The sequence below is a fragment of the Oncorhynchus tshawytscha genome, linkage group LG09 (assembly GCF_018296145.1).
Source record: "Oncorhynchus tshawytscha isolate Ot180627B linkage group LG09, Otsh_v2.0, whole genome shotgun sequence".
Lineage (NCBI taxonomy): Eukaryota > Metazoa > Chordata > Actinopteri > Salmoniformes > Salmonidae > Oncorhynchus > Oncorhynchus tshawytscha.
The window spans coordinates 11933063-12077241 of NC_056437.1; the positions used below are offsets into that span (position 1 = coordinate 11933063).

The 144179-nt window shown below is 43.0% G+C and overlaps 3 protein-coding genes across 4 annotated transcripts; 1 reads left to right on the forward strand and 2 right to left on the reverse strand.

The window, feature by feature from the left end:
- Positions 1–3067: 3067 nt before the first annotated feature.
- Positions 3068–11249, reverse strand: LOC112257377 (programmed cell death 1 ligand 1). Its single transcript, XM_024430894.2, has 6 exons — positions 9375–11249; positions 8274–8333; positions 7736–8086; positions 7231–7509; positions 5376–5489; positions 3068–4258 (listed from the first exon to the last, which is right to left on the reverse strand). Exons 2-6 carry the CDS (start codon positions 8326–8328, stop codon positions 4233–4235), a joined length of 825 nt encoding a protein of 274 aa, XP_024286662.1. The 5' UTR covers positions 8329–8333; positions 9375–11249; the 3' UTR covers positions 3068–4232.
- Positions 11250–32575: 21326 nt separating this feature from the next.
- LOC112259298 (relaxin-3-like) lies at positions 32576–34614 on the forward strand. Its single transcript, XM_024434019.2, has 2 exons — positions 32576–32976; positions 33778–34614. The coding sequence occupies exons 1-2, from the start codon at positions 32799–32801 to the stop codon at positions 34134–34136; spliced, it is 537 nt and encodes a 178-aa protein (XP_024289787.1). The 5' UTR covers positions 32576–32798; the 3' UTR covers positions 34137–34614.
- A 1955-nt stretch (positions 34615–36569) lies between these two features.
- Positions 36570–105166, reverse strand: LOC112257378 (tyrosine-protein kinase JAK2-like). Of its 2 annotated transcripts, none has more exons than XM_042326544.1 (24): positions 104567–105166; positions 79337–79564; positions 65088–65211; positions 64212–64323; positions 61229–61374; positions 58842–59133; positions 58431–58550; positions 58031–58188; positions 57023–57134; positions 56619–56805; positions 55366–55490; positions 53545–53679; positions 53228–53315; positions 51362–51489; positions 50550–50688; positions 50103–50254; positions 49437–49587; positions 49018–49151; positions 46177–46366; positions 44760–44884; positions 41877–42049; positions 41573–41684; positions 38592–38705; positions 36570–38519 (listed from the first exon to the last, which is right to left on the reverse strand). In XM_042326544.1, exons 1-24 carry the CDS (start codon positions 104625–104627, stop codon positions 38412–38414), a joined length of 3414 nt encoding a protein of 1137 aa, XP_042182478.1. In that variant the 5' UTR covers positions 104628–105166; the 3' UTR covers positions 36570–38411. The 2 variants fall into 2 exon arrangements, with proteins under 2 accessions (XP_042182478.1, XP_042182479.1); XM_042326545.1 differs by lacking the exon at positions 104567–105166 and adding an exon at positions 79788–80270.
- Between the last annotated feature and the right edge of the window lie 39013 nt (positions 105167–144179).

Below are 144179 nucleotides of genomic sequence, written 5' to 3' on the forward strand. Positions count from 1 at the left end.
CTTCATATAAGATTTTGTTTTGGCATCCAAATGCTTATGTGCTTCCGACTCATTTTCCAGCTGTTGTTTTCACAGCTGTCCTTCCTCTCTCTCCTCGGCTGCTCAGTGTGTGACTGTGAGTGAGTTGGCTCGGCCCTCCCTCACGTTCATTGGTTGACACTCCATATCTGATTGACAGGAACAACAGGTGAGGCTGTTCGTCTGAGCAGACAGTCAGAACGAATGTGTGCACTTGAGCATTTAGGCCTATATTATTTTATTAATTTTTTTGTTCTTTGAATTAGTCATTCTATTCATTTAAATCTTTTGATTATTCATATCTTTTATTTTAGATATTTTTATAAATAGATTAAGCTCTTCTGATATGCAAGTCGGCTCCCAATGTTCACCTACAAGAGTCGACTCTTAGAGCCGACTCGTTTGCAAATGACCCATCGCTACTACAAAGAGGCCAGATTTCCCAAGTTTGAATTCGGGTGTATCGAATGTCAGTTATTTTTTGTTTTTTTAACAATTAATTGACTGACATCGTTCAATCACTTGATTTCCATTTTGTTTTTAGTAAGCCAGTGACTCAGCCCCTGTAATAGGGTTAGAGGCAGAGAATCCCAGTGGAAAGAGGGGAACCGGCCAGGCAGAGACAGCAAGTAGGCAGTTGTAGTTTCCATCAGGCCAATGTTCTACATAGTCTAGCGCAAAAAAAAAATCATAAGTAACTCAATGACCATAATCCATTGAGTGGCTACTTGTCTGGTCTATTGTTTGTTTTATGCCTTCTACACAAAAGACAGAAGAATGCTTGATCCAGAGAGGATACACAGTGAGCAGTTTCTGCACAAGGTATCTCTACCTGAGTGATTAATAATTGGTATTCAGCAGGCATAAAAATATGCCTTATTTACTTTGAAGAACTATGAAAATTGTGATTTTGTTAGACAACATAGGCAGCAGCTCTATAAGGATGAGATGTGTCAGTTGTGCAGAGGTGAGGACGGAGTCAGGCGCAGGACACAGAACTGAGTAAAATAACGTACTTTACTCTGAAACATAAACAGCCAATAAATCCACGGAGGGAATACAAACCCTAACACAAAAGACTAACACAAAACCAGGTACAATCATGCACAAAACATAATGAGAACCAGAGGGTTAAATAGGGAAATAATAATAACGTAATGGGAACCAGGTGTGTACAAGACATAACAAATAGAAAAAGAAAGCTAGAAAGCCGGTGACGACGACCGCCGAACGCCGCCCGAACAAGGAGAGGCACCAACTTCGGCGGAAGTCGTGACAGAATTAAATAATAAAGTAATCAAATAAAACCAATGTAATATACTCAACAATATAAATATTTTATGAAATTGTCCATCAGCAGTTGAAGCAATAACAAAGTGACATCCCCTGTTTTGGTAAGAAGCTCAGGCCTGGAGAAATGGAACCTCTCTCAAATGCATAGACAGAGCTATGGATGCAAGGACTAACCATCCAGGATATCAAAAGGATTGTTTTAACCATGTTTTGAAGCTATATAGTGTTTGTTTATATTTACTTTGTTTACAAACGTTGGAGTAAAACAGTTTATATTTATGGTTCTCATGGAGTGTGACAGATGAACTAAGCTCATGAGGCATTTATAAGTTATATTCTTCAAAAATCCATGTGTATATATCATTCATTTATAATTCCAAAAATGGACACAACTCATGATTGCCCCTTTAAACTTCTTAAATGTAACTACATCATGTAATCTAAAATGTCATCTACGTAATCCCTGAAAGTATGAAATAATTATAATAATATTTATCATGAGAGGACCATAAACTAGTAATGCTGCATACTCCAAGAAAGGTTAAAAGGCATTACATTTCCATGTATAGTATAATCAAATTATAAACCCACTAGCTATAAGATTTCACTTTCCTTATCAATGTAAAATACATATTTGTATGTTTAGTGTTAGAGATATTAAACCGGGTTCAAGTCCAGGCTCTGGCTGGGCCACTCAAGGACATTCAGAGACGTGTCCTGAAGCCACTCCTGCGTTGTCTTGGCTATGTGCTTAAGGTTGTCGTCCTGTTGGAAGCTGAACCTTCGCCCCCAGTCTGTGGTCCTGAGCGCTCTGGAGCAGGTTTTCATCAAGGATCTCTCTGTACTTTGCTCTGTTCATCTTTCCCTCAATCCTGACTAGTCTCCCAGTCCCTGCCACTGAAAAATATCATTCAGGTCAAAGGGTTCAATCTCGGTTTCATCAGACCAGAAAATCTTGTTTCTCATGGTCTGAGAGTCTTTAGGTGCCTTTTGGAAAACTCCAAGCAGGCTGTCATGTGCCTTTTACTGAGGAGTGGCTTCCATCTGGCCACGCTACCATAAAGGCCACTCTACCACCTTATTGGTGGAGTGCTACAGAGATGGTTGTCCTTCTGGGAGATTCTCTCATCTCCACAGAGGAACTTTGGAGCTCCTTCAGAGTGACCATCGGGTTCCTGGTCACCTCCCTGACCATGGCCCTTCTCCTCCAATTACTCAGTTTGGCCCGGGCAGCCAGCTCTACAAAGAGTCTTGGTGTTTCGTAACTTCTTCCATTTAAGAATGATGGAGGCCACTGTGTTCTTGGGGACCTTCAATGCTGAATAATTGTTTAGGTGTCCTTCCCCAGATCTGTGCCTCGACACAATCCTGTCTCGGAGCTCTATGGGCAATTCCTTCGACCTCATGGCTTGGTTTTGCTCTTACATGCACTATCAACTGTGGGACTTTATATAGACAGGTGTGTGTCTTTCCAAATCATGTCCAATCAATTGAATGCTCCACAGGTGGACTCCAATCAAGTTGTAGAAACAACTCAAGGATGATCAATGGAAACAGAATGTGCCTGAGCTCCAAAGGCTCTGAATACTTTCCAAAGGCACTGTCATTGAAAATAAGAATTTGTTCTTAACTGATTTGCCTAGTTATATAAAGGTTTAAAAAAAAAAAAAAAAAATATATATATATATATATATATATATATATTTTTTTTTTTTTTTAAGCACTAATCACTCAGCACTACCCAGCACAGACCCACTTGAGGCGAGAGAACATTTTAATTTTGATCAACGGAGCCTCCTTCCAAACTAATGTCAGATGTTATTTAATACCATGGTAGAACAGATACGTTTGGGACAACAGAAGGAAGAAACTGGTATCTGAGGTAAGACACACCAAGATCCTCAGGGTGGAGCCACTGAGAGAGGACGTCAACAACCTTCATCGAATATTTCAAAAAGGATCACAATAATGAGATGTATCCACCAATCCAAAGAAAGGATAGGCGAAAGCTACACAGCGCGCCTTGCCGCTTTGTGGACAACAACTCCCATTGGTAGGACGGAGAAACATGTATATCCATCAGTATATCCATCATCTTTGACTAAATCAATCCCTGATTAGAGGGGAAGAAGGGGGAAAAAAGCTGTGCAATGGGTTTTAAGGGTCCAGAATTGATTTTGCGAGGTATAGACTGTCACAAATAGCATACAATCATTATCATGGCACATGTTTTACAATGTATGAGTGAGCATATCTTATTATGTGAATTAGAAAAAAAGACCAGAGTTGATGACTCGGTTTCAATTTGATGACCGAGATATTTCTTTAAGCGGGAATCATCATCAGCATTTCCCATCAGCACCACCCGTCTTTCCTGTCTTTAGACAATGTTTATTTTCTAGGAAATTGTGCAATGGACTGACTCAATCCATTCTTACTGTAGAGTTGCCATATGACTGAGACAGAAAGTGAAACTGCGTTGTCACAAGGTCTAAGTCATCAAATGGTTTGACTCACAAAGAGTATCAAACAGTATCAAATACCTGGAGTACAGTAAACAACTGTGTTAATATAAAATGTGGCTGGAATCACTAATTTGCCTTCTGGGGTTTCATGGGAAGCATGGAAGGGAACTGTTTTTTCAATAATTGGTCGTCAGTGGAAACGCCAACCGGCGTAACTTTTAGATAACAGAAAATGAAGCATGATTAAACTTTTCGTTGACAATGTGTGTGCATGAGTCTTTTGTGTTCTCAGTCTTCTCCTGGCAGTTTACAGTCTCAGTGAGGAGTCTCTTTCTCTGTTGCCTCCTGGTACAGGTCACTGACAGTCACAAACAGTTTATCACCAGGATCAGTTGGAGCTGCCAAAAGGGGTCCAGGCAGGTCAGAGGTCACGTCTCTGTTGAGCCCAGGAGGGTGTTAGAGCTTGAGGGTCCTGAGCCTCCCTGTGAACAGAACATAAAAGCGGGTTATAGTTTACAGTCCGAATGTTGCATGAGATGTTCTGCTGAACCTATTCATGTTATTGCTTAGAAAGTAGTAATGCCATTTTGTAACACTTTTAGTGTCTAAGGTTGGGACTTTCCTCTTTCTCGCTCTTTGGTTTTTAACACGCTGACTTCTCAAAATGCTATTGCAGTAATACTGTAAGTACAAACCATAGGAGGCTGCTGAGGGAAAGAATGGCTCATAATGGTAACCATGTATTTGATACCATACTATTCCATTCCAGCCATTACCACACGTGTTAGTGTTAACCTGCCATAACCCTTACCTTAACCGTTTTTTAAATTCCAACTTAAATGTGGTGTGGTCAGAGTTGGGACGTCCCAAGGATCCCCTTTTGACTGTTCCTTACCACAATCCCATCCTCCCCAATTAAGGTGCCACCAACCTCCTGTGTTGTAAACTTGATCGAGACTGATAGGGGACTTTTCTAAAAAAAATAAGGAATGACTAGCTCTATATCAGCCTGCCGGGACTTTTAAAGTAGGCCTTAATACTCATCTCTATCGGCTACCCTTCCTATTAGAGTTTGATGGTTGCTTTCATGATATGGTTAGATATATTTGTTTCGTTTTAAAAAATATATTTTTTCAATTTTATTTTATGCACTTTGAAATGTTTCTTTTTTAAATAAAAAGTACTTTACCAATGTAATAACTTATTATTGTTATTTATATTAGTAGTAGTAAACCACCCACATGATTTACCACATGTGAACCCCCGCAACACAAAAACAAACTGTGGGGGTGTTTCCACATGTGGCAGTTCAGATAGGTTTAGAAAGCACACACTCATGTTCTCACATGCTAAGTCATTACATGCTAAGTCATTGTCACAAGATTCTGATTTTTTCCCCCCAGTCTCACACTAACTGTACGCGATCATTCTGGTTTCAACATCAGTTACACCTTTAGAGGTTAAAGTACAAAGTACATACTTCCTCTCTAGGCTGTCTATCTCAGGCAACATGAAACAGTGGAAACTCCTTGTAGCAAACTTGAGATAAAAATGTGTGCAAATCAATTAAGAACTGAAGAAAAGTTAAGTGTATGTTACCTTTCTGTCTGCGATACCCGAAGATGGTAGCTGCAATGATCATAGCCACCGTCAATGTCGTGCCCAATACAATAGAAAGGGTGTTAGGTTTACTCTCAATCACAGGTATTTCATCTATGGGTACAAAAGATAGGGAGAGTGAAACCATTTTATTTTTCATCATAAACTGTATATAATACTGCCTATGTTCTTAGTTAAAATTTCTAAACATAAAAAAAAAACATTTAGGAAAGAGAACAATATTACACCAGATAAAGGGTTTTCAGAGAATTTACAGAAATTGGTCAAACTAAAAACAGCAAGGGCCGGGTGGCACAGTGGTTAAGGGCGCTGTACTACCAGAGACTCTGGGTTCGTGCCCAGGCTCTGTCGTAACCGGCTGCGACCGGGAGGTCCGTGGGGCAACGCACAATTGGCCTAGTGTCGTCCGGGTTAGGGAGGGTTTGGCCGGTAGGGAAATCCTTGTCTCATCGCGCACCAGCGACTCCTGTGGCGGGCCGGGCACAGTGCGTGCTAACCAAGGTTGCCAGGTGCACGGTGTTTCCTCCGACACATTGGTCCGGCTGGCTTCCGGGTTGGATGCGCGCTGTGTTAAGAAGCAGTGCGGCTTGGTTGGGTTGTGTATCGGAGGACGCATGACTTTCAACCTTTGTCTCTCCCGAGCCCGTACGGGAGTTGTAGCGATGAGACGAGATAGTAGCTACTAAACAATTGGATACCACGAAATTGGGGAGAAAACGAGGTAAAAAAAAAACTAAAAACCACAAAAAAAAAACTAAAAACAGTGCCACTACCAAGCAACGATGATTGGTAGAAGTTCTGACAAAAATGAGGTCTTCATGAAAAGATATATACACTATCTGTCATCTTCAAAGCCCATGTTTTTTTCCCCACATTGACTTATGACGCCTACAATGTGATTCATTGAATGGAAGGGTAAACATCACCCCAACACCTACGCTTTACAGCACTATGCTCATTGAGGAAAGCACCCGCGTTAAAGCACCTTATCAACAACACATCTACGTACTCTAACCCCCACTTTCCATTCAGAGGTTAAATTGACCTTGTTGTGCTTTCCCTATAATGTCACACTATAATGTCACAAGGTATTGCTTATAAATGTGTTATGTATGAGTTATGTATGAGTTATGTATGTGTTATGTATGAGTTATAAATGTGGTATGTATGAGTTATGAATGTGGTATGTATGAGTTATGAATGTGTTATGTATGAGTTATAAATGTGGTATGTATGAGTTATAAATGTGGTATGTATGAGTTATGTATGAGTTATGTATGTGTTATGTATGTGTTATGTATGAGTTATAAATGTGGTATGTATGAGTTATAAATGTGGTATGTATGAGTTATGTATGAGTTATGTATGTGTTATGTATGAGTTATGAATGTGGTATGTATGAGTTATGAATGTGTTATGTATGAGTTATGTATGAGTTATGAATGTGTTATGTATGAGTTATGTATGTGTTATGTATGAGTTATAAATGTGGTATGTATGAGTTATAAATGTGGTATGTATGAGTTATGTATGAGTTATGTATGTGTTATGTATGAGTTATAAATGTGGTATGTATGAGTTATGAATGTGTTATGTATGAGTTATGTATGAGTTATGAATGTGTTATGTATGAGTTATGAATGTGTTATGTATGAGTTATGAATGTGTTATGTATGAGTTATGAATGTGTTATGTATGAGTTATGTATGAGTTATACATGTGGTATGTATGAGTTATGAATGTGTTATGTATGAGTTATGAATGTGTTATGAAGTCCTTATGTAGATGCCCTTCAAATAGTGTAACCAAACAGGTAAATTCACCCACTTCATACCTGGGATGTCAAACCTGGCTGATGGACCCTTTGTAGCTTCACCTTTCTCCACCAAGGCACATGTATAGTTGTTTTTCTCAGAGTATTTGACCGTTATCTTGCTGGTGACATGGAAAAGCTGGTCTGGAGTTTTCACAACGGTGTCGTTGGATTTGATGTTCCTGAGACTCTTGTCTCTCCAGTTAATTGTGGCAAGAGGATAGCCCTCAGACTCACAGGCCAGCTCCACCTCATCTCCCCCACGTCTCTGCATGCTTTTAATGATAGTCTTATAGGTAGCTAAAGGACACAATGAAAGTAGAATGATAAAACATTCAACTCTATTACAATGCAGTGCTTATAATGTGTAACAACATGTGAATACAGTGTAATTAAAGTGTTGTATAAGAAAAACAAAGTAAAATGTTACCACATCTTTTTCAGACAAGTTCATTACCTAATATTGATTGACTGCTTATAAAAACTACAGTACTGTGCTATTGCAATGAAAGAGCTTTTAACTCACCTTTGACAGTCAAAGTGGTCTGTTTATAATCAGCTCCCCCCAATTCCACAAGACATCGGTACACCCCAGAGTCGTTGATCCTCAGACTGGACACATGTAGCTTGGCCCAGCCATTGGTCAGCTCCTCCGACACCAACCGTGCCCTGCCGCGGTACTGGAGATTCTGAGAAGTGAGGTCCTCCTGTCCGTTATCCATCCTGTACACCTCTACATCTGGAAGAGGCTGGACCCGTTGCCATACCACTGACAGGTTCGGGTCCCAGCCCCCAGGTTGGAACCTGCAGCCCATGGTGACATCACCGTGGAACTCTGCCACATGTGAGAGACTGTCCACCTCCACTGTGAACAAGGCTGGGGGGGTCAGAGTTAGATTAGCAACATTGACATTATCATCCATATTGAAATCAGATATCCAACAGTCAGTCAGAAGTCACAATAACCAGTCTAAAGTGTGCTCTAAACAATGGACAAAAAATATGAATGTGGCTTTGAGTCTATTGTGTTATCGTGAATGTACTTTCAAAAGTCAATGACATACCTGCAAGAGTTGGCCATAAGACTACATGTAAAACCAAAAGAAAAGCCTGCTCCATTTGACCTAGAGAAGGAATGACATGTTTGAATTTTGGCAAACAATAGCTTTTGCAAGTGGAGTCCTGAGTTAAATAAAAAATGAGTCAGTCCTTTGAAATATAACAGAAATTGGCACACTAGAACTACTGTATAAGTCTGGTCTGAACTGGTTATCTATCGGGTGCTCCCGCAACTGATGCAATGGAGAAAGGGCATGAAAGAATATGTATTCATTTGTTGCTGTGTAGTCTAACTTTATCTCCTGATTAGACCAGACTGGTATGAGTCAGCAGCATTGGCAGAAATAGAGCATTTTACTTTCCTATAGGGCAGCTGGTAGCCTAGCGGTTAAGAGCATTGGGCCAGTAACTGAAAGGTTGCTAGTTCGAATCCCCGAGGCCGACTAGAGGAAAAATCTGTTAATGTGCCCTTGAACAAGGCTCTTAACTCTAATTGCTCTGGATAAGAGCGTCTGGTTAATGACAAAAATATGTATTTAAATAATACCACTACTGATCATGGGTACCATTCTGCATCATGTACAGGCTCTCTCTGGTTAAGAACAGGGGGTGTAAATAAATGGAGTTGATAACACCAGGTTCAGTGCAGCTCTGATTTCATAGATTCCACTTTCAATCAATAAGAATAATACATCTAAATCATGGAAATCAATCACCCTTCTGAGGGTTTTATTGCCGCAGCATGGTAAACCATGGTAAATGCATTTGTGTATAACAGAGGGTATACTGAAACATAACAAGAGCTTTTCTGCTACAGTGAATAGGTTATTATGGGACATTCATTTAGTTATTTAACCCAAATAGTGGATTGGGGAAAGCCTTTCTCAGTAAAAGTCAACTCAAAATGTCCTGGCAGAGACAAATATATTATAGGATAAAAAAATAAAAAACATTTTTTTATTAGTCTCCACAATATATCATCAAGTTTAAGTTTCTGATAAGCAAATAAAAGCTTTAAAATACTAGAAATGGATTAAAACAAAGCAATAAAACATTGGCACATAAACTAAAGGAAGTTAAAAGCACTAAATGTAGTGTTCTATTACCTTTGCTGAAGTCTTGCTTGTTGTTTCAGAGTTCCTCTCACATCACATCAGTCATATATTCTGTTTTTTAAGAGTGCAACTTCCTCTCGATCTTCTCCCTCTACTGTTATTCTCGACATCCTCCCGTCAAAAGCCGAGCAGTTTCCTGATAGTGACTGTGCATACGAGATGCGATCATTTACTTATCTGGGAACAAAGAGGTGAATAACCTAGTATAACAACATTAGCCATTTATCACTATACATTATCACTATTAACATAAACACTATTATAATTTAGGGCCAGGAGAATTCATGATAAAAAAATGAGATTGGGATTGAGTACGATCGTAGAATCTGGATAAATTATATCTGTCTCTACAGATCTCTTAATTTTTATTGTTGATTTTTGTCGTAAATAGTCCTGGCCATAATGATAACGTTCATCAGAGTCATTTATTGTTACAATCCTCCTTTCATCTTGCACAATAATTGTATGGTTTTTGTAATATCGAATGTAGGCTAAAGGAGGAAATCATTGAATCCCTCCCAAAATTACACACTTTTTACTGTCAGGGTATAAAAAGTTATTTAACCCCTTATTTACTCAACAAGGAAGGACTTGGAAGTTACGGTAAAGGGGTAAGCCTGGCAGTCTATTATGATAGTCTTGGGCAATGAGCCAAAATACCCACTACAGCAAAGGAACACCCCAGCCCATACTACTTCCTTGTTCATTTCCATACGTTATTTATTAAAGGCCCAGTGCAGTCAAAAACGTGATGTGCTATGTTTTATATATTGGTTGGAATAATACAGTGAAATTGTGAAAATTATGATAATGCCCTTTTAATGTAAGAGCCGTTTGAAACGACTCTTGAAATGTCAGCCTGCTTGCCTGGCCAAATGAGTGAACAAATCAGGAAGAAAGAAAGTTCTAAACTTCTCTGTCAAAAACAGCTAGTTTTGAGTTTTCCCAACTCAGACCACTCCCAGACAGTCCTAGCACAATTCTTGCTTGAGAAATTGTTCTTAGCTAAAAAGCTATTTTTGTTTATTTTTGACCCTTTTAATTGAAAACAATCACAGTAAGTGCTTAACTGTTACCCAAAAATTATTTTACATTGAGATAAAAATGGCTGCATTGGACCCGACCAAATTCACATAGAAATACATGTTATAGATCTGTCATTCTCGTTGTAAGCAAGTCTTAGAAGCGGTAGATCTGTTCCCTGTGTGCTATTTCTATGTGCACTGTTCCTAAATTTCGGTTTTGCATAGGAGTTTGTGTTCACACATGCACAAGTGATTTATTTGGATAAAAATGCTTTATCTGCCTACTCAATAAAAACTAGTTTGAACATTTTATGGAGAAAAAAAATGTATGTTTCTGAACTATGCATCATGCTGCCTTGTTAACAACATGAGTGGCGCAAATTACTGTTCGATTGGAGAAAAGCGTTCCTCCCTCACCGCTTTTGCCTGTTCATATCACGGGCCATAACCTGTGCACCACGGTTCAGTTTAACCGAATTTCCTCCGTGGCCAAAATCCGACCAATGAGAGAGTCTCCCGCGAGCTGTGGTCGTGGCACGCTTGTTTCGGGGACATTCAGGGTTGACGTGTTCTCGTTTTTCCAGTCAAATTTCCAGTCAAATTGGTACTTTTGATAAATTCGCTCAGAGGTGATTTAAAGTAAACTGCATTATGTCAACTTTTCTTATGGATAACCGTATAAAGCGAAGGGTTTTACTCATGATCGGTTTTAGGGTCTGGAGCGCAGCGCTAATGGAAATTTGAAATGGGCTTTATGGAACTCCGACTCAAGTAAAAGTGAAAGTCACCCAGTAAAATACTACTTGAGTAAAAGTCTAACAGTATTTGGTTTTAAATCTGCTTACGTACAAAAGTAAATGTAATTGCTCAAATATACTTAAGTATCAAAAGTAAAAGCCAGGGGCACGCTCCAACACTCAGACATAATTTACAAACCAAGCATATGTTTAGTGAGTCCGTCAGATTAGAGGCAGTAGGGATGACCAGGGATGTCAATTATACAATATCCCTGTCCTGCTAAGCATTCAAAATGTAACGAGTACTTTTGGGTATCAGGGAAAATGTAGGCAGTAAAAAGTACATACTTTTTTAAAGGAATGTCGTGAAGAAAAAGTAAACGTCAAAATTCTAAGTAGTAGAGTAAACGATTTAAGTAGTATTTTCAAGTATTCTACATAAGTACTTTACACAATTGGAAATGTCTATATTCCATTGGAACTTGTGTGAATGTAATGTTTACTGTAAATGTGTATTGTGTATTGTTTATTTCAATTTAGTTTATTATGTATTTCGCTTGCTTCGGCAAAGTTGACATGTTTCCCATGACAATAAAGCCCTTTGAATTGATTTGAATTGAGAAACACGAGTTTGAACTTCACTTAACTTTGTGGAGCAGCAGTCACCAACCAAGAAGGAGCGGAAGAAAGTTACTGCACACGCGCACTTCACAGAATAAGAGTTCCCTAACGGGCCCAGGCAGCGGGCCCAGACAGCAAACCTAGTGCACTGTAGTCTTGTTTACCACTGGCCAATCGGATGGCTCAGATTATCGTAGCAGGCATAAGAAATCTACAGGAAAATTGATACTGTGAGATTTCAAAACCTTTAAAACCATGACTAGAGAGAGACTGTCAACGAATACAGCAAAGAGCTGCTGTTTTTATGAGTGAGTTCATGTTTAAGTTCTTACTCAGCACTGTCAACACTTTGTATTCAACACTTTTATAGGCCATAAAATGTGTTCTTCCTATTTCCATGAGCAACAACAAGCAGTAATGAATGAGTAGGAAAGTGCATCTATAGGTTTGCGTTGTTGTTATTATTAGCGGCTTGTGTCTTTTTTAACATCAAGGAATATTTAACTTTCTCTGTTCATAGGAGTAACAACATGAATTTGCGCATGAGGCAGAAATAATGTGGTGCGACTTGAGTTTCACCATCAGCTGGAAGACGGTGTCCTTTTCTGGTCAGTGTCAGTGGAGGAAAGGGAGAGCAGAGGGATATTGAGAGGCAGACACTCAGCCTGCTGCTCTCCCCCTCAGAAGAGACTGACCATCAGATGGAGGCACCATCAGCCCAGTAAATTAAAAATGAAAAGGAAATTATTGAAATGGATTCTCACTCAGCTGTTCCTCACAAGTAATAAAACAACAGATCTATTACCAGCGTGATCATATAGCCTATTTCAAATGTTTAAATATATATCTTTTTAAATGGCCTGAACAACAGTGCATTAGCAGGGCAATTCAAGCAAAGCCCATATGCAATGATAATGCACTGCACAAACCTCATTACTACAGAACTGTTTTTAATTGGTTAATGTTGCATAGGCTTACGTTTTTTAAGTCATGTTTAAAAAAAATCTGAACTGCAGATCTCGGCTTGCATTTTGACTCATGACTCAGTGATCATGACTCAGAAAAGGTTGGTGACAACCGTTCTAGAGTTTTCCCTGTTAACAACATCAATGTTTCCCTTTACTGTGGCAATTGTGATCGAATCAATGCAATATTAGCCACTTTCAATGCAAAATACTGAAACAAAACAAACTATGCAAGAGATTTTGTTGTAGGCTGAACGCATTGGAGTAGGATTCTATTGCATTGACACGCACTACTCAGTCCATACTCCACACAGGCTGGAGCGGCATAAACAATCAGAGCTGCAGTCAACCTAGATGCAAATAGGCCATTTCCATAAATAGATCTAAGCCATTTACTTTGAACTAGACTGTGTTTACAGCATGAGCAGTTCTGAGTAGATGTGCTTGTTTTGAGATCAAAGCGAGAGCTGCATGTAGCCACCTGTGCACTTTTTGTTCATATTCTTTGCTAGTTAGTAAGTTATTAGTTATTAGCCATTAGATCATTTGTAGTCAAAAACAGGGGAGTGATTGCATCCTACTAGAGCACAAAACATGTACATTTCTAGTCATCTTTGAAACGCAAGTCAGGTAAAGAGCTTTTTTTTGTCTAAAAGGGTCAGTGTTGTATTTTGAGAAAGGCTTGAGTAAGCTAAGTAGCCAACAGGCAGAGGGTAGCATAATATGTCTGATTCTCTGTAATAATGGTATGGAAATAATTATGCATTTTATTGGTGGGCCCCACTAGACTGAGGGGCAGCTCGGGACTGAGGTAGCTCGGGACTGAGGTAGCTCGGGACTGAGGTAGCTCAGTACTGAGAGGAAGCTCAGGCAGGTAGTTGGCTCTGGCAGATCCTGGCTGACTGGCGGTTCCGACAGATCCTGGCTGACTGGCGGTTCCGGCAGATCCTGGATGACTGGCGGGTCCGGCAGATCCTGGCTGAATGGCGGATCCTGGCTGAATGGCGGATCCTGGCTGACTGGCGGATCCTGGCTGACTGGCAGATCTGGAAGATCCTGGCTGACTGGCGGATCCTGGCTGACTGGTGGATCTGGAAGAGACTGGCGGCTCTGGCTGCTCCATGCTGACTGGCGGCTCTGGCTGCTCCATGCTGACTGGCTGCTCCATGCTGACTGGCGGCTCGCTGCTCCATGCTGACTGGCGGCTCTGGCTGCTCCATGCTGACTGGCGGCTCTGGCTGCTCCATGCAGACTGGCGGCTCTGGCTGCTCCATGCAGACTGGCGGCTCTGGCTGCTCCATGCAGACTGGCGGGTCTGGCGGGTCTGGCTGCTCCATGCAGACTGGCGGCTCTGGCTGCTCCATGCAGACTGGCGGCTCTGGCTGCTCCATGCAGACTGACGGCTCTGGCTGCTCCATGCAGACTGGCGGCTCTGGCAGCGCTGAACAGGCAGGAGACTCCAGCAGCGCCGTAGAGGAGGAAGGCTCTGGCAGCGCTAAACAGACGGGAGACTCCGGCAGCGCTGGACAGGCAAAGCGCACTGAAGGCCTGGTGCGTGGTGCTGGCACTGGTGGTACTGGGCCGAGAAAACGCACAGGAAGCCTGGTGCGGGGAGCTGCCACCGGAGGGCTGGTGTGTGGAAGTGGCACAGGATGGACTGGACCGTGAAGGCGTACTGGAGATCTTGAGAGCAGGGCTGGCACAGGACGTGCAAGGCTAGGGAGGTGCACAGGAGGCCTGGTGCGTGAGGCTGGCACAATCTTCACCAGCCGACTAACACGCACCTCAGGACGAGTATGGAGCGCTGACCCAGGTGCCATCAAATCCCCGACACGCTCCGTCGGACGAATTCCGTGCCTAAAGCACCAACACAGCAACTCCCTCATAACTCTCTCCTCCAATTTCCCCATTAACTCCTTCACCTCCTTCTCCTTCCCCATTAACTCCTTCTCTGCTTCGCTCACCTCCAACACCGGCTCTGGTTCTGGTCTCCTCCTTGGCTCCTCACGATAAACAGGGGGAGTTGGCTCAGGTCTGACTCCTGACTCTGCCACACTCTCCCTGTGCCTCCCCCCAAGACATTTTCTCCAACTCCATTCTCCTATAACCTTCCTCGCACTGCTCCAGCGAATCCCAGGCGGGCTCCGGCACTCTTCCTGGGTCGACCGCCCACCTGTCTATTTCCTCCCAAGTCGTATAATCCAGACCTTGTTGCTCCTGCTGCCACTGCCTGTCACCACGCCGCTTGGTCCTTTTGTGGTGGGTGATTCTGTTAAGGTTTTCTTGCGGTGAAGGAGAGGCGGACCAAAATGCAGCGTGGTTATTTGTATACATCTTTAATGAAGATGAAAACGAACAATACAAAACAAGAAACGTGAAAACTTAAACAGCCCGATCTGGAGCAAACTAACAGAGACAGGAACAATCACCCACGAAACACTCAAAGAATATGGCTGCCTAAATATGGTTCCCAATCAGAGACAACGATAAACACCTGCCTCTGATTGAGAACCACTTCAGGCAACCATAGACTTTTCTAGTTAACCCCACTATACCACAATCCCAATACCTACAACAACAAAAAACAAGATTAAGCACACCACAATAATAAACCCATGTCACACCCTGGCCTGACCAAAATAATAAAGAAAACACAGAACACTAAGACCAGGGCGTGACAATTAAACAACAACATTTTCAGTTACATCCTTGTCTGAAGGACAAGTGGATAAACAGGTTAATGTCAAGCCCTGCATGTTTTTTCCCAAAAGTCTCATGGAATGTAGGCCTACATTGAACACCACACATTGACTGATACTATAGGCTGAGTGATAGAACAGCTATTTCCATGTTAAAATGTTATGGGATGCATTTACTGTGAACAAAGCCTCAGTGTTTGTGTCTAGCAGACCTGAAATTTGCTTAGTGCTGGAAAGAAATTAGAGGGAACATTCATGATAGGGTACATTTGCATCTGTTGGCCGGCAAGTAGACTATTATTTTCTATTCCATTGTTGGCTACTGTACCCTACCATTTGATACAATAAATAGGTTGAAATTATGATATCACTGGAGTCATTGCAAATCAATTTGTGCCACTTGTGTAGCCTATTTGGAGCTGGCAAACATAGTTAATAAATAGCCTATAACTCAGTTTGTTGTTGTATAATTGTTTTATTATGCAATTATTAATGGCCATGTTTAGGTAATTAAATTGAAAGTTATCAATTGTGATCAGAGCTCTATCGCAAATGCATCATTCTCACATTTAATGTCAGTTTCATTGTGGATTTTTCCCTTCTTGGATATGATACCAAAAGCTTTGCACACCTTTATTTTGGGAATTTCTCCCATTCTTCTCTGCAGATCCTCTCAATCTCTGTTAGGTTGGAAGGGGAGTGTCGCTGCACAACTATTTTCAGGTCTCTCCAGAGATGTTAGATCGGGTTCAAGTCTGGGCTCTGGCTGGGCCACTCAAGGACATTCAGAGACTTGTCCTGAAGCCACTACTGCGTTGTCTTGGCTGTGTGCTTAGGGTTGTTGTCCTGTTGGAAGAGAACCTTCTCCTCAGTCTGAGGTCCTGAGCGCTCTGGAGCAGGTTTTCATTAAGGATCTGTCTGCACTTTGCTCCTTTCATCTTTCCCTCAATCCTGACTAGTCTCCCAGTCCTTGTCACTGAAAAACATCCCAACAGCATGATGCTGCCACCACCATGCTTCACCGTAGGGATGGTGCGAGGTTTCTTCCAGATGTGATGCTTGGCATTCAGGCCAAATAATTAATCAGACCAGTTGTGCATTTTACTGAGGAGTGGCTTCCATCTGGCCACTCTACCATAAAGGCCTGATTGGTGTAGTGCTGCAGAGATGTTTGTCCTTCTGGAAGGTTCTCCCATCTCCACAGAGGAACTCTGGAGCGACCATTGGGTTCTTGGTCACCTTCCTAACCAAGGCCCTTCTCCCCTGATTGTTCAGTTTGGCTGGGTGGCTAGCTTTAGGAAGAGTCTTGGTGGTTACAAACTTCTTCCATCTAAGGATGATGGAGACCACTGTGTTCTTGGGGACCTTCAAAGCTGCAGCAATGTTTTGGTAGCCTTCCCCAGATCTGTGCCTCGACACAATCCTGTCTCGGAGCTCTACGGACATTTCCCTCGACCTCATGGCTTGGTTTTTGCTCTGACATGCACTATTAACTGTGGGACCTTATATGGACAGGTGTGTGCCTTTCCAAATCATCTCCAATCAATTGAATGTACCACAGGTGGACTCCAATCAAGTTGTAGAAACATCTCAAGGATGATCAATGGAAACAAGATGCACCGGAGCTCCATTTTGAGTCTCATAGCAACGGTTCTGAATACTTATGTAAATAAGGTATTTCTGTTTTTTCATACATTTAAAAAATGTCATTGTGGGGTATTGATGAGAAAAAAATGTTTTTTAATCATTTTTAGAATAAGGCTGTAATCAAATCAAATCAAAATCAATTTTATTTATAAATCCCTTCTTACATCAACTGATATCTCAAAGTGCTGTACAGAAACTCAGCCTAAAACCCCAAACAGCAAGCGATGCAGGTGTAAAAGCACGGTGGCTAGGAAAAACTCCCTAGAAAGGCCAGAACCTAGGAAGTTCTGATCGACCAGCTCCCTGAGCTCTTGCTTCTGGGCAGGGTCGAGGTCCTCATTGCTCGGGACCACCCCTGGTCCCGTTGGCGTCCTGGGTCCCGACCATAACACAGCCAGGGCTGTTCTCTCATGCCACTTCTTCAACAGGTTCACGTGGCAAATCTGTTGAGGTTTCCGTCTCCCCGGTTGCTAACCACCTCGAATGGTCCGTGCCATGTTGCCAGGAACTTACTTTCGGCCGTGGGGATTAAGACCAGCACCCTGTCTCCCACCTGGAATTCTCGGGGCTGGGCTCCCCGATTGTAAACCTGGGCTTGGGCGCTTTGGGCCTTCTCCATATGTTCCCTTACGATGGGGGCCATATGGCTGTCATCCACTCCCTCATCGTCTCCACGTGCTCTACCATGCTGCGTAATGGGGTCGGTTGGGCTTCCCACAACTCCTTTGCGAGGTCCAGTAGGCCGCGTGGCTTCCTCCCGTAGAGGAGTTGGAACGGGGAAAACCCAGTGGAGGATTGGGGTACTTCTCGGATTGAGAACATTAGGTGGGGTATTAGCTGGTTCCAGTTCTTCCCGTCCTGCTCGATGACCTTCCGCAGCATCTGTTTGAGCGTTTTATTAAAGCATTATTTAGTCTTCTAGGTCAACATATAATGACAGAAGAGACGCTGCATCTACAGTATCTAATTAAACACAAGTTGACTAACAAATAGTCTACCAAAATGTCGGATATTATAAGCAGAAACATATCTAAATCAGGCAAAAAAATCCTGCACCCCCCCATCAAAAAATCGTTCTGTCGTCTGACTGTAGTCCACTCTCTTCTGTCTGTTTTCCGTAAAAAAGCACTCTAACATGGAAATATGGCCGCGTGGGAACCCTAACCCTATAAAAGGTGTATCAATTTAACCTTTCGTTATTATTATTTCTCTCCAATATGAAAGATAAGGTCCTTTTTCTTGCAAAATCGTACCGCAAGCAATGCATGTCAATATTCAAAAATATAACAAAACTCCCCCCTACAAATGATGCCTTTGTCCAATGACTCATGTGTGATGTGATGGAACTGAGAGTTATGATGAAGGTCTAGCTATAGCCTAACCATCGTCAGAACAAGGCATTTCTAATAAAACAACGGATTAAATTCCAATGGGCTCAACATGAGTCTTCCCTAAAATAGGATTTTTTTTGTTTTATGGTGTTATTTAGTTTGAGGATTTGACATACTCAACCAGTATTACTAACGATTTCCCCATTTTTGACATTAGAAAAGTGTATAAGGCCCAAAGTGATGACAGCCCTGGTCTGTTATGCCTGTCTGCACAAATCCAAAAGCCAAAACAAAGATTCCTGTATAAACCTATACAATGTGTGGCCATTATCTGTTTCTTGGAGGGGGAAAAGGATATACGTTTCAGCTGTAAAACTGGGGCAAAACTTGTTGGAATCACAGCATTATGACATTAATAATGACCAATGACGTCTTCAAAAAACAGTTTTGCCTGGTTTCTGGTTGTAAAGACGTCATTTAAACGATTTTTTGCCCACTGGGTAACACACATTTTATTGATGCTCAGTATTTTCCCCTAGATTCTAAAACATCTCAGTAACACAGTAACACCGTCTTGAAGATGGAGTGAGGTGCTTCCGTTTGCTCGGGGCTGAAGCAGGGTGTAAAACAGATTTTATTGGAATCGTTAAAAAGGGGTGGTTTTTGTGCAACAAGCCTTGACCAAAAGCTTTTTCTCTCTCCGTATTGTGGCCCAATACGGTTTTTGATTTATTTTTTTGCCTGCGAGGCAATCAGCACCTGTGATCTGTGGTTGTGGCAGACCAATGTCATTATCAGACAATAGCCCATTGGGGGTGACAGACTTATTACTGTAAAATATTGTTCTGTTTTCCCCCACTTTCTCCCCACTTTTACCTACGCAAATGTAATAAATAATGACTAATGATGATTGGTTGATTGATCCCAAGCTTTCCAGATCGAGATTGGGGCTTCAGCATCATGCTCTGGTTAAGGTCATTTGGATTACTCAGATTGAGACAAATATATGTAGATATACATTGTTCCTGCAGGTGTTTTGAGGGAATTCAGGTATTCTATGATGCTTTTCCACAAGTATGGCATCTTTAACCATATAATTACATATAGCCGTCCCATATCCCAAAATGAATCACATATAGTCATTCTGTATGTCATCGTGACTTCATGACAGCTGAGACTACATGTTCTGTATAAGTGTGTAATGTACAATTTGCTCAGACTCAGAAGTAAATGCATGTACTTTATAATTATTTTTGTATCTCAGATTTTTTTTTTTTAAACAACAGGTTTTCGCGAGGATTAAGATATTCAATGGCATTTGTTGACCACAAATTTGGCACCTCCTAACTGTCCTGTGAGATGTGGCAGTAGGGTACATCAGCAGAGCACATGTTCTTCAGAAGCTTTTCATGTGTAATGCACCATTTACCATATGCCACATCACCATCATCATCATCATTGTAAAATGTGGTGGGTACATCTCTAACCGACACCGTTGTGTTATCAAGTGTCTAATACTGTGGTGACATTAATACGACTGTAGATGAAGAGAAAAAAAAAGGTATTTTCTGGACAAAATCGATCGCATAGAATCAAAACATTAATGTTACCATCTTCTTCTCTTTGTAAATTACTATCTGACACTTGGAATGGTAATAGATGGAATCGACCTGGGAATTTAAAAGGATATCTGGCTCATGAAGCCTCTCCCTCTCTCCTACGTTAGGATTTCAAACCCATTGCATGTCAGGCAGAGGAGGAGTGTCTTTTCAAGTCATATCAAAGTAAATGACTGTTGGCTCACTGCTCGCCTGAATTGGACCGCATGCTCAACAACGTCATTGGTCATTGTTGTGGAATCTTACAACGTTTTAAGTTATTGTCTATGACTTGATGATTAAATGGAGATGGTCAGTTTGTATGGGTACATCGTGCGTAATTGAAACTTATGACATTTTCAATTCATCCACTTTCAAAATATGAATTAAATATAGCCTACAAATTATAGGGATGTGGATCTTGATGTTCTGAGGAATGTGAAATAGAATAGATGAGTATTACACTTATCATGGTTAGTCTGTCATTTAAGATAGGCCCAGTCATTGACCCCCCCCCACACACACACTGTCTTTTTCACGAAGCTCATGTTGTTTACCTGTGTATGACGTAATGTGAGATGAGAAAACCATATAGCAATCAAAAGTTAGAGCTCATAACTAGACTCAACACACTAAAATAAAAGTGGTCTCATTGGTTTGAGTCCGGTTTTGATTATTTGAGAGGGTCCTGTGTTGAGTTTTCCATTTGATTTACTGCTCAATAAAGGACATCAATCCACACGGCCTTTCGGAAATGTCAGTGAACTTCCTCCACACATTTCAGCGCCCATTCCACTTCATCACCTTTGTCACCTCCATGTTACTCCTCTGTTGTCCCTCGACTCTCCTCAGCCCACCTCTCTCCCGCCGACTCGCCCCTTCCTGGGGAGTCAGAGCAGACGTTAAGAACAGTTTCTCTTGGTGACGTCCAACTCCATTTGAGCATGATTTTGCAGTTAAGCCCTGAGTTGGCGAAGGTGAAGGGTCTTGATATGTCTTAGCTGCAGAGATTCAGACGTTGGCCTAGTGCCTTAGTCAGAGACACCAATATTATCCAATGTGGTACACATTGGAATCTTTCCTGTCTGCCAGAATGCTCTTGTGAGCTCCTATGCACTCTCCGAGGTAGATAAACAGTTAAGTGGGGCCACTACCTTACGAGGACCTAATAAAATACATTACACACTCCGCTGAAGGTCTAAGCCTTTAAAATACACTATACTTTATATCCTAACTGCACATATTTTTTTCCAACAGATCTGTGATGTTTGCTTTTTTTTCTATGAACAAAATGATGCTTCCTTAAAAGCAATCTCCGGTTTGATGACGCGGCGCCGTTGGTGGCAAAGGCTGAAATCGATTTCTGGTGGCCATATGGTCTAACGTGCCAGACCCATTGAAATGACTGCAGATGAGAATTCCCTAGCTGTCTGATGGTTATCAGAGAAATAGCAGCGTAGGCGGGAGTCCTGCCGTCCTCCATGTCACTACCTGACCAAAGACACCATGTGTTCCAAATGGCACACTATTGGCTAACGACTGCACTTCTTGTGATCAGAGCCCTATGGGCCCTGGTTAAAAGTAGTACACTATATACGAAATAGGATACCATTTTTTGGACACTACCACTGGATTACTCTTCACTTCCCCCTCTGTGACCCGGCCCAGGGAGAGGCCTCCTGACTGGACTTGGGAAGTGATATATTCGGGACAGATCCACCAATGAGCTCTCTCCCACTCACGTCACAACACCAACACCTCCATATGCTCCATTCATGTTGCCATCTATAAAAAAATATGTGGAGCAGCAGCAACTCCCTGAGTTAACAGCACTCAGTTAATGAGAGTTAATAGCACTCAGTTAAGGGGAGTTAACATTGCTCAGTTAAGGGGAGTTAATTGCGCTCAGTTAAGGGGAGTTAACATTGCTCAGTGAAGGGGAGTTAACATTACTCAGTTAAGGGGAGTTAATTGCGCTCAGTTAAGGGGAGTTAACATTGCTCAGTTAAGGGGAGTTAACAGCGCTCAGTGAAGGGGAGTTAACAGCGCTCAGTGAAGCTCAGTGAAGGGGAGTTAACAGCAGGAGTTAACAGGCTCAGTTAACAGCGCTCAGTGAAGGGGAGTTAACAGCGCTCAGTTAAGGGGAGTTACATCAGTGCGCTCAGTTAAGGGGAGTTAACATTACTCAGTTAAGGGGGAGTTAACAGCGCTCAGTTAACAGCGCTCAGTGAAGGGAGTTAACAGCGCTCAGTGAAGGGGAGTTAACAGCGCTCAGTGAAGGGAGTTAACAGCGCAGTGAAGGGGAGTTCAGTGAAGGGGAGTTAAGGGCAGTTAACAGCGCTCAGTTAAGGGGAGTTAACATTACTCAGTTAAGGGGAGTTAACAGCGCTCAGTGAAGGGAGTTAACAGCGCTCAGGGAAGGGGAGTTAACAGCGCTCAGGGGAGTTAACAGCGCTCAGTGAAGGGGAGTTAACAGCGCTCAGTGAAGGGGAGTTAACTATTGCTCAGTGAAGGGGAGTTAACAGCGCTCAGTGAAGGGGAGTTAACATTGCTCAGTTAAGGGGGGAGTTAACAGCGCTCAGTTAAGGGGAGTTAACAGCGCTCAGTTCAGGGAAGGGGAGTTAACAGCGCTCAGTGAAGGGGAGTTAACAGCGCTCAGTGAAGGGAGTTAACAGTCAGTGAAACATTAGCGCTCAGTGAAGGGCAGTTAACATTACTCAGTGAAGGGCGTTAAGGCTCAGGGAAGGGGAGTTAACAGCGCTCAGTGAAGGGAGTTAACAGCGCTCAGTGAAGGGAGTTAACATTGCTCAGTGAAGGGAGTTAACATTGCTCAGGGAAGGGGAGTTAGGGAACATTGCTCAGTCAGGGAAGGGGAGTTAACATTGCTCAGTTCAGGGAAGGGGAGTTAACAGCGCTAACAGTTGCTCAGGGAAAGTTAACAGGCAGGGAAGTTAACAGCGCTCAGGGAAGGGCAGTGAAGGGGGAGTTAACAGCGCTCAGTGAAGGGCAGTTAACAGCGCTCAGTGAAGGGGAGTTAACAGCGCTCAGTTAAGGGGAGTTAACAGCGCTCAGTGAAGGGGAGTTAACAGCGCTCAGTGAAGGGGAGTTAACAGCGCTCAGGGAAGGGGAGTTAACAGCGCTCAGGGAAGACATGATGCTTATCCTAGCTCCCTGAGGACACAATGGCTTTCATAGTTGATTGGTCATGTGCCCTCATCACCCTTGAAAATGTGGATAACATAGAACCCCCATGGCCCCACCAACCCCCTCAGTATCTTGAAGACCAGTATATCAGACCTGGTCTCAAATACTAATTGAAATCATTTCAAATACTTTATCTGTGCTTATTTGTATCATGGACCCAGTAGAATAATCGCAAAAGTGCAAACCCCGCCCATCTGGCACTACAGGCTATAGCAAACGCTCACAAGTCTTTGAACGATTACAATTAGTAGTCCTATTTCAACCCATTCTGCAGGATATAGACTCCAGGGTTCTCCCCAAAGGAAGGTACGAGGGCGCTACGCCACCTTGTGGACTGGCTGTGCAACTATAAAAAAACAAGTTTAAATTAAATATATATATATATATATTATGATTTGTTATCATTTAAGTCCAGTTCTGCTCTAGATTGCAGGAAATGGCAGTTACATATGTTTAAAAATTCTAAATTCTCTGAGTCAAACCTGCAGCCGTACTCAGCACCAGCTGAGTATTTGAGGAGAACTCTGCAGTCACTAATACAGAACAGTAGCTCTTGATTTTGATGTTTTCCCAATGATTTCTTTAAGATAATGTTAAGGTGTTACTGAATGGCCACATGCCTGATGCTTTCATACCAAAGAAGTTGTAGTACTCCCAAGAAAAGCCAAGTGGTCTTCTTTAATCACCACAACTAAGTGCTTCTCCTTAAGGTGAAAGGTTTTTGTTGATTTAGAGTTATGTAACATACTGGCTTGTGTAATCAATTGACTGATGATGACTAACTAACAAGTCACAAAACGAGCCAATCAGACTCCATCCCTTGTCTTTCAGAAACACCAGACACTTCCTTCAGAGTGTTTATTTTTGTTGTTTGAAGAGTTGCACAAATGATAGTTGTAGGTACATTGACATATGCGTTTTTAAAAAATTGAATACCATTTCCATTCAATTGTCTGGAGTCAATAGATTACATTGTGCTTTGTACTCAGATGATGAGTTGGTAGAGCATGTTGCTTGCAACAGCAAGATAGTGTGTTCGATTGCTGTGACCACTGTACCTAAAATGTATGCACGTATGACTCTTTGGATAAAAGGGTCTGCTAAATGGCATACATTATTTATATATATTCATTTGATATTTTTGATGTTGTCTCCCACTCCTTCTGTTTTTGGCCACTTACTGTTAGAACATTTAATGTATTGCCACCAATGACCAATGATAATTGTCACGAAAATCATCCTCGCATGACACACTATAATTTACGTCCCTTTTATACTGCCATATTTGAATGTCAATTGAATCGTATTTTTTCCAACCTAATTAACCGCCAGCCTTATGATCTATCTACATATTTCATAAAGCAAGTGGCATCTTTTGACATGACTTTTAGGGAATAAAGAGCTGTCATACAAAATGCCATGCATTCTCTCTTCTCTTCTCTCCGAATGATAATGGCGGCCGTTTATGGGAAACAACGTAGAAAAAAAAGCATACTTGACCCGAAAAAAAGAGTTCACCTAGGAATAAGAGTGTGATGGCGCTAGGGGTCGAGTGATCCCGAGACCCTGGTCAGTCATCAGTGCGTGTGTCTCAGCAGGGTGTCTGACTGCCTTCAAAGGATGTGAGGGGAATGCATTTAAAGGCCGGATATGTCAAATTTACAGCCGTTTTTAGAGAATGCGTTTAATCTGTTTTAATATTCACTGAGGTGACAGAAGGTGAAACAGCAACCTTTCTTATCCACCCTGAAGGTCTGAGGCTTTGTCATATCTTGAAGGCACTTAGTCTTAGTGTCCCGTCCCACAGTCTCATAATTTAATTGTCATGATAATGATGGCGATGATACCTAGATTGAGTGACTCACAGTTCAATCCAAGCCAGGATGTGATGGCCGCAGGTTCCACTCCACTCTCCCAGTCCTGCGTCACTAGAGTATCAATATGTCTCCTCCCTCTCTATGACCCCTACACATCACCCTCTTCTTACATCTATTGTCAGGGAGGCACGATGCCCCACAGAGGAAGTCGCACCAGAAGAGCCTGGTGTTCAAGGGTGTTCATGCGTGTTTCTCCACCTCTCTTTGTTCCTTTCATTCATTTCACACTCACATCTCTTGAAACAACAAATACATCCTGCTATTTGTGTCGAAGAAATGCACATTAGCTATAGTCTATTAATTTATAGGGTGTGTGCCTTGAGATCAGAGTTTTGCAGCAGATAACAAGATTACAATCAAAAAATTTTGCGTTAAAAAAAATGTGTGTTCTCCACAGAGTTAACTAGGTCTCACCATCGGGTGGGTTCTAGGCCTACATCATTTTAGTTCACATTAAGCCAGGGTTCTTCAATAGTTAGACATAGATGATTGATAATGTTTTAATACAATTATAACATTGCAAAATGTATGTTCAGTTAATAAAAAGACTAATGAAGATGAGATGGACAAAGAAGACGAGGTAACACTTTGTTTGAACTGTATGTCATAAGTGTCACAATACTGTCATAAACATGACATAACATGACATAACATGCCATATATCATGACAATGATATTGTTGATGACAATATGATGACACTGTTGTGCTGCTGTTATGACTTACACTTCAAATCAAATCAAGTTGTATTAGTCACATGCGCTGAAGACGTTAACAGGTACAGTGATTACTTAAAAAGAAAATATGAATAAGGAATAAAATGTAACAAGTAAATAAAGAGCAGCAGTAAAATAACAATAAGCAGGAGTTCTTATATAGATAGATGATTGATAATGTTTTAATACAATTATAACAGCAAAAGGCAATGACTAATGAAGATGAGGGCCACCGGTTAGGTAACACTTTGTTTGAACTGTATGTCAAAATGTCACATGTTGTCATAAACACCCATGATCTGTCTTTGACAATGATTGTCTCCTCCCCCTCCAGTTGTCACCTATCTTCCCCATTATCCCCTGTGTATTTATACCTGTGTTCTCTGTTTGTCCATTGCCAGTTCATCTTGTTTGTCAAGTCAACCAGCGTTTTTGTGTCTCAGCACCTGTTTTTCCCAGTCTCTCTTTTTCTCGCCCTCCTGGTTTTGACCCTTGCCTGTCCTGACTCTGAGCCTGCCTGCCTGACCACTGGCTACCCTGACCCTGCCTGCCGTCCGGTACTGTTGCCCCACCTCTGGTTTACTGACCCCTGCCTGCATTGACCTGTCTATTGCCCCTGTTGGATTATTAAACCATTGTTAATTCGACGTTGTCTGCATCTGGGTCTTACCTTCATACCTGATACATGTAGGTAGAGTTATTTAAGTGACTATGCATAGATGATAGCAACAGAGAGTACCAGTGGTGTAAAAGGGGGGACAATGCGAATAGTCTGGGTAGCCATTTAATTAGCTGTTCAGGAGTCTTATGGCTTGGGGGTAGAAGCTGTTTAGAAGCCTCTTGGACCTAGACTTGGCACTCCGTTACTGCTTGCCGTGCTGTAGCAGAGAGAACTGTCTATGGACTAGGGTGGCTGGAGTCTTTGACAATTATTAGGGCCTTCCTCTGACACCACCTGCTGTAGAGGTCCTGGATGGCAGGAAGCTTCAGTGTTAACAGATGGTTGGATCTTCTGAAATGTACCTAGGACCACTGCTGTTGCCATTTCTTGCCGAGCTGAGTGACTCTATTTCCTACCTGTTAGGTGTGAGATGCTCACTGATCTAAAGTATTAGAGGGCTGATTTATGTGAAGTGCAGCGGACTTTTAAAGCCAAACGACTGTTTTATATTTACAGCAGTGTGATGTGTGGACACAGTTCATTACCTGCTATTCACATACAGGTTATGGTTCAGTAGTTTCAGATTCAAAGTGTTTAATAGTCACATGTGCAGGGTCGCAGATGTAGTTTCTGCCCATCGACAACATCTTCCTCATAAAAAAAGGTATAAATACATTGCCCTCGCCCATAATGTTATGAGTGAAGCTAGCTAGTGTGATTTAAAAATAAATCATATCAATTGTTTTTAAGCAAATCATGATTGTTATAAGTATTTTGTGTTCTACTGTATGATTGACTGTGTGTTTGTTTTACTCCATGTGTAACTCTGTGTTGTTGTACGTGTCGAACTGCTTTGCTTTATCTTGACCAGGTCACAGTTGTAAATGATAACTTGTTCTCAACTAACCTACCTGGTTAAATAAAGGTGAAATAAAATAAAATAAACAATCTCTGTCTTTGGATGCCAACACAAGCCATGTTGATAATATAGGCTAAATGTGTGCCCCACCCATGCACAAATGTATATATTGGTTTGGTTTCACGCGTTTGAATGATTGTTTTAGCTGTTAGTTGATCTCTGTGACTGTCTAGTGTACCTCTATCCCCACGTGAGCAGTGCTATTAAGAAGAGGAAGCTGGCTTTCTGTCCCCGTCATACCTCTCAGCTTCGTTCTGGCTTATCAGATGGACATGGCGTATGGAACGCTTATCTACCACATGGGGAGTACGTACTTCTCTCTTTACCACGTGTACTGACAGTTGATCTGAAACGTACTGTGTACACTCCGATATATTTTCCACATTGTCCTTTCCAGCAAGGTTCCAGAAATTATGCTGGATGCGTAACCAGACCAACGCAGTACAGCTAGGCTCAGCTCAATGTTGGGGAAATGGTATTAGTCCCCTCTATTTTAGCTCACAATCACGTCTATAATGGAGATGTCTGCAAAAGATTTGAACAAATGAGGATTAAAATCTCCCAATTTCAAGACTAAAACCGCCTCAAGCAGAAAGAGTTTGATATTCATTCTGAAAACCAGAAACCTTGCTAGGCATACCAGTCCTCAAACGTCATTGAATGGATACATTTGGAGTGGCTGCGTTTCTCAATTCTCTGGAAGTCGATTCCCAATAGCTAAAAATTCTAAACTTCTGCGCATTTTCGCGATTCTATAGTTTACGCACAGTCTCTGCTCAGAGACTGTGCTCGGCTCGGCTGCCCAGATAACAGGTTATTCTGGCGAATGGCGCTTGTTTAAGTTAGATCAAAGCTGAATCAATGTCAGCAAGATCACAATACTAACGATAGTATTCTACATAACTGAACCGAACAGCACAACGTAACTATAAAATGAAAAACACCACCTAATTTCTTATGACATTTTTTGGATTAATGTGCAAACGGTCGCATGTTTCTCTCATGCGGCCAGAACACAACAGCACACAACTCTAGGTGTAACAGTATAGGCACCGTCCCTCTCCTCGCCCCTACCTGGGCTTGAACCAGGGACCCTCTGCACAGACCACCAACAGCCACCCTCGAAGCATCGTTACCCATCGCTCCACAAAAGCCGCCGCAAGGGGAACAACTACTCCCAGTCTCAGCGCGAGTGACGTCACTGATTAAAACGCTATTAACGCACACCCCGCTAAATAGCTAGCCATTTCACATCGGTTACATAGGCAAAATGTGTGCTTTGATTGAAACAAAACACAGGTATGATACAGTTTGTCAACACCATCTGCTCTAAAATTCGCTCAGTGTACATAATGCAAAACAACACTGTACTTAAACTCAAGATCTAAATGCATATCCCAATGTAACTGATTGAGATCAAATGGTTGGCAACTTGAAGAATTGTCATTCACGATTGACAGTGAGAAAAGTGAAGGGAGGGTGAGCACAAAAATGTGTGCTTAAAGTAAAGAAACATTATGCAGAATGTGATACAGATGTTTTGCTCTGGGGAAATGGCTTCCAGGGGGCGGTTACCGTGGGAAATGCAGCCTCAGCCTAAATTGAACTGAGAAAACAATATTATTGTAGTCAGTTACTACAGTATGGCAGCTGTAATTTCAACATTACTCGGGCCAGAGCACCAACATATTCATTTTAATATCAGTATCCTCATTGAAAACAAAATGCACATTTTCCTGATATTTTTCTTTGCTTGCTTGTTTTCTTTGCTCTCTGATTGATGTCACTTTCTGTCTGTGTGTGTCCCCAGATGAGGCAGAGAGCATCATGGTCTCAGAACATGGCCGATTGGACATTCCAAGTGGTGTGCCCAACTTCGTGAGCACTGAGAAGGTAAGAAGAGCTCCCTGAGCTCCCTCTTTGAGAAATGACACAGACACTGTCCTGCCATGGGTGGGTGTTGTTCAGGGTTGTTCACACCTCTGATCTCCACCCCTGGAAGTCAGTGAGTGAAGCTCCTCTGTCCCCAAGATCAATTTTCATCAAGTCTTCGCCTCAGTTATGTTGCGTTTAGAATCAGTGTCAGTCGTGCCGTTTATGATGAGGGAGGACAATATTTTTTTCTTCATGAGCGTGGCCTTATTTCGATTACAGCATATTGTATGACTGTCATTTATATTCCATTCACCTAGTTCTATGTACAGTAACATTGATAGGTTTAGGCTACAACATGATACTCTAATTTTCTCTATACCCATCATAAGGTTGCTACAACCTAGCCTATGAATGAAAGTTTACAACTTATGTGCACACGTGACAGACAGTAACACATGGACAGACAGTAACACATTCAATACCGCCCTGCTCACTCTTGCCTGCATCTACTTGATCTAGGCTGTAATCATTATTCCAACAGTTGCAAACGAGAGTTTCTATTGGACAAATTCAGGTATGTTTATCCCTGTTTCGCTACGTTTTCTTCTGTTCAAGAAAACTTTTTCATATACAGCCCTAATTACGCGTTAGCTCAGTTCACTTTCATAGCAGCCACGTTGTTTTCCTCACATTTATGCGCTCTCCTCCTCTCACCTTTTCCCTTCGTTTGTGGACTTCAATGCACAACACATCAGCTGTATGTAGCCAGGCGTATGTGACCTTTCCAAGCCAAACCATATCATAACTGCTACACAGCCTACATCGTTGTCACCATATTAGTTAAAGTAACGTCATAGTCAACATAGATACTAGAACTAATGCGTTAGTAAGCCCGCTACAATCATGCAGTAACGTTAAAGTGTATAGTCAGTAAGCAGTTACATCGGCAGTTCCCGATGGCAATACATTTGTAAAACCGAAAGCTTACCTTGACTTGGAAGAGTTCCAGTGTTCTGTTGGATAGCCATAGCCAGATAGCTAACATAGCATCCCCCTGTTTGAGCAGGGTGTTTGAGTATGCTTAACTAGCTAGCTGCATTTGTTAGCTAACTAAGTGAAACTGAAACTGAAAAAAATTATGAATTCTCGCTCTCTTGCTTCTCCTTCATTTTTGAAGAAATCAATTTGTTAAAAACTGTTCAACTATTGTCTTTCTCACTCTTTCAGTCAAATACTCAACACATTTTATGCACAGCAGTGCTCGCTAGCTGTAGATTGTGCTTTCAGTACTAGATTCATTCTCTGATCCTTTGATTGGGTGGACAACATGTCAGTTCATGCTGCAAGAGCTCTGATAGGTTGGAGGACGTCCTCCGGAAGTTGTCATAATTACTGTGTAAGTCTATGGAAGGGGGTGAGCCTCCTAGGTTTTGTACTGAAGTCAATGTTCCCAGAGGAGGACGGAAGCGAGCTTTCCTCCGGCTACACCATGGTGCTACCCTACAGAGTGTTGTTGAGGCTACTGTAGACTTTCATGGCAAAACAGTTTTAATCAATTATTTGGTGACGTGAATATATATTTAAACAAATAGAACCTTTATTTAACTAGGCAAGTCAGTTAAGAACAAATTCTTATTTACAATGACGGCCTACCAAGAGGCAAAAGGCCTCCTGTGGGGTCAGGGGCTGGGATCAAAAATAAAAAAATAGGACAAAACACAGATCACAACAAGAGAGACACCACAACACTACATAAACAGAGATCTAAGACAACAACATAGCACTGCAGCTACACATGACAAGACAACATGTTAGCAACACAATATGACAACAACATGGCAGCAGCACAACATGGTGTATATAGTTAGTGTAGTTTTATCTAAAAAGGATAACTTTTTAAATGTTTTACAATTTTTGTGAAATTCACTGAGGAGGATCGTCCTCACCATCCTCATCTGAGGAACCTCCACTGATTGGAATGATCTGAAACTCTATCCTGTAAAACTCCCATAACGTTCAGATGTCCAAAACTGTTCAAAATGACCTTGCAAGTGTTAAATACGTGTTGGAAACTTGGTTAGCAACATACCCAGATAGATATTGAGTTTCCGATCGTTCCGAAGTAACAATAGTCAGTCTCTCTCTGTCTCTCTCTCTTTGTGACTCTCTCTCTCTCTCTCTCTCTCTCTCTCAATTCAATTCAGTTCAAGGGGCTTTATTGACATGGGAAACGTGTTAACATTGCCAAAACAAGTGAGGTAGATATCCATAGAGGACACTTATTGAGGTGAACGAGAAATTATTGTTGTATCGGAATCTGTACTGTTTTAGAATAATCCACACCAACGGTGCCCAGATATAGAAACCCTTAGAATGTGCCCACATTACAAGTGACCTGAATTGCTCACCAGTTGAAGTCAATACTTATCCATGCATAACTGTCCACAGTGTTTGTAAAAAGAACAGTCTAATTTATCTTTTAATACATGTGCACTATATATATCATATCATGTACCTTCTTTTGGCTAACAAGTATTGCCAAAGTACCAGCGCTTTACATTCATAGTCTCTTTATTGTATTTGGACATTTAAAGAAGTTATTGATCCCGAGTGGTGCAGCGGTATAAGGCACTGTATCTCAGTACATTGAACATAGTATGTAACCTATTCATGGACATTTGTTTTTCAGTACTGATGTCATGATGATGATACTTTCCCTAACTTGAATAAAAGACAATGGTCTGATATTTCTCTTGACAAAGTTTACTTTCTCAAATAGAAAAAAATCGTATCCATCCATTTCCACAGAAATTATTCATTTTCTGCTGTCATAGTACCATCTCCACACACACACACACACACACACACACACACACACACACACACACACACACACACACACACACACACACACACACACACACACACACACACACACACACACACACACACACACACACACACACACACAGGGTCAGTTATTAGCCTGTCATCATTTACAACACAAGTTGTTTATTGTAGATTAAGATTTGATTGGAGCCAGTCTCAGGTGTTTAGCTCTGAGCTGTTTCTCTAGAACCACAACGACCCAAACACAGATATTTCACTGTAATTCTGACATATGAAAGAAATTATACTCGGAATACTGAAAAACTAAAAATATGAGGTCATTAATTATTACACATCTAAGTGTGTGCGTGCGTAGGTGTGTATGCAATGTACGCGTATGCGTGGTATGTGTGCGCGTGTGTAAGCGAGCATGTTGGGGAGGAAGGGGAGTTGGCATCAGGTTGATGTGTATGGAGAGTAGGATATCATGACTCGCACACAAGATGGTGAGGGGTAGAGACTATAAGAAGCTGCAAATGGTAGCGAGAGAGTCACTTCATGATATCCTACTGACGTCTACATTGACAGAAAACGTTGACTGATAGAGTAGCAACAGCATCTAAAGAAACTCTTCACACTTGCACCAGGACTGCACGCTAGGGCGACTTCAGTTGATCTCTACAACGAAACCAGCTCTACTTCTTTAACTGAAAATGCCTCTAAAGCTTACTACTGTGATCCTTGTGTGTGTTGGTAGTTTGTTCTTGTGTGCGAGCGCTCAAAGCCTATCACGAGACTACGGGGTGAAACTGTGCGGCAGAGAGTTTATTAGAGCCGTTATCTTCACGTGCGGCGGGTCCCGTTGGAAACGATCCTTAGACGAACACTTGGGTACGTCTGCTAAAACATCATTTACGGTCTTCTAAGTGCAAACACTCGTCGGTCATGTTGAACTGGTAAAACGGACTTTTATTCGCAGCTGCTGTATAATCTTGTTACTTTCATGCGAACGTTTTTGAAAGCTGATTAAAAAAACAACTTTAACATGAGCTACATTATTAATTTCCATTGTGTTAAAGTTAAAACAGTAGCTATATTCTAAAATCAAAGTTGTTTCCTAACGTTTCGAAAGTCACATATTTGGAAGTAGTATTTTGTCCGAGAACGCCGAAGAAACCTAATCTGCTTGATAATGCCACTTCAGCACCACAGACAGCTCCTTGATTGGAAAATGAGCGTGCCCTACTTTTGCCTCAAAGAAAAGGGTACCCTGATTACTGAGAAGTAGCCTAATTGAAATGCAATCATAGGTTAATTGTGTCAGTTAGGCTAATTTGTAATTTCCTATTCAACGGTTGTTCAGAGCTCTTTCAATTAATTTAGCCAGGTGTGTCCGCATGGCACTCAGCATGGTTTCTGAGATTGCTATCCATGCAGAAACAGTCTAGGACCTCTGATTTTCCCATATATTAATTGTTAAGGTGTCTTGACACATGGTGGGAAAAGTAGAAAAAAAGAACCCAACTCATTTTGTATTTTGGAGGGATTTTCAGGCATTTTATGTATTCACTTTGTACCAGTATTCACATTAGTCTATGCAGTGGAGATCTTAACCCCCCCCAAAAAAAATTATAAAAATAAAACGGGTGTCAACACCAACTGTACCACTCCCTCTGCTCTGACTCCTTCCAGATCCCTTCCAGCCCGGTTCCTACAGTGATGTCACAGAGGGCGAGGACAGCAGAATCAACTGGCCTCACGGACATGGTCTAGACCAGGCAGCAGACCACCCTCTCCAGCTCTCCTCCTCATCCTCCCTGGCAGACCTGCTCTCACTCTTGGGCGGAGTGGGAGACCATAGGGGGTTAATGGTTGATGTCAACCCCAGCGAGGGGCTTCAGAACCAGGCTTCAGCGCTGGGAGGAGTGGCCAAGAACCCGAGCATCAACTGGCCACGCCGCGACAGACAAAAGAGGAACTTTTCCCTGGGCTTAGCTGGCATGTGCTGTAACCAGGGTTGCACTAAGAATGACATTGGGCGTCTGTGCTGAGTGAGACTGGGGTAGTACAGAGGTAGTGGAGGTGGACACTGGCTGAGGGAGCTCCCCCTGTACAGAACGGAGAATGTTGCTCAAATTCTCCTTTCTGTACAGGGTGAGGAGAGCTCCGCCTTCTCTCTGTGTTGATGGACTGGGTGTGAGAGACAGCAGTTTTACATTTTAATTTCAGTGTTTCCAGATAATCACAAGGTTTGGGTTGTTGATGGGGGGAACTTTGAAAACGGCTTTGTATACTTTTCTGTATATTGTGAAAGGAAAATAGTTTACATTTAATTTTAATTGCTCAAATTTTGTCTCATCGTTAAATTCATGACTTTGCTACTGAAGCAAGAGCATCATTGTACTTCCCTGAGAAATAAAATAGTTTCAATGACATGAAAATGTAACAACCCACCACAAATACCCCATTACAATACTGAGAAAAAAATGTTGTGTATGTAAAATGTTAAACTAATCAAATATCAATATAAAGTATCTTTTGGAAATCACATCTTGTCCATGTCAAAATGTCTCATCCACTCAATGGAAAAGCTAAAAAAAAAGAAAATGTACATAATGCTATTGCATTATGAAGATATTTATTATTCTAATAAAAATGAATGATTTCATACGTGCATTCTACCAGAGGTAAAACCACTGATCCATCAGTCACAATCATGGTTATTGCAATGACTACCACGCTTCTACAGAACATCGGTTACACTTAGCACCACTACCCAGGTGTACCTGTGACAGACCTCAAAGCTAGTTTACTCATGACGATTCAACCCCATTTAGTCTCAAAGCGATCATGAAAGACAATTGCCTGTATTTTACCTGTAAGGCATTGAGGAGACATGTCTCACTCAGGAGGAGCTGCGAGCATCTTCACTGTTTCTCTCAGGAGGAGCTGCGAGCATCTTCACTGTCTCTCTCAGGAGGAGCTGCGAGCATCTTCACTGTCTCTCTCAGGAGGAGCTGCGAGCATCTTCACCATGTGTTTCTCTCAGGAGGAGCTGCGAGCATCTTCACTGTTTCTCTCTCAGGAGGAGCTGCGAGCATCTTCACTGTGTCTCTCTCAGGAGGAACTGCGAGCATCTTCACTGTGTCTCTCTCAGGAGGAACTGCAAGCATCTTCACCGTGTCTCTCTCAGGAGGAGCTGCGAGCATCTTCACTGTTTCTCTCTCAGGAGGAGCTGCGAGCATCTTCACCGTGTCTCTCTCAGGAGGAGCTGCGAGCATCTTCACCGTGTTTCTCTCAGGAGGAACTGCGAGCATCTTCACCATGTCTCTCTCAGGAGGAACTGCGAGCATCTTCACCGTGTCTCTCTCAGGAGGAGCTGCGAGCATCTTCACCGTGTTTCTCTCAGGATGGAACTGCGAGCATCTTCACCATGTCTCTCTCAGGAGGAACTGCGAGCATCTTCACCGTGTCTCTCTCAGGAGGAGCTGCGAGCGTCTTCACTGTGTGTAAATGATATTTGAGAGCTGACTGTACAGTGTAGACGGAGACGTTAACAGAGACGAGCCACTGATCAATCTAATATGTTTAATGTGAGGCAAGACAGGATGACTACAACCAAATAACATTGCAGTTCAACTTTAATAGTGGCTCTCTTATAAATAAAAAACATGAAAGTTACCCAAAGCAACAAAAGCCATTTCTGACCAGTTCTGCAATAACATTGACTGCTTTGATATAAAATAGCTGATAGTTTACAATCAATTTAGCCATTGGATTATTATTCATATTCAACAACAGCAGATTTACATTCAACACGCAAACACAGGGAAATACTGGCTTAGGGTTTTTTTCTAAATACTTCCCATTTCTTCATGATCATGTTATGATTTTTTAATGAAAAAAAAACATGTTCACACAAAACACCTTGACATGACGGCATCATGTATGACTGTCAGCACAGCTACCATAACATTCAATAAAAGGTAGACAGCAACAAACAAGCAGACAGATTAAACCAGGGTTCCCCAACTGGCGGCCCGTGGGCCAAATTTGAACCATGGGTGGTTTTATTCTGAGCAAAAATGTTGTAAAAAAATGTGTAAGAAATCTGTATTCCCATGCATATTAGACACAATGTGATCGTATACAAATTTAAGGAAGGTTTGAAATGATGATGTTTTAGACAAAACATCTGTCTGTGCTGCTTCTTGCGGTCAATTTGCTGTTCACAAATGATTTGTAATTATGTTCCAACCCTCTGACCATCCGCTCAAGAAAAGAAAACATATCTGCTTCTGGATCTAGTTGATGATCGCTGGATTAAACTCCATTATTACCATAGAGTAGTGGGACAAACACAGCCTGTCAGCCCACGTCGCTGCTTTACAGTTACAGATCATAGAGTCACTCTGACAGAATTAAAGACAGCATTACATTGCATCTCTATGGGCATGTTCTTCACGACGACTCTGTATGGACAGGTCACAGGACAGGTCACTATGTGTTTTGTCACAGGACAGGTCACTATGTGTTTTGTCACAGGACAGGTCACTATGTGTTTTGTCACAGGACAGGTCACTATGTGTTTTGTTACAGGACAGGTCACTATGTGTTTTGTCACAGGACAGGTCACTATGTGTTTTGTCACAGGACAGGTCACTATGTGTTTTGTCACAGGACAGGTCACTATGTGTTTTGTCACAGGACAGGTCACTATGTGTTTTGTCACAGGACAGGTCACTATGTGTTTTGTCACAGGACAGGTCACTATGTGTTTTGTCACAGGACAGGTCACTATGTGTTTTGTCACAGGACAGGTCACTATGTGTTTTGTCACAGGACAGGTCACTATGTGTTTTGTCACAGGACAGGTCACTATGTGTTTTGTTACACACCAGATAGGTGTAGTGAAATGTGCTGTTTTACAGGGTCAACCACAGTAGTACAACGCCCCTGGAGTAAATTAAGTACTTCGCTCAAGGGCACATGGACAGTTTTTCACCTTGTCGGCTTGGATATTCGAACCAGAGACCGTTTGCTCTAACCGCTAGGCTACCTGCATACTTACTTAAATGTCCATGAACTGAAATTCCACCTCATCTCTGCACTTCTCGTCTGTTGATGCTTTCACCTACACCATTTTAGTCAGTCTCATTCCAAATATTGCTATGTAGCGACACTATAATGAAGACATTTTCCAACTGGCAGTGCACAGCATCCTAGACTCGTGAAGTTATAGAATATTATAAAAGGGGAAGCACACAAGTAAACAATTCCTTCTGCATGTTACTTTGCAATAGCCCAAGATTTCAGGGTATGATAAGTAGGCGGGTGCTTAGAGAAAACATAAATAAAGGTTGCACCCTTTGTCAAACATCTCCCTTCATTGTTTTTTCATCACCCTTTCCTCCCACGTCTTTGTATTGCTTTATTAGTTCTTCCCTTAGGTGAAAAAGAGAAATGTGGTTTGACATAATCCACTTGAGTTAAGGAAGAAGGCAGTTGAACATCCTTTACTAACTGTACAGTACATATTCTGTGTTGCTTTCCCTCACGTGCCTTCTGTGTTGCCTTTAACACATCATCAACAGCTGGGTGTTCTGTGTTGCCTTTAACACATCATCAACAGCTGGGTGTTCTGTGTTGCCTTTAACACATCATCAACAGCTGGGTGTTCTGTGTCGCCTTTAACACATCATCAACAGCTGGGTGTTCTGTGTTGCCTTTAACACATCATCAACAGCTGGGTGTTCTGTGTTGCCTTTAACACATCATCAACAGCTGGGTGTTCTGTGTTGCCTTTAACACATCATCAACAGCTGGGTGTTCTGTGTCGCCTTTAACACATCATCAACAGCTGGGTGTTCTGTGCTGGAGAGAGTCCGAGTCTGAAAGAAGTCGAACAGTGAAAACATCTCCAAATGGAGAAATGACGGCAACAAAGTAACAGCATATGGTAATTTCAGAGATCCCCAGAATCCCTGAGAAAGTGGCTAGGTTTGATCACAAAGTAGACCATTTTTGAGACTTTGTCCCAGAATGCCATTGGTAATACTCCCCCGTTTTCTGCGCTCTGCTCCAGAAGACGGTTGGGTCAGGTGACTTCAATGTCGTTGTCTTTTAGAGTTGAGGCGTCGTCAGGGATGTATTCATTAGGGCACACCATAGCAAAGCGCTTTGCAACAGAAAAGGAAACTGAGCGTTTCTTATTGGACAAGTCCAGGTAATCCCTTTCAGTCCGTTTGGTGCCTAATGAACACAACCCAGGTGATCGGTGTGGGCTGGGCCAGGCCCCTCCAGCAGAGACCTCCAGGAAGGGTTCCTCAGCCCTCCTTACTGTCCCGGAACATGTCCACGGTCTGGGCTAACTTCTTGAAGGTGGGCCGCAGGGCTGGGTCAATGTTCCAGCACTCGGTCATCATGTGCTGAATCTGAGGGGTACAGAGGGAGGCTCAAGGTTACGTTGCAATCAGAGGGACACTAAATTAGACAGACAGACTCACCTCCTCAGGGCATCCCTGGGGAGCAGGCAGTCTGTATCCTTTCTTCAGGAGATCTATGAGGTGATACACTATCATCTGACCCTGCTTGTCACGGCCCATCTTATCCATGAACGCCTGGAGAGGAGGAGGGGGGGTGAGAAAGAGGAGCAGGATGAGAAATAGGGGGAGGATGATGATGATGAGGGGAGGAGAGGGAGGGAGAAGGAGGAGGAGGAAAAGGGAGGAGGAGTAGGGGGAGAGTGGGAAGTGGCGGTAAGAGATGTGTTAATTACAGCAGGATGGCAGGTAAACTAATCAAATTTGCAAAGAGAAATGCATTAGTGGAATTATCTATAAACCTTGTACATAGACCACAGTGGGATAAGAACGTCTCAATAGATATAATTATGAATATAACAAGTGTTATTCAAGCTCTTTCCACAGTAAGCAACATCAAAGAGAGAAAGGTTGACTGACTGACAGAGGAGGCATCAAAGAGAGAAGGGTTGACAGAGGAGGCATCAAAGAGAGAAAGGTTGACAGAGGAGGCATCAAAGAGAGAAAGGTTGACAGAGGAGGCATCAAAGAGAGAAAGGTTGACAGAGGAGGCATCAAAGAGAGAAAGGTTGACAGAGAAGGCATCAAAGAGAGAAAGGTTGACAGAGGAGGCATCAAAGAGAGAAAGGTTGACAGAGGAGGCATCAAAGAGAGAAAGGTTGACAGAGGAGGCATCAAAGAGAGAAAGGTTGACAGACTGAGACAGAGGCGGCATCAAAGAGAGAAAGGTTGACAGACTGAGACAGAGGCGGCATCAAAGAGAGAAAGGTTGACAGACTGAGACAGAGGAGGCATCAAAGAGAGAAAGGTTGACAGAGGCGGCATCAAAGAGAGAAAGGTTGACAGAGGCGGCATTAAAGAGAGAAAGGTTGACAGACTGAGACAGAGGCGGCATCAAAGAGAGAAAGGTTGACAGACTGAGACAGAGGCGGCATCAAAGAGAGAAAGGTTGACAGACGAGGCATCAAAGAGAGAAAGGTTGACAGAGGCGGCATCAAAGAGAGAAAGGTTGACAGAGAGGCATCAAAGAGAGAAAGGTTGACAGACTGAGACAGAGGCGGCATCAAAGAGAGAAAGGTTGACAGAGGCGGCATCAAAGAGAGAAAGGTTGACAGACGAGGCATTAAAGAGAGAAAGGTTGACAGACTGAGACAGAGGCGGCATCAAAGAGAGAAAGGTTGACAGAGGAGGCATCAAAGAGAGAAAGGTTGACAGAGGAGGCATCAAAGAGAGAAAGGTTGACAGAGGAGGCATCAAAGAGAGAAAGGTTGACAGAGGAGGCATCAAAGAGAGAAAGGTTGACAGAGGAGGCATCAAAGAGAGAAAGGTTGACAGAGGAGGCATCAAAGAGAGAAAGGTTGACAGAGGAGGCATCAAAGAGAGAAAGGTTGACAGAGGCGGCATCAAAGAGAGAAAGGTTGACAGACTGAGACAGAGGCGGCATCAAAGAGAGAAAGGTTGACAGACTGAGACAGAGGCGGCATCAAAGAGAGAAAGGTTGACAGACGAGGCATCAAAGAGAGAAAGGTTGACAGACGAGGCATCAAAGAGAGAAAGGTTGACAGACGAGGCATCAAAGAGAGAAAGGTTGACAGACGAGGCATCAAAGAGAGAAAGGTTGACAGACGAGGCATCAAAGGGAGAAAGGTTGACAGACGAGGCATTAAAGAGAGAAAGGTTGACAGACGAGGCATCAAAGGGAGAAAGGTTGACAGACGAGGCATTAAAGAGAGAAAGGTTGACAGACGAGGCATCAAAGGGAGAAAGGTTGACAGACGAGGCATTAAAGAGAGAAAGGTTGACAGATGAGGCATCAAAGAGAGAAAGGTTGACAGACGAGGCATCAAAGAGAGAAAGGTTGACAGACGAGGCATCAAAGAGAGAAAGGTTGACAGAGGCATCAAAGAGAGAAAGGAGGCATCAAAGAGAGAAAGGTTGACAGACGAGGCATCAAAGAGAGAAAGGTTGACAGACGAGGCATCAAAGAGAGAAAGGTTGACAGACGAGGCATCAAAGAGAGAAAGGTTGACAGACGAGGCATCAAAGAGAGAAAGGTTGACAGACGAGGCATCAAAGAGAGAAAGGTTGACAAAGAGAGAAAGGTTGACGAGGCATCAAAGAGAGAAAGGTTGACAGACGAGGCATCAAAGAGAGAAAGGTTGACAGACGAGGCATCAAAGAGAGAAAGGTTGACAGACGAGGCATTAAAGAGGAGAAAGGTTGACAGACGAGGCATTAAAGAGAGAAAGGTTGACAGACGAGGCATCAAAGAGAGAAAGGTTGACAGACGAGGCATCAAAGAGAGAAAGGTTGACAGAGGCGAGGCATCAAAGAGAGAAAGGTTGACAGACGAGGCATCAAAGAGAGAAAGGTTGACAGACGAGGCATCAAAGAGAGAAAGGTTGACAGAGAGAGGCATCAAAGAGAGAAAGGTTGACAGACGAGGCATTAAAGAGAGAAAGGTTGACAGACGAGGCATTAAAGAGAGAAAGGTTGACAGACGAGGCATCAAAGAGAGAAAGGTTGACAGACGAGGCATTAAAGAGAGAAAGGTTGACAGGCATCAAAGAGGCATTAAAGAGAGAAAGGTTGACAGACGAGGCATTAAAGAGAGAAAGGTTGACAGACGAGGCATTAAAGAGAGAAAGGTTGACAGACGAGGCATTAAAGAGAGAAAGGTTGACAGGTTGACAGAGGCATTAAAGAGAGAAAGGTTGACAGACGAGGCATTAAAGAGAGAAAGGTTGACAGACGAGGCATTAAAGAGAGAAAGGTTGACAGACGAGGCATTAAAGAGAGAAAGGTTGACAGACGAGGCATTAAAGAGAGAAAGGTTGACAGACGAGGCATCAAAGGGAGAAAGGTTGACAGACGAGGCATTAAAGCATTACAGATGAAAAGTGAAAGTGTGAGGTGGAAGAAGAGGAGCAGAAGAAGATACGTACTGCCGGAGGACTGCAGTTCTTGTCACTGAACAGCTCATAGAGGACCACTCCAAAGCTCCACATGTCAGAGCCCACTGAAAACTTACTCTCTGTCAGAGACTCCGGGGCATACCTTCAACACAACAAAGTCAAATAAACTCACACACAAAATAATTACATAGAGGATTGTCAGAAAAATCCAGATTACTTTAAAATCAGGAAAAAAATACGCAGACTCATTCAAAAGACTAAGAGATGTTGGAGGGAAACAAACGTATGATTCTCCCCTCGGTCTGCTGAGAAAAGTTGTGGTATCTTTTCTCACCAGAAGATGGGGCTCTCTCCCGGCTCTCTGACAGTGTAGTAGTCCTTGTCCTGAGGCAGGACCTTGGTAAGGCCAAAGTCTCCTATCTTCACCCTCAGCTCACTCTCTACCAGGATGTTACGAGTGGCCAAGTCGCGGTGGATGTAGCGTTTGGTCGCCAGGTAGTCCATGCCCTACAGAACACACAGGTGGAGGAAAGGCTGTTGTTTTACCATGGGAAACCCTAAGGATGCTCCACATACCTCAACAATATATCTACATACATACTTCTCAAATAGATATTGATGAAATACATATTAACTGATGGGTCAATTCATTGTAAGAGACATTTCTTTCCGCCGGTTTCTTTTGACCTCAGTAATGATGAGCAGCAGTGATGACGTAACATCAATTATCATCATCATCATTTGATTGATTGATGGTATAACATACCATCTCCAAACAGCTGTTTTTACAGTATTACAGGAGTACAGTATTATAGGAGAATATTACAGGAGTACAGTATTACAGGAGTAGAGGAGTACAGTATTAGAGGAGTACAAGAGTACAGGAGAATATTACAGGAGTACAGTATTACAGGAGTACAAGAGTACAGGAGAATATTACAGGAGTACAGTATTACAGGAGTACAAGAGTACAGGCGATTGTTACAGGAGTACAGTATTAAAGGAGTACAGTATTACAGGAGTACAAGAGTACAGGAGAATATTACAGGAGTACAGTATTACAGGAGAATATTACAGGAGTACAGTATTACAGGAGTAGGAGTACAGTATTACAGGAGTAGAGGAGTACAGTATTACAGCATTACAGGAGTACAGCATTACAGGAGTACAGGAGAATATTACAGGTGTACAGTATTACAGGAGTAGAGGAGTACAGTATTACAGGAGTACAAGAGTACAGGAGAATATTACAGGAGTAAAGCATTACAGGAGTAGAGGAGTACAACATTACAGGAGTAGAGGAGTACAGCATTACAGGAGTACAGTATTACAGGAGTACAGTATTATAGGAGAGTATTACAGGAGTAGAGTACAGTATTACAGGAGTACAGGAGAATATTACAGGAGTACAAGAGTACAGGAGAATATTACAGGAGTAAAGCATTACAGGAGTAGAGGAGTACAACATTACAGGAGTAGAGGAGTACAGCATTACAGGAGTAGAGGAGTACAGTATTACAGGAGTACAAGAGTACAGGAGAATATTACAGTATTACAGGAGTACAGGAGAATATTACAGTATTACAGGAGTACAAGAGTACAGGAGAATATTACAGTATTACAGGAGTAGAGGAGTACAGTATTACAGGAGTACGAGAGTACAGGAGAATATTACAGGAGTACAAGAGTACAGGAGAATATTACAGGAGTACAGTATTACAGGAGTACAAGAGTACAGGAGAATATTACAGGAGTACAGTATTACAGGAGTACAGTATTACAGGAGTACAAGAGTACAGGAGAATATTACAGGAGTACAGTATTACAGGAGTACAAGAGTACAGGAGAATATTACAGGAGTACAGTATTACAGGAGTACAAGAGTACAGGACAATATTACAGGAGTACAGCATTACAGGAGAATATTACAGGAGTACAGTATTACAGGAGTACAGTATTATAGGAGAATATTACAGGAGTACAGTATTACAGGAGTAGAGTATTATAGGATAATATTACAGGAGTAGAGGAGTACAGTATTACAGGAGTACAGGAGAATATTACAGGAGTACAGTATTACAGGAGTAGAGGAGTACAGTATTACAGGAGTAAAGCATTACAGGAGTACAACATTACAGGAGTAGAGGAGTACAGCATTACAGGAGTACAGTATTACAGGAGTACAGCATTACAGGAGTAGAGGAGTACAGCATTACAGGAGTACAGTATTACAGGAGTAGAGGAGTACAGTATTACAGCAGTAGAGGAGTACACCATTACAGGAGTACAGTATTACAGGACTACAGTATTACAGGAGTAGAGGAGTACACCATTACAGGAGTACAGTATTACAGGAGTAGAGGAGTACACCATTACAAGAGTACAGTATTACAGGAGTACAGTATTACAGGAGAATATTACAGTATTACACAAGTAGAGGAGTACAGCATTACAGGAGTACAGTATTACAGGAGTACAGCATTACAGGAGTAGAGGAGTACAGCATTACAGGAGAATATTACAGGAGTACAGTATTACAGGAGTAGAGGAGTACAGCATTACAGGAGTACAGCATTACAGGAGCACATTATTATAGGAGTACAGCATTACAGGAGTACAGTATTACAGGAGTAGAGGAGTACAGCATTACAGGAGTAGAAGAGTACAGTATTACAGGAGTAGAGGAGTACAGCATTACAGGAGTACAGTATTACAGGAGTACAGCATTACAGGAGAATATTACAGGAGTACAGTATTACAGGAGCAGAGGAGTACAGCATTACAGGAGTACATTATTACAGGAGTAGAGGAGTACAGCATTACAGGAGTACAGTATTACAGGAGTAGAGGGGTACAGTATTACAGGGGTAGAGGAGTACAGCATTACAGTTATACAGGAGTACAGTATTACAGGAGTAGAGGAGTACAGCATTACAGGAGAATATTACAGGAGTAGAGGAGTACAGCATTACAGGAGTACAGCATTACATGATTAGAGCAGTACAGCATTACAGGAGTACAGCATTACAGGAGTACAGCATTACAGGAGTACAGCAGTACAGCATTACAGGAGTACAGCAGTACAGGAGTAGAGGAGTACAGCATTACAGGAGTACAGCAGTACAGGAGTACAGTATTACAGCATTACAGGAGTACAGCATTAAAGGAGTACAGCATTAAAGGAGTACAGTATTACAGGAGTAGAGAAGTAGTGTACCTTGCAGATCTGTGAGGCGTAGTGCAGGAGCTTCTTGTAGTCGAAGCGGGCCTTGTTCTTGATGAGGTAGTCCCTCAGACTGCCGTAGGGCAGGTACTCCATGATGAGACGCAGGTTCCTCCGGCCTAGGGGAGGAAGAGGGTCAGACAGGCACCCAACAGAGGGAGGGAGAGAGAGGGTCAGACAGACACAGACAGAACAGAGGGTCAGACAGACACAGAACAGAGGGTCAGACAGACACAGACAGAACAGAGGGTCAGACAGACACAGACAGAACAGAGGGTCAGACAGACACAGAACAGAGGGTCAGACAGACACAGAACAGAGGGTCAGACAGACACAGAACAGAGGGCCAGAGAGAGAACAGAGGGTCAGAGAGAGAACACAACAGAGGAAGAGGAGATCAGGGTCTTATTCCATTTATTTGTATTTTTATGGAGAGCTACAGTGTGAACTTGTCCAATAAGAACAGATGTTTGTTTTACCTTGCAAATTGTCTTATTACAGTGTACGCTGAGGGCCCCTCTCTTCAGGGACCCTCAGCCTTCCTGATTGAACTGGTCAGCTAATTAACAAGCCCCTGATTAGGGAAATCAGTCCAGGGCTACAATAACATTGTGAAATATCTGGAGGTCCCAGAGGAAAAGGTTTGAAAACCTCTGCGCTACTAAACACAACCCTGGCCTGTCTTTCACAAAATGGACACGATGCACTGATCTCCTGCCTTGGTAATTCACCCATGCTATTGTTTGAGGAGAGTGTACAATTATGAACTTGAAAATGTATTAATAAACCAATTAGTCACATTTGGGCGGTCTTGACAACATTTTGAACAGATATGCAATGGTTCATTGGATCTGTCTAAAACTTTACACGTACACTGCTGTCATCTAGTGGCCAGAATCCAAATTGTGCCTTGGCTGGAATAATACATTATGGCCTTTCTCTTGCATTTCAAAGATGAAACAAGAAACAAACAAGAAAAGCATGTTTTTTTCTTTGTATTATCTTTTACCAGATCCAGGGTAGCCTAGTGGTTAGAGTGTTGGACTAGCAACCAGAAGGATGCAAGTTCAAATCCCCAAGCTGACAGGGTACAAATCTGTCGTTCTGCACCTGAACAGGCAGTTAACCCACCGTTCCTAGGCTGTCATTGAAAATAAGAATTTGTTCTTAACTGACTTGCCTAGTTAAATAAAGGTAAAAAAATATATATATATTCTCCTACATTCATTTCCCATTTCCACAAACTTCAAAGAGTTTCCTTTCAAATGGTACCAAGAAAATGCATATCCTTGGTTCAGGTCCGGAGCCAGTTAGATTTGGGTATATCATTTTAGGTGAAAATGGGAGAAAAGGGGCCAATCCCTGCTTTGGTGATTTAAGTTTCTCTAGTTATGATGATGGTAAATCTCACCAGCACTGTAACACACTCCCTTGTACTTGACGATGTTGTCATGCTGAAGGGACTTGAGGATCTCTATCTCCCGTTCAAAGTCTCGGAGGTGTTCTGCTGTGCTGTGCTGCAGCTTCTTGACTGCCACAACCTCCCCAGTGTTATCCTGCAGAGGGTCATACCTACACATCTCCACACTGCCAAAGTTACCCTGAGAGAGAGAGAGAGAGAGAGAGAGAGAGAGAGAGAGAGAGAGAGAGAGAAGAAAGAGAGAATGAGTTAGAGAGAGAGAGGGGAATAAAAAGTGAGAGGAGAGGAGGGAGTTAGAGAGAATGAGTTAGAGAGAATGAGTAGAGAGAATGAGTTAGAGAGAGAGAGAGAGAGAGAGAGAGAGAGAGAGAGAGAATGAGTTAGAGAGAGAGAGAGAGAGAGAGAGAGAGAGAGAGAGAGAGAATGAGAGAGAGAGAGAGAGAGAGAATGAGTTAGAGAGAGAGGGGGAATAAAAAGTGTGGAGAGGGAGGGAGTTAGAGAGAATGAGTTAGAGAGAATGAGTTAGAGAGAGAGAGAGAGAGAGAGAGAGAGAGAGAGAGAGAGAGAGAGAGAGAGAGAGAGAGAGAGAGAATGAGTTAGAGAGAGAGAGAGAGAGAGAGAGAGAGAGAGAGAGAGAGAATGAGTTAGAGAGAGAGAGAGAGAGAGAGAGAGAGAGAGAGAGAGAGAGAATGAGTTAGAGAGAGAGAGAGAGAGAGAGAGAATGAGTTAGAGAGAGAGAGAGAGAGAGAGAGAGAGAGAGAGAGAGAGAGAGAGAGAGAGAGAGAGAATGAGTTAGAGAGAGAGAGAGAGAGAGAGAGAGAGAGAGAGAGAGAGAGAATGAGTTAGAGAGAGAGGGGGAATAAAAAGTGTGGAGAGGGAGGGAGTTACAGAGAGTAAAATGTGCAGAGAGAGTGAAAAGAGAGAAAAAGAGTGACAGAGCGACTCCCATATCTACTGAGCAAAATACCACAGTGTGACATCACAGCAGCAAGATTTGTGACCTGTTACCACAAGAAAAGGTCAACCAGTGAAGGACAAACACCATTGTAAATACAAGCATAAATATGGGTTATTTATTTTCCCTTGTGTACTTTAACCATTTGTACATAGTTACAACGCTGTATATATATATATATGACATTTGTAATGTATTTATTCTTTGGGAACTTCTGTGAGTGTAATGTTTACTGTTGCTTTTTGTTTATTTCACTTTAGTTTATTATCTGCTTCACTTGCTTTGGCAACATTAACATATGTTTCCCCATGCCAATCTCAGCTTCCCTATCAATGTAAACATATGTTCCCCATGCCAATCTCAGCTTCCCTATCAATGTAAACATATGTTCCCCATGCCAATCTCAGCTTCCCTATCAATGTAAACATATGTTCCCCATGTCAATCTCAGCTTCCCTATCAATGTAAACATATGTTCCCCATGCCAATCTCAGCTTCCCTATCAATGTAAACATATGTTCCCCATGTCAATCTCAGCTTCCCTATCAATGTAAACATATGTTCCCCATGTCAATCTCAGCTTCCCTATCAATGTAAACATATGTTCCCCATGCCAATCTCAGCTTCCCTATCAATGTAAACATATGTTTCCCCATGCCAATCTCAGCTTCCCTATCAATGTAAACATATGTTTCCCCATGCCAATCTCAGCTTCCCTATCAATGTAAACATATGTTCCCCATGCCAATCTCAGCTTCCCTATCAATGTAAACATATGTTCCCCATGCCAATCTCAGCTTCCCTATCAATGTAAACATATGTTCCCCATGCCAATCTCAGCTTCCCTATCAATGTAAACATATGTTCCCCATGCCAATCTCAGCTTCCCTATCAATGTAAACATATGTTCCCCATGTCAATAAAGCCCTTAAATTGAATTGAGAAAGAGAGAGTGAGTGAGCTACAGAGAGAGTGAGTGAGAGACAGAGAGTGACAGAGAGTGAGTGAGAGACAGATAGTGAGTGAGTGAGAGACAGAGAGAGTGACAGAGAGACAGAGAGTGAGAGAGAGACAGAGAGTGAGAGAGAGACAGAGAGTGACAGAGAGACAGAGAGTGAGTGAGAGACAGAGAGTGAGTGAGAGACAGATAGTGAGTGAGAGACAGAGAGAGTGAGAGAGAGAGAGAGTGAGTGAGACAGAGAGAGTGAGTGAGAGACAGAGAGTGAGTGAGAGACAGAGAGTGAGTGAGAGACAGAGAGTGAGTGAGAGACAGAGAGTGACAGAGAGAGTGAGTGAGAGACAGAGAGAGTGAGTGAGAGACAGAGAGAGTGAGTGAGTGAGAGACAGAGAGTGAGTGAGTGAGAGACAGAGAGAGTGAGTGAGACAGAGAGAGAGTGAGAGACAGAGAGAGAGTGAGAGACAGAGAGAGAGTGAGAGACAGAGAGTGAGTGAGAGACAGATAGTGAGTGAGAGACAGATAGTGAGTGAGAGAGAGAGAGAGTGAGTGAGACAGAGAGAGTGAGTGAGAGACAGAGAGAGTGAGTGAGAGACAGAGAGAGTGAGTGAGAGACAGAGAGAGTGAGTGAGAGACAGAGAGAGTGAGTGAGAGTGACAGAGAGAGTGAGTGAGAGTGACAGAGAGAGTGAGTGAGAGACAGAGAGAGTGAGTGAGAAACAGAGAGAGTGAGTGAGAGACAGAGAGTGACAGAGAGACAGAGCGCGTGAGTGAGAGACAGAGAGAGTGAGTGAGAGACAGAGAGTGGCAGAGAGACAGAGAGAGTGAGTGAGAGACAGAGAGAGTGAGTGAGAGACAGAGAGAGTGAGTGAGAGACAGAGAGTGAGTGAAAAACAGAGAGTGGTGGCGTGTGTGTTGTCTAACCTTGCCCAGCTGCTTGAGGAAGATGAGATGTCTCTCTTCAAACTGAGCAGGGTTTTGGTTCTCAAAGGCCCCTGGGAACCCAAACCCTCTGGCCCTGTTGGGCACCATGTCACTCTCCACCAGCAACTCATAGTCTGCAGCAGGAGACAGGACACAATCAACACCTTCTGGAAATAAACCGAAACATACATACATCCTAATCTAGCATACATTTTTACCCAAAAGTGTCAGAGAACTGTCAACACTGACAGTGACCTAATAGCCTACATTCAGTATATGTTGCAGTCCGTGCGAGAATGGAACTGACGTTGGCAGTGCCATGGTTTAACACACCGAGCCACTGGAACAGCATCAGTGAAATGACTAGTAGGACATGTTTGTCAGTCTGCAGAGCACTAGAAAGAGAGGAGACGACCGACCAGGTGTGAAGAGGCTGTTGAGGTCTCTGATAACAGCTCTGAAGGAGGGTCTGTTGGCCGGCTCATAGTCCATACAGCTGTTGATCAGGTTGGCCAGCTCTGTCCACTTAGGAGCAGGCAGCTGGTGATGGTCTTCATAGAACAGACGTTTCTACAGAGGACAATAACGTCAACTATAAACAGAGGAACTCTTAATACCTTACTAATAATGGATTATTATGCTGTGCATGACAGTTGGATAGTGTTTTTTAACAAGACAAAGACAAATAACTTGATGAAGACAATGTCAGAAGACAGTTTTAGTCCCAGTGTCCAGACAAGAGAACAGTACATCAACTATGTCTCTCTAAACATAACATACTGTAACATACCAGTAAACTGAGGCACAAAACCCTCAGGTTGGACATCTTCGACTTAGATTTAAATTGATTTGATTTCATGCTTGTAAAAACCACCTTGATATTTGACTGTAATTTACAGTGGGGCTATACCAACAATGAGACAGACACAGGAGATGGAGTCCTGCCCTATAGACTGTTCTGGCTCGCACAAGGCTTACCATTACTAACTAAATTAAATTATATTAGAATTATATATCAATATATATATATAGCAAAATATAAATATTCCATGAAAAGCGTTAATTGCACCTCCAGAAATCCTTACCTTGGAGCAGTCCAGTGTGCTGAGTGGTCTGTCTCCTCCACTACAGATCTCCCACAGAGTGGTGCCGAAGGCCCACTTATCTGTAGCCAGAGTCAGATGTCTGTCCTCCTCTAAACACTCTGGAGGTACCCAGGGGATGCGCTCCACAAGGACTGGAGGGACAGTGGAGGACAGGACGATGGGATGGGAATACATAGAGTACACAGACATTAAATATACTCCCTTCCTGACTTCCTGAGCTGCTGTTCTTGTTTGTGCGTTGTATGCTTTTAGTGTATAAAACATTAGGAACAAACCCCCCCAAAACTCCTTGCACCATGTGTCGCTGTGTAACCAAGCCAAACAGTCTACACATAGTATTGCAAAACAACGTGCAAAAGTTCAGTAAAGTACAATTTCTTAGTACAGTATCTCTTTGTAATAACTAATACAAGGGTCGGTACTCACCATCTTTGGGCAGCACAGTGATGCTGATTCCAGGGTCACTCAGTTTGATGAAGGGGGGGTTCCCAGTCTTCCTGTCCTCCTCTCGGATCAACAGGACATTCTTGGCACACACGTTCCCATGGACCAGGCTCTTGTCCTCCTGTTATTAAATTGAACATGGCGGACTGATTAGTGGCAGATTGAACACAAAAGTTACACCATTATGGAGATATCTGCCACTTAGCAGATTCAGTTGTATTTAATATGTTTTATTGGACAAAGAGGAGAGCGAAAGAGGAGAGAGAAAGTGGGAAAGATAAGGGGGGTGCATCACATAGGCTGCTTTAACACAGGCAGCCCATTCCGATCGTTTGCCGAATTATTGGCAAAAGAGCTGATCTGATTGGCCAAAAGATCAATTGGTGGAAAAAGATCAGAATTGGGTCAGATTTGAACCCATGAAAACGCTGGTATATGCGATGTAGGCCGCAGCGCTGACCATTAGACCACCCAGGACACATAGCAGACGGCTTCTTTCCGAAACCATTTACTGTTCAGGGAGTGCATCCAATCGGTGAACCGTGTGGGGCCTTATGAATGGAGCTTCTTCCAGATGATTATGATTAGGGTGTTTTACTAGGTGATTGGTCTTACCAGGTAATGCATAGCCCAGGCCAGCTGCTTGGCCACCTCTAGCTTCCAGGTGATTATGATTAGGGTGTTTTACTAGGTGATTGGTCTTACCAGGTAATGCATAGCCCAGGCCAGCTGCTTGGCCACCTCTAGCTTCCAGGTGATTATGATTAGGGTGATTACTAGGTGATTGGTCTTACCAGGTAATGCATAGCCCAGGCCAGCTGCTTGGCCACCTCTAGCTTCCAGGTGATGTTCACAGAGCTCTTCTTCTTCTTCAGGTATGTATCCAGGGAGCCAAACTTCCCATATTCCTGCACCATCATGTCTGAAAGGGTTAGAATTCAACAAATTACAGCTGGACCAGTGTAGCACATCTACTAAAGGGGCTTAAAACTGCTAACAGAGGCTAACAGAGGAAAAGGTTGGGATGGAGACAGAGGGAGGCTAACAGAGAAAAAGGTTGGGATGGAGACAGAGGGAGGCTAACAGAGGAAAAGGTTGGGATGGAGACAGAGGGAGGCTAACATAGGAAAAGGTTGGGATGGAGACAGAGGGAGGCTAACAGAGGAAAAGGTTGGGATGGAGACAGAGGGAGGCTAACAGAGGAAATGGTTGGGATGGAGGTTGAGGTAGGCTAACAGAGGAAAAGGTTGGGATGGAGGTTGAGGTAGGCTAACAGAGGAAAAGGTTGGGATGGAGGTAGACTAACAGAGGAAAAGGTTGGGATGGAGGTTGAGGTAGGCTAACAGAGGAAAAGGTTGGGATGGAGGTAGACTAACAGAGGAAAAGGTTGTGATGGAGGTTGAGGTAGGCTAACAGAGGAAAAGGTTGGGATGGAGGTAGACTAACAGAGGAAAAGGTTGGGATGAGGTAGACTAACAGAGGAAAAGGTTGGGATGGAGGTAGACTAACAGAGGAAAAGGTTGGGATGGAGGTTGAGGTAGACTAACAGAGGAAAAGGTTGGGATGGAGGTTGAGGTAGACTAACAGAGGAAAAGGTTGGGATGGAGGTAGACTAACAGAGGAAAAGGTTGTGATGGAGGTAGGCTAACAGAGGAAAAGGTTGGGATGAGGTAGACTAACAGAGGAAAAGGTTGGGATGAGGTAGACTAACAGAGGAAAAGGTTGGGATGAGGTAGACTAACAGAGGAAAATGTTGGGATGGAGGTAGACTAACAGAGGAAAATGTTGGGATGGAGGTAGACTAACAGAGGAAAAGGTTGGGATGGAGGTAGACTAACAGAGGAAAAGGTTGGGATGGAGGTTGAGGTAGACTAACAGAGGAAAAGGTTGGGATGGAGGTAGACTAACAGAGGAAAAGGTTGTGATGGAGGTTGAGGTAGACTAACAGAGGAAAAGGTTGTGATGGAGGTTGAGGTAGACTAACAGAGGAAAAGGTTGTGATGGAGGTAGACTAACAGAGGAAAAGGTTGGGATGGAGGTTGAGGTAGGCTAACAGAGGAAAAGGTTGTGATGGAGGTTGAGGTAGACTAACAGAGGAAAAGGTTGGGATGGAGGTAGAGGGAGGCTAACAGAGGAAAAGGTTGGGATGGAGGTAGACTAACAGAGGAAAAGGTTGGGATGGAGGTTGAGGTAGGCTAACAGAGGAAAAGGTTGGGATGGAGGTAGACTAACAGAGGAAAAGGTTGGGATGGAGGTAGACTAACAGAGGAAAAGGTTGGGATGGAGGTTGAGGTAGACTAACAGAGGAAAAGGTTGGGATGGAGGTAGACTAACAGAGGAAAAGGTTGGGATGAGGTAGACTAACAGAGGAAAAGGTTGGGATGGAGGTAGACTAACAGAGGAAAAGGTTGGGATGAGGTAGGCTAACAGAGGAAAAGGTTGGGATGGAGGTAGACTAACAGAGGAAAAGGTTGGGATGGAGGTTGAGGTAGGCTAACAGAGGAAAAGGTTGTGATGGAGGTTGAGGTAGACTAACAGAGGAAAAGGTTGGGATGGAGGTAGAGGGAGGCTAACAGAGGAAAAGGTTGGGATGGAGACAGAGGGAGGCTAACAGAGGTAAAATGGTGAGAGGTATAATTTAGTTTGGTAATGTCACTTACTCTCCTCTCCGCAGACACACACGCCATAGGTGAGGAGCAGGTGCTTATGGGATAGCTGGCTCATCATACTGGCGGCTTCAAAGAACGACTGGAGAGAAGAGAGAGAAGAGCCGTCAGACAGAGTTAAATATTGTATCGTAGGAAATGTAACCAAACATAGAAAACAAACACATTACTTGGCAAAACATTGTGCTAAATAAAATGACTGCAATGGAAGAGTCATGTCCCTTTCAAGAACCAATGCAAAAAGACTCCCAAGTCCATCTCTATAACACTACATGTTGTTGGCTGGAGTTGAGGAGAGGTTCTCGACCAACCTCAGAGTAGTTTCGGTGAGCCTTATCCAGGATCTTAACAAGGACGTCCATCTGGTGAATCTCTCCGTAGTCTCCCAGCTCCTTCCTCACGCCACAGAAGATCTTAGTAAACGTCCCCTGACCCAGACTGTCTTTCTGTAACACACAGGGAACACCGGGTCTGAGATCCTCTCCCCTGGTTATCCAAAACATGTCGTGATGATGCCAACACATCCGCCCCTTATTTCAATTGTATTTGTGAGTGTTTATTTCTATGTATATTTTATTAACCTACATTATTCACGTCATAGTTGAGATCTCATGCCACCATTTCACCTGAACCAGCTAAGGAGCAACAATTCAGTCTCTGATTGAAGTCCTCTATCATGTGTGTGAGTGGCAATGTCTGCAGGTACATGCAGGTGTATGTGACCGTGTCACAGGTGAAAGAGGTCACAGGTGAAAGAGCTCATTACACCATGATAAGAATGTTAATTTATTTATTTATTTCACCTTTATTTAACCAGGTAGGTAAGTTGAGAACAAATTCTCATTTACAATTGCGACCTGGCCAAGATAAAGCAAAGCAGTTCGACACATACAACAACACAGAGTTACACATGGAGTAAAACAAACATACAGTCAATCATACAGTAGAAAAATAAGTCTATATACAATGTGAGCAAATGAGGTGAGATAAGGGCTCTTGGCAAAAAAAAGGCCATGGTGGCAAAGTAAATACAATATAGCAATTAGAAACACTGGAATGGTAGATTTGCAGTGGAAGAATGTGCAAAGTAGGGATAGAAATAATGGGGTGCAAAGGAGCAAAATAAATAAATACAGTAGGGGGAGAGGTAGTTGTTTGGGCTAAATTATAGATGGGCTATGTACAGGTGCAGTAATCTGTGAGCTGCTCTGACAGCTGGTGCTTAAAGCTAGAGAGGGAGATAAGTGTTTCCAGTTTCAGAGATTTTTGTAGTTCGTTCCAGTCATTGGCAGCAGAGAACTGGAAGGAGAGGCGGCCAAATTAAGAACTGGTTTTGGAGGTGACCAGAGAGATATACCTGCTGGAGCGCGTGCTACCGGTGGGTGCTGCTATGGTGACCAGAGAGATATACCTGCTGGAGCGCGTGCTACCGGTGGGTGCTGCTATGGTGACCAGCGAGCTGAGATAAGGGGGGACTTTACCTAGCGGGGTCTTGTAGATGACATGGAGCCAGTGGGTTTGGCGACGAGTATGAAGCGAGGGCCAGCCAACGAGAGCGTACAGGTCACAATGGTGGGTAGTGTATGGGGCTTTGGTGACAAAACGGATGGCACTGTGATAGACTGGATCCAATTTGTTGAGTAGTGTTGGAGGCTATTTTGTAAATGACATCGCCGAAGTTGAGGATCGGTAGGATGGTCAGTTTTACAAGGGTATGTTTAGCAACATGAGTGAAGGATGGTTTGTTGCGAAATAGGAAGCCGATTCTAGATTTAACTTTGGATTGGAGATGTTTGATGTGAGTCTGGCGAGTTTACATTCTAACCAGACACCTGGGTATTTGTAGTTGTCCACATATTCTAAATCAGAACCGTCCAGAGTAGTGATGTTGGACGGGCGGGCAGGTAACGATCGGTTGAAGAGCATGCATTTAGTTTTACTTGTATTTAAGAGCAATTGGAGGCCACGGAAGGAGAGTTGTATGGCATTGAAGCTCGTCTGGAGGGTTGTTAACACAGTGTCCAAAGAAGGGCCAGAAGTATACAGAATGGTGTCGTCTGGAATGGATGTTAACTGACCTTTCAGTCATGGCTGAAGGAGGAGGAGAGTGAGTGACAGAGAGGTAATCTTACGATGACAAGATCCTCCTTGCGTATCTTGTGGAAGACCATCTGGCTGATGTTGTGTCTGTGCAGAGAGGGGGACAGGGGAACCTCAGCACCCTGGTTACTGCGGCACACCAACAGGTTAGACTTGTCTGCAGATACAGGGAACACAGAAACGAGTACGTTAAGTGAGTTAGGAGTACATCATCTAGTATTCTTTATAGGTCGTATTCATTAGGGCAACCGTAGCAAAAAAGGTTTTAAACGCTAAACAAAAACAAGTTGGACAGCTTAGGTAGACCCTGAACAGAGTGTGCAAAGCTGTCAACAAGGCAAAGGGTGGCTACTTAGCAAAATCTCAAATATAAAATATATTTTGATTTGTTTAACACTTTGATTCCATATGTGTTATTTCATAGTTTTGATGTCTTCACTATTATTATACAATGTAGAAAATAGTACAAATAAAATAGAAAAACACTTCAATGAGTCGGTGTGTCCAAACTTTAGACTGGGACTGAATGTGACACAACATAATGTTATGTACAGTACGTGTAACCTAAGTGTTTCTGTTGTGTTTGACTATAGACAACGGAATTGAACATCATGGTGAACATACGTGACCAAAATAAACCCTCTTGAACGTTATGACCTAGCTGATGATCATTTTACAAGAGCTCGAACTATAATACTGCCGGGGCAGTAGTGTAGCCTAGTGGTTAGAGTGTTGGACTAGTAACCGGAAGGTTGGAAGTTCAAATCCCCGAGCTGACAAGGTACAAATCCGTCGTTTCTGCCCCTGAACAGGCAGTTAACCCACTGTTCCTAGGCCGTCATTGAAAATAAGAATTTGCCTGAAGGGTCTGGACTAAACACACTTAGCACCATGTCTCCTTTTAAACAATAGTGCATTATTTTTTATAGGCAAGTCAGTTGAGAACAAATTCTTATTTACAAAGACGGCCTACCAAAACGGCCTCCTGCGGGGACAGGGGCCTGGGATTAAAAATACAGTAAATAAAAATATAGAACAAAACACCCATCACGACAAGAGAGACAACACTACATAAAGAGAGACCTAAGACAACAACATAGCATGACAGCAACACATGACAACACAGCATGGTAGCAGCACAACATGACAACATTGTTAATCAAACTACCGTGAGAATATAGACTTAGTGTTGAGTGCTCAGCTGCAGAGCTGAGTCAGCCCACAGTTTATGATATTGTTTTAATCACAAAACACAGCTATGACCCTTATTCCCTGACCTCCTCACCTTTCGCTTTAGGCGGGCAGCACTTGGTGAACTGGAAGATGTGTCCGTCAGAGCGCAGAGCTTCCTTTTGGTAGCGGTGGAGCAGCTCCCTCAGAGAAGCAAAACTCTTCGTGGCCCCAGAGAGGATGTAGTCTCCCTGATCGGTCTTCACTATCTGGCAGTGCTTGTACTCAACTAGGCTGTCACACTGCAGGGGGACACAGATCAGATATGCACCCTACCACTCCCTATTGGTCCTTACCCTTCAACATTTGTAGATATGCAAGGTGTTAGCAATATGGTGAATGCTGCACCAGTACGCCTGCATACCTATCCAGACCCGTTCAGATCTGGAAACACTGAAGGGTCTGGACTAAACACACTTAGCACCATGTCTTTCAACAACTGTATGGTATTATACTCACGCCCACTACAAAAGACAGGAAGTATTTGTTGTAGTCCTTAGGGCTGCTACGGAGGATGTACAGACCCTTGTGATTCCCAGACCGCCGCAGCTTACCGATAGCAAAGTCCATCCTGAGGATAGAGAGACAGGACAGATATGGTCAGTCATGGTCGTACTGTGCGTATATATGTGCGTATATATGTACAAGTTAGTGATGAGGGGGTTGACGGGGTTATATCCGCGGGACAAACGGGTTTAGGGTCATGACATTTTGTGTGGATGAAGGGCGGGTTGAATAAAAACAGAAGACAATGCCTTTAAAAATGCATAAATGTGCAATTTATATCTATAGGCTACATGGAATTATTTTAGATTATCTGTCATTAATGTTTAAGCCTAAACTTTAGAGCCTAACAGTCGTTCGCCAAATAGCCTACACGCCAATCCCCAAATAGCCTACACGCCAATCCCCAAATAGCCTACACGCCAATCCCCAAATAGCCAATCCCCAAATATGAAAACGAGTCGTCTCTCGTTGAATGACAACACATAATTTATTGAAGAATCCCTACTGTTGACCAATCACCGACGAAGGGACGCAAGACTTCAACCCCGAACTTCGGCTTGCCTCCAGAAAAATGTGTGTCCGAACAGCCGAAAAAACGCTAACCGAAGTCCAAAACAAACAGAAACGTCATAATATTTACCCAAACTCTACCGAACTGTTTCGCATGGGAAGCATGCGGACACCTAAAGAGTTTATTTAGTCTTCTAGGGCAACATATCTAACATATCAGGCAAAACAAGTCCTGCACCCGCTATCAAATGGTTACGCCGTCTCCGACTAGCCAACTGTTGTGCATTTTCGATATTAGCGGGTTAGGGTGCAGGCCTCAGATTGTCATGTTATCCCATATAGGTCAGGCGGGTGAACAAACCTGCTGAGCCACACACCCCTAGTACACGTGTCTATGTGTGTGTGGATGTTCTTGTGTTTGTACAGTATATGTGCCTAGTCTAGACTTACGAGACTGGACCATGGCAGTAACTCTGAATGGCCTCCAGCAGCCTAGGGGGCGCCACCTCTTTACACAGGAAGTGGTGAGCGTCGGCTATGAGCCGGTAGTAGCCATCCACCAGAGACACAAAGGACAGAGCCTCCGACAGGGAACGGAACTCCAGCTCCTGTGTAGCAGAGAGAGATGGAGGAGGATAAGAGGATGGGTGGATCAGTCCTCTGTTACACATAATACATGAGACATGTTCCTGTTCTGATCTAGCAAAGTGCACCTGTTCCCCTACAAAGTGCACTTCGCCCTATGGCCCTGCACAAAAGTAGTGCACTATATTGGAAATAGCTTGTTATTTCAGACACAAATTATGCCCTTGTCCCTGTCTGAGTTATGAGGTTAGCAGAGTCATCGTACCAGAGTCTGACTGTCCTGTCTGTTGATGGTGACGATGCGACTCTCGATAGAGCCATCCTTGTTGGCTTGTTTGATGCTGATGTCAATAACTTCAGGGAAATCACAGTACGTCTGGAAACCCTATAGAGAGAGAGAGTAGTAGCAGCCACCCTGAATGCACAACCGTTTCAAACATCCTTTCTCTGACTCTCTATGACATTATTACAGGAGACTATTTGAACACATGACTAACTCTAGCCCCTTTGTGGTTATCTCAACAGGTCATATGTGCTTTCAGAAAATAGAAAGATAAAAGGAGAAGACGAGAAGGAAAAATATGAAAGAAAAAGACGAGGAGAACAAGGAACAAGAATAAAAAGGAAGAGAGAGTGAAAGAAGAAGAGAGAAGAGGACGCTACTACTCCCCCCTACCTTGTCTGCCTCCTTATCCTCCTCCCGGGACCACTGGATGCCGTTGTTTCCTGTGACGACAATGGTGACCTCTCCTTCCAAGGACTCAGTGACACGGAAGCACTCTGAATAGAAGGCTGGGTGCAGCGTCTCCAGGTTCACCAGGTATTTGAGCTTGAGGTCACGAGCCGTGGCTTTACACTGGCTAAACTGCTGGATGAACTTCCTGAAGCGATGGCGGATCCTCTTCCGGGTCACAAAGTGGTACTCTTGGATATGGGCACGTATGTCCTTGGGCAGGAACGACTTATAGCTAGGGAGGTGGAAGGAAGGTGAAAGAATTGGTTTAGTTACAATTGGGTCCATTACATACAAGTATCAATAGCAGCAAAGAGCTGAATTATGTGATACAACAAACACAATACAGATTTTAAGAACATGGGCTGGGGTGGAGTGAGGGGGGTGGAGGCGGGGGTGGATTGGAGTGAGGCGGGGGGTGGATTGGAGTGAGGCGGGGGTGGGGGGTGGATTGGAGTGAGGCGGGGTGGGTGGTTTGGGTGGAGGAGGCGGGGGTGGATTGGAGTGAGGCGGGGGTGGTTTGGAGTGAGGCGGGGGTGGATTGGAGTGAGGCGGGGGTGGAGTGGAGTGAGGCGGGGGTGGTTTGGAGTGAGGCGGGGGTGGATTGGAGTGAGGCGGGGGTGGAGTGGAGTGAGGCGGGGGTGGATTGGAGTGAGGCTGGGGTGGATTGTGAGGCGGGGGTGGAGTGAGGAGGCGGGGGGGTGGAGGTGGGGGGAGTGAGGCGGGGTGGATTGGAGTGAGGCGGGGGTGGAGTGGGTGAGGCGGGGGTGGATTGGAGTGAGGTGGGGGTGGGTGGGGAGGGGGTGGAGTGGGTGAGGCGGGGTGGATTGGAGTGAGGCGGGGGTGGTTTGGAGTGAGGCGGGGGTGGGTGGAGGAGGCGGGGGTGGAGGCAGGGGTGGGGTGGTTTGGAGTGAGGCGGGGGTGGGGGTGAGGCGGGGTGGAGTGAGGCGGGGGTGGGGGTGGAGGCGGGGGGGTGGATTGGAGTGAGGGGGGGGTGGAGTGGGTGAGCGGGGGTGGAGTGGAGTGAGGCGGGGGTGGAGTGGAGTGAGGCAGGGGGGGTGGGTGGAGTGAGGCGGGGGTGGGTGGAGTGAGGCAGGGGTGGAGTGGAGTGAGGCGGGGGGGTGGAGTGAGGCGGGGGTGGAGTGGGTGAGGCGGGGGGGGGGGGGGTGGAGGCGGGGGTGGAGTGGAGGAGGCGGGGGTGGATTGGAGTGAGGCGGGGTGGAGTGAGGCAGGGGTGGGTGGGTGAGGCGGGGGTGGGTGGAGTGAGGCAGGGGGGGTGGAGGCGGAGTGAGGTGGGGGTGGGGTGGAGTGAGGCGGGGTGGAGTGAGGCAGGGGTGGGGAGGCGGGGTGGAGTGAGGCGGGGAGGCGGGGGTGAGGCGGGGGTGGGGGTGAGGCGGGGTGAGGCGGGGGTGGAGTGGAGTGAGGCGGGGTGGGGTGGAGTGAGGCGGGGGTGGGTGGAGTGAGGCAGGGGTGGGGGAGTGAGGCGGGGTGGAGTGAGGAGGGGTGGAGGCGGGGTGGAGTGAGGCGGGGGGTGGAGTGAGGCGGGGTGGAGTGGGTGAGGCGGGGGGGGGTGGAGTGAGGCAGGGGTGGGGGTGGAGGCGGGGTGGAGGCAGGGGTGGAGTGGAGTGAGGGAGGGGGGGTGGAGTGAGGCGGGGGGGTGGAGGAGGCGGGGTGGGTGAGGCGGGGGTGGAGTGGAGTGAGGCGGGGGTGGGGTGGAGTGAGGCTGGGGGTGGGGGAGTGAGGCGGGGGTGGATTGGGTGAGGCGGGGGTGGGGTGGAGTGAGGCGGGGGTGGATTGGAGTGAGGCGGGGGTGGGGTGGAGTGAGGCGGGGGTGGGGTGGAGTGAGGTGATTTGTTTAACACTTTTTTGGTTACTACTTGATTCCATACGTGTTATTTCATAGTTTTGATGTCTTCACTGTTATTCTAGAATGTAGAAAATAGTAAAATTAAGAAAAACCCTTTAATGAGTAGGTGTTCTAAAACTTTTGACTGGTAGTGTACACATATCAGATATTCTTTCCCACTACAATATCACATGCCAAAACATGGTTTGTATTGAACCCTGATTGTGACGTGTATGAACAGTACAACTCAGAGGTTGAAGGGGTTCTAGGGATGATTAGGTGGCCAGGAAAGTGTCAGGTTTGGATTTTTAGACAGGACACCGCCCAGGGTTAACATCTCTTCTTCAGTGACCGCAGGGAAGGCTCTGCATTCCACCTGGTTTGACCGTTGTGTACACATTGCTTTGTGATCATACGGTTTTCAGCTCTGACAGTTTCTTCTCGGGTTCAACATGCACCATCTTCCTCCTACCAGCCTACTCACCTGGTGTCGTTATAGATGTCCACAGGGGACTGGCTACTCTCCTTAGCCATCCTCATCATGTCCAACACAGCCATGCCAAGACACTCCTCCTGGGTCTCATGGTCCACTGGGATAATCACCCAGCTATGCACAAAGTCACTACGCCACTGAGAGGAGGGAGGGAGGGAGATGTAGTGGATAAAAGTGCCATAAGGTGAAAACAAACAAGGCAAACGATTGAGGGAGAGAGTAGAGAGAAAGAGAGAGGAGGGTTGGTAACGTTAACATATGACAGACAGCCACAGCAGACTGGCAGACACCCCGAACATATCACATGTCTGTTAAAGCATGAGGCAGTTGGTACACGCCCCTATCTGGGGCATGCCCCAGTCTCTGGGGCATGCCCCAAGTGGCACCCTAAATAGGGTAGTCTAAACAAATCGGACCTTCGGCAACACAGTGACTACGGTCTCAGTTCAACGATGCACCCGTGGAATAGAGGAACGATGTCCCTACATCAATGCCTACATACAGTATAACTGAATCACTACAATAGCAAGATGGAGATCACTGAGGTTATTTTTTTAAAACTAGACCTTAGACCCCGTGTTGCCTAGGGTCAGGTGTTCCAGACTCCATATAGTGTTGAAACTAGACCTTAGTCCCATTGTTGCCTAGGGTCGGGTGTTCCAGACTCCATATAGTGTTGAAACTAGACCTTAGACCCCGTGTTGCCTAGGGTCAGGTGTTCCAGACTCCATATAGTGTTGAAACTAGACCTTAGACCCCGTGTTGCCTAGGGTCAGGTGTTCCAGACTCCATATAGTGTTGAAACTACACCTTAGACCCCGTGTTGCCTAGGGTCAGGTGTTCCAGACTCCATATAGTGTTGAAACTACACCTTAGTCCCAGACTGGTATAAAGTAGTGCACCAGAGCATTATGGGCTGTGGTCTAAAGTAGTGCACCAGGGCATTATGGGCCGTGGTCTAAAGTAGTGCACCAAAGCCCGTGGTCTAAAGTAGTGCACCAAAGCCCTATGTGCCGTGGTCTAAAGTAGTGCACCAAAGCCCTATGGGCCGTGGTCTAAAGTAGTGCACCAGAGCATTATGGGCCGTGGTCTAAAGTAGTGCACCAAAGCCCTATGGGCCGTGGTCTAAAGTAGTGCACCAGAGCCCTATGGGCCGTGGTCTAAAGTAGTGCACTATATTGGGAATAGGGTGCCATTTGGGATGTACACTTTGTCTGTTCATGCTGGCTAAGGAAGAGGTCCCCACAGGCAGGGTTACAACCTAACTGGGGAGAAAAGACTGCCTGTGTGTTTGAGGAGATCCATTTAACCAAGGTAGGATGCAGGCACAACCACTTCATTACATAATGATTAGTTATGCTATTTAAGACGCAAGGAGATTTGCAGTTCAGTGATTCCGACTGCAATGTTGTCCATCTCAAACACGTACACCCTGCATCCCTCGTCTTCCTGACTGCCTTTTCTAGCCTGCCATGGTACGTGGGATACATGCAGCCATGTTTCCACAAGCTACACCTGAAGTATTACACTCCCTCTTTCATTGTTTTGCTCAACAAATGTCTGTTCTGCACCAAAAGCGATAAGGATCTTAGTGTGTGTGAGCTCTAGAACTATGGCCAGTCCAGTTGAACTTCTATTCTCTCTGGGGATAAACATCAAGTGAAACCACAGGAGACATTGGTCTCGGCTATACAAACAACACGTCAGTAGACAGAATGTCTTGAGGAACATAAGACACATTTCCAAGAATAGAAACCAAAGAAAACGTCTTTTTTTTTTTTTTACATGGAAACAAAGTACCTCAGTTCTTAGAACTGTGGAATAAAGTCAACACCGCTTTCCTCACAGGGCCTCCATTTTTCTATAATACAGACTTAAAGGGGCCATCCACCATTGAAACAATAAACTAAGGGATCCTCCCCCAGCCTCTGTTTTGGTAAAAAGCTGATGGATGGGCCTGGAGAAATGTAAACACTCTTGAATTAATAAGCGGAGGTATTGATGCAAGGACTGACCATCCAAAATATCAACATTATAGTTATAAGCAGTTGTATACAGTGTTTGTTTACATTTTCAATCTTTACAAATATTGAAGTAAAACAAGCTTGTGTTTCAGGTTCTGATGGGGTATTACAGTTGAACTAAGCTCATAAGGCATTTATAAGTTATATTCTTCAAGAATCAATGGATGTAGCAATTGCAGCTTGCTCTTTAAAATGACAGCAGGACCTCGCATAGTAACTAACGTGTACAGGGTAATCTCTCCCACCCAGTGTGTTTTGTGACAATGTGAATGTGAAGATAAAAACTGAAAAGGACACCACAGTCCACACAGACATTCTAAAAACACGCACGTACACACAAAAACACACCCTACCAGCCACAGCCTTCATCACTGCCTCTCACCCTCCCAACACCACTTCCCCTTTTCTTCAGCATATGTACGGACACACACACACACACACACACACACACACACACACACACACACACACACACACACACACACACACACACACACACACACACACACACACACACACACACACACACACACACACACACACACACACACACACACGGGTAGATTAGGCAGTTATTTACACCACACAGACTTTACAGCTTCGTTGATTGGTGATTGGTTTATAGAAACCAGTTGCCCAAAATTGATTTTGCTTGGCAAAATCAATTTGGTCTCACCAGCTGGCTCTCTCTCTGTAGCAATTGAGCCAGGGGATGAGGTTACTTAATACCTCAGGTTACTGAAAGGTGGCTTTACAGGTAGGCTATTTTAGGGGAGTCTGTAGCATACATGTCAGACTAGAGCCCACATTTACAAAGCAACTCAGAGTCGTGCTCATTCATTATGATCTTTAAGGCAAAGCTGATCCAAGATCAGCACGCCTACACTCTTGAATTTCACACTACAAGACTGAGAAAACTTTCCTGGTAAAAAATATAGCCCAAGACTAACCTGAGCGAAGAGGTAGGACATGACGGTATCGTCGAACACCGGGCTGTCCATTCCCTTGTTGACCCCATAGCGGTGGGAACAGGAGCCTCCATACCAGCCAGGGAAGTAGTACCTGGGTGATGTAGAATTTTATTATCAATGTTTTTCATTTTCAATTATTCTAATCGGTCTGCAACCCAGAGTGTGTAAAGTTCTGGTTTAAATGAAACAGACAGAATTCCCAGCTCACAATTAGTCAAATAAATGTTTATTCACGAGAGGTCTCCCGTTCACATACAAAGATGTTCCTTTTATAACATTCTTCTAACCTACGCACACACATGCACACTAACATTAGGAGAGCCATCTTCTTCTCTAGAATTTTAGTTTATCACTACCCAGCTGATAGTTCCAGTCCCCCCCCAGAAAAAGGAAACCTGGAGGGGTTACTCCCGGTACAATCATACGTTCCCAGAGTTATAGCCGGGTCAGTTCAACCATAGTTGAATTGTTTCTAGGTGTTTTCTTAGGCATACACACATTCCTCTCACTCCCAGTCTAACCTAGTCAGACTTACGTTTAATATTTTTAATTACTCCTTATCCATGCTACATAACCTTTAATCCCTAATGGTTTAAGATAAACCTTATAAATGATTTTATCACTGGGGGGGACACAGAAAGGGAGAAGAAACAGGAAGAGGAGAGAAGATAAAGAAGAGGACTATATAAAAGACAAGCACATTGTGTCTAATACTACTACCATACAATGATACTTTAATTAAACAGCATTGCATATTTCACACTTTAATTCCTTAATATTTTTAATAGCCAATCGAATTGTTTCCTTTTCAACAGAAAAATAAAATCTAGACCCCTGACCACACCCACATCCTACCTCACTCTGAAGAGGAGACTGTCATTTGCTGATTGGTCGAGTTTGAGGATGTGATTGGGTGGGAACCACATGCGGTCGCTCTCCCTCATCAGGCCAAACAGGCTGCAATACAACGGCGACAGGCCTGGGAGACAGGAGAGAACAGAATAATAACAACATTGACACCAAACACATCCATAGGGATAAGCAGAGCCATATGTATCCTTGTGGTTAGTGTGTCAGCCCTGAGATTGGAAGGTTGGGGATTTGATCCCCTGTCAAGTCATACCAAAGACTCCAAAATTGGGACCTGATGCCTCTATGCTTGGAACTTTAGTATTTAGGAGATGGATTGGGGATAAGGCCCTGCGATAGACTAGCATCCTGTCCAGGGGGTGTTTCACCCTACAGAAATGGGAGGCAGAGCAATGGACATTAGACTGGTGGAAATCTGTCCTTTTGTCCAAATTTTAGATTTTTGGTTACATCTCTCTATGTGAGATGCAGAGTAGGTGAACAGATGATCTTCGCAAGTGTACTTCCCACCGTGAACCATGGAGGAGGAGGTGTGATGGTGCTTTGCTGGTAACACAGTCTGTGATTTATTTAGAATTCAAGGCACACTTAACCAGCATGTCTACCACAGCATTCTTCAGCGATACGCCATCCCATCTGGTTTGCGCTTAGTGGGACTATCATTTGTTTTTCAACAGGACAACGGCCTCCACAAACCCCTGACCTCAACCTAATTGAGATGAGTTGGACCGCTGAGTGAAGGAAAAGCAGCCAACAAGTGCTTAGCATATGTGGGAACTCCTTCAAGACTGTTGGAAAAGCATTCCTCATTATGACCTTTAAGGCAAAGCCAATCCTAGATCAGCACTCCTACTCATGCACAAACACACAGGTGGTTATGGTCAACTGGTCCCTGTAAGAGGGTTGGGGTTGTGAGGGTTTAGAGTTTAGGATTTTAAGCTTGAGGCGAGACATTTCAGTGGATAGTATTGGGCCTCAGTCAGCTGTGCTCTAGTCTGGAATCTTGGAGTGAAATCTGCTGTGCTCTGGTCTGGGCTCTGAGAGTGAAATCACTCTCAGCTGTGTTGTCTGGTCTGGGCTCTGGGAGTGAAATCTGATTAACTGGCCAAAAGGCACCTACTGTATGAAATGGCACTCTTCTCAGCATGGAAATAACGTTGTAAAGAGCATTAAACACACTAGCCATTTCAACAGCTTTAAAGTTATTAATAGATGTATGTTTTTCCCACGTATGTAGGCCTATAGCTTCGGGCTGCAATGTGTCCACAGGGGCAGCAGGTAGCCTAGTGGTTAGAGCATTGGGCCAGTAATCAAAAGGTTGGTGGCTCAAATCCCAGAGCTGACAAGGTGAAAATCTGTCGTTCTGCCCATGAACAAGGCAGGTATCCAACTGTTCCTAGGCCATCATTGCAAATAAGAATTTATTCTTAACTAACTTGCCTGGTTAAATACAAACATTTAAAATGTATGTATTTACACTACCCTTCAAAAGTTTGGGGTCACTTAGAAATGTCCTTGTTTTCCATGAAAACATATGTGAAATTAGTTGCAAAATTAATAGGAAATATAGTCAATGATTTTTAATTGAAATAATAACTGTCCTTTCGTCAAAGAATCGTTAATTTGCAGCAACTACAGCCTTGCAGACTTTGGCATTTTAGTTGTCAATTTGTTGAGGTAATCTGAAGAGATTTCACCCCATGCTTCCTGAAGCACCTCCCACAAATTGGATTGGCTTGATGGGCACTTCTTACGTACCATACAGTCAAGCTGTTCCCACAACAACTCAATAGGGTTGAGATCCGGTGACTGTGCTGGTCACTCCACTATAGACAGAATACCAGCTGACTGCTTCTTCCCTAAATAGTTATTGCATAGTTTGGAGTTGTTATTTGGGTAATTGTTTTTTCTGCGTCTCACGAATGTTCCTTCTGGTCCAAACACCTCAAACTTAGATTTGTCTGTCCATAACACTTTTTTCCAATCTTCCTCTGTCCAGTGTCTCTGTTCTTGCCCATCTTAATCTTTTCTTTTAATTAGCCAGTCTGAGATATAGCTTTTTCTTTGCAACTCTGCCTAGAAGGCCAGCATCCCGGAGTCACCTCTTCACTGTTGACATTGAGACTGGTGTTTTGCGGGTACTATTTAATGAAGCTGCCAGTTGAGAAGTTGTGAGGAGTCTGTTTCTCAAACTAGACAATGTACTTGTCCTCTTGCTCAGTTGTGCACCGGGGCCTCCCACTCCTCTTTCTATTCTGGTTAGAGCTGGTTTGCGCTGTTCTGTGAAGGGAGTAGCACACAGCGTTGTACAAGATCTTCAGTTTCTTGGCAATTTCTCACATGGAATAGCCTTCATTTCTCATAACAAGAAAAGACTGACGAGTTTCAGAAGAAAGTGCTTTGTTTCTGGACATTTTGAGCCTGTAATCGAGCCCACAAATGCTGATGCTCCAGATACTCAACTCGTCTAAAGGCTAGTTGTATTGCTTCTTTAATCAGCACAACAGTTTCCAGCTGTGCTAACATAATTGCAAAAGGGTTTTCTAATGATCAATTAGCCTTTTAAAATTATAAACTTGGAATAGCTAACAACGTACCATTGGAACACAGGAGAGATGGTTGCTGATAATGGGCCTCTGTTCACTTATGTAAATATTCCATTAAAAAAAAAAATCTGCCATTTCCAGCTACAATAACCATTTACAACATTAACAATATCTACACTGTATTTCTGATCAATTTGATGTTATTTTAAATGGACAGAAAATGTTATTTTCTTTCAAAAACAAGGACATTTATAACTGAACCCAAACTTTTGAAAGGGAGTGCATGCATGCATGCATGTATGTATGTATGTATGTATGTATGTATGTATGTATGTATGTATGTATGTATGTATGTATGTATGTATGTATGTATGTATGTATGTATGTATGTATGCATGTATGTATACATCCTTCTGCAGGGATTTTTTTTTCTCCCAGTTCTTTTTTAAATCATGGGAGTACTCCTAACAGTAAAACATGTCAAATGCCCATCCTTTCATTTTTATTTCAGCCCCCAAAAAATGTGCCAGTGATTCGCCCATGGATTGATGTTTCAACATTGTCACAATGAAGAGTTTGGAGTTCGACTAGCCACGTGCAGTTACAAGCCTGCTAGAGTTAGCGGCAGGCGGACAAGCAATATCCACCGTCGTAGTACAGATGAAACCTGAGCTGGGAGCTGGACAGTTTTAGAAAACCCTGACTAGATCTAGTTTCAATAATAGTATACCCCTTTGGGCCAAGCCCTCAAAAACAACAACAACAATGTCTATGAGACGAGTGTGTGACAGACAGCAGATGAGAGAAACCGGAAGTGAGAATAGAGTGCTGTGTGACAAGAGGAAGAGAAGCCTAGGCGAGCGTATTGCATGGTGGAGGTTAGTAAGTTTGTTAGCTAGCCAACCCCACTTTCTGCCTGTACGGGAAGACTGCGATATGGCAGCCTGGGGGAGCAGAGGAAGAATAGAATACAAGTCATCAGCCATCAAAGGGCGGACTGTCCACATCTAAATAAAAGTACTAGATTGAGTGTATCCGTCAAATTTCTGTGGTCTGAGGAGCTTTTCCCATTCTACTAGACCTAATTATATGGTTGTCGTCTTCTCCCTTAGGTGCTCAGAATAACCTCACTGTCTCTCTAAACTTCGTAACATAATAACTCTGACATGGCAACATAATCACTCCAGCATGTCGAGTTACACTGCAGTGTGGAGTAGTTAAACATCAGAAGGTATAGGTGGACAGGGAGTGAGAGGAGTCAATTAAAAATAATCCGAGAGCGCCTGAGAGAGAGAGCCAAAGAGAGAGAGCCAAAGAGAGAGAGCCAAAGAGAGAGAGAGCCAAAGAGAGAGAGCCAAAGAGAGAGAGCCAAAGAGAGAGAGCCAAAGAGAGAGAGCCAAAGAGAGAGAGCCAAAGAGAGAGAGCCAAAGAGAGAGAGCCAAAGAGAGAGAGCCAAAGAGAGAGAGCCAAAGAGAGAGAGCCAAAGAGAGAGAGCCAAGAGAGAGAGAGAGAGAGCCAAAGAGAGAGAAAGAGAGAGAGCCAAAGAGAGAGAGCCAAAGAGAGAGAGCCAAAGAGAGAGAGCCAAAGAGAGAGAGCCAAAGAGAGAGAGCCAAAGAGAGAGAGCCAAAGAGAGAGAGCCAGAGAGAGAGAAAATGAAAGCGAGAGAGTAAATGAAAGAGAGCGAGAGTGCAAGAGAGAGAGTGCTGCAGGGTGCATATCAGAGACCTTCTGGGGTGTGTTTGAGAGAGATAGAGACATAGAGAACTAAAAATCAACAAGTCAACAGCCTGCTGAGGTCAGTGTATGAACACCCAGGTCAGTGGTAGGCTATATTCAACATAACTACACTACATGACTGTGGCTCCAAGACAAATTCAAGCAAAACTGCTATCAAGGCTTTTCCGGGTTGGGACTAAGAATATATTCTCTTTAAACTACATCTCAATGCATATTTACACTTTACAGATTAAACTGACAGATACAGAACAATGTTTACACTTTGAAGCAAAATTGAAGAAGGGTAATTTGGAATGAAAATAAGTTATTTTTTGAGTACTCTGTAAACCGGGCCAAACAGATAGCAGTTTGACACATTTGTCCTCTTGCACAGATGAGCTGACCTCTTCAAGTGGAGGTGTCAAATAGGTTTTAAAGCTAAAAATACACAGACTTTTGGACATCTAGTTAAACAACCACCACAACAACTGTATAACTGCTTAAAATGACATTAAGACTGATCAAGGAGAGATGGGTCTAAGTAGGCGGGTTCTGCTCTAACGGAAGAACAGACTGCGCTTCAACTCAGGTACACCACTCGCTACCTACCGCCAAACCTTGCACACGACTCTGCCAAGAAGCACAATGCTCAAATACTTCTGCGTTAGTCTTTGACTAATCAAATAATTAATTTATCAAATAATTAGTCTAATGAATCTGAGTACAGCCTCTCCAGGCCCAGATTACCCTAGTCACAAAACAGGTCTATACCAAGGGGATATGAAGCTTGATTTACTGCCATGGTGGCTAGGCTGGTTACACACGTGCAGAATCCCAAAACAAACCCTTCGCTTGCCTGCGCCAGACGTTCTATGAGTCTACAGCTTAATTGGACGGGTGTTGCAGTGTCCCATATCCAGCAAGCATCAAACCCACAACCTCAGTTTACATTTACCGCTACAATGACTCCGTCTATGTCAAGACAAAATGAGAACCCCGTCTGCAGTAAACAATGACTAGAGTTGTAGTTCCACAAAGCCCTCAAGAGAAGTAACCCTGAGTCAGACTGCTAATGAAAGAGGTCAGAGGAGATATTTGTGTGGATTACACTCCCTCCGCATTGAAACCTCTTCCTCGTGCTTCTGTCTGCGCTGAAAAGGTTTACTTTTATGGGTTAGGGATGGTTTGATGTTTGTTGTAGGGGCAATAAGAACAAACGGCATGCACTTTAGGCCCTGTAGGGCAGGAGATCGTCTCTGTGGTTGCAGCATTGTGAGGGTTAACACGTTTACATTTTTTTACTCACGTTGGCCACAGAGAAGGAGAGCCCACAGGCTTTGGAAAACGGGCCGTGTCAGTGGCACTGTATTGTCCTCAAAGCGAGCAAAGAAGTTGTTTAATTTGTCTGGGATAGGAACCTGCTCTGCTTTCTGTGTGAGGAAAGGTAGTACTCTACAGGTGTTGTAGAGCAAAAACCTGTAGGAGAGTCAATGCCTTGATGTTTGCAGAGAATGACTGGGTGTTGTCCAGGATCACACCAAGACACTAATGTCAGGCCGGACACTAGTCTTGTGTTCAGAGCCAATGTTGGTTCTGATGGAGGCTGGGGCCAGTCTGTGATATGGGCGTTGCGTGGATTTGGATGAGCGGTGGAGTCTGGGCCCTTTGGTGTCAACAGCAGTCACAGGACATGGACGTGTGTGAGGTATGTGGTTTTCAGAGGAGGTTGGTGTGAAGAGCTATAGGAGGACAGGCTCATTCTAATAGCTGGAATGGAATAAACACAACAATAAAACACAACAAGCATATTGAAACCACAACTTGACTCCATTCTAGCCATTACATGACAGTCCTCCTATAGGTCCTCTCACCAGCCTCCACTGGTGGTGAGTGTCATCCACCCAGATGTGTGTGTCAGGGTTTCAGTTAGCCGGTAATTGCTTGCTTTTGGCCTTTTTTCCCCCCCAATAATTTTTTGTTGTTGTCGTTGCCAGCCAAATTGACCAAAAAAAAAAAATCCCATTGCAAAATAATGCTTTTTATTCATTGATGGTAATACATTTAACTGACATGCTTATCGGTCTATAGGTTAATTTGCATATTTTAGCATCATTAAAATTGGTGTGTGTGTATTTTCTTATTTATACAACACAACTATCACAGGCATACAGAGCCTATTTTGAGCGGGATGTCTACTCAGTTGTGCAAAGTACAAAAGTAAAAAATACTTTGAAGTACTACTTAACTTGTTTTTTGGAGGTATCTGTAATTTACTTTTTATATTTGGGACCACTTTTACGTCACTACATTCCTAAAGAAAATAATGTACTTATTACGCCATACATTTTCCTTGACACACAGAAGTACTAGTTACATTTTGAATACTTAGCAGGACAGGAAAATGGTCCAATTTACACACTTATCAAGAGAACATCCCTGGTCATCCCTATTGCCTCTGGCCTGGCGGACTCAATAAACACAAATGCTTTGTTTGTAAATAATGTCCGTGTTGAAGTGTGCCCCTGGCAATCTGGTAAAAAAAAACTTCTGCTGTCTGATTTGAAATCATTTATACTTTTACTTTTGATACTTAAGTATATTTGAGCAATTAAATGTACTTTTGGGTATTTTTTTTCTATTAGAGCAGCAACTCTTCCTGGGGTCCACACAAAATATGACATAATGCAAAACATTAATAGACAAAAACAAAACTCCATAAAAAAAATGTTTAAGGCACACGTAGCCTACGTATCAATACATACACACAAACTATCTAGGTCAAATAGGAGAGACGTGTTGTGCCGTGAGGTCTTGCTTTATCTCTTTTTTGAAACCAGGTTTGCTCTTAATTTGAACAATATGATATGGAAAAGGAGTTCCGTGCAATAATGGCTCTATATAATACTGTACCCTTTCTTGAATTGGTTCTGGATTTGAGGACTGTGAAAAGACCCCTGGTGGCATGTCTGGTGGGCCAAGTGTGTGTGTGTGTGTGTGTCAGAGCTGTGTGTAAGTTGACTACGCAAACAATTTGGGATTTTCAATACATTGTTTCTTACAAAAAGATGAAGTGATGCAGTCAGTCTCTCCACAACCATTAGCCAAGACAGAATGGCATGTATAGTACTTAAATCAGCCCTTTGATTACATTGAAGAACAAGACGTGCCGCTGTGTTCTGGACCAGCTGCAGCTTAACTATGGCTTTCCTTGCAGCACTCGACAATAATCAATAATAATAATCAAAACTAGAGCCTGCAGATCATATTTTTATTACGGACAGACCTCTCCCCATCTTTACATCCATTGAATCTCTGTTTTGACCATTTAGTCTCTTCAACTTGTTCAACAGCCACAACATTCATTACCAGATTCAGCTGAGGTCTATAACTTAGGGAATGATTTGTACCAAATGTCAATGCTCTTAGTTTTAGAGATGTTCAGGACCAGTTTATTACTGGCCACCCATTCCAAACCAGACTGGAACTCTTTGTTAAGGGTTTCAGTGACTTCATTAGTTGTGGTTGCTAATACGTACATGGTTGAATCACCAGCACACATGGACACACATGCTTTGTTTAATGCCAGTGGCAGGTCATTGGTAAAAAATAGAAAAGAGTACAGGGCCTAAAAAAATCTGCCCTGCGGTACACCACACTTTACCTAGAAAAGCTTCCATTAAAAGAAAAACCTTTACGTTCTATTAGAAAGATATGTCAGAATCCATGCTAGGGGCTGTACCAAATGTTTGATGTATTATAATCATTGATTATGCTTATGTTGTATTAATATAAGGGGAGGGGTTATAAGACCCCTCCCTCCTTACATTTATAGGGTCCTAGACTACAGATGAACAATATATACACACATTATATGAGGTTTAATAATGCTTTTTGTTCTATGTTGCTCTGTCTGTATGCTACGTCTTGCTTGTCCTATGTTGCTCTGTCTGTATGCTATGTCTTGCTTGTCCTATGTTGCTATGTCTTGCTTGTTCTATGTTGCTATTGTCTATATTGTAATTGTTTTTAATAACCTGCCCAGGGACTGCGGTTGAAAATTAGCCGGCTGGCTAAAACCGGCACTTTTACTGAAACGTTGATTAATGTGCACTGTCCCTGTAAAAATAAAAATAAACTCAAACTCAATATTGTTCCACAGTACTTTTCTAGGCTCTCTGCCTCTTATGAAGAAACTGTCTGAGAAATGTGTGACTGTGAGACAGAACTCTGCAGGGGAGTGTAAGAGATAGGAGACTAGTCAGACATTCCACTATAAATCAACTTGGACATTTACTGCTAAGCTTTTAGATAACACTAAAAGCCTTGTTTATATAGCTGTGTAGGCATGGTTTTGTTCTCATGAGTAAAAGGTAATGATGTAGGCAGTGACATCACTAAGGCTGGACTTCGGGTTTAATAAAAAACAACTTGGGACCTTTTCTATTTTTGCAGAACTTACTCAGAAACATGCGTCATGTTCCTGTTGTCAACTTCTGTCTGCAATTGCATTAATAAAGGTTTTTGAATTATTTAATTAAAGATAGTCATAATGCTAATTTCACCAATGAGCCCATGATTGACAAGGAACAAGGAAACGAACCCCAACACTATGACAGAGGTTGAAAAGCCATAACACATGAGTGTTTTCAACAACAAGTTATAGTCAATAATATCAAAGGCTGCACTGAACAGTACAGATCCCACCATCTTCTAAACAATTTCTTTCAACCAATCATCAGTTGTGTGTGTCAATGTGTCAAATGCTGTGTCCTTCTCTATAAGCATGCTGAAAGTTTGATACTAATAGGTTTACAGAGAGAAACAATTTGTTCCAACAGTTTGCTAAGAGCTGGCAGCAAGCTGAAATGTCTACTGTTAGAACCAGTAAAGGCTGCTTTATCACTCTTGGGTAGCAGAATTACTTTGGCTTCCCTCCAGGCCTGAGGACAAAGACTTTCCTCTAGACTCAGATGAAAGATATGACAGATAGGAGTGGCTATAGAGTCAGCTACCATCCTCAGTAGCTTTCCATCTAAGTTGTGAAAGCCAGGAGGTTTGTCATTATTGATCGATAACAATCATTTTCCCACCTCTCCCACACTAACTTTACAGAATTCAAACTTGCAATGCTTTTCTTTCATAATTTCTTTTTTATGCATAAATATGATGGCTCACTGTTCGTTGTTGGCATCTCCTGCCTAAATTTGCCCACTTTGCCAATGAAGTAATCATAAAAATGATTGTCAACGTCAAATGGTTTTGTGATGAATAAGCCATCTGATTCGATGAAAGACGGAGTTGAATGTCTTTCTGCCCATATAATTTCATTTAAAAAGTACTCAAATGTTTTTCCATCATTCTTTATATATCATTGATCTTGGTTTCACAATACAGTTTCCTCTTTCGGGTTGAATTTAGTCACATATTCTCTCAATTTGCAGTAAGTCAGCCAGACAGATGTGCAGCCAGACTTTTGCCCCATCTCGTTCAACCATACAGATTTTAAATTCCTCATCAATCCAAGGAGACTGAACAGCTCTAACTGTCCGTTTTTTTAAAAACAGGTGCATGTTTATCAATAATTGGAAGAAGCAATTTCATAAATTCATCAAGAGCAGCGTCTGGAGGCTCCTTATTAAATCACATCGAACCTACATGTTTTTAACACCATCTACATAAGTCACAGCAAAATATTTTGTCTTATCTCTTATACACTATTTTAGGCCCAGCTGTTGAAACTTTGGCTTTCCTGTATATAGCCACTATATTGTGATCACTGCATTCAATGGGTACGGATACAGCTTTAGAACTAAGTTCTACAGTATTAGTCAACATGTGATCAATACATGTGGATGATCTTGTTCCTGTAGTGTTTGTAAACACCCTGGTAGGTTGATTAATAACCTGAACCAGATTACAGTGAGAAGCTTCCTATTGAGTGGACAACTTGATAAAAACCAGTCAATATTTCAGGTCACCATGAAAGTAGACCTCTGTTTACATCACATACACAATCAAGCATTTCACACATTATTAAGATACTGACTGTTAGCACTATGTTGCCTATAGCAACACCCCTAAAGAAAAGGCTTTAGATGTGCCAGGTGAACCTGCAACCACAACACTTCAATAACACTTGACATAAGATCTTCTTTACGCATTACAGGGATGTGGCTCTGAATATATACAGCAATTCCCCCTCCATAAGCATTTCTCTCTCTTCTATAGCTGTTATATCCTTCTATTGCTAAAATTGTATCATCAAATTAATTATCTAAGTGAGTCTCAGAAATGGCTAATATATTAATGTTATCCAGTCATTGACTTCATGAACCTTATATCAAAGGTTGCCTATATTAATATGACAGATTTCCACCGGTCCAATGTCCATTGCTCGTGTTTCTTGGCACAAGCAAGTCTCTTCTTCTTATTGGTGTCCTATAGTAGTGGTTTCTTTGCAGCAATTTGACCTTGAAGGCCTGATTCACGCAGTGTCCTCCTGAACAGTTGATGTTGAGATGTGCCTGTTATTTGAACTCTGAAGCATTTATTTGGGCTGCAATTTCTGAGGCTGGTAACTCTAATGAACTTATCCTCTGCAGCAGAGGTAACTCTGGGTCTTCCTTTCCTGTGGCGGTCCTCAGGAGAGCCAGTTTCATCATAGCACTTGATGGTTTCTGCGACTGCACTTGAAGAAACTTTCAAAGTTCTTGAGATTGTCCGTATTGACTGACCTTCATGACTTAAAGTAATGATGTACTGTCGTTTCTCTTTGCTTATTTGAGCTGTTCTTGCCATAATATGGACTTGGTCTTTCACCAAATAGTTATTTTCTGGTCCTTATACCACTACTACCTTGTCACAACATTACTGATTGGCTCTAACGCATTAAGGAAAGAATTTCCACAAACTAACTTTTAATAAGGCACACCTGTTCATTGAAATGCATTCCAGGTGACTACCTCATGAAGCTGGTTGAGAGAATGCCAAGAGTGTGCAAAGCTGTCATCAAGCCAAAGGGTGGCTACTTTGAAGAATCTGAAATATAAAATATATTTAGATTTGTTTAACACTTGTTTGGTTACTACATGATTCCATACGTGTTATTTCATAGTTTTGATGTCTTCACTATTATTCTACAATGTAGAAAATAGTAAAAATAAAGAAAAATCCTTGAATGAGTAGGTGTGTCCATACTTTAGACTGGTACAGTACGTAAATAAGGTATTCTGTTTATTCTTTGTAATCTGCAAACATTTCTGAAAACCTGTTTTCGCTTTGTCATTAGGGGGTATTGTGTGTAGATTACTCAGGATTCTTTTTTACTTAATACATTTTAGAATAAGTCTAACGTAACAAAATGTGGCTCTGAATACTTTCCGAAGGCACTGTATATAAGTACATGTAAAACCAAATACGTTTAGACTTTTACTCAAGTAGTATTTTACTGGGTGACTTTTACTTGAGTCATTTTCTATTAAGGTATCTTTACTTTTTACTTAAGTATGACAATTGGGTACTTCGTCCACCACTGTTTCTGCAGCAGCTCCTCAGCGTTTTACTGCCAGAGTAAAACATGTTAATTCATAAGTCCAGTCATCGCTTAACAATTCTAAAATGCAAATCGCTTGTTAAAAACTGTTTCCATGGCCACAATTAAAAAGAGCTACTGGTTTTATTTGGGAACTGAAGCGCGCCTCCCATTCACATTTCAAGTGTAGTCAACATTAGACAGGCTATCAGTCCGTCACCCACCACTTTACAATGTGAGTTATGCATCTTGAAAACATACTTAAAGCAGCAATATGTAACTTTTTGGGCGACCCGACTCAATTTACATAAAAATATGAGTTATAGATTTGTCACTCTCATTGAAAGCAAGTCTAATAAGCGGTAGATCTGTTCTACGTGCACTATTTCTATGCTTCCTGAACTCAGCAAACAATGTTTCCACTGCGAGAATGAGAACAGTAAATGACTAATGCATTAACAGATATGTATGTAACCAAATGACAGGGATTAATAGTTCATTTATTACTGGTTACATATGTAATGGGGAATAGACAAACAAACAAAGGCCAAACAATTCACATGAAACAATGAATGCGCAAGAATTGACGGGAGACAGCGGAGGGCATTCTGGGTAGCTGAAAGACGTGCCTTTTTCTTCGCCATACACCCCTCCCCATCTTGTCTCAACATTTAAAATTATACTCAAGACACCATCTTAAAATATATTTTAGATGCTTTTCACTGACAGCAAATCAGCTAGGCCTATTGCCATGTGGGCTTCCCAAATAGACACAGCCTACGAGCTTGTGATTTCAAACAGTCCACAGCTCATTTTGTAAAGAAGCTAATGATTATCCATTCCTCTGTGGCCAAGTGATGCTCTCTGGTGAAGTATTTTGGATGATTTTATTTATTTATGTATAGACAGGAGTAATAATATAAATATATTTTTTTACTTTAGGGCCTAATTAGACTTGCGGCCTATGAAAGACTTCCTCATGCGACATTCCTCTCCTGTTCCATTGGTTTTCATATCAACTTTCTTTCGTTGTGTAGAAGCCAAAGGCACAATCCTAGTCACAATCCTAGGAGATTATAACAACACATGGTCATTAAGGCCAGATTGTTCTCCAAGATGTTCAAACGTTCATAATCACCAGCAGGGTCAAATAATAATCACAGTGGTTGTAGAAGGTGCAACAGGTCAGTACCTCAGGAGTAAATGTCACTTGGCTTTTCATAGCTGGGCATTCAGAGGTCGAAATAGCAGGTGCGGTAGAGAGAGAGAGAGAGAGTGGTGTGCTGTTTTGAATGGCATGTTCCCGCAAATGGCATTTTGTCAAATGTTTGACAATGACATGTTATTTCATGTTTCATTACAGGAGTTGCATGTTCCGTTAAGATGCATTACCATAACCTAAATGGGATCTGTAATTCTGGCCACCGTGGGTAGACACCCTAATGGGCAACGCACCCAATGCATACGAGTCCGGTACATTTCTCAAATGGCCGGTAAATTAAAATCTTCCCGGTCACGTTGTCCGGCGTCACATTTCCCTAATGGAAACCCTGGTGTGTGTGGATCTGGATCACCAAGCAGACACTCCAGGCCCCTGAAGCCTGTGGGCAGTGGTTTCTGGGCCCTGTTGTGTCAACAGCAGTCACAAACAAGGAAAAGGGTGGGGAGGGTGTGTGTGTTTGGCTACTGGTGTAGGCCTATGCCGTAGCATTTTAAATGAATCTGGCATAAACCCAAACCACTCACAGTCTATTGACACTAGAAACAATCACTAATGTGTTTTAGCCAAATGTTAAGGCTAACGAAACAGTCACTAGTATTTTAGCCAAACGTTAAGGCTAACAAAACAGTCACTAAAGTGTTTTAGCCAAACGTTAAGGCTAACGAAACAGTCACTAAAGTGTTTTAGCCAAATGTTAAGGCTAACGAAACAGTCACTAAAGTGTTTTAGCCAAACGTTAAGGCTAACGAAACAGTCACTAAAGTGTTTTAGCCAAACGTTAAGGCTAACTAAACAGTCACTAAAGTGTTTTAGCCAAACGTTAAGGCTAACGAAACAGTCACTAAAGTGTTTTAGCCAAACGTTAAGGCTAACTAAACAGTCACTAAAGTGTTTTAGCCAAACGTTAAGGCTAACGAAACAAGCGCTGAAGTGGTTTGGTTAAAGGCCAGAGAAGATGCTTTAGAGTTAAAGTCAGAGATAGGGGAGCACAGTGAACAAAACGGCAAAGTCTCATAAACCGGCCCACACTTTAATACCTCAAACAAGCACAGAGGGGAAAATAGCATGTCTATTATCTCGTTCCCAAACTAAGCCCTACTAACCCGATGCAGTATGTGTCAGTCCTTGTTTATGGCTTTAATTCCACTCAACATTGTTCATGCTTTATTAAATCATCTCCTTTGGAGCAGAAAAACATTGAGCCAACTGGCTCACTCACCGCATGCCTTGGCCGCGTCGATGCACAGCTCCTCAGCCACATAGTCCCCTGCCGGGTAGGTGAGGTCTTGGCTGTTGGCTCCGCCCTGGCCCAGGTGGTACAGGTGCACCCTCAGACATGGAGGTGGAGCTACTTCCTGTTCCTGTTTGGTCTCGGAGACAGGAAGTGGGTTCAGGATGCAGCCGTTCTGATTGGACGAGGGACATAATGCAGACTCCATGTCCATCACTGCAGGGAAGGGAGAGAAATACAGTGTAGAGGGGAGGAGAGAGGAGGGAGGATAAAGAGTATGGGGGGAGAGAGAGAATGAGGTGGTGGGGGAGGGACAGAGGGGCGAGTCAGCAGTCAGTTGAGTGTCATGATTATGACGCGTGTCATTAGTGAGCTATAAACATGAACTGCTCTGCATTGTTTACAGTTCGTTATGGCCAATGCTGAGAATAGAACTTACAAACTAGGGTTTTTTCTGGATCCAAAAGGGACTTAGGTGGTGGGCTTGGCAGGGGGTGTGGCAAAGGGCACTGTCACACCGGCCCGTCGACGCAGCTAGATTTTAGAGAACTCCCATCTTGACGATGTACAGACATTTTTAAGCCAATCAGAATGAGTTTTTCCACACAAAAAAGGAGTGGCTGGTTTCAGACAATCCCGCAAGTGAAGAAGCCAGATGTAGAGGTCCTGGGCTGGCGTGGTTACACATGGTCTGCGGTTGTGAAGCCAGGTTGGATGTACTGCCACATTCTCTAAACCGACGCTGGAGGCGGCTTACGGAGGAGAAATGAACATACAACTCTCTGGCAACAGCTCTGGTGGACATTCCTGGAGTCCGCATAACAATTGCACACTCCCTCAAAACATCTTTGGCATTGTGTTGTGTGACAAAACAGTTCAGAGTGTGCTTTTATTGTCCCAGCAGAAGATGCACCTGTGCAAATGCTTATGCTGTTTAATCAGATTCTTGACATGCCACACCTGTCAGGTGGATGGATTGTCTTGGTAAAGGAGAAATGCTAACTAACAGGGATGTAAACACATCCAGCAAAATTAAGGCAGTTTATACCATTTTAAAACATTACAATATATTCACAGATTTCGCAACACACTGTGTGCCCTCAGGCGGAATAGGTGGAATAGAGTTCCATGTAGTCATGGCTCGATGTAGTACTATGTGCCTCCCATAGTCTGTTCTGGACTTGGGGACTGTGACGAGACCTCTTGTGGGGTATTCATGGGTGTCAGAACTGTGTGCCAGTAGTTTAGACAGACAGCTCGGTGCATTCAACATGTCAATACCTCTCATAAATAAAAGTAGTGATGAAGTCAATCCTCCACTTTGAGCCAGGAGAGATTAATATTAGCTCCCCGTGTACAGCCAAGGGCCAGGCGTGCTGCCGTATTCTAAGCCAATTGCAATTTACCTAAGTCCTTTTTTGTGGCACCTGACCACACGACTGAACAGTAGTCAAGGTGCGACAAAACCAGGGCTTGTAGGACCTGACTTGTTGATAGGGATGTGAATCACTGTCTATGCAAGTGTTATGCCTGAAGACTGTTGACAGTATTCAATGGAAAAAGAGTTAGTTCCTCAATCAGAGTTAGCAGCTAGAGACGGGTGATGTTCTGAAAACTAAAAGGTTAAAGTTGACTCATGTCCAGGGTGTTCTGAAAGCATTAGATTAAATCAAATCCAATTTTATTAGTCACATGCGCCGAATACAACATTTCACCTTACAGTGAAATACTTACTCACAAGCCCAGAACCAACAATGCAGTTAACAAAAATATGAATAAGAAATATAAGTAACAAGTAATGAAAGAGCAGCAGTAAAATAACAATAGCGAGACTATATACAGGGGGGTACTGGTACAGAGTCAATGTGGAGACTATATACAGGGGGGTACTGGTAACAGAGTCAATGTGCGGGGGCACCGGTTAGTTGAGGTATAGAGTGGAGGTAGAGTTATTAAAAAATGACTATGCATAGATGATAACAACAGAGTAGCAGCAGTGTAAAAAAGCGGGGGGGGTTTAAATACTAGCATGTATGAGGAACAAGTCATCATACCAACATTCCAGTAAAAATGTGCCATTGTACTTTGGTGTGCGTCTGTGGTATAGGCGTCTGTGGTATAGACGTCTGTGCTATAGGCGTCTGTGCTATAGGCGTCTGTGCTATAGGCGGGCGTCTATACCACATAAGGCCAATCAAAACCATCTATACCACATAAGGCCAATCAAAACCAGAAAGAGTCATCCATTCGTCTTCCTGCTACAATGAATGGGTTAAAGGGCAGGGTAGCCTAGTGGTTAGAGAGTTGGACTAGTAACCGGAAGGTTGCAAGTTCAAACCCCCGAGCTGACAAGGTACAAATCTGTCGTTCTGCCCCTGAACAGGCAGTTAATCCACTGTTCCTAGGCCGTCATTGAAAATAATAATTTTTCTAAACTGACTTGCCTAGTTAAATAAAGGTAAAATAAATTTTAAAAATGCAGGGGAGGGTACAGTAATCATATCTAAGCTGACAGTGCTACTCTTGGGATGGCAAACTACAATATGTCTGGAGCTAAGGGTCTTGTTCTGGAGTCTTTGTTCAGCGACAGGCCTGATTTGGAGGGTGGCTAGCTGGGATTCGTACAGAACAGTACAGGGGACAGGCCCATGTGAGCTGGCCTCGACTGGCAGAGCTCAGACAGTACTGCTGGGATGGCCTGACAAGTCCATTTAGCATCAGCAGACATCTGGAATTAATCTGTGATAAATAGCCAGTCAGGGAAGCACTTTATGTCTGTCCTACACCATCGACATGAGCAAGAGCAAACAGCCTCAGGCGGAGATAGAGATCTGAATAAATAAAACATAAAAACAGTCCAGGGAATGTTCCAGAAACTAAAATGTAGCCTAATTAGGGTGTACTGTTTGCATTCTTTATTGTTTTATTGTAGTGGCATCTCATTGGAATTTGCTCGATGACTTCTAGATGCTATGTAGTGAATCAAACAATTATCTGCAGGTAGCAAGATGGATGCTGCTTTGCTGAGTCAACGACCCCCACATTCCTCAGATGGATGCTGCTTTGCTGAGTTAGCAACCCCCACATTCCTCAGATGGATGCTGCTTTGCTGAGTCAGCAACCGCCACATTCCTCAGATGGATGCTGCTTTGCTGAGTCAGCAACCCCCACATTCCTCAGATGGATGCTGCTTTGCTGAGTCAGCAACCCCCACATTCCTCAGATGGATGCTGCTTTGCTGAGTCAGCAACCACCACATTCCTCAGATGGATGCTGCTTTGCTGAGTCAGCAACCCCCACATTCCTCAGATGGATGCTGCTTTGCTGAGTCAGCAACCCCCACATTCCTCAGATGGATGCTGCTTTGCTGAGTCAGCAACCCCCACATTCCTCAGATGGATGCTGCTTTGCTGAGTCAGCAACCACCACCTACCTACCTCAGATTGAAACCTGATGATTCATAGGTAAACTGTTGTCAGCCTAAAGCTGAAGGATAGAAAAGTACTGGGAAATAGCATGAGTAACAGCACCAGAGGGACAGTATAATCATGTCAAACGGTAGGCTTGCATAGTCACTCTGATATAGTTGGTGGATCATACACTCTGCCTCATCTCCTCTCTCTCTTGGATTGCTTTTGTATCACTGTTTATCAAAACATCTTATTATAAAAGTATGGTTATTATACATTATGGATATCATAATTGTTGGTGTAATTACAGGGTCTTAAAATTGTATTTTTGTATAATCTTTGTTTCACCATGTGAAACATCTAACTGGTCACTGCAACAGTAAAGAAATGTGCAAATTGCTATCTTTACACATCAGATAGATGTCTACCCCCATCGTAACCAGGTATGACATGGGAACAAAGGTGAGTATACATACAGTATATGTTGCACTTAAATAAATACAGTAAGTTATACAAGGGCAATTCCACATGAACAAATCGACACAGAGCGTGCTTCTCAATATGGATACTACTGTGCTTCACAGTCTTATGCTCAGAGTGCATTCTCTGACGACTTTCTCTTAATTACGTTCTTGCGAGGACGAGAGTGTGGAGAGCATTTAAAACAATCTATTTGATAAACACTTCCCCTACTGTATTACCTCACGCTGAGCAGCACTCCCCCTACTGTATTACCTCACGCTGAGCAGCACTCCCCCTACTGTATTACCTCCCCCTACTGTATTACCTCACGCTGAGCAGCACTCCCCCTACTGTATTACCTCACGCTGAGCAGCACTCCCCTACTGTATTACCTCCCCTACTGTATTACCTCACGCTGAGCAGCACTCCCCTACTGTATTACCTCACGCTGAGCAGCACTCCCCTACTGTATTACCTCACGCTGAGCAGCACTCCCCTACTGTATTACCTCACGCTGAGCAGCACTCCCCTACTGTATTACCTCACGCTGAGCAGCACTCCCCCTACTGTATTACCTCACGCTGAGCAGCACTCCCCTACTGTATTACCTCACGCTGAGCAGCACTCCCCTACTGTATTACCTCACACTGAGCAGCACTCCCCTACTGTATTACCTCACGCTGAGCAGCACTCCCCACTCCCCTACTGTATTACCTCACACTGAGCAGCACTCCCCTACTGTATTACCTCACGCTGAGCAGCACTCCCCCAGCACTCCCCTACTGTATTACCTCACACTGAGCAGCACTCCCCTACTGTATTACCTCACGCTGAGCAGCACTCCCCCTACTGTATTACCTCACGCTGAGCAGCACTCCCCCAGCACTCCCCTACTGTATTACCTCACGCTGAGCAGCACTCCCCCTACTGTATTACCTTACATTGCTGCTAAACCTCTTACAGTATGTGACCCAAGACATTAAAAAAAGGGCCTCCTACATGAAGCATCCTAGATCAGCACTCCTACTCTGAGACGCTTGATACACGACCCCTGGTTTCAAATATTGTAGCTCAATTGTCTTTCTCAAAGAAGACCTAGCCCTATAGACACAAAACTTAGATTCTCAAACTTTCCCACAAAACTTCAGCCTGTAGTGGTGTACCGTTGTGTGGCCAGATTAATTATGTGACGGATCTTGAATGGTCCGGAATGAAATGACCTGAAATAAACTGTAAGTATGAATGAACCGATATAGACGCTTATCTGAAATGCTGATCTAACTCAACAGACTGTGTGCAATTCATGTATAGGACGAGTGTATGAATGATATAGGCTATGCAACCAGAAAATGATCGGCTCATATTTGATCTTAGCATGCTGTAAGCCTACAGTACACATTCAGTCTACCTTGCACTGACACAAAGTCCAAGGGTACACATCCTATACATGAGTTGAGGTCAAATGGTTTGAAAAAGTAGGCCTAAATGGATTTACTGCTGTCAACACATGCCGTATCATAGGTCAAAAATATACAGTGCCTTGCGAAAGTATTCGGCCCCCTTGAACTTTGCGACCTTTTGCCACATTTCAGGCTTCAAACATAAAGATATAAAACTGTATTTTTTTGTGAAGAATCAACAACAAGTGGGACACAATCATGAAGTGGAATGACATTTATTGGATATTTCAAACTTTTTTAACAAATCAAAAACTGAAAAATTAGGCGTGCAAAATTATTCAGCCCCTTTACTTTCAGTGCAGCAAACTCTCTCCAGAAGTTCAGTGAGGATCTCTGAATGATCCAATGTTGACCTAAATGACTAATGATGATAAATACAATCCACCTGTGTGTAATCAAGTCTCCGTATAAATGCACCTGCACTGTGATAGTCTCAGAGGTCCGTTAAAAGTGCAGAGAGCATCATGAAGAACAAGGAACACACCAGGCAGGTCCGAGATACTGTTGTGAAGAAGTTTAAAGCCGGATTTGAAAAAAAAAAAGATTTCCCAAGCTTTAAACATCCCAAGGAGCACTGTGCAAGCGATAATATTGAAATGGAAGGAGTATCAGACCACTGCAATTCAACCAAGACCTGGCCGTCCCTCTAAACTTTCAGCTCATACAAGGAGAAGACTGATCAGAGATGCAGCCAAGAGGCCCATGATCACTCTGTATGAACTGCAGAGAACTACAGCTGAGGTGGGAGACTCTGTCCATACTCTGTCCACAACAATCAGTCGTATATTGCACAAATCTGGCCTTTATGGAAGAGTGGCAAGAAGAAAGCCATTCCTTAAAGATATCCATAAAAAGTGTCGTTTAAAGTTTGCCACAAGCCACCTGGGAGACACACCAAACATGTGGAAGAAGGTGCTCTGGTCAGATGAAACCAAAATTGAACTTTTTGGCAACAATGCAAAACGTTATGTTTGGCGTAAAAGCAACACAGCTCATCACCCTGAACACACCATCCCCACTGTCAAACATGGTGGTGGCAGCATCATGGTTTGGGCCTGCTTTTCTTCAGCAGGGACAGGGAAGATGGTTAAAATTGATGGGAAGATGGATGGAGCCAAATACAGGATCATTCTGGAAGAAAACCTGATGGAGTCTGCAAAATACCTGAGACTGGGACGGAGATTTGTCTTCCAACAAGACAATGATTCAAAACATAAAGCAAAATCTACAATGGAATGGTTCAAAAATAAACATATCCAGGTGTTAGAATGGCCAAGTCAAAGTCCAGACCTGAATCCAATCGAGAATCTGTGGAAAGAACTGAAAACTGCTGTTCACAAATGCTCTCCATCCAACCTCACTGAGCTCGAGCTGTTTTGCAAGGAGGAATGGGAAAAAATGTCAGTCTCTCGATGTGCAAACCTGATAGAGACATACCCCAAGCGACTTACAGCTGTAATCGCAGCAAAAGGTAATAATTTTGCACGCCCAATTTTTCAGTTTTTGATTTGTTAAAAATGTTTGAAATATCCAATAAATGTCGTTCCACTTCATGATTGTGTCCCACTTGTTGTTGATTCTTCACAAAAAAATACAGTTTTATATCTTTATGTTTGAAGCCTGAAATGTGGCAAAAGGTCGCAAAGTTCAAGGGGGCCGAATACTTTCGCAAGGCACTGTATATATCTCAGCACACAGAGAGGAAGGCAACTTGGGAAATTTGGCAGTGCTACTGCAGCCCAGTGTGTGTAGTGTTGTAAACCTAACTGCCAGTCTTCATGTTAGCGTTGCCATAAGAAGCTAGGCTCCCTTGCCTCCAACCCAGATATTGGCACTCCTATAAAATATATATACGGTGGGGCAAAACATTATTTAGTCAGCCACCAATTGTGTAAGTTCTCCCACTTAAAACGATGAGAGAGGTCTGTAATTTTCATCATAGGTACACTTCAACGATGACAGACAAAATGAGAATTTTTTTCTCTCCAGAAAATCACATTGTAGGATTTTTCATGAATTTATTTGCAAATTATAGTGGAAAATAAGTATTTGGTCAATAACAAAAGTTTCTCAATACTTTGTTATATACCCTTTGTTGGCAATGACAGAGGTCAAATGTTTTCTGTAAGTCTTCACAAGGTTTTCACACACTTTTGCTGGTATTTTGGCCCAATCCTCCATGCAGATCTCCTCTAGAGCAGTGATGTTTTGGGGCTGTTGCTGGGCAACACAGACTTTCAACTCCCTCCAAAGATTTTCTATGGGGTTGAGATCTGGAGACTGGCTAGGCCACTCCAGGACCTTGAAATGCTTCTTACAAAGCCACTCCTTCGTTGCCTGGGCAGTGTGTTTGGGATCATTGTCATGCTGAAAGACCCAGCCACGTTTCATCTTCAATGTTTTCACTCAAAATTTCACGATACATGGCCCCATTCATTCTTTCCTTTACACGGATCAGTCGTCCTGATCCCTTTGCAGAAAAACAGCCCCAAAGCATGATGTTTCCACCCCCATGCTTCACAGTAGGTATGGTGTTCTTTGGATGCAACTCAGCATTCTTTGTCCTCCAAACACAACGAGTTGAGTTTTTACCAAAAAGTTACATTTTGGTTTCATTTGACCATATGACATTCTCCCAATCTTCTTCTGGATCATCCAAATGCTCTCTAGCAAACTTCAGACGGGCCTGGACATGTACTGGCTTAAGCAGGGGGACACGTTTGGCACTGCAGGATTTGAGTCCCTGGCGGCGTAGTGTGTTACTGATGGTAGGCTTTGTTACTTTGGTCCCAGCTCTCTGCAGGTCATTCACTAGGTCCCCCCCCCCGTGTGGTTCTGGGATTTTTGCTCACCGTTCTTGTGATCATTTTGACCCCACGGGGTGAGATCTTGCGTGGGGCCCCAGATCGAGGGAGATTATCAGTGGTCTTGTATGTCTTCCATTTCCTAATAATTGCTCCCACAGTTGATTTCTTCAAACCAAGCTGCTTACCTATTGCAGATTCAGTCTTCCCAGCCTGGTGCAGGTCTACAATTTTGTTTCTGGTGTCCTTTGACAGCTCTTTGATCTTGGCCATAGTAGAGTTTGGAGTGTGACTGTTTGAGGTTGTGGACAGGTGTCTTTTATACTGATAACAAGTTCAAACAGGTGCCATTAATACAGGTAACGAGTGGAGGACAGATGAGCCTCTTAAAAAAGAAGTTACAGGTCTGTGAGAGCCAGAAATCTTGCTTGTTTGTAGGTGACCAAATACTTATTTATTACCAAATACTTATTATACCTACAATGTGATTTTCTTGATTTTTTTCTCCCTCATTTTGTCTGTCATAGTTGAAGTGTACCTATGCTGAAAATTACAGGCCTCTCATCTTTTTAAGTGGGAGAACTTGCACAATTGGTGGCTGACTAAATACTTTTTTGCCCCACTGTATTTCAGAAAGTCTTCAAGGATTTCCATGATATGCAACTTTGACAAATGAAGGCCAGTGATACATCTTTTAATTGCTGCAGCGAAACTAGGCTACACTGACTTCTTCTGTAAAGATGATGACTACATGCTCCTGGGTAGGTCCTGGGGTAGGTTCCGTGTGCTCCTGGGGTAGGTTCCGTGTGCTCCTGGGGTAGGTTCCGTGTGCTCCTGGGGTAGGTTCCGTGTGCTCCTGGGGTAGGTTCCGTGTGCTCCTGGGGTAGGTTCCGTGTGCTCCTGGGGTGGGTTCCGTGTGCTCCTGGGGTGGGTTCCTTGTGCTCCTGGGTAGGTTCCGTGTGCTCCTGGGGTGGGTTCCGTGTGCTCCTGGGGTGGGTTCCGTGTGCTCCTGGGGTGGGTTCCTTGTGCTCCTGGGTAGGTTCTGTGTGCTCCTGGGTAGGTTCTGTGTGCTCCTGGGTAGGTTCTGTGTGCTCCTGGATAGGTTCTGTTTTTTTTTGCTGTAGTTACTTACGGGGTATGCTGTGTTTATATCTATACACATTTTATATGATCTGTATGTTTTCATTGGAACCCAGGACTCCCTGGAAAACAGTGGCAATGGTTACTGAGTGGACTATCCTGGCTAAATAAATCAAATGAAACTCATTGCACTCGGGTGCTTGCTGCTATTATGCTTACTGCTATTGGGCTTGCTGACATTATTTTTCATAACCATAAAGATGCAAACCACACAGGCTAAACAAGGTCCACATAAACATGTTTCAGGCCCTCTGCGTCACACCACAGCTTGTTATTGTGCTTCACTTCTGCACTGTGGTGTCCCTGCAGACGACGACGGCAGGAAAAAGGAGACATTAACATAAGTAGTTTGGCATGTAAATATACTGCCTTAACCTTACAGTGTGACTATTTACGCAGCACTTTGACACTTCCTCTATTAGAACTCCTGCTTCTCTCTTTAAAAAGGTCCAGAATGCACAGCTCCCGTCACGTAGACAGTAGCCCAGAAAGAGCTGAACATGTCCGTCCTCTTTGTTGGGGCGGCAGGGTAGCCTAGTGGTTAGAGTGTTGGACTAGTAACCGGAAGGTTGCAAGTTCAAACCCCCGAGCTGACAAGGTACAAATCTGTCGTTCTGCCCCTGAACAGGCAGTTAACCCACTGTTCCTAGGCCGTCATTGAAAATAAGAATTTGTTCTTAACTGACTTGCCTAGTTAAATAAAGGTTAAAAAAATAAAAAATAAAATAAAATAAAAATGTTACGCAAAATTGAAAAGTGAACTGACCCCACTTCACACGGCTGTTGTTCAGTCTCATACGTCATCAACTGAGCTAGTCTAAAATCTATATTTCTACAGCTGTTTGAACTCCTAAAAGGTGGGTGGAGTTAATCAAAGGGTGTCTCCCAAATGGCACTCTATTCCCTATATAGCGCACTGTTTTTTGACAAGAGCCTTATTGGGAATAGGGTGACATTGGGGCACAGCCATGCCAATGTCAATTAGGCTAGCTCAGTGTTCCTTCCACAGTCTCCAAGCCAATGTCAATTAGGCTAGCTCAGTGGTCCTTCCACAGTCTCCATGTCAATTAGGCTAGCTCAGTGTTCCGCCCACAGTCTCCATGCCAATTAGGCTAGCTCAGTGTTCCTTCCACAGTCTCCATACCAATTAGGCTAGCTCAGTGTTCCTTCCACAGTCTCCATGTCAATTAGGCTAGCTCAGTGTTCCTTCCACAGTCTCCATGCCAATTAGGCTAGCTCAGTGTTCCTTCCACAGTCTCCATGCCAATGTCAATTAGGCTAGCTCAGTGTTCCTTCCACAGTCTCCATGCCAATTAGGGTAGCTCAGTGTTCCTTCCACAGTCTCCATGCCAATGTCAATTAGGCTAGTTCAGTGTTCCTTCCACAGTCTCCATGCCAATTAGGCTAGCTCAGTGTTCCTTCCACAGTCTCCATGTAAATCAGGCTAGCTCAGTGTTCCTTCCACAGTCTCCATGTAAATCAGGCTAGCTCAGTGTTCCTTCCACAGTCTCCATGCCAATTAGGGTAGCTCAGTGTTCCTTCCACAGTCTCCATGCCAATGTCAATTAGGCTAGTTCAGTGTTCCTTCCACAGTCTCCATGCCAATTAGGCTAGCTCAGTGTTCCTTCCACAGTCTCTGTTTTGGTGAAACAATAAAAACATGCTGCATGGGGTTCTCCCTGGAAAAATCTTCTAAACCACCACCCCCTCACTTGTTTAGATCACACACACACACACACACACACACACACACACACACACACACACACACACACACACACACACACACACACACACACACACACACACACACACACACACACACACACACACACACACACACACACACACTAGTTTGTCAATGGTGTTTTGCTGTTATCGGCCCACAGGCAGAGAGTTAGCCTACTTGTTCCAGGCTTATCAGGGCTTTGGGGGAAACTGGGGTCAACCACTATCACTGCAGCCAGACTATGTCCTGTAGGCTGCCCTGCCTTGATGTCACATGGCTTGCTATATCTACTCTAATGGGTCTACAACTCTTACAAATGCTCCCGTCCTCGGTCCTGTCACCGACCTAATGTCAAAAGGAGTCTCATGCACTGCATCCGAGACATATTCACACAAGAGTTCTACCACTGGACACGGAATTCATGAGCAGGATGTTGTAAAGACGCAAAGCTTGTGTAAAGATGACAGGCAGCGCACGACAACGAGGAAGCTGCTCAAACACCCTTCTTCACAGGCTGCAGTAGGGATGAGGTGGTAGCAACTAGCAAGGCCCCCTACCAACTCCACAATCAGGTCAATCACAAGGCATTATGGCAGAGAAACATTGACAGAATGTTCCATGGTTAGGTTGAGGGGTGGCTGGGTATAGCTACCATACCAGCCAGGGGTATTCAGATCTTACCCTACGATGTCCAGACTACTGCTGATTCTCTTCTACCTGATAATGAATTGAACCCACCAGTCCATGAGAAGAGGGGAAGACTGAAAAAGAACAGCGGAAATGGCTTGGAGGCCAAGATTTGAATTTGTGGGCACTATACTATACACAGGAAGCTATAGGGGGAAGGTAAGGGGAAGCCCCATAATGCTGCCCATAATGGCAGAGGAACATTGACAGCATGCTAGTTTTCAGGTAAGGGACGTGGGATAAGGGGCTTTGAGACTTGTACTGATTAGGCTACTTCTGCCATGCAAGAGAGGCAGCAGCTCAGAGTTGACCTGTGGTTGTCAGGTCTGCTACCCGGAATAATCCTCTCACAGCTAAGCCAGTTTGATTCGTCCAACAAATACTGTGGGTCCTCTATACTGGCTGATGCAAGCCAACAAAGCCAATCAGACGTCCTGTGAGAGAAACGAAAGGCTGGCACTCAACTAGTTGTATTGTGTGCTGTATAGGGGAGAAGTGACCAATGAGTGGACACTTGATCATCATACTTGCATAGAAACTGAAAGCTGCAAATATACTGAACAAAAATAAGTGTTGGTCCCGTGTTTCATGAGCTGAAATAAAAGATCACCAAATTTTCCCCATACACACAAAGAGCTTATTTCTCTCAAATGTTGTAAACATTATTTTTTTTACATCCATGTTAGTGAGCATTTCTCCTTTGCCAAGATAATCCATCCACCTGACTGGTGTGGCATATCATGAAGCTGATAAAAAAAAAAGCACGATCATTACACAGGTGCATCTGGAGGCGAAAGAAACACCTGTTTAGGCGAGATGCTGGCTAGCGGAGTAGAACACCTGTTTAGGAGAGATGCTGGCTAGCGGAGTAGAACACCTGTTTAGGAGAGATGCTGGCTAGCGGAGTAGAACACCTGTTTAGGAGAGGTGCTGGCTAGCGGAGTAGAACACCTGTTTAGGAGAGGTGCTGGCTAGTGGAGTAGAACACCTGTTTAGGAGAGGTGCTGGCTAGTGGAGTAGAACACCTGTTTAGGAGAGGTGCTGGCTAGTGGAGTAGAACACCTGTTTAGAGAGGTCCTAGCTAGTGGAGTAGAACACCTGTTTAGGAGAGGTGCTGGCTAGTGGAGTAGAACACCTGTTTAGGAGAGGTCCTGGCTAGTGGAGTAGAACACCTGTTTAGGAGAGGTGCTGGCTAGCGGAGTAGAACACCTGTTTAGGAGAGATGCTGGCTAGCGGAGTAGAACACCTGTTTAGGAGAGGTGCTGGCTAGCGGAGTACAACACCTGTTTAGGAGAGGTGCTGGCTAGCGGAGTAGAACACCTGTTTAGGAGAGGTGCTGGCTAGCGGAGTAGAACACCTGTTTAGGAGAGGTGCTGGCTAGCGGAGTAGAACACCTGTTTAGGAGAGGTGCTGGCTAGTGGAGTAGAACACCTGTTTAGGAGAGGTGCTGGCTAGTGGAGTAGAACACCTGTTTAGGAGAGGTGCTGGCTAGTGGAGTAGAACACCTGTTTAGGCGAGATGCTGGCTAGCGGAGTAGAACACCTGTTTAGGAGAGGTGCTGGCTAGTGGAGTAGAACACCTGTTTAGGAGAGGTGCTGGCTAGTGGAGTAGAACACCTGTTTAGGAGAGGTGCTGGCTAGTGGAGTAGAACACCTGTTTAGGAGAGGTGCTGGCTAGTGGAGTAGAACACCTGTTTAGGAGAGGTGCTGGCTAGTGGAGTAGAACACCTGTTTAGGTGAGGTGCTGGCTAGCAGAGTAGAACACCTGTTTAGGAGAGGTACTGGCTAGTGGAGTAGAACACCTGTTTAGGAGAGGTGCTGGCTAGCAGAGTAGAACACCTGTTTAGGAGAGGTACTGGCTAGTGGAGTAGAACACCTGTTTAGGAGAGGTACTGGCTAGTGGAGTAGAACACCTGTTTAGGAGAGGTACTGGCTAGTGGAGTAGAACACCTGTTTAGGAGAGGTACTGGCTAGCGGAGTAGAACACCTGTTTAGGAGAGGTGCTGGCTAGTGGAGTAGAACACCTGTTTAGGAGAGGTGCTGGCTAGTGGAGTAGAACACCTGTTTAGGAGAGGTGCTGGCTAGTGGAGTAGAACACGTGTTTAGGCGAGGTGCTGGCTAGCGGAGTAGAACACCTGTTTAGGAGAGGTGCTGGCTAGCGGAGTAGAACACGTGTTTAGGCGAGGTGCTGGCTAGCGGAGTAGAACACCTGTTTAGGAGAGGTGCTGGCTAGCGGAGTAAAACACTTGAAAAAGAAAAGGAGAGTCGCACACTCTAGGAGCTCAGGTGCAATAATTGAATGACCTAATAACCAACGTTTCGACAAACAAGCTGTCTTCATCAGGGTACAATGACAAACACTGCGGGCCACTAGTTTATATAGTGTCAAAGGATACACAGGTGTCTGTAATCATGGCCAGGTGTGGCTTGATATAATTTTTTTAATTTACAGATACAAATAGAACATATAAAATAAAATAAATGCATCGCATACGATCATAGATACAATTTGGCTAGTAGTGAAGTCATCAAAACTATGAAATAACACATATGGAATCATGTTGTCACGCCCTGGTCTTAGTATTTTGTGTTTTCTATATTTATTTGGTCAGGCCAGGGTGTGACATGGGTTTATTTTGTGTTGTGTTTATGTATGGGGTTTTTTCGTAGGTTTTGGGATTGTGGCTTAGTGGGGTTTTCTAGCAAAGTCTATGGTTGCCTGAGGCGGTTCTCAATCAGAGGCAGGTGATTCTCGTTGTCTCAGATTGGGAACCATATTTAGGCAGCCATATTCTTTGAGTGTTTCGTTGGTGATTGTTCCTGTCTCTGTGTTAGTTTGCACCAGTTTAGGCTGTTTCGGATTTCACGTACGTTTATTGTTTTTGTATTGATTGTGTTTATTCGTCTATTAAACATGTATCGAATTAACCACGCTGCATTTTGGTCCGACTCTCTTTCACCCGAAGAAAACCGTAACACATGTAGTAACCAAAAAAAAGTGTTACACAGTTTTTCTATTTGATATTCTTGAAAGAAGCCACCGTTTGCCTTGATGACAGCTTGCACACTCTTGGCATTCTCTCAACCAGCCTCACCTGGAATACTTTCCAACAGTCTTGGAGTTCCCACATATGCTTAACACTTGTTGGCGTTTTTTTTTTTTTTTACCTCAGTCTGCAATCCAACTCATCCCAAACCATCTCAATTGGGTTGAGGTCAGGTGATTGTGGAGGCCAGGTCACCTGATGTAGCACTCCATCACTCTCCTTCTAGGTCAAATAGCTCTTACACAGCCTGGAAGGGGGTTGGGTCATTGTCTTGTTGAAAAACAAATGATAGTGGGACTAAGCCCAAACCAGATGGGATGGCGTATCACTGCAGCATGCTGTGGTAGCTATGCTGGTTAAGTGTGTCTTGAATTCTAAATAAATCACAGACAGTGTCACCAGCAAAGCACCCCTACACCATCACACCTCCTCCTCCATGCTTCACGGTGGGAACCACACATGCGGAAATCATCCGTTCACTCACACCACAGCGGTTGGAACCAAAAATCAGACCAAAGAACACATTTCCACTGGTCTAATGTCCATTGCTCGTGTTTCTTGGCTCAAGCAAGTCTCTTCTTATTGGTACCCTTTAGTAGTGATTTCTTTGCAGCAATTTCAACCATGAAGGCCTGATTCACGCAGTCTCCTCTGAACAGTTGATGTTGAGATGTGTCTGTTATTTGAACTCTGAAGCATTTATTTGGGCTGCAATTTCTGAGGCTGGTAACTCTAATGAACTTATCCTCTGCAGCAGAGGTAACTCTGGGTCTTCCTTTCCTGTGGTGGTCCTCAGGAGAGCCAGTTTCATCATAGCGCTTGATGGTTTTTGCGACTGCCCTTGAAGAAACTTTCAAAGTTCTTGACATTTTCCGGATTGACGGACCTTCATGTCTTAAAGTAATGATGGACTGTCATTTTTCTCTGCTTATTTGAGCTGTTCTTACCACAATATGGACTTGGTCTTTTACCAAATAGGGCAATCGTCTGTAAACCACCTCTACCTTGTCACAACAATTGATTGGCTCAAACGTATTAAGGAAAGAAATTCCACAAATGAACTTTTAACAATGCACACCTGTTAATTGAAATGCATTCTAGGGGACTACCTCATGAAGCTGGTTGAGAGAATGCCAAGAGTGTGCAAAGCTGTCATCAAGCCAAAGGGTGGCTACTTTGAAGAATCTGAAATATAAAATATATTTGGATTTGTTTAACACTTGTTTTGGTTACTACATGATTCCATATGTGTTATTTCATAGTTTTGATGTCTTCACTATTATTCTACAATGTAGAAAATAGTAAAAATAGAGAAAAACCCTGGAATGAGTAGGTGTGTACAAACTTTTAACTGGTACTGTATATGGAGACTGTTAAGTGACAAAAATAACAGGTTAAATACATGTCCCAAAAAAAAATGGTGTTTCCTGATATTTGTTATATCTCTCAGAGAGATAGATATATATATATATTTCAAGGGGCCAAAAATGTCTTGGGCCATTCTGGCAATCGTAATTTACATCAGCTTTCTAGGGCAGACTAGGGCAGTTTTCCAATAGCAATGGAACTTAGGCTTACGAGTGTTTTAACGATGCATCTTTCCTACAACGGCCAAAGATGTAACATGCGTTTCCCAAAATACCACGTAGACAACAGGTGCCTCAACAATGTTGCTAGGTGCATTGTTGAGGCACCTAGCGATTGATATGATCGAAAGAAAGGAAGCGCACTGCTTTCAGATCAGCATTCTCCCTTTCCAATCTTACCTTAACATTAGAATTATTCCACAATAATGACGACGGATCAGCTCCTAGAGATATATCACGTATGGCTACAAATATTGAGGCGGCTTATTCTAATATTTACCCTATAACAATGTACTAAATCAAGATTTGGCACATCATTGTGCACGTTAAACATCATGAAATAGGCTGTCAGAGTAGCGTACAAATAGCTAAATAAAACTCAGTTGAATTAACATGAAACTGATTTTAATATCATTCAAATATATAGGTCTTTGTAGTCTATACTGTATTTATCTTTTAACACAGTAATCGCGGTTTTCATGGGAAGTGTCTTTATATCCTTCACTTGTTCTGCAAATAAATGGGCAACTGTATTTGTAGTCAGTCACGTTCATTCTGAAGTTATCAGCGGTCACAGAAAAACAGATAAACATCTCGATTTTGTGTTTAGTGGAGATTGTGATAAGTGACGCGGAAGGGGGGAGCATTTAACGACATACTTAGCTGTTCTAGGAGTGGTCCGAGTTGGTCATTAAATAACGAGCAACTTTAGTAACAATGGTTTTGGGAAGCAGCTCAGAGATTTAATGATGCTAACAATTTACATAGCCTTAAAACTACAATATGTAACTTCTCGGGCCACCTGACCAAATTCTCATTGAAATGGTGTGATATACAGTATATAAATATTTATAAACTGGGTGGTTCGAGCATTGAATGCTATAACACAGTATACCATGAGTATGACAAAACACAGAGTCATGGGTATGACGCCACGTTGCGTCGTGCTTAACAGCCCTTAACTGTGGTATATTGGCCATATATCACAAACCCCCGAGGTGGCTTATTGTTATTAGAAACTGGTTACCAACATAATTAGAGCAGTAAAAATAAATGTTGATGAATTTATGAAATTGCTTCTTCCAATGATTGATAAACATGCACTTGCATAGAAACTAGAGGTCGACCGATTATGATTTTTTTCAACGCCGATACCGATTATTGGAGGATCAAAAAAGCCGATACCAATTAATTGGACAATATTTTTTATTTTATTTGTAATTACAACAATACTGAATGAACACTTATTTTAACTTAATATAATACATCAATAAAATCAATTTAGCCTCAAATAAATAATGAAACATGTTCAATTTGGTTTAAATAATGCAAAAACAAAATGTTGGAGAAGAAAGTAAAAGTGCAATATGTGCCATGTCAGAAAGCTAACGTTTAAGTTCCTTGCTCAGAACATGATGTATGAAAGCTGGTGGTTCCTTTTAAAATGACTCTTCAATATTCCAAGGTAAGAAGTTTTAGGTTGTAGTTATTATAGGAATGATAGGACTATTTCTCTCCATACCATTTGTATTTCATTAACCTTTGACTATTGGATGTTCTTATAGGCACTTTAGTATTGCCAGTGTAACAGTATAGCTTCCATCCCTCTCCTCGCTCCTCCCTGGGCTCGAACCAGGAACACATCGACAACAGCCACCCTCGAAGCAGCGTTACCCATCACTCCACAAAAGCCGCAGCCCTTGCAGTGCAAGGTGAACTACTCCAAGTCTCAGAGCGAGTGACGTTTGAAACACTATTAGCGCGCAACCCGCTAACTAGCTAGTTATTTCACATCGGTTACACCAGCCTAATCTCGGGAGTTGATAGGCTTGAAGTCATAAACAGCTCAATGCTTGAAGCATTGCGAAGAGCTGCTGGCAAAACGCATGAAAGTGCTGTTTGAATGAATGCTTACGAGCCTGCTGGTGCCTACCATCACTCAGTCAGACTGCTCTATCAAATATCAAATCATAGACTTAATTATAACATAATAACACACAGAAATACGAGCCTTAGGTCATTAATATGGTCAAATCGGGAAACTATCATTTCGAAAACAAAACATTTATTCTTTCAGTGAAATACAGAACCGTTCCGTATTTTATCTAACGGATGGCATCCCTCGGTCTAAATATTGCTGTTACATTACACAACCTTCAATGGTATGTCATAATTATGTAAAATTCTGGCAAATTAGTTCGCAATGAGCCAAGCTGCCCAAACTGTTGCATATACCCTGACTCTGCATGTAATGAACGCAAGAGAAGTGACAATTTCACCTGGTTAATATTGCCTTCTAACTTTCTTTTAGCTAAATATGCAGGTTCAAAAATATATACTTCTGTGTATTGATTTTAAGAAAGGCATTGATGTTTATGGTTAGGTACACATTGGAGCAACAGTCCTTTTTCGCAAATACGCACCGCATCGATAATATGTAACGCAGGACACGCTAGATAAACTGGTAATATCATCAACCATGTGTAGTTAACTAGTGATTATGATTGATTGATTGATTGTTTTTTATAAGTTTAATGCTAGCTGGCTTCTTACTGCATTCGCGTAACAGGCAGGCTCCTCGTGAGGCAGGTGGTTAGAGCGTTGGACTAGTTAACTGTAAGGTTGCAAGATTGAATCCCTGAGCTGACAAGGTAAAAATCTGTCATTCTGCCCCTGAACAGGCAGTTAACCCACAGTTCCTAGGCTGTCATTGAAAAGAAGAATGTGTTCTTCACCTGTTATGGCTGCATCCCTTTGTTCTAAATGTCCGCCTGAAGACCCAAATCTAACTGCCTGTAGCTCCGCCCCAGAGGCAAGGATATGCATATTCTTGGTATCATTTGAATGGAAACATTCTGAAGTTTGTGGAAATGTTAATTGAATGTAGGAGAATATAACACAGTAGATCTGGTGGAAGAAAAGAGAAAGAAAGAGCCTACGTGTTCTGTTTTTTTATTGTTGTAGCATCAACTTTCACATGTACTAGAATAGCCACACAGTCAGATAGGATGCTGGAGATAAGTTTGATGGATAACACAAGAGGGCAACTGTAGGTGTGCAAAGTTTCAGACTGATAACTTCAGGAATGGGTGAGCTACATGACATTTAGCATGAAGTCACCCAGGTGTCCCACACAAGTTGCCCAAATGTACCCAAGTGGCTGAATTGGTGAAATGACCTATAACTATATACAGCAGTGCAAATAACTATATACACAACACATCAAAAAGCAATTCTAACACACACACACACACAAAACAACAAAAAATGTTTTAAAAAAATATTAGAAAATATATATATATATATACACAAATATTTTAAAAAACAGTACACCCCTTGGAAGTCCTCGTCACAGTATTTTGATGCCTGTGCCATGTCCCATAGCAGTCTCTTTCTGATGTAAAGCAGAGGCAAACTGAACAAGTGGTGCATTTCATGCGACACAGAACACAACGACGCCTCCATGCTGTGCCCTTTTGGCCCTGAGGCACAGTCATGCCTGCAGTAATGAACTGTGGCATATGAACACCACTGGGGGCACAGGTAGAGCAGGCAGCTTGGCACCGAGGGCTCCCAGTCGGAGTCGCTATCACTGTGAAAGAAAACATTTTTAAAAATGTGTATTGTATGAGCCTTTTATCATCACATAAAATAAACAGATATGTATTGTATAGAGCAGAGGGAACAGTCACTAAGGTGAAGTGCTGTTCCATTCAACTCCGGCCATTGTTATAATATATACACACACACACACACACACGCACACACACACAAACAAACCACACATTTCATAGCAAAAAAAAAAAAAAACTTACCCATCCAGAAGTACGTCCTGTCCTTGCAGAAACAGCTCCTCAGTTTGTTTGAATCATAACACTCCAAGATTCCTCAAACAAAAAAATCTCTCACTTTCACTTTAGACTTGATTTACCTTTCCGAAATACAGCTGTGCGTAAAAAGCCTTGCAGCAACTCCTCTGATCGTCAAGGCGAGAATGGAGTTCCCTGCGCGTGCGATTACAAACAAGGAATTGTGGTCCAACCCCAAACCATTACATACTGGCGTTTACCTCAGCTCATTGGCTATCTACCCAGCTAGATTTCAAGAAGATCAGTGGTCATTGGGCAGAAATATAGTCAATCAATGAAGCGTCGCTAAAATTATTGGTGCGTAAGGTAGTCATTTATCGTTCTTGTCAAATCAGCTCACTTCGGTCAATACTCCCTGCAAAAAAACAATGTTGTTTGACTGTGTTGCAAACATCCAGAGGAATGCACTGAAACCAACCATGACTAGATAAACGATTGTTTACAGGGGGGAATCACGTCGAATGCTCCGTAAAAAAATTGATAGAGATGGAATTCACGGCACAAACGGTTTACAAAATGTTTCGATTTAGGCTATAAAAATTGATTTTATCAAAGAAAACAGCACTTCATTTGATCACTGGGACCCTCAGGAAGAGAAATAAGAGCAAGATATCAGAATGTAAGTCATAATTTTACCTTCAGATGTGAATGTGTAAAAACTGTCATGGCGGAAAATGTTTGTTGTTGATTGCTCTTCTCAAACAAAAGCATGGGATTTGTTCTCTGTAATAGCTATTTTAAATTGGAAAACGTAGTTTGATTACCAAGATTCTAATCTTTTGAAGGGTGTAAGACACTTGCATTTTCAAGAATGTTTAATGTTATGAAGTTGTATTTTTAGTTGTCACTCTGAAATTTCCCCTGATGGCTGCGATCCCCATACAGGGACCAACATCAGGGGATGGAAATTTCAGCTATCCCCCTACTTTTTTCAATTTCCGCCTGAAGGCATACCTAAATCTAACTGTCTGTAGCTCAGGCCGAGGACCAAGTATATGCATATTCTTGGTTTCATTTGAAAGAAAACACTCTGAAGTTTGGTGTAAATGTGAATTGAATGTAGGAGAATATTACACAGTAGATCTGGTTTAGATAATACAATGAAAAAAAACATGTTTTTTCATTTTTATTGTTGTATCATCATCTTTAACATAATCACTAGTTAAACTAGTAATAATCAACTATGTGTAGTTATCTAGCTTGTCCTGCGTTGCATATAATCAATGTGGTGCATGTCATCGAATCACAGCCTACTTCGCCAAACGGGTGATGATTTAACAAGCGCATTTGCAAAAATAGCACTGTTGTTGCACCAATGTGTACCTAACAGTAAACATCAATGCCTTTCTAAAAATCAATACACAAGTATAGATTTTTAAACCTGCATATTTAGTTAATATTGCCTGCTAACATGAATTTATTTTAACTAGGTAAATTGTGTCACTTCTCTTGTGTTCAGTGCAAGCTGAGTCAGGGTATATGCAACAGTTTGGGCCGCCTGGTTCATTGCGAACTGTGCGAAGACCATTTCTTGCTAACAAAGACCGTAATTAATTTGCCAGAATTTTACATAATTATGACATAACATTTAAGGTTGGGTAATGTAACAGCAATATTTAGACTTAGGGATGCCACCCGTTAGATAAAAATATGGAATGGTTCCGTATTTCACTGAAAGAATAAACGTTTCGTTTTTGAAATGACCATTTCTGGATTTGACCATATTAATGACCTTTCTGTGTTTATTATTATTATTATAATAATTAAGTCTATGAATTGATATTTGATAGAGCAGTCTGAGCAATGGTAGGCAGCAGCAGACTCAGGGCATTCATTCAAACAGCACTTTCCTGCGTTTGCCATCAGCTCATCGCTGTGCTTCAAGCGTTGCGCTGTTTAGGACTTCAAGCCTATCAACTCCCGAGATTAGGCTGGCAATGCTATAGTGCCTATAAGAACATCCAATAGTCAAAGGTATATGAAATACAAATGGGGCAGCCAAATGTGCGCCGCCCCGTGGGTCTCCCAGTCACGGCCAAATGTGAAAGAACCAGGACTCAAACCCAGAATCTCTAGTGGCACAGCGATGCAGTGCCTTAGACCACTGCCACTCAGGAGGCACTATCATTTGTTTTTAAACAGGACAATGACCCAAAACACACCTCCAGGCTGTGTAAGGGCTATTTGACTAAGAAGGAGAGTGATGGAGTTCTGCATGAGATGGCCTGTCCTCCACAACCACCCGACCTCAACCCAATTGAAATTGTTTGGAATGAGTTGGACCGCAGACTGAAGGAAAAGCAGCCAACAAGTGCTCAGCATATGTGGCCTTCAAGAGTGTTGGAAAAGCATTCCAGGTGAAGCTGGTTCAGAGAATGCCAAGAGTGTTCAAAGCGTCATCAAGGCAAAGGGTGGCTACTTTAAAGAATCTAAAATAAAATATATTTTGATTTGTTTAACACTTTTTTTGGTTTCTACATGATTCCATGTGTTATTTCATAGTTTTGATATCGTCACTATTATTCTACAATGTAGAAAATAGTCAAAATAAAGAAAAACCCTTGAATGAGTAGGTGTTCAATCTTTTGACTGGAACTGTATGTCCATCTCATTAAACGCAAGTCTTAGAAAAGGTAGATCTGTCCTATGCGTCCTGTTCTTAAGTTTAATTTATTTTACTTCAGTTTTGTACACCAGCTTTAAACACCGGAAAATACAATATTTGGGGTTATGGAAAAAATGTCACAGCGGTTTAGATTGTACAATGACATTAAAATGGCTTGTTTTGTCTCATAATCAGAAATTAGGCAGACTACTAGAATTTTAGTAAATGGCGTTTCTGCATAGCGCATATTTAAGATGCTTTTAGGAAACCAGGCTCAGGGCTTTTGGCACCACTAGGTTGCTACTCAGTAGTCAGCCAGCAGAGCTCTTGATTTCATGCTCCAGAGAGGACACGTTACAACCTTATTCAAAAATGGATATAATTCATTTTTCCCTCATCAATCTACAAACAATACCCGATAATGACAAAAGCGAAAAATAGGTTGTTAGAAATGTTTGCAAATGTTTTAAAAATGAAAAACAGAAATACCTTATTTAAATAAGTATTCAAAACCTTTGCTATGAGACTTGAAATTGAGCTCAGGTGCATCCTGTTTCCATTGATCATCCTTGAGATGTTTCTACAGCTTGATTGGAGTCCACCTGTGGTCAATTCAATTGATTGGACATGATTTGGAAAGGCACATACCTATCTATATAAGGTCCCACAGTTGACAGTGCATGTCAGAGCAAAAACCAAGCCATGAGGTAAAAGGAATTTTCTGTAAAGCTCTGAGACAGGATTGTGTCGAGGCACAGATCTGGGGACATTTCAAATTAAATCAAATCAAATCAAATTTTATTCTTTGTCAGTTTTCTGCAATTTCTGCAGCATTGAAGGTCCCCAAGAACACAGTGGCCTCCATCAATCTTAAATGGAAGAAGTTTGGAACCACCAAGACTCTTCCTAGAGCTGGCTGCTCAGCCAAACTGAGCAATCAGGGGAGAAGGGCCATGGTCAGGGAGGTGACCAAGAACCCAATAGTCACTCTGACAAAGCTCCAGAGCGTCCTCTGGGGAGAATCTTCCAGAAGGACAACCATCTCTGCAGCACTCCACCAATCAGGCCTTTATGGTAGTGGCCAGACGGAAGCCACTCCTCAGTAAAAGGCACAACAGCCCACTTGGATTTTGCCAAAAGGCTCCTAAAGACTGACCATGAGACAAGATTATTTGGTCTGATGATACCAAGATTTAACTATTTGGCCTGAATGCCAAGCATCATGTCTGGAGGAAACCTGGCAGCATCCCTACGGTGAAGCATGGTGTTGGCAGCGTCACGCTGTGGGGATATTTTTCAGCAGAAGGGACTGGGAGACTACTCAGGACTACTCAACCTGCACTCAGCACCTCAGACTGGGGTGAAGGTTAACCTTTCAACAGGACAACGACCCTAAGCACACAGCCAAGACAATGCAGGAGTGGCTTTGGGACAAGTCTCAATGTCCTTGAATGGCCCAGCCACAGCCCGGACTTGAACCGGATCGAAAATCTCTGGAGACCTGAAAATAGCTGTGCAGCAATGCTCCCCATCCAACCTGACAGAGGTTGAGAGGATCTGCAGAGAAGAATGGGAGAAACTCCCCAAATACAGGTGTACCAAGCTTGTAGCGTCATACCCAAGACTTTAATAACTACCTGAATACGAATGTAAACGTGATACCTTTTATTTTTATACATTTGCAAAAAGTTGTAAAACTGTTTTAGCTTTGTCAATGTGGGTGTGTAGACTGGAGAAAGCCTTATTGTAAAATGTATTAAATCGGTTAACGTAACAACGTGGAAAAAGTCTAGGGGTATGAATACTTTCCGAATGCACTGTAAATCGGATGCATCACAGATATTGACTGTACGTTTATCCGCGTATGCAAACCTGAGTAGATTACCTTAAACAATTGTTGGACATCTTGGAAACATTCTCCAGTTCTTATTATACCTCTGAGGTGACTCTTCGTTTGGTAATTAAACGGTTTCAGTCATGAATACACCCCTGGGCTGGGTTTCCCAAAAGCATCGTAGTACTAAGATCGTCTCTAGTTTCGATGGATGATCTTAGTACTACGATACTTTTAGGAAACCCAGCCAATGTCTCTCAGTTTCGCAATGCGTTTCCCCCAGAAGTATCGGGATGTTGCGCCTCTGTTTGAAAACTGACAAGTGTGTGGGCGGCACTTGTGCTTGCATGCAGTTCATACTGTGAGACTGACTGTGTCACAGTGAATCACTGAAGAAAATAAAATCCCCTTTTATTACTTGAAATTCCTTAATAAAAAATGTACTGAAAACAGCCTCACTTGCTAATGCTAACCACCTGCTGTACAAGTTCTTTGTAGCAAGTGAAGAGGACTAAACTAGTTTTCTGGTCAGCTAATTTATCTAGCTAACGGATAAGCGATTGACAGCAGCTGTGCGTTTACTTACGTGAATGTTGCCCAACAGTTACCGTTTTGAATATCGTGGTTGTCGCTCTTCCGAATGACATGACTTTTGCAGAAATCAAGACCGCTAAGGTTACAGTCCGCGTGCTTCACCATTCATTTCGGCTCCTTCGTGTCACATTCATTAAAAGCCTGTAAGGCGTTAAACGTGCCTATACCTCGATTGTGAAATGTAATAGTCAACTAACTGACAAGGCAATGCCGCAATAGACGGATCATTGGAAGACTCGAACTGCTCGTACAACGAGAACCGGACGTGACGACTGTTCAAAGGAGGAGAGGACGATTTTAAGTGGAAATGTCATTGCAAACTTCATTGGAAAACTGTTGTGGAGGGAGAAGGAAAGGTGCGATATGTGTAGCTACAGAACAGTCCAGCAGTCTGAGGAGTGGAAACGTATGTGTAATGACTGGGAGCCACTTTGGGTTGAGAGAACCATTCAGAGGGTTGCACATATCTTTAATTTGTTGTACTTTTTCTTCCAATAACAATTAAGAGCAAATATCGAGCACATGCAATTGATTTGACCTACAGCAAATCACAAATATATACATACACACATCAAATAGGCTGCATCACATATCATAGTTTGTCAGGGGGGCTAGGGTCAGTCTGTTATATCTGGAGTATTTCTCCCATCTTATCCGGTGTCCTGTGTGAATTTAAGTATGCTCTCTCCAATTCTCTCCCTCCCCTCTCCGAGGACCTGGGACCATGCCTCAGGACTACCTGGCCTGACGACTCCTTGCTGTCCCCAGTCCACCTGGTCGTGCTGCTGCTCCAGTTTCAACTGTTCTGCCTGCGGCAATGGAACCATGACCTGTTCACTGGATGTGCTACCTTGTCCCTTCTCTCTCTATCTACCACACCTGCTGTCTCTAACTCTGAATGCTCGGCAATGAAAAGCCAACTGACATTTACTCCTAAGATGCTGACCTGTTGCACCCTCTACAACCACTGTGGTTATTATTTGACCCTGCTGGTCATCTATGAATGTTTGAACATCTTGGCCATGTACTGTTATAATCTCCACCCGGCACAGCCAGAAGAGGACTGACCACACCTAGGCTGGTTTTCTGTACAGCACTTTGACAGATGTAAAAGGGCTTTAAAAATTAGATTAGATTGATATTAAGAGTTACCTCAGTAGTTGGGTGATTGAAAATGCCCCTTCTGCTCCTTGACTGAGTTCATTCTAAATGTATAGTCTGTTGCTATCCTTGTGAGGCAATTCAGGTGTGGATTGGTCAGTCTGTTTCTCTGTTTTTGTTTCACAATGTTCATTGTTCAAAATGTTGCTTCACATGAATAAGTGCTGACAAAAAATGGTCTCCTTTGGTACACACTGCTTCAGAAATGGATACACTGTATCTGACACAGGACTCAAATGGGTAACACTTTAGTTCACCTTGCAATGTGTAATTTTCCTGCAGCTCCACTATCTCACTCTATTCCAGCACGGTCAGGACAGGGGGCGGTGATGGCTGCGGTCAGAGATAACACTGGCACATGAAAGAGGTTCTCAATGAAGTTAAAACTCCTTGTACTCCATGATATCCTTGAATTTTGACTCAAACTCAAACTTCAACTCATCACGCACAAATGCATCATAGCTAAAATGTTGCTGTATGTCTGGGTTGGATGTGGTGACTGCGCTAAGTTCTGGGAAACTGTCAGGTATGAACAGTGTGGTGATTTTATTTTGAAATACTGTGACCAAATGCAGCAATTTTTTCCCCCAGAGTTTTAGCTTTCCCTTGGAGCTGGAGACTCACTGTGTTCAGGTGGCAGGTGATGTCAGTTAAAAAAAAGCCATCTTGAATATCCACTGTGGATTATCCAGCTATGGCTCCTTTCTCCCCTTGCTTGCAACAAATTCACAGAATTGAGGGAAGAGAGAGAGAAATCTCTCCAAATATCTGCCACAAGACAACCATCTCACCTCATTGTGGAATATCAAGTCTGGTATTCCTCCACCAACTGGCAGAATTGTCTGATTCAGTGCCCTCGCAATTATAATGTTCACCACTCGCACCACTTGCTGTATCACATTCTGTAAGTCACAGTCTTTGAGTTTAGCCACAAGTGCTTCCTGATGAATGATACAATGGAACGTAGCAAATTGGGGAATATCCTCTCTCTTTCTCATCAGGCCTATGAGTCCTTTCTCCTTCCCTCGCATGTTTGGGTGTCGTCAGTGCACACAGATGCCAGATTTGACCAGTCATTATTATTATTATCAGCAAAAAAATGTAACAAGGGCTTTCAGAATATCTTCCCCTCATGTTTGTCCCTGAATGGGCAGTAAACATAAAAGTTCCTTTATGAACGACTCGTTTTGAGGGAATCTGACCCAAACACATAATTGCGCAATGTAACTTATATCAGTGCTTTCGTCAAGCGCAATACTTAAACACGGCGCCACGGGTATGTCAGTAATCAGTTGCTTACTGATGTCCTCACCAACATTTTTTATGTGTCTTGTTATGGTCGAGTCTGAGAGTTGCAGTACCTTAATTTGCTTAAAAAAATAGCTTCCTTGTTTGTGAAATCAGCATACAATATTTTGTCTGAGGCCAAAAAACTTTATTTTACAATCTCCGCGTCTGTGAAGGCCTTCTTGTTTCTCACATGTATCCAAGCAATCTCATATGTTGCCTCTGTCTTTTTCTCTGCAACAGTGCTAGATCTGTCTATCATTTGTTGTTGTCCTTTTGAGTTGAGCTATGTTGTTGTTTCTGTGGTTGCTTTGTGGTGGATACGTTTCGTCAAAGTAGGCAGAGTGTGACTGGAAATGTCGCTCTAAATTTGGTACTTTTTTTTACTGCCTTCTGGCAAATAAAACAAAGTGAGCTAGTCCCATCATGCAGTACAAAAAAATACTTGTCCGTCCATTTCTCTTGGAACTTTCTGTGTTCTTCTTGAATCGACCGTATTCTTCTCTTAGCCACCAGAACCGTGTTAGCTACGTTATCTAGCTGCATTTCCCCGTCGCCATCTTTGTGATTTTCCTGGTTCTCCAGTGGTTGTTCGTTCACAGCTGTCACGTTGTTCTCCAGCTCTTCCCCCTCATTTTCCTTGTCAATAGATTTCCGTTTCCTTTTACAATAAATCGATCCAAGTCGACAAGACTGCAAAATTAGCTAGTAGCAAACCGATATGTGTCGGTCGCTGTAGCTGAGCATGTCACGTTCTGACCTTAGTTCTTTTATTATGTCTTTGTTTTAGTATGGTCAGGGCGTGAGTTGGGTTGGTTGTCTATGTTCCTTTTTCTATGTTTTTGGATTTCTGTGTTTGGCCTGGTATGGTTCTCAATCAGAGGTAGCTGTTTATCGTTGTCCCTGATTGAGAACCATATTTAGGTAGCCTGGTTTCACTTTTGAGTTGTAGGTGATTATTTTCCTGTTTATTGTTTTTTTGTCATTCACCTTACGGGACTGTTCGTTGGTCGTTTATTGTTTTGTTCAAGTGTTCTATTACTTAATTAAAATATATGAACACTTACCACGCTGCGCTTTGGTCCTCACCTTCTTCATACGACGACCGTTACAGAGCAGTTGCGTTCTATTTCGGCAAATTTTCTATTTAGGCCTTTCTGTTCAACAGCTGTGCTATACTGCACTCTATCTGCCGTCCAGGGAAAAATAGATGTATTCAATTAAGTAATTCAGGCCTGCATTAAACACATTGAATTGAAATTGTATTACGAATGGAAAACAGGAAAATCACAGCGAGCCACAAATTAAGGGATCGTGAGCCGCATGCGGCCTGCGGGCCACGCAATGAGTACCACTGAGCTAGTGTGTAGTCCAGGGGACGGAATGGAACAGTGCAGAGAGTCAACATTTTGCTAGCCTGATCCTAGATCTGTTTATGCAATTTTGCCAAGTCCTACTGTATGATTGTTGTCATGCCATGTTAACATGGGAGTAGGCTATACATAGACGTTATCTATCTGGCACAAATTGATCAAAGACCACACTTACATTTGACTGATTGTCAGAACAGAAAATGTTCAACTTCGATGTACTTGTTGGCTTTGTTACAGGAAAAATAGGTGGTTTGTTTGTGTAGCACCTTAACGTAAGGGCAAATGGTTATTTCATCGTAAGAGACCTAAATGGTTTTATATTGTGGCACTCTATACCTCATCATTTATCATAAATAACAATATACATCATAATTTTTCACCAGGAACGATATACTTCATAGCACCATCACACACTCATACTACACAAGTGGCCAAAGCACAATAACACACTGTCTGATATGCAATCGACCTCGCTCCCATGCACGGCTTCACACACTATCAACTTCACATTGGGGGAGAAAGTACTTCTGGGAATCCTATGGGAGCAACATCATGTCCCACGCATCCACCCTAATTCCACCGCAACACACAATATAACCCCTACTACACTATAAAACACTGTCCTGAATCCTATGTCAAACTGAATATTTAATGTTTACCTTTATTTAACTAGGCAAGTGTAGTTAAGAACAAATTCTTACTTTCAATGACGGCCTAGGAACAGTGGGTTAACTGCCTTGTTCAGGGGCAGAACGACAGATTTTGTACCTTGTCAGCTCGGGGATTCGATCTTGCAACCTTTCGGTTACTAGTCCAATGCTCTAACTACTAGACTACACTGCTGCCCCAAATGGTTTACTCAGGGAGACAACCAACACCTCTGTGATACCAGCACACCATTATGACTCTCTATCAGCACACCGTTGGATGTCATGACAACACACCATTATGACTCTCTAACTCACATCAACACCAACCTTCCCCCACACGTTTGACTAAGTTTCTTTTGATCACAGCAGAGACTGTTCCCAGTCAGCCCACCAAGGTGAACATAAGGATGAAAGAGATTCCTTCTTGTTGCTACTGGGTTGTTCTGGTGTGTGGTTTTCCCCCCGACATGCAACCAAATACGTGAAGACTGTTTTGCCAGATTGTGGACCGATTAACCAGTGTCAAAATGGTGTGTCTGTGTGTATCAGAGCCAGATTGTGGACCGATTAACCAGTGTCAAAATGGTGTGTCTGTGTGTATCAGAGCCAGATTGTGGACCGATTAACCAGTGTCAAAATGGTGTGTCTGTGTGTATCAGAGCCAGATTGTGAAACCAAGGTCATGATAGTTTCCATGTGGCGTTTCCTCCCTCCTCCCATTTCCACTCTCTTCCCAGCAGTAGTCAGTCATATGCCCTGTGGACTGACAAGGACTACAGTGTACTACTGTGCAAATTCCCATTTGAATTCATTGGTGGACTAAAAACATCCAGCCCAGACATGTTTGGCTCAATGAGGCATTATTCATCATAGGCTTAGAATGAATGATGGGATGGAGACACACACAAACGCACACACGCAACCAACAAGTAATCTAGCTAACAATTCCAAAACTACTACCTTATAGACACAAGTGTAAGGGGATAAAGAATATGTACGTAAAGATATATGAATGAGTTATGGTACAGAGCAGCATAGGCAAGATACAGTAGATGGTATTGAGTACAGTATATACATATGAGATGAGTATGTAAACAAAGTGGCATAGTTAAAGTCGCTAGTGATGCATGTATTACATAAAGATGCAGTAGATGATATACAGTACAGTATATACGTATACATATGAGATGAATAATGTAGGGTATGTAAACATTATATTAGGTAGCATTGTTTAAAGTGGCTAGTGATATATTTTACATCATTTCCCATCAATTCCCATTATTAAAGTGGCTGGAGTTGAGTCAGTGTGTTGGCAGAAGCCACTCAATGTTAGTGGTGGCTGTTTAACAGTCTGATGGCCTTGAGATAGAAGCTGTTTTTCAGTCTCTCGGTCCCAGCTTTGATGCATCTGTACTGACCTCGCCTTCTGGATGATAGCGGGGTGAACAGGCAGTGGCTCGGGTGGTTGTTGTCCTTGATGATCTTTATGGCCTTCCTGTGACATCGGGTGGGGTAGGTGTCCTGGAGGGCAGGTAGTTTGCCCCCGGTGATGCGTTGTGCAGACCTCACTACCCTCTGGAGAGCCTTACGGTTGTGGGTGGAGCAGTTGCCGTACCAGGCGGTGATACAGCCCGACAGGATGCTCTCGATTGTGCATCTGTAGAAGTTTGTGAGTACTATGAATTTGAGAGTGGCTCCATTTCTCCCATTCCTCAGCCTTTTACCGAAACAGAGGTTTGGTGTGCTCTTTGTTATTGTTTCAATTAAGGACTCTAGCTTTAATCTATGCAAAGAACAGACTGAAACCTGATATTGTGGAACAAGAGAGAGAGAGAGACATGTATCAGTTGCTTAGCAGGCTCTGCTCACACTTACTGTGGAGGCCAAACCACACAACTAACAACATTGGACACTTCATGGAACTCAAAGCCTTCACTATCTCATCCTGGAAAATCCCAGGACTGAGGTCATCTGACTTTGGCCTAAAGAGCAGGAACCTGGACTTCACCAAAGAAATTAGAAACACAGACATTGTCATCCTACAATAAACATTGTATAGAGGAGATTAGAGGTCGACCATTATGATTTTTCAACACCGATACCGATACCGATTATTGTAGGACCTAAAAAGCCGATACCGATTAATCGGACGATTTTTATTTATTTATTTGTAATAATGACAATTACAACAATACTGAATGAACACTTATTTTAACTTAATATAATACATCAATAAAATCAATTTAGCCTCAAGTAAATAATGAAACATGTTCAATTTGGTTTAAATAATGCAAAAACATGAAAGCTGGTGGTTCCTTTTAACATGAGTCTTCAATATTCCCAGGTAAGAAGTTTTAGGTTGTAGTTATTATAGGAATTATAGGACTATTGCCCTCTATACCATTTGTATTTCATTAACCTTTGACTATTGGATGTTCTTATAGGCACTTTAGTATTGCCAGTGTAACAGTATAGCTTCCGTCCCTCTCCTCACCCCTACCTGGGCTCGAACCAGCAACACAACGACAACAGCCACCATCGAAGCAGCGTTACCCATGCAGAGCAAGGGAAACAACCACAGGCTCAGAGCGAGTGACGTTTGAAATGCTATTAGCGCGTGCTAGCCATTTCACTTCGGTTACACCAGCCTCATCTCAGGAATTGATAGGCTTGAAGTCATAAACAAGGAAATTAATAATAGAAATAAACTCAGCAAAAAAAGAAACGTCATCTCACTGTCAACTGTGTTTATTTTCAGCAAACTTAATGTGTAAATATTTGTATGAACATAACAAGATTCAACAAATGAGACAAACTGAACAGGTTCCACAGACATGTGACTAACAGAAATGGAATAATGTGTCCCTGAACAAAGGGGGGGTCAAAATCAAAAGTAACAGTCAGTATCTGGTGTGGCCACCATCTCCTCCACATGGACGACACCCAGATTTGCCAGTTCTTGCTGTTAGATGTTACCCCACTCTTCCACCAAGGCCCCTGCAATTTCTGGGGGGAATGGCCCCAGCCCTCACCCTCCGATCCATCAGGTCCCATGGGATTGAGATCTGGGCTCTTCGCTGGCGATGGCAAAACACTGACATTCCTGTCTTGCAGGAAATCACGCACAGAACGATCTGTATGGCTGGTGGCATTGTCATGCTGGAGGGTCATGTCAGGATGAGCCTGCAGGAAGGGTACCACATGAGGGAGGAGGATGTCTTCCCAGTAACGCAGAGCATTGAGATTGCCTGCAATGACAACAAGCTCAGTCCGATAATGCTGTGACACACCGCCCAAGACCATGACCGACCCTCCACTTCGATCCTGCTCCAGAGTACAGGCCTCGGTGTAACGCTCATTCCACATCGTGCACCACTCCCTAGCATTCTTCTTGCCAATGTCCAGTCTCTTGACAACAAGGTTGATGAAATCCGAGCAAGGGTAGCATTCCAGAGGGACATCAGAGACTGTAACGTTCTCTGCTTCACGGAAACATGGCTAACTGGAGAGACGCAATCCGAAGCGGTGCAGCCAGCGGGTTTCTCCACGCATCGCGCCGACAGAAACAAACATCTTTCTGGTAAGAAGACGGGCGGGGGCGTATGCCTTATGGCCAACGTGACATGGTGTGATGAAAGAAACATACAGGAACTCAAATCCTTCTGTTCACCTGATTTAGAATTCCTCACAATCAAATGTAGACCGCATTATCTACCAAGAGAATTCTCTTCGATTATAATCACAGCCGTATATATCCCCCCAAGCAGACACATCGATGGCTCTGAACGAACTTTATTTAACTCTCTGCAAACTGGAAACGATTTATCCGGAGGCTGCATTCATTGTAGCTGGGGATTTTAACAAGGCTAATCTGAAAACAAGACTCCCTAAATTTTATCAGCATATCGATTGCGCAACCAGGGGTGGAAAGACCCTGGATCATTGTTACTCTAACTTCCGCGACGCATATAAGGCCCTGCCCCGCCCCCTTTCGGAAAAGCTGACCACGACTCCATTATGTTGATCCCTGCCTACAGACAGAAACTAAAACAAGAAGCTCCCACGCTGAGGTCTGTCCAACGCTGGTCCGACCAAGCTGACTCCACACTCCAAGACTGCTTCCATCACGTGGACTGGGAGATGTTTCGTATTGCGTCAGACAACAACATTGACGAATACGCTGATACGGTGTGCGAGTTCATTAGAACGTGCGTTGAAGATGTCGTTCCCATAGCAACGATTAAAACGTTCCCAAACCAGAAACCGTGGATTGATGGCAGCATTCCCGTGAAACTGAAAGCGCGAACCACTGCTTTTAATCAGGGCAAGGTGACCGGAAACATGACCGAATACAAACAGTGTAGCTATTCCCTCTGCAAGGCAATCAAACAAGCTAAGCGTCAGTATAGAGACAAAGTAGAATCTCAATTCAACGGCTCAGACACAAGAGGTATGTGGCAGGGTCTACAGTCAATCACGGACTACAGGAAGAAACCCAGCCCAGTCACGGACCAGGATGTCTTGCTCCCAGGCAGACTAAATAACTTTTTGCCCGCTTTGAGGACAATACAGTGCCACTGACACAGCCTGCAACGGAAACATGCGGTCTCTCCTTCACTGCAGCCGAAGTGAGTAAGACATTTAAACGTGTTAACCCTCGCAAGGCTGCAGGCCCAGACGGCATCCCCAGCCGCGCCCTCAGAGCATGCGCAGACCAGCTGGCCGGTGTGTTTACGGACATATTCAATCAATCCCTATACCAGTCTGCTGTTCCCACATGCTTCAAGAGGGCCACCATTGTTCCTGTTCCCAAGAAAGCTAAGGTAACTGAGCTAAACGACTACCGCCCGTAGCACTCACATCCGTCATCATGAAGTGCTTTGAGAGACTAGTCAAGGACCATATCACCTCCACCCTACCTGACACCCTTGACCCACTCCAATTTGCTTACCGCCCAAATAGGTCCACAGACGATGCAATCTCAACCACACTGCACACTGCCCTAACCCATCTGGACAAGAGGAATACCTATGTGAGAATGCTGTTCATCGACTACAGCTCGGCATTCAACACCATATTACCCTCCAAGCTCGTCATCAAGCTCGAGACCCTGGGTCTCGACCCCGCCCTGTGCAACTGGGTACTGGACTTCCTGACGGGCCGACCCCAGGTGGTGAGGGTAGGCAACAACATCTCCTCCCCGCTGATCCTCAACACTGGGGCCCCTAAGGGTGCGTTCTGAGCCCTCTCCTGTACTCCCTGTTCACCCACGACTGCGTGGCCACGCACGCCTCCAACTCAATCATCAAGTTTGCGGACGACACAACAGTGGTAGGCTTGATTACCAACAACGACGAGACGGCCTACAGGGAGGAGGTGAGGGCCCTCGGAGTGTGGTGTCAGGAAAATAACCTCACACTCAACGTCAACAAAACTAAGGAGATGATTGTGGACTTCAGGAAACAGCAGAGGGAACACCCCCATCCACATCGATGGAACAGTAGTGGAGAGGGTAGCAAGTTTTAAGTTCCTCGGCATACACATCACAGACAAACTGAATTGGTCCACTCACACAGACAGCATCGTGAGGAAGGCGCAGCAGCGCCTCTTCAACCTCAGGAGGCTGAAGAAATTCGGCTTGTCACCAAAAGCACTCACAAACTTCTACAGATGCACAATCGAGAGCATCCTGGCGGGCTGTATCACCGCCTGGTATGGCAACTGCACCGCCCTCAACCGTAAGGCTCTCCAGAGGGTAGTGAGGTCTGCACAACGCATCACCGGGGGCAAACTACCTGCCCTCCAGGACACCTACACCACCCGATGCTACAGGAAGGCCATAAAGATCATCAAGGACATCAACCACCCGAGCCACTGCCTGTTCACCCCGCTGTCATCCAGAAGGCGAGGTCAGTACAGGTGCATCAAAGCTGGGACCGAGAGACTGAAAAACAGCTTCTATCTCAAGGCCATCAGACTGTTAAACAGCCACCACTAACATTGAGTGGCTACTGCCAACACACTGTCAATGACACTGACTCTACTCCAGCCACTTTAATCATGGGAATTGATGGGAAATGATGTAAATATATCACTAGCCACTTTAAACAATGCTACCTTATATAATGTTACTTACCCTACATTGTTCATCTCATATGCATACGTTGATACTGTACTCTATATCATCGACTGCATCCTTATGTAATACATGTATCACTAGCCACTTTAACTATGCCACTTGGTTTACATACTTATCTCATATGTATATACTGTACTCGATATCATCTACTGTATCTTGCCTATGCTGCTCTGTACCATCACTCATTCATATATCCTTATGTACATATTCTTTATCCCCTTACACTGTGTATAAGACAGTAGTTTTTTTGTGGAATTGTTAGTTAGATTACTTGCTCGTTATTACTGCATTGTCGGAACTAGAAGCACAAGCATTTCGCTACACTCGCATTAACATCTGCTAACCATGTGTATGTGACAAATAAAATTTGATTTGATTTGGTCAATAAACGCGAATCTGACCATCACCCCTGGTGAGACAAAACCCCAGTGAAGAGCACTTTTTGCCAGTCCTGTCTGATCCAGCGACAGTGGGTTTGTGCCCATAGGCGACATTGTTGCCGGAGATGTCTGGTGAGGACCTGCCTTACAACAGGTCCTCAGTCCAGCCTCTCTCAGCCTATTGCGGACAGTCTGAGCACTGAAAGAGGGATTGTGCGTTCCTGGTGTAACTCGGGCAGTTGTTGTTGCCATCCTGTACCTGTCCCGCAGGTGTGATGTTCGGATGTACCGATCCTGTGCAGGTGTTGTTACATATGGTCTGCCACCGTGAGGACGATCAGCTGTCCGTCCTGTCTCCCTGTAGAGCTGTCTTAGACATCTCACAGTATGGACATTGCAATTTATTGCCCTGGCCACATCTGCAGTCTTCATGCCTCCTTGCAGCATGCCTAAGGCACGTTCATGCAGATGAGCGGGGACCCTGGGCATCTTTCTTTTGGTGTTTTTCTTTCTTTTTAAAATTTTTACCCATTTTCTCCCCAATTTCATGGTATCCAATTGTTTAGTAGCTACGATCTTGTCTCATCGCTACAACTCCCGTACGGGCTCGGGAGAGACGAAGGTTGAAAGTCATGCGTCCTCCGATACACAACCCAACCAAGCTGCACTGCTTCTTAACACAGCGCGCATCCAACCCGGAAGCCAACCGCACCAATGTGTCGGAGGAAACACCATGCACCTGGCAATCTTGGTTGGCGCGCTCTGCGCCCGGCCCACCACAGGAGTCGCTGGTGCGTGATGAGACAAGGATATCCCTACCGGCCAAGCCCTCCCTAACCCGGACGACGCTATGCCAATTGTGCATCGCCCCACGGACCTCCCGGTCGCAGCCGGTTACGACAGAGGGCAGTAGAGCACCCTTAACCACTGCGCCACCCAGGAGGCTTCTTTTGGTGTTTTTCAGTGTCAGTAGAAAGGCCTCTTTAGCGTCCTAAGTTTTCATAACTGTGACCTTAATTGCCTACCGTCTGTAAGCTGTTAGTGTCTTAACGACCATTCCACAGGTGCATGTTCATGAATTGTTTATGGTTCATTGAGCAAGCATGGGAAACAGTGTTTAAACCCTTTACAATGAAGATCTGTGAAGTTATTTGGACTTTTACAAATTATCTTTGAAAGACAGGGTCCTGAAAAAGGAACGCTTCTTTTTTTGCTTCGTTTATGTAGTGGATATACTTTCCAAGTTACAGTATTTTATTTGTAACATTTTTAATGAAATCACAAAATAACAAATAAAATGACATTAGTGTTCAATAGATCGCCTCTGACCATTCCCCATGCTCTACATTAGAAATATTGATTCAGTATTCGCTTTTGAATGTGTTAGAGTTTCAGCAGGAAAAGGTCTTGAGATAAAGCACAATCCTTTGGTGAATTTGGAGAGCACAGGCCTGGATCTTCTCTATTGATTTACAACAGGACGTGAGAGTCAAGCTCCACTAGTTATTTCATCCCCCCTCTACGGGTGAAAGGTGGTCTGATTGAAGTTATTCATTGCAAACCTGATCTGACCTATTTGGATTCTCGTGGTCAGTCATGACACAGTTCATATGAGGAAATCAGTCAATTGAAATAAATTCCTTAGGCCCTAATCTATGGATTTCACATGACTGGGAATACAGATATACCTCTGTTGGTCACAGATATCTTTAAAAAACAATGGGACTCACAATGTGCCTCAGGATCTCGTCATGGTATTTTTGTGCATTCAAATTGCCATCGATAAAATGCAATTGTGTTTGTGGATGTTCTTCTCCATTGAACATGTGAGGGAGTGTAAGGTACTGGAACTCTGCATCCATCATCTCTATGGAGAATCAAGATTCTACACACAGAGAGACAAATACAAAGTACATTTAGTTGATTGCACATTACACACTGACCCTGTCCCTCCCCATAAAAAACAGAGGGGCATGTCATGATACTCTAGTATATACAGAGCCATACCATGCAAGGCAGGGCAGCCGTGTTGTGCCTGCCTATATGTGTAGTGTCACTGTCAACACTGCCAGATTCAATCTCACCCTGTGGTGCAGGTGTAATGCTGGCCATACGCAGGGATGCTCATTGTGCCCACCTATTTCTCTACAAATATACTCACCTATACTCCCTAATTACCATTGAGAATGATTGAACAATTGACTAATCCATCTTAATTCCTTTAATCTCTGCCATTATTAGATGGAGGGAATGACCATGTACAGCTAGCTACCTACACCATATAGACAATTACTAATAATTCATTCATACTCACCTGATGGCAGAGAGAGGGTGATGGTCAAAACTCCAGCTGGGGCTGGATAGTCTTGAACATTATCCACATACTCAGAGAGACAGACGGACGGACGGACGCATCTGTTTGGTATGATAGCTAGCTAGCTGGGTCATTCTTACAAAGCGTTGCCTTTTCTGTCCCCAGGAAATATCACTTCTTATTTAGTGTAATATGTCGATATTATATATAATGTCAGGTGTCCTTTATCTTAAAAACACTATTTTTTAAATAATTCCTAATATCCCTTTCCACCCTGTTAGTTTGTTTTAATTCTCCATCTAAGAAAACAACCCCTTCCTACAATGACACCACATTCAAGAAGTGTCATCATTTCTTTGGTGGGAAAACAATAGTGCAAAGCTAAATAAATGTAAACACTCAGCTTTATCTATTCTGCCATGTTTCATGTTGTTAGTCTGTATGTCCCACTTATAAATTTCCACCCTGCTAGGCTTAATAAATCATTCTCTCTACTATTATTCTGACATTTCACATTCTTAAAATAAAGTGGTGATCCTAACTGACCTAAAACAGGGAATTGTTACTAGGATTAAATGTCAGGAATTGTGAAAAACTGAGTTTAAAAAAGGTATTTGGCTAAGTTGTATGTAAACTTCTGGTGTGTTTTTTAAAAAATCAGCCATTGGGCTTCCAACCTGCAAACCGTTTTATAGGTATTTGTTTTGATCTGTATTGTATTTGATCACTTATTTTCTTTGGTGTAAAATAATTTAAACCTAAAACATTAAAATACTTGTTTCCAGTATGGTCTTCTGTTGAGCTGCCAGGCAAAAAAATGAAGTGACAGGTGCATTCTGTCAGCCTCAACTATTTCACATCACAACCCACCCAGAAACCTCATGTTTTACACTAAGTGACCAGATCACAAAAAAAATAGTGTTAACATCACACACTTATATTTTCACAAATCAGAGAAACTTTATAAATGGCTAGTTACATATAACTATAGGTTACAGTTCCATACCGTACCACGGTATATCTTCACATGTTTACATACAACTACACAGTACAGTACCAGAGGACTGTTAGACAAATAGCTAGCGTCACCCTGTGGCTGTTGAAGCAGCCCTGTGTGGATAATGAAGGCATACAAGGTTTCTTCTTTCAGCACATTGACGACTACAGCTGGTCTCAATTCAATCTCTACCTACCCCTTCCCCTTGGCCCTAATATGGACATGTTTGCCGATCTGAAGGGTCTGGATAGATATTAGCAGGGTAGAGGTGAAGCTTCCGCCATACAGATCTGCAAACATTAAAGGTTAGGTCCATGGGCAGTAGGTGGAGGGAGGCCTTTGCTGAGCCACTGAGGCGTTCTGATGCTGCTGCAGGGCACTGTTGGCTATGTAGAACAGCTACTGTAGCTGACGGCCTGTCACCATGGGCGGGCACCATAGACATATATATTAACCCTGGGCAGGCACCATAGACATACATGTTAACCCTGGGGAGGCACCATAGACATACATGTCAACCCTGGGGAGGCACCATAGACATACATGTCAACCCTGGGGAGGCACCATAGACATACATATTAACCCTGGGGAGGCACCATAGACATACATATTAACCCTGGGGAGGCACCATAGACATACATATTAACCCTGGGGAGGCACCATAGACACACATATTAACCCTGGGGAGGCACCATAGACATACATGTTAACCGTGGGCAGGCACCATAGACATACATATTAACCCTGTGAGGCACCATAGACATACATATTAACCCTGGGCAGGCACCATAGACATACATATTGTGCTTCTACACCTGCATTGCTTGCTGTTTGGGGTTTTAGGCTGGGTTTCTGTACAGCACTTTGAGATATCAGCTGATGTAAGAAGGGCTTTATAAATACATTTGATTTGATATTAACCATGGCTGTGCGCCTCAGGGAGTCAGTGAAAGGGACTCCAAACGAGCCCTGATTACAGTATCACAGGGCATACGGTATGCACATACCCATCTATTGACCCTGCTGAATTACTGAAATGGATCCTACGGAGGAAGGGATGTTCATTTAATGTTCTACAGCAGGAGAGAATCCAGATGATGAAAACTGGAAGGATCATTATCGGCAACATAACTAAATAAATATGAACACAGTTAGTAACAACAATGAAAGGCACATTAAGGTACGAATAAGAATCAAGACCCAATGCAATTTTGGAGGAGAGTCAGAGAGAGAACACTCCAACAACATAGCCTACAGACAGGTATCTTGGCATACCAAAGTGCCTCGGAGACACGGGTGAGAGTGCCACAGAATCATACATGGTTCATTCTTGAATTGTGGTGGCATGTGTCCCTTTGCAACCATGAAAAATGGACAAATAGTTAGACAATAATAAAACAATTTGTATTTATTATGTACCCCCATTAGCTGCTGCCAAGGCAGCAAAATGAAGGCAGTTCATACAATTATAAAAACATTACATTCAGACTGTGTGCCCTCAGGTCCCCTACTGCACCACATATATACCGTACAAAATCCATGTGCACATGACTATATAGTGCGTATGCTATCGTGTGTTTATGCTCCATAAACAGGGGACTGTGAATGTGGTGACTGTGAATGTGGGGACTGTGAATGTATTGATTCACAGTCCCCGATGTTCAATAAGGTGTTTAAAAGATTTTAAAAAATATATTAAAAATATATATTTTTGTATCTAATTTTACTGCTTGCATGAGTTACGAGATGTGGAATAGAGTTCCATGTAGTCATGGCTCTATTTAGTACTGTGTGCTTTCCATAGTCTGTTCTGGACTTGGGGACTGTGAAGAGACCTCTTGTGGCATGTCTTGTGGGATATGCCTGGGTGTCCGAGCTGTGTCCCAGGAGTTCAAACAGACGGCTAGGTGCATTCAACATGTCAATACCTCTCATAAATACAAGTAGTGATAAAGTCCATCTCTCCTCCATTTTGAACCAGGAGAGATTGACATGCATATTATTAATATTAGCTCTATGTGTACATCCAAGGGCCAGCCGCGCTGCCCTGTTCTGAAACAAATGCAATTTTCCAATGTCCTTTTTTGTGGCACCTGACCACACGACTGAACAGTCGTAGGCCTGTAGGACCTACCTTGTTGACAGTGCTGTCAAGATGGTAGAGCAGCGTCTTATCATAGACATACTTCGCCACCTCTTAGCTACTGTAATGCAAGTCCATTAAATAATGTATTAACAGAAAGTTTTGCAGTATAAAGTACTTAGGGCAAGTAATCACATTGGCTTGTCCAGGTAGTGATGTGTGAAGTTGTAGTGACATTTTGGGGATTTAGAGCTAAATATTATTTTGAATGTTAGAAGATGAAAAAGGTATTTAATATATTGTTTAGATCAATGAAAACAAAGGCTATTAAAAATATATATATTTTTACTACTATATCTTTCCCTCAGTTTTATTTCCTTGGAGTTACCGCCTGAAAAACCACTCATTACAAAGATATACAAGGACCTCGACCATTCCCTCCAGTGGAAAACATTGGGGGAGACGTCTTTATTAAAGAAAATTGTTAGCTAATCACACTATTTTTTATTATGTCATACATTTGAGGATTCCATTGATAATGTGGTGTGTCTGAATCCAGTGTCACTTGGGGTTAGTCCATTTAAAAAGGGAAATAACATTATGAGCTCAATTATTAATCATATCCCTTTAGTCAACTATTTTATGGGTTAATGATCTTAGATTTAAGTATCGTGGCCTCCATTTAAGAAAATCCTCAATAAACAAAATTCTCATTGGTGTTACGACTCCTACTGGTGGCACAATGTTATCCTAATGGTCAATACATTTCAATAAATACAAATCTAGAAAGCATGTTGTTTTTAATTACGCCATACCCAAATGCCACCGTAATTCAAGAACGACTCTGGTATAAAAATATTGATTTGCTGATGTTGGTAAACCCGGCTCTCAACACAGGTCATCGGTACTTGGTCTCCTCCTTACCTCTTGTCCTCCAAAGATTTTTTTTGATTTGACCTTTATTTAACTAGGCAAGTCAGTTAAGAACAAATTCTTATTTTCAATGACAGCATAGGAACAGTGGGTTAACTGCCTTGTTCAGGGGCAGAACGACAGATTTGATGATGTCGGAGTCTCCATCTTAAACCTCATCTGGAAGAAGTCTGTCGTGTCTGAGTATGTCAAACCTGGGAGTGAGTGAGAAAGTGAGACTATTTCAGGTGGGTGGCTTGGCAACTCAAATACAGCAGTGCAACAAGCTAGCTCACGAAGAGATTATTTGTTATTTTACAACACAGTCAAATACAAAACACGAGAGCATCCTACAAACAGGCCGTGAAGGCCAGAGGGGAAGTCAAACACAATGGAATACTGAGAAGCACTGTGACCTCTGCCCCTGTGTGATGTCAGAGATGACCCAGGACAGTGTGTGCTTTGGGATGCCTTCAAACAACTAAATAGCAGCTCAAAGGTCTCCATGATCCCCCCATAGACAACAAAATATACACATCAGGGAAATTCTAAATAGGACAACATCATTACTGAGAATTCAGAATCAGAAAACAGATAATACCTATAGTAGATTCTAGAATGTTGATACTCAGAATTGAAATAAACCAGTGATCTTTAGGCCTGTCTGCCTCAGAAGGTTGCACAGAGAACCACTGCGATGGCACTGCCAATCTTCAGTTATCATAGTACTGTACTTGACAGGCACACAGCACCGGTACCATGATAACTGAAAATGGACAGTTCATAGTCTGAGGTCTAACTCTGAGAGGATTGATGATCCCACTGTCCTCCCGACTGAGACACCTGATGAGAAACTACAAGGTATAAAATGTCAACACACACATGTAGAAATATCAATCTAACTGAAAACGGACCGTTCATAGTCGGAAGTCTGGCAGAGGAGTGATGTACTCCTCCTGAATGAGTCACCTCCTGACTGACTGGTATCAGGGGATACAATGTAAACACATGTAGAAACACACACCAACATTCATATAGTTCTCTCTGTAGCTCAGTTGGACCAGCAGTATGTGAAATGTATGCACACATTAGATAAAAGCATCTGCTAAATGGCATATATTATTATATATTATGTACAAATGTAAACACACACCAACTTACAGTATATGTAGAAACACACCAATACTCAAGTAGATATGTTAAGCAGAAGGTTACAAGCTATTTACCATTGTGGCTTGGTCTTAACTTATTAACTTATTAACATTAGGATATTAATTGGTTAGATTACATTTCAACATTTTCTCGCAAGATAATTCAAAATTAAAACAAAATGTGCTCTAAATATTAGTTATTTTTCAATATTTTGTAAAACGGCATTGTTGGTTAAGGATTGTAAGTAAGCATATCACTGTAAGGTGAACCTGTTGTTTTCCGTGCATGTGACACATTTTTTAAAATAAAAAAATTACATTTTAATAAAACTATATTTTGAAGTTCGTAGAAGAATCCAAAGTATTCACCCTAAATGTTTTGCACAAACCGACCACCAAATGATTCTACAAAAATGCGACCAAATGTTTATCGGAAATGACAGAAAATATATTTGTTTGCGTTCCACCTTCAAGTTAGTCCCTGTTTTTTTGTTATGCTTTCAGCAGTTCCTGCTACAGGAGAGAACTTTGGATCGGACATCCTGCCAAGCCGACTGTGAAAAAATAAATAAATAAACGTACGTGTATTGGAGAGAGAGGTGGCCGTGCAGTGCTTTACATACTCTTGTTCTTGGCCCAGGGTCATGTACATGAGTGCCAGGCTCTGAATGGTTGAGTCGATACAGCCGACCTGAAAGACAGAGTAAAGTGGTGGGGTGTTAGTGTATCAAAAACAACAGCACAACACACAAATGTCACAAGGGGAGCGACTTGATGTCCTCTAAGTGAAAGGCACCGCATGTGGCATTGTGGTCAAGCAGATTAGACTGATCATTTAGTGTTATACTGGTATTCAAAATTGACATAACCCAACTAGGAATACTTACAATATTAGTGCTAGTGACACAACAAGTACAGACAGACAGGGTTTCCAGACAGACAGACAGGGTTTCCAGACAGACAGACAGACAGACAGACAGACAGACAGACAGACAGACAGACAGACAGACAGGGTTTTCAGATAGACAGACAGGTTTTCCAGACAGACAGACAGGGTTTCCAGATAGACAGAGAGACAGACAGGGTTTCCAGACAGACAGACAGACAGGCAGGGTTTCCAGACAGACAGACAGGGTTTCCAGACAGACAGACAGACAGGGTTTCCAGACAGACAGACAGACAGGGCTTCCAAACAGACAGACAGGGTTTCCAGACAGACAGAGAGACAGACAGACAGACAGGTTTCGAGACAGACAGACAGACAGGGTTTCGAGACAGACAGACAGACAGGGTTTCCAGACAGACAGACAGGGTTTCCAGACAGACAGACAGACAGACAGACAGACAGACAGACAGACAGACAGACAGACAGACAGACAGACAGAGACAGAGAGACAGAGAGACAGAGAGACAGAGAGACAGAGAGACAGGGTTTCCAGACAGACAGAGAGACAGACAGACAGACAGACAGACAGACAGACAGACAGACAGACAGACAGACAGAGAGACAGGAGACAGAGAGACAGAGAGACAGAGAGACAGGGTTTCCAGACAGACAGAGAGACAGGGTTTCCAGACAGACAGAGAGACAGGGTTTCCAGACAGACAGAGACAGGGTTTCCAGAAAGACAGACAGACAGGGTTTCCAGACAGACAGACAGACACAGGGTTTCCAGACAGACAGACAGACAGACAGACAGACAGACAGACAGACAGACAGACACAGGGTTTCCAGACAGACAGACAAACTTTTTTAGGTTTTTAGTCTGGAAGACACAGAGGGTGGGTAGTCTGGAAGACACAGAGGGTGGGTAGTCTGGAAGACACAGAGGGTGGGTAGTCTGGAAGACACAGAGGGTGGGTAGTCTGGAAGACACAGAGGGTAGTCTGGCTGTGTGCATCACATGCCATGTCAGCATGCAGTGTCAGTGACTGTGGCCTCTATGCCTAAAATCTGGTCTTCAGCTTGAATATGATTCAATTACTTAACCACTTTATCTAAGAACTAAGGCAACATTGTCTCAAGTCATTCCGTGTTCCATGAGACTACTGGGATTCCAAACTCAGTTTTTTGTCAGAACCAAATATCTAGGAAAGGTCTGTCCTGATGAAAATGTAACAGAATCAGGACATAAGAGCTACATTGAAAATCATATTATAAAACACACAGTCTAGACCGAGCATTTACAATGGTCATTTTCAAACCGTAACATTGCATAAGGAGATCTTCTCTCATGACAAAGTATCCCTCTCCCACTTCAACCAGTCTACAAACCTCCTAATGGGAGACTAAGCAACTGCAGTCACGAGGCTTGGAAACAGCTGCTTTAGGTTAGAACCTCAAGCCTCATCATTGAATCATATCAGATTTTCCACTAAAGCCATCAACATAGATAAATAACCCTGACATCTGCTTCCATACGTGTAAACAAACACTACACAATATCAGTTTTAGCGTGAGGTTTGAGGTCGCTCATTAAACATGGCCCTGTTCTCAACTGTCATTGGGTGAGGCCTGAGGGGAAATGCCTAGAATCCACAACTCCAATATGTTTTCAGTTACAGCCATTCTAGCCTTTCAAATGATCAGACCCTGTGACCTAGACATCACACACTACAATGAGTGAGTGGAAAGACAGAGGGGAATGTTCTCAATTCAAGCCATTGACATTATATTTGGCATCTCCTGACCTGGCCGATATGAAATTGTAAAATTGAATTAGTTCACATTGGAAGCCATTACTTTGATAAATAATTTTGCCAAGAAATGAGGAAGCCAAGGGAGTGGTATAATCCCATGCCCAAGAAGCCAAAGTGGTATAATCCCATGCCCAAGAAGCCAAGGGAGTGGTATAATCCCATGTTGTCTCTGAACAACAAGGAATATATATATATATATATATATATATATATATATATATATATATATATATATATATATTTTAAAGTATTCCACTATGTTGGTCTGTCATCATGCATAGAAAAATCATCAGAAGCGCAAGGAGACATATGACATAAGGTAACATATGGTCAATTACTGGATGGAACAAACTTGCAATCGGTCTTCAACCAGACATACAACAAACATGCAGATACTGTCAAATCATTTCAAACCGAAAAGTTCAAGCTCGCATACTTCATATCATATTTAACAATTTGCTAAATCAACTGAATTGAGTCAACTTTCAACAGATAAATAACTCACAAAAATAGTCCACCACTACGTACATCAGCTCTCCTCACCGGGCGCTCCTAAATGCAGAAGGTAACATAGCTCCCGTTTACTACGACCACTAAGCTAGCTGCCCGCCTGCCTGCCCGCCTGCCTGCCTGCCTGCCCGCCCGCCTGCTGCCAGTACTACTCATTAGCCACTGAACAAACACGCAGAGGCCTCAAAAATAAACCTTATATGCTTCAAATATTAACCATTCCCAGGAGACCCCAGTGACTCCTCTATCGCCTAGTCTTCTCCTTCCCTCCTCTCAGCCAATGAGCAGACTCTCTCCACGGGCCTAGTTTAGTAGAAAAGAGAACAACAATACTGGGCATTCAAAATGATTCACCAAATTCTCCTGGCTAACTGGACTCACATGCTCTTATGAAGGGGATGACCAGTGGGAGTCAGGAGGAGTAAATTGGTGCCAGACTCAGTAGCTAATTTAATATTTTTTTATAAAGTGCATTTTGACTCTTAAAAGAGGAGAGTTCTGCGTCACATTCACATCGTTATCATATCACCATATAGATACAGTGACTTAACTTTCAATTCTAATTATAAAAATGCGAAATAGGCATTGGTCAGTAGCGGGAAAAAACGAAGGAAATTCACACGAGCACCACAATGCCTACTCCAGCCATGCTCTACCAAGGTTTTACACCACACAGCTTTCACCTACTACAGTAGCTGTGTAACTTCAAACAATGTGTAGGCAGGATTCAAACCTTCTCAAAAGCCTAATTCATACTCTTGGACGAGGTGCTCCCACAATAATGTGATTTGTGCCTCATTCAAGTATTGTAATCTTCACACGTACACCACACTAATCCCATTACACTACCTTTTCAAACTTTTTATTTTTTGAAAACAATATTTGCTTTTATACTTACAAGATGCTTAATTGATTGAGCTGTTTTGTATTTTAGTAATGTGGTGCCTGCCTGTATTTCCCTAAAACTTTATTTAGCAATTCATGTCATTGGTAAAATAAAAGTCTAAATGTTTTTGGGGACTTTTTTTTATTTAACTAGGCAAGGGGTCAGTAGGTACCCAACATAACCCCAACTCCATATCCACATACTACCTCAATCAGCCTGACTAACCAGTGTCTGTATGTAGCCTCGCTACTTTTATAGCCTCGCTACTGTATATAGCCTCGCTACTGTATATAGCCTGTCTTTTTACTGTTGTTTTATTTCTTTACTTGACTATTGTTCACCAAATACATTTTTTACACTGTTGGTTAGAGCCTGTAAGTAAGCATTTCACTACACCTGTTGTATTAGGCGCACGTGACAAATAAACTTTGATTTGATGTGGATGGAGTGTGCTGGACACAGTAACTCATACAGTGCCTTCACACCACTTGACCTTTCCAACATTTTGTTGTGTTAAAGCCTGAATTTAAAATGGATTCAATTGAAATTGTGTCACTGGCCTACACACTATACTTCATAATGTCAAAGTGGAATTATGTTTACAAATTAATAAAACATTTAAAAGCTGAAAATGTCAAGTCAATAAGTATTCAACTCCTTCGTTACAGCAAGCCTAAATACATTCAGGAATAAACATGTGTTTAACAGGCAAACGAAGGCAGTCTTGTCCTGACTGATGGGATCCATTGCCACCTGTCAATATCCGCTGTTCAGATCCAGATGACTGAAAATAGTTGCTCCAGCCAGAGATTCCTGTATGACATTGATGTTCGGTAGAGGAAAGGCATCGCTTCAGCCTGAAATCAGTACATTTCCAGGTTGAAGGGTCAGAGCGCAGCCAATGGGATGGTTCTGACATCGAAACCGATCAGTGCAATGAAGAACATAAAGTCCAGGCCAAGGACCACAGCAAATGCAAAAGCCGGGATCTGGAATAGTCACTGGAAGGGTGATAATCTCCTCATGCAGCTTTATCTCCATATCAATCCAGCCCTAGGGATTGGTCGGTTCTCCATTGGCCAAGGACAATGGTCTTTCCTCCCAGGTTCGAAGCTCCTCATGCAGTAATACCATCTTTCTCTAGAGGGGCTCCTGCATCAGGGTGTAAGTTAACCCTGTGTCTATTATGGCTTTCCCTCTCCAGTTCCTAACAGTCAAGGGGACCAACAGTTGTTGAGGAATAGGAATAAGACAGCCAGGGGTCTGAAGGGTTCATGGATGGCATTAAGGCCGACCCAATTGAATGAAAGCCACCATGCCTGTCGGTCTTCTGTCCTTTGAACATTTTCTGTATCCTGACGCTGGCCATAGAGAGGGCAGGAACCTGGAGGATGTTGGACCTTACACCTCCAGCACATTACTGGACTCGTCTTGATTCTTGGGCACAAACTGTTGAGACGGTTTAGCCCCAGGAAATTTGTTGGGATACCGGGACGAGCGAACAAGATTGAATTTAGAGGTGGGGCTTCCAGTCCTTCTCAAACTGGGTCCCAAGACACACCAGATCCTCCACATTCTGCACACGTTCGTGAAGTTGGCTGACAAGGCGGGGAGATTCCTCAATCATAAATCGCATTTCCCCTGTGAGAGAGTTTTTCCATGTCATCCATACCATCTTTCAGGTGAGCACACACTTCTTTCACAAGAGGCCATCGCCTTTGCTTTCTGTTCCCCCTCAAGACAGGTCATGACTAAATGATGGTTAGTTTGAGTGTTTTGAAACTTAGCATTTTCCCTTGAACATCCTGTTTAAGAGAGTCTTGCTCATTATTCTGTCTCTGAACATTTTGTTAACCTCAGCCACACATCTTTCTGATGGGCCTCCACACTTCCACTAAATTTTGCGAATGGCATTCTTCTGCATTGTAAAACTATACTGAACAAAAATATAAACACAACGTGCAAGTCCCATGTTTCATGAGTTGAAATAAAAGATCACAGAAATGTCCATACACATCAAAAAAAGCTTATTTCTCTAAAATTTTGTGCACATATTCGTTTATATCACTGTTATTGAGCATGACAGAAAGTACCGGTACACCGCACGCGCACGCACGCACATGCACAAAATATCCTGTCTCTCCATTGGTTAAGACACACCATATGAGCATAAGTACACAGCACAGAAGGAAACCAATCAACAACACCTCATACAATAATAGAACAACTCAGAGGTGACTTCATAGAGGCAACTGACAACAAAGAACCCAGACTTCAGCAGCTGAGAATTTGAAATAATTGGTATTATTTCCAGAGGGACGAGTGAGTGGGACATGAATGTGTGTGTCTGCCTGCGTAGACCAAAACAAAACAGGCCTTAAAATGTCCGAAAGTCTTCGTGGCCAAATCACAAAATTCCAACTTAAACTCAATCCAGTTGAAACAATAATTAAAAATAAACAAACTTAATAACAACCTCCTCCCTTAAACACAAAGGTCAATAAATTCTGCAGTGCAAAACCAGAAAAAAAGCAGAGCATGGTGTAGGCTCCGTGCAGGATTTTGCAATAAAGTCACATACAGTAGCAAGAAAAAGTATGTGAACCCTTTGGAATTACGTGGATTTCTGCATAAATTGGTCATAACATTCTATATGATCTTCATCTAAGTCACAAAAATAGACAAACACAGTGTGCTTCAACTAATAACACACACATTATTGTATTTATCTTGTCTATATTGAATACATCATTTAAACATTCACAGTGTAGGTTGGAAAAAGTATGTGAACCCCTAGGCTAATGTCTTCTCCAAAAACTAATTGGAGTCAGGAGTCAGCTAACCTGGAGTACAATCACTGAGATGAGATTGGAGATCTTGGTTAGAGCTGCCCTGCCCTATCAAAAACACTCACAAAATTTGAGTTTGCTATTCACAAGAAGCATTGCTTGATGTGAACCATGACTCGAACAAAAGAGATCTCAGAAGACCTAAGATTAAGAATAGTTGACGTGGATGGAGCTGGAAAGGATTACAAAAGTATCTCTAAAAGCCTTGATGTTCATCAGTCCACGGTAAGAAAAATTGTCTATAAATGGAGAAAGTTCAGCACTGTTGCTTCTCTCCCTAGGAGTGGCCGTCCTGCAAAGACGACTGCAAGAGCACAGAGTAGAATGCTCAATGAGGTTAAGAAGAATCCTAGAGTGTCAGCGAAAGACTTACAGAACTCTCTAGACCATGCTAACATCTCTGTTGACGAGTCTACGATACATAAAACACTAAACAAGAACGGTGTTCATGGGAGGGAATCACAGAAGAAGCCACTGCTGTCCAAAGAAAAACATTGCTGCACGTCAGAAGCTGTTCCACAGCGCTACTGGCAGAATATTCTGTGGACAGATGATACTAAAGTTGTGTTGTTTGGAAGGAACACACAACACTATGTGTGGAGAAAAAAAGGCACAGCACACCAACATCCAAACCTCATCCCAACTGTAAAGTAAGGTTGAGGGAGCATCATGGTTTGGGGCTGCTTTGCTGCCGCAGGGCCTGGACAGCTTGCTATCATCGACAGATGTCCCAAGTTTGTCAAGACATTTTGCAGGAGAATGTAAGGCTATCTGTCTGCCGATTGAAGCTCAACAGGACATCACCCAGAAGTTGGGTGATGCAACAGGATAATGACCCAAAACACAGAATAGCATGAACAGAAGAAAATACGCCTTCTGGAGTGGCCCAGTCAGAGTCCTGACCTTCTGGAGCGGCCCAGTCAGAGTCCTGACCTTCTGGAGCGGCCCAGTCAGAGTCCTGACCTTCTGGAGTGGCCCAGTCAGAGTCCTGACCTTCTGGAGTGGCCCAGTCAGAGTCCTGACCTTCTGGAGTGGCCCAGTCAGAGTCCTGACCTTCTGGAGTGGCCCAGTCAGAGTCCTGACCTTCTGGAGTGGCCCAGTCAGAGTCCTGACCTTCTGGAGTGGCCCAGTCAGAGTCCTGACCTTCTGGAGTGGCCCAGTCAGAGTCCTGGCCTTCTGGAGTGGCCCAGTCAGAGTCCTGGCCTTCTGGAGTGGCCCAGTCAGAGTCCTGGCCTTCTGGAGTGGCCCAGTCAGAGTCCTGGCCTTCTGGAGTGGCCCAGTCAGAGTCCTGACCTTCTGGAGTGGCCCAGTCAGAGTCCTGACCTTCTGGAGTGGCCCAGTCAGAGTCCTGGCCTTCTGGAGTGGCCCAGTCAGAGTCCTGACCTTCTGGAGTGGCCCAGTCAGAGTCCTGACCTTCTGGAGTGGCCCTGTCAGAGTCCTGGCCTCAACCTGATTGAGATGCTGTTGCATGACCTCAAGAGGGCAGTTCACACCAGAGATCCCAAGAATATTGCTGAACTGAAACAGTTTTGTAAAGAGGAATGGTCCAAAATTCCTCTTGACTGTTGTGCAGGTCTGATCTGCAACTACAGAAAACATTTGGTTGAGGTTATTGCTGCCAAAGGAGGGTCAACCAGTTATTAAATCCAAGAGTTCACATATTTTTCCCACCCTGCACTGTGAATGTTTACACGGTGTGTTCAATAAAGACATGAAAACGTATAATTGTTTGTTTGTTATTAGTTTAAGCAGACTGTGTTTGTCTATTGTTATGAATTAGATGAAGATCAGATCAAATTGTATGACCAATTTATGCAGAAATCTAGGTAATTCAAGGGTTCACATACTTTTTCTTGCCACTGGAAGGAAGCCTAGAGTAAAATGAGAAGAATGCAGTTACTGAATTTATGTAGATATTCTAAACTAAGTGTTTTAACAAAGGTCCATGTAGAATAAACAGCCCTTTACATAATACCATAGAAGAAGTGTTCTGCTAATATTAACAATGTGCACCTTTCATTGTCATTCCCAGCCGATACGGATACTGTGCCTATAGGTATTTTGTCTGGTCATAATGGGGTTACCATGGTAACATGTCAGAGTGGTCATACAGTCCTGTCTGGTGGTAATGGGACTACGTTATCATACATGTCAGTGGTCATACCATCCTGTCTGCTGGTAATGGGACTACGTTATCATACATGTCAGTGGTCATACCATCCTGTCTGGTGGTAATGGGGATACCTTATCAAACATGTCAGTGGTCATACCATCCTGTCTGGTGGTAATGGGACTACGTTGTCATACATGTCAGTGGTCATACCATCCTGTCTGGTGGTAATGGGGGTCATACCATCCTGTCTGGTGGTAATGGGGATACCTTATCAAACACATGTCAGTGGTCATACCATCCTGTCTGCTGGTAATGGGACTACGTTATCATACATGTCAGTGGTCATACCATCCTGTCTGCTGGTAATGGGACTACGTTATCATACATGTCAGTGGTCATACCATCCTGTCTGGTGGTAATGGGACTACGTTATCATACATGTCAGTGGTCATACCATCCTGTCTGGTGGTAATGGGACTACGTTATCATACATGTCAGTGGTCATACCTTCCTGTGTGGTCTCCTATATACAACAAGAGTTCCCTGATCCTGGTGCAAATACACAGGATTTCCCACTCCTCATACTGACTGATAAATGTAATAATAAAAAAAAGACAATACAGGTATAAGTTGTCTAGTAAAATTTTAATGCGGAGTACCAGGTCTCTCTCCATTCAGAGACATCAGTATCAAGTCAGTCTGTTGCCATGTGCTGGCTCTATACATGTTTCTGTGAATGCATACACACACACAGTCACTGTTCTATTACCAAAGGCAGTTATGACCTATCCTATCTGACACACAAACAGGTACTATGTTGAAATTTGAACAGGTCCTAATTCTGTTCTCATCGATGACCATTGGTGAGTAGGCAAGAGGTGAGGCTGGAGGTGAGGTCTTTGCCAGAGCCCCATTGATGGGAATAGCCGCATAGATCAGCTCCTGGCCCCCCATCAAAGATACTGGTTGGTCACACACACACACACACTGATTACATTATCAATGGTGGTTATGATTAGCCTGGTGAAACCAACCTGATCAATGTGTTCACCTTTCTATTTAATTTCAGATATCTTAAAATGTAACGTGAAATAGAATAGAGAACACAGGGATCAGGCTAGGTTCTTCCAGACTAGATTATGACCTGGCCATTACAGTGCCTTCGGAAAGTATTCACACCCCTGGACTTTGTACACATTGTTGTGTTACAGCCTGAATTTAACATGTGTTAGATTTATATTTTGCGTCACTGGACTACACACAGTACCCTATAATGTCAAAGTGGAATTATGTTGAGACATTTTAACAAATTGAAATGTCCTTAGTCAACAAGTATTCAACCCCTTTGTTAAGGCAAGCCTAAATAAGTTCAGGAGTAAAAATGTGCTTAACAAGTCACATAATAAGTCGTATGGACTCACTCTGTGGGCAATAATACTCTTTAAAATGATCTTTGAATGACTCTCATCTCTTTACCCCACACATACAATTATCTGTAAGGTCCCTCAATCGAGCAGTGAATTTTAAACACAGATTCAACCACAAAGACCAGGGAGGTTTTCCAATGCCTCGCAAAGAAGGGCACCTATTGGTAGATGGGTAAAAATTTAAAAAGCAGACATTGAATGTCCCTTTGATCATGGTTAAGTTATTAATTACACTTTGGATGTTGTATTGATACAACAAGTCACAATGATACAGGTGTCCTTCCTAACTAAGTTGCTGGAGAGAACAGAAACCGCTCAGGGATTTCACCATGAGGCCAATGGTGACTTTAAATCAGTTACCAAGTTTAATAGCCGTGATGGGAGAACATTGAGGATAGATCAACAACATTGTAGTTACTCCACAATACTAACCTAACTGACAAAGTGAAAAGAAGGAAGCCTGTGCGGAATAAAACTATTCCAAAACATGCGTCCTGTTTGCACTAAGGCACTAAAGTAAAACTGCAAAATAATTAACTTTGTCCTGAATACAAAGTGTTATGTTTGGGGCAAATCGAACACACCACAACACTGAGTACCACTCTTCATATTTCCAAGCATAGTGGAGGCTGCATCATGTTTTGGATATGCTTGTCATTGGAAAGGACTAGGGATTTTTAGGGGATAAAAATAAATGGAATAGAGCTAAGCACAGGCAAAATCCTAGAGGAAAACCTGGTTCAGTCTGCTTTCCAACAGAAACGGAGATTAGATGATTGTCCTGCTGAAAGGTTAATTAGAACACAAGGCCAAATAGAGATAGGGTGCAGCCTGCCAGCTTAGTGGAGACTGCCACTAGCACAGTCCGTGTAGTCAGCTCCGCTATCCCCACGTGTCTGTGCCTCGATCTAGGTTGGGCAAAACTAAATATGGCGGTGTTCACCTTAGCAATCTCACTGAACTAAAGACCTCCTCCATTCCTGTCATTATTGAAAGAGATTGTGATCTCACATCTCAAAATAGGGCTACTTAATGTTAGATCCCTCACTTCCAAGGCAGTTATAGTCAATAAACTAATCACTGATCATAATCTTGATGTGATTGGCCTAACTGAACTATGGCTTAAGCCTGATGAATTTACTGTGTTAAATGAGGCCTCTCCTCCTGATTACACTGGTGACCATATCCCCCGCGCATCCCGGAAAGGCGGATGTATTGCTAACATTTACGATGCCAAATTTCAATTTACGCAAAAAAATGACTACTTTTGTCTTTTGAACTTCTAGTCATGAAATCTATCCAAGCCTACTCAATCACTTTTTATAGCTACTGTTACAGGCCTTCTGGGCCATATACAGCGTTCCTCACTAAGTTCCCTGCATTCCTATTGGACCTTGTAGTCATGGCAGATAATATTCTAATTTTTGGTGAATTCAAATCACATGGGGCTTTTGGAGCCATCATTGACTCAGTGGGTGTTCTGGACATGTTAGTTATTTAGCACCCCCTAGTGGCAGTTTAAGTTCAGCAGACTAGAATTTACCCGTTTGTGTCATGTGACAGGAAGCAGTTTCAGAAGTAAAGCAATGTGTAAGATGTGCATGAGGGTAGTTACAATCCATCTTTATAAATTTCATATGATGCAATGTCTGTAAGTACATTTGTTTATTAACACAAGATACATATTTATCACATAATTTTCATGTTTCTGTAAAAGATGAGTAATTGAGTTAGCTAATGCAAAGTGGCTTCAATGCTATAATTCCCTAGGGATATCTAGCTGAGTAATATCAAGCATACAGTTGCATTCTGGTAACTTCATTTTATATATATGGCTCTAGATTGAGTACTCTTATTCCTTATTTCATACATTTAGGGAAGTTATTGTGGAAGACATTCTTTATGTTTGACAGAGAAGTTTCCATTAAAGAAACCACTTTGAGTTCTATTAGATAGCTCTGAATCCACGATGTCGCAGAGGTTGAAAAGCCATAACACGAACGTTTTTTCAACAACAGGTTATGGTCAATAATGTCAAAGGCTGCACTGAAATCTAACAGTACAGCTCCCACAATCTTCTTATCAATTTATTTTAATCAGTCATTTGTGCCAGTGCAGTACATGTTGGGTGCCCTTCTCTATAAGCATGCTGTAAGTCTGTTAATTTGTTTACAGAGAAATAGCGTTGTATTTGGAATACAGAAGATGGTCTTTTACTAAATAGGGCTAAGTCCATATTATGGCAACAGCAGCTCAAATAAGCAAAGAGAAATGACAGTCCATCATTACTTTAAGACATGAAGGTCAGTCAATACAGAACATTAAGAACTCTGAAAGTTTCTTCAAGTGCAGTCACAAAAACCATCAAGTGCTAAGATGAAACTGGCTCTCATGAGGACCGCCACAGGAAAGGAAGACCCAGAGTTACCTCTGCTGCAGAGGATAAATTCATTAGTTACCAGCCTCAGAAATTGCAGCCCAAATAAATGCTTCACAGAGTTCAAGTAACAGACATCTCAACATCAACTGTTCAGAGGAGACTGTAAAATCAGGCCTACATGGTCAAATTGCTGCAAAGAAACTACTAATAAAGCACACCAATAAGACGAAGAGACTTGCTTGGGCCAAGAAACACAAGCAATGGACATTAGACAGGTGGAAATGTGCTCTTTGGTCTGATTTTTTGTTTCAACCGCCATGTCTTTGTGATATGGAGAACGGATGATCTCCGCATGTTTGGTTCCCACCGTGAAGCATGGAGGTGGAGGTGTGATGGTGCTTTGCTGGTAACACAGTCAGTGATTTATTTAAAATTCAAGGCACACTTAACCAGCATGGCTACCACAGCATTCTGCAGCGAAACGCCATCCCATCAAGTTTGCGCTTAGTGGGACTATCATTTGTTTTTCAACAGGACAATGACCCAACACACCTCCAGGCTGTGTAAGGGCAATTTGACCAAGGAGAGTAATAGAGCGCGGCATCAGATGACCTGGACTCCAATCACCCGATCTCAACCCAATTGTGATGGTTTGGAACCAGAGTGAATGAAAGGCAGCCAACAACTGCTCAGCATATGTCCTTCAAGACTGTTGGAAAAGCATTCCAGGTGAAGCAGGTTGAGAGAATTTAAAAGTATTTACATTTCACCTTTATTTAACCAGGTAGGCCAGTTGAGAACAAGTTCTCCTTTACAACTGCGACCTGGCCAAGATAAAGCAGAGCAATGCGACAAAAACACCAAGTTACACATGGGATAAACAAACTTAGTCAATAACACAATATAAAACTCTGTATAGAGTGTGTTTGCAAATTAAGGCAATAAATAGGCCAATAGTGGCAAAGTAGTTACAATTTAGCAATTTACACTGGAGTGGTAGATGTGCAGATGCGGATGTGCAAGTAGAAATATTAGTGTGCAAAAGAGTAGAAAAACAAAAATGGGGATGAGGTAGGTAGGTAGTTGGTTGGATGGGCTGTGTACAGCTGCAGCGATCGGTAAGCTGCTCTGACAGCTGACGCTTAAAGTTAGGGAGATAAGTCTCCAACTTCAGTGGTTTTTGCTATTTTGTAAATGACATCGCCGAAGTCAAGGATCGGTGGGATAGTCAGTTTTACGAGGGTATGTTTGGCAGCATGAGTGAAGGATGCTTTGTTGCGAAATAGGTAGCCAATTCTAGATGTCATTTTGGATTGGAGATGCTTAATGTGAGTCTGGAAGGAGAGTTTACAGTCTAGCCAGACACCGAGGAATTTGTAGTTGTCCACATATTCTAAGTCAGAACCGTCCAGAGTAGTGATGCTAGTCGGGCGGGTAGCGATCGGTTGAAGAGCATGCATTTAGTTTTAGTTTTACTAGCATTTAAGAGCAGTTGGAGGCTACGGAAGGAGTGTTATGGCGTTGAAGCTCGTCTGGAGGTTTATTAACAGAGTGTCCAAAGAAGGGCCAGATGTGTACAGAATGGTGTTATTTGCGTAGAGGTGGATCAAAGAACTTCCCGGAGCAAGAGAGATATCATTGATGTATACAGAGAAAAGAGTCGGCCTGAGAATTGAACCCAGTGGCACACCCATAGAGACTGCCAGAGGTCTGGACAACAGGCCCTCCGATTTGACAAACTGAACTCTGAGAAGTAGTTGGTGAACCAGGCGAGGCAGTCATTTGAGAAACCAAGGCTGTTGAGTCTGCCGATAAAAATACGGTGATTGACAGAGTCGAAAGCCTTGGCCAGGTCGATGAGGACGGCTGCACAGTACTGTCTTTTATCAATGGCGGTTATGATATCGTTTAGGATCTTGAGCGTGGCTGAGGTGCACCCGTGACCAGCTCAGAAACCGGATTGCATAGTGGAGAAGTTACGAATGCCAAGAGAGTGCAAAGCTGTCATCAAGGCAAAGGGTGACTACTTTAAAAGAATCACAAATATATTTTGGATTTGTTTAACACTTTTTTGGCTACTACAGTCGTGGCCAAAAGTTGAGAATGACAGATTAATTTTCACAAAGTCTGCTGCCTCAGTGTCATTAGATATTTGTCAGATGTTACTATGGAATACTGAAGTATAATTACATGCATGTTATAAGTGTCAAAGGCTTTTATTGACAATTACATGAAGTTGATGCAACGAGTCAACATTTGCAGTTTTGACCCTTCTTTATCAAGACCGCTGCAATCCGCCCCCTGGCATTCTGTCAATTAACTTCTGGGCCACATCCTGACTGATGGCAGCCCATTCTTGCATAATCAATGCTTGGAGTTTGTGGGGTTTTGTTTGTCCACCCGCCTCTTGAGGATTGACCACAAGTTCTCAATGGGATTAAGGTCTGGGGAGTTTCCTGGCCATGGACCTAAAATATCAATGTTTTGTTTGCCGAGCCACTTCGTTCTCTCTTTTGCCTTTTGGCAAGGTGCTCCATCATGCTGGAAAAGGCATTGTTCATCACCAAACTGTTCCTGGATGGTTGGGAGAAGTTGCTCTCGGAGGATGTGTTGGTACCATTCTTTATTCATGGCTGTGTTCTTAAGCAAAATTGTGAGTGAGCCCACTCCCTTGGCTGAGAAGCAACCCCACACATGAATGATCTCAGGGAGCTTTACTGTTGGCATGACACAGGACTGATGGTAGCGCTCACCTTGTCTTCTCTGAACAAGCTTTTTTCCCCCAGATGCCCCAAATAATTGGAAAGAGGATTCAGAAAAAATTACTTTACCCCAGTCCTCAGCAGTCCAATCCCTGTACCTTTTGCAGAATATCAGTCTGTCCCTGATGTTTTTCCTGGAGAGAAGTGGCTTCTTTGCTGACCTTCTTGACACCAGGCCATCCTCCAAAAGTCTTCGTCTCACTGTGCATGCAGATGCACTCACACCTACCTGCTGACATTCCTGAGCACGCTCTGTACTGGTGGTGCCCCGATCCCGCAGCTGAATCAACTTTAGGAGATGTTCCTGGCGCTTGCAGGACTTTCTTGGGCACCCTGAAGCCTTCTACACAACAATTGAACCGCTCTCCTTGAAGTTCTTGATGATCTGATAAATGGTTGATTTAGGTACAATCTTACTGGCAGCAATATCCTTGCCTGTGAAGCCCTTTTTGTGCAAAGCAATGATGACGGCACATGTTTCCTTGCAGATGACCATGGTTGACAGAGGAAGAACAATGACTCCAAGCAGCACCCTCCTTTTGAAGCTTCCAGTCTGTTATTCAAACTCAATCAGCATGACAGAGTGATCTCCAGCCTGGTCCTCGTCAATACTCACACCTGTGTTAACGAGAGAATCTGACATGTCAGCTGGTCCTTTTGTGGCAGGGCTGAAATGCAGTGGAAATGTTTTTGGGGATTCAGTTCATATGCATGGCAAAGAGGGACTTTGCAATTAATCGGATCACTCTTCATAACATTCTGGAGTATATGCAAATTGCCATCATACAAACGGAGGCAGCAGACTGAAAATATTTATTTGCGTCATTCTCAAAACTTTTGGCCATGACTGTACATGATATTTGTTATTTCATAGTTTTGATGTCTTCACTATTATTCTACAATGTAGAAAATAGTAAAAAGAAAAGAAAATCCCTTGAATGAGTAGGTGTGTCCAAACATGACTGGTACTGTATGTAAATTACATTCATTATGGGGTATTGTGTGCAAAAAATAAAATTGGCTTTGAATTTTTTATTAATTTTAAATTCAGGCTGTAACACAACATTTTATTTTACCTTTATTTAACCAGGTAGGCCAGTTGAGAACAAGTTCACATTTACAACTGAGACCTGGCCAAGATAAAGCAAAGCAATGCGACAAAAACAACAGAGTTACACATGGAATAAACAAATGTACAGTCAATAACACAATAGAAAGTCTATATATAGTGTGCAATAAGTCAAGGGGTATGAATACATTCTGAAGGCACATTATACGCATCGAAGAAGTAGAAAACAAATAATGGCAGTTTATATACATTATGTTTCACTATCGGGGTTTCAAATGTATCAAAGTAATGAAGTGGGTTACCTTCTATATTTGTACAAAATGATGAGCCTGTGAAAGCTGTTGTCGATGACAGGTTTGTCTAACCGGATACTTGCCAACATGTGGCTGACTGATCCATTTATAGTTATGCTCACAGTGAAGTCAAGTCTTCACTATGCTGCATGTTCTGCTGCCATCTGTACATCTCTCCAACAACTGCAACAGGCAATCTGATGAGGTGGTGTTGGCTGGGAGGGCCTGTGACAGAGTGATATAATAGACAGCCAAGTGGTAAATTGCATTTTTTTCTCTAGAGAAAGGACAAAGCTTTTTGCTAGTGCACTTCACAACCAAAATGACTCTACTAGCTGTATCTGATTGGCTGGGGAATTAGCCTACTAGTTCATCAAGCCAGGTATTTTTGAATGCAACTTTTCAAACATACATAACCAGATGTCTATGGTCTAGCTACCGGTATACTCACCACCACTGCACTGAGGACCAACGAACTCCAACCACCTATTCCGCATCATTAGGGTCCTTCGGAAGAGCATGCAAACCATAGTTGGTCAATCCGTATAGGGATTTTCAGTCTCAAAACGGCTCTGAACGCGTTGGAGCGATGAAAGGGATTAGTTGGTTTTTAGGGGCAGTCACTCTTTAAAAAAAAGGTATATTATTCAACATTTCCACATGCAAAGCATGATTTCTTTTTTGAGAAAGCAAAAGTCTGTAATTGGCAGTGTTATTGGAACCTTTCATTCAGCCTCTGCCAAAAGGTCTGTGCCTTAATGGCACAGGTGATGTGCTTGCATAACTGCAAGGGTTGCTGGTTTAAACCCTGGTCTGCTGGCTGTTGCTCTCTAATAGCTCAAATCAGTTTTGGAATAACTATTAAAGTATGTGTAGAATTTACCATGCATAGTCAAAGGTAATTGTTTGCAGTTTTCAGAAGGTGAATAGCGCAATTGATTGACAGCCTTACATTGTAAAATATGTCTCAATTACCATTGAAAGTTATATACACTGCTCAAAAAAATAAAGGGAACACTAAAATAACACATCCTAGATCTGAATGAATGAAATATTCTTATTAAATACTTTTCTTTACATAGTTGAATGTGCTGACAACAAAAATCACACAAATTATCAATGGAAATCAAATGTATCAACCCATGGAGGTCTGGATTTGGAGTCACACTCAAAATTAAAGTGGAAAACCACACTACAGGCTGTTCCAACTTTGATGTAATGTCCTTAAAACAAGTCTAAATTAGGCTCAGTAGTGTGTGTGGCCGCCACGTGCCTGTATGACCTCCCTACAACGCCTGGGCATGCTCCTGATGAGGTGGCGGATGGTCTCCTGAGGGATCTCCTCCCAGACCTGGACTAAAGCATCCGCCAACTCCTGGACAGTCTGTGGTGCAACGTGGCGTTGGTGGATGGGGCGTTGGTGGATGGAGCGAGACATGATGTCCCAGATGTGCTCAATTGGATTCAGGTCTGGGGGAACGGACGGGCAAGTCCATAGCATCAATGCCTTCCTCTTGCAGGAACTGCTGACACACTCCAGCCACATGAGGTCTAGCATTGTCTTGCATTAATTAGGAGGAGCCCAGGGCCAACCGCACCAGCATATGGTCTCACAAGGGGTCTGAGGATCTCATCTCGGTACCTAATGGCAGTCAGGCTACCTCTGGCGAGCACGGAGGGCTGTGTGGCCCCCCAAAGAAATGCCACCCCACACCATGACTGACCCACCCTCAAACCGGTCATGCTGGAGGATGTTGCAGGCAGCAGAACGTTCTCCACGGCGTCTCCAGACTGTCACATGTGCTCAGTGTGAACCCACTTTCATCTGTGAAGAGCACAGGGCGCCAGTGGCGAATTTGCCAAGCTTGGTGTTCTCTGGGAAATGCCAAACGTCCTGCACGGTGTTGGGCTGTAAGCACAACCCCCACCTGTGGACGTCAGGCCCTCATACTACCCTCATGGAGTCTGTTTCTGACCGTTTGAGCAGACACATGCACATTTGTGGCCTGCTGGAGGTCATTTTGCAGTGCTCCTCCTGCTCCTCCTTGCACAAAGGCAGAGGTAGCGGTCCTGCTGCTGGGTTGTTGTCCTCCTATGGCCTCCTCCACATCTCCTGATGTACTGGACTGTCTCCTGGTAGCGCCTCCATGCTCTGGACACTACGCTGACAGACACAGCAAACCTTCTTGCCATAGCTCGCATTGATGTCCCATCCTGGATGAGCTGCACTACCTGAGCCACTTGTGTGGGTTGTAGACTCCGTCTCATGCTACCACTAGAGTGAAAGCACCGCCAGCATTCAAAAGTGACCAAAACATCAGCCAGGAAGCATAGGAACTGAGAAGTGGTCTGTGGTCCCCACCTGCAGAACCACTCCTTTATTGGGGGTGTCTTGCTAAATGCCTATAATTTCCACCTGTTGTCTATGCCATTTGCACAACAGCATGTGAAATGTATTGTCAATCAGTGTTGCTTCCTAAGTGGACAGTTTGATTTCACAGAAGTGTGATTGACTTGGAGTTACATTGTGTTGTTTAAAGTGTTCCCTTTTTTTGAGCAGTATATATATAAAAGAATAAAATTGACTGAGGTCGTATAACTCCGCCATAGAGACTAAACAAAAACAAAGACATCCTATGTACACTAGAGCCACGTCTTTTTTTGTGCCTTTTACATCTTGTTTCTAGCCTAAAGTGTTGCAGAGTTAAGCATCCTATACATTTATATGGTTGGATCAGAATCACCTTTATAATCATTGGCCAGTATGGAGAATTAAGTAAAAACCCCATCTCCATCCATTGCTAATTTAGGAAATCGCTAGCTAGCCACCGGAGAACAACTACACAAGATGCAGCAATTTAATGTTTCTGTCAATGACATTTGGCTTCTGATGTGATTGGTGTGAAGCCAAATCCAAACTGGCTTCCCTTGACTCTTTTCTTTGGTGCGCAAGGACCATTCACAGCTGAGCTCACTCAGTATAGCTGTTCTTTTAGAATTTTTTATCAAGGGAAGACAATTGCTTGCTGGCTTCCCTTGCATTCAATGCTACGGGTACTGTTTCGTTCGCTCGGATGCTTTCTCCAGTGAGATATATTTAGCCTCTTGCGAATTGAAGGACATTTATTAAACACAGATGAAAGATAAAATAAATGTTTTCCCTTGGCATCCATGAATACACGCCAATGTAAGGTAGTAGCGTTGCAATTTGCCCAACGCTGGTGTTGGTTTTGAACTGATGTACATTAGTTAGCTAGCTATGTTTTGTGGAATGTCGGACTAGCATTTGGACGTGAGCTAGCTGTTGTGTTCTGGCTCTATCTAGCTAGCTAGCGAATGACTGAAGTAATCTGTGTAAAAACTTCCCATAACCAAATATAGCTAGCTACGTTTCTTACCCTGTTCAGTAGCTAGCCAGCTTTTAGCTGACTGATGTTACCTAGCTACAGAGGCTAGCTGTTGGACAAGCCAGCTAACATTAGTTAGCTAATCAAAATATCTGTTTGCATTTATTGATTAACATCAGCTTGAATACCACTATATATTGATATCTATCTACAGTAGCCTAGGTTTGTTCCATACACTTCTGATTGGCAACCTGGTGCAAGCAGTGGTGTTGTTGCAACGGAGTTGATCGACACGGTGTTAGAACTCTGAGCATTGCCAAAAAAAATAAGATGTTAGCATTGTCAGAAATGCTACAAAAAAAAGGTAGCACATCATTGGTTCTTAAATGGACAGAAATTCGCATGTGAGAGCAATAAATTATACATTTAATCAAAACTATTGCCCCTAAAAGGTCTAATGGTCACTTTATGGATGCTGCAGTCTCGTTCTTATCTGACGCCTAGATGTCGAGCTAGAATTCTCTCTCTCCTAATGCTAACAACCCTGTTAAAAATCAAGTATGTGGTTCTCTAATGGCCGGACGGCTCACAAGAGGCAGGGAGTGCATTGTGTACCTCCAATCAAGATGATTTGAACATTTTCATCGACATTGGTGTCATATTGGCTTAGATATTATGGTAGGGAGACTTTAATTTAACATTGAGCTTCAATGCAAATTATTGGTCACCGCAACAATAATCTAAATTCATGGTCTTTTTAAAACAACCACTTAGCTAACCAACATTAACACTTATTGCATTCCACTGGTGATTAAAGACGTG

Coding starts and splice junctions, on each gene's coding strand:
- LOC112259298 (XM_024434019.2), top strand. CDS start 32,799: ATGCCTCTAAAGCTTACTACTGTGATCCTTGTGTGTGTTGGTAGTTTG. Junction 32,977..33,777: donor ATCCTTAGACGAACACTTGG/GTACGTCTGCTA, acceptor GACTCCTTCCAG/ATCCCTTCCAGCCCGGTTCC.
- LOC112257377 (XM_024430894.2), bottom strand. CDS start 8,328: ATGGAGCAGGCTTTTCTTTTGGTTTTACATGTAGTCTTATGGCCAACT. Junction 7,510..7,735: donor GACCACTTTGACTGTCAAAG/GTGAGTTAAAAG, acceptor TGTGTCCTTTAG/CTACCTATAAGACTATCATT. Junction 4,259..5,375: donor CGGGTATCGCAGACAGAAAG/GTAACATACACT, acceptor TTCTGTTCACAG/GGAGGCTCAGGACCCTCAAG.
- LOC112257378 (XM_042326544.1), bottom strand. CDS start 104,627: ATGTCATTCGGAAGAGCGACAACCACGATATTCAAAACGGTAACTGTT. Junction 61,375..64,211: donor TGTCCTACCTCTTCGCTCAG/GTTAGTCTTGGG, acceptor CCCTCCTCTCAG/TGGCGTAGTGACTTTGTGCA. Junction 57,135..58,030: donor TACTGCCATGGTCCAGTCTC/GTAAGTCTAGAC, acceptor CTCTATCCTCAG/GATGGACTTTGCTATCGGTA.